The 144,179-nt window shown below is 42.9% G+C and overlaps 1 protein-coding gene, 1 long non-coding RNA gene and 2 pseudogenes across 2 annotated transcripts in view; 1 reads left to right on the top strand and 3 right to left on the bottom strand.

Moving 5' to 3' along the window:
* The window catches only part of LOC136495565 (uncharacterized), a 933-nt gene extending 707 nt beyond the window's left edge, over positions 1-226 (bottom strand). Inside the window, exon 1 of the mRNA XM_066491461.1 lies at positions 1-226. This exon is cut by the window's left edge and continues 707 nt beyond it. Coding sequence (XP_066347558.1) covers positions 1-226 — 226 coding nt within the window.
* A 35,603-nt stretch (positions 227-35,829) lies between these two features.
* Positions 35,830-128,231, bottom strand: LOC136495564 (ABC transporter G family member 25-like; annotated as a pseudogene).
* On the bottom strand, positions 48,896-49,585 carry LOC136498321 (uncharacterized). Its single transcript, XR_010769564.1, has 2 exons — positions 49,509-49,585; positions 48,896-49,382 (listed from the first exon to the last, which is right to left on the bottom strand). It is a non-coding gene; the product is annotated as an uncharacterized lncRNA (long non-coding RNA).
* Positions 109,937-112,509, top strand: LOC136498239 (protein FAR1-RELATED SEQUENCE 9-like; annotated as a pseudogene).
* Positions 128,232-144,179: the final 15,948 nt, after the last annotated feature.

Raw genomic sequence — 144,179 nt, 5'->3', positions numbered from 1 at the left:
CCACCTTGTAGCCTTGCTTCTTTAGCCCTTTGTGAAACCTCTTCATAAAGAGAGCAACATCATCAACCTTCTCATATTGATCATCATCATTTTCACTCTCACTTGAGGATGATGTAGTCTCTACTCTTTCTTGAACTTCATTGGTTGCTTTGGACTTGCTTGTTGATCTTGGACTTGCTAATAGAGCTTTGCTTGATTGATTTGTTGGCCTTGAGTGCAATATCATTGATCTTGATGCCTTCTATTTTTGCTTGCAACTCTCCAAGCTTCTTCCTCTCATTTGCTTCTTCTCTTTACATGTCAAAGGTCAAGATCATCCCAAGTACATCATTTGGTGTGAAGTACTCAAACTTCTTCTTGTCTCTAATTAGAGTCACTATGATCTCATTTCTTGGTGAATAAGCCAATAACATAATCTTGACAACTTTGTGATCATCTAGCTCATCACAACCATAGCCTCTAATCTTGCCAACCATAGTCATCAATCTATCGAACATCTCTTGTGGTCCTTCTCCATCCAAGATAACAAACCGATTGAGCTTGGACATCATCAAATCAATTCTTGCCTTTCTCACTTTGTCAACCCCTTCATGTGCAAGGTGCAAAGTATCCCATATTTTATTGGCAACATCAACACTAATCACTCTATTGTACTCATCACCATCCAAAGCGCTAAGTAGCACACTAGTGGCATGACCATTGAGGTGAATGATTTTCATTTCTTCCATTGTTGGATTCTTGGGATCAACCGGTGGCTCAAACCCATTGCAAACAACTTCCCAAATGCTGGGATGAAGACCTATAATATAGGCTCTCATTAAGTGCTTCCACTTGGCAAAGTTAGTCCTATCGAAATGAGGTAACTTGCCCACATGCACATTGATGAAAGACTTGCGATTATGGTTAGTCATAGACATAGAGGAATAGTTAAAGGATACGGTGGCACATTTGTTGTAGTCATCATCCTTGCCCTTTCCTTTCTTGTCCTTCCTTCTATTCTTGATCACTTGATAGGACTCATCATCATCTCCATCTTTGGAACTACTTGATAGCTCACTTGAAGATGCATTGGTTGCTTTTGCTTCTTCTTCTTTTCTCTTCCTTGCTTCTCTTCTCTTTCTTCTTGCTTCTCTCTTGAGCTTTCTTTCTTCTTTTATTTGCTTCTTGTCTTCTAACCGCTGCTGCTTCTTCTCTCTAGCTTCTCTTTTGAGCTTTCTAGCTTCCTTTCTCTTTCTTCTCTCATCTTCATTGAGAGCTCTTTTGGCATCGGTAGCCTCAAGATACTGAAGCATGATGTTGCTTGCTGTCGACATGCTTACCTCGTTGTTGTCGGTGTCATGCAGATCAACCTGCTTCAGATCAATATCTACCAGCTTCACGCCACTAGTTCCTCCTCTAGGCTCCATACCTCACATGGTGAAGCATACACGAGGTAACCTGCTTTGATACCACTTGTAGGATCTCTAGTTAGCCAAGAGGGGGCTGAATAGGCCCGTTAAAACAAAACTCAAGCAGATGTCAAATTTCACCTATGGCACTGCCGCTCTAATCTTGCAACACTGCCGGACAGCGGCACTGCCACACCTGTAGACAACTTCGAGTCACAAATCAAAATCAGTGAATGGAAACTTAGATCGGAGAAATTCCTTAGCTTCCTATAGGTAGGGAATTTATAGATCGAGAGCTAGAAGTGGTAGGAACACCACACATAAGTAGATCAATCACAAACCCTAGAAACCACCTCAACAACAATATGAAATGCAAGGGAAGTAAATCAAGCTCAAGGTGACACTATGATTTATCCTATCATTCAGCTCGCCACTAAGGCTTGCCTAAGTCCACATTGTTGAGGTTGGCCACTAAGACTTAGGGCTTTCCAACTCTTCCTCGTTCTCAAGTCAAGAGCCTTAACTCTTGAGATGAGGGTTGAGTTTACTAGATTCAAGTGTTGGTTACAAACCTCCCGGGGCTGCCACACAAGTTAGCAAGCTCCATGGGTGATGCTCTAGTCGGCTAGGAGCCAAGCTCCAAGAGTAACAAACACAACTGCCAGCCAAAATGTGAACCAAGTGCTCTTTATAGTTTGGGAATTAGTGGATCTACTCTCTAATCGAGTTTGGCACCTTTTTCTCTTGAGGATTGATGGGGAAATCAATGGAGAAGCTTGGGAGGTCAAGGTCACCAATGGAGGAGAGAGAGATGAGCACCTTTCTATTTTCTCATGAACTAAATGGTTGGAGAGAGGAGGAGAGATGTTGGGGAGGAAGGGGAAAGGTTTAAATACTCCCCTATGCCCAACGGTCACTTAAGTTGTGGCAGTGTTGTGGCTCAAGTGCGGCAGTGCCTCTCTCCAGGTGCAGCACTACCGCACCAGGCAAGACAACAAGGGTAAGAGTGAAGTGTTGGCTATCTTGGCTATGAAACTGAGGATGTATGTGAGACATTGAGAACTTGCTAGCAGATATTAGCTTAAGCATTGTGTCCCCCTTTATAGTACGGCTTTTCCTATACTTAAATTCAGAATATAAAAGAATTTAAACCTCCTTTGAGTTTGAAGCCTTCAACATTTGTAATTGGGGGCTCCTCCTTTTCGTATAACATCCTCGAACATAGATTCTCTGCTTGTCATCTCGATAAATCTCATTAGTTCTCCTAATTGCGCTGGTCATCATGACCAAAATCCACAATTAGGGCTTGCTTGCACTTTCATCCCTTGAGGCCAAGGGAAAGCTTTGTCTTCTTGTGCCACGCCCGGGACGTGACCCTATTGGGCTGAACAGTTGGTAGGGCCATGCCTAGGGAGCAGCGCTAGGGAGCCCCCAAGCATTGGTGGCTTAGGGCTTGTCTTCTTGCGCTCGAGCCTTGGCTGGCGTCATTAGTCGGGCAGGAGCCAAGGGACAGGCACGGACGTGCCATAGATCAGGAGCCTAGGGCTCGGGTGAGCCCCCAAACCCTAGGTGGAGGTCATGGCCAAGTCAGTCTTGGCCGGTTCTCTTTGCCAGAGGGTGTGCATGAGCGTGCTCGATGGGCATAGCCTCTGAGCTCCCAGGCGATCCTAAAGGGGTCGATTAGGGGGGCTTCTTCGGTCGGGAACCATTGGACCCAAGGCTTAACATTCCCATATGTTAGAATCTCATCCGAAGCCCTTGAGCCCTTTGTGGGCTCACTTGGCATGATGGTGATGAAGGGCTAAATTTGATCTTATGGTGACCGAACCTTCCTTGGTAGGGATGTCTTCCGCTGATGAGAGTGTTGTGCCCTGCTTGGGGCCTTCTTCTCCAATGTGATGGGTGTTGCTCAGCTGTTGGGGCTGAGTGAAGATGGTGCTAATCTATAGCAGAACCGTCTAATTTATAAGAGCACAAGTACAATAGTAGCCCGCAAGCAGTCACACTATCATAGTTAAGCCCATATAGACCCGGTAGTCCATTGAGTACCACGATGGGTCTCGATTCAACAACATGCAACCAAGATCATACATGATTCAACATACATGTCACACGTTACCTAAAGTTCACAAATATAGTTCCATACATCAAAGTACAATTAAAAGTTATTGCAAACCAAGTTCAGGTAAAATAGTAGCGGAAGCAATTAAAGTTTGAAATCAACATCTCCATCATTGTTCAAATACTATGCCAGCTCATGATCACAATCCCACAAAAGCATAAGAGAGGGATTAACAAGAGACGCCTTGCCTAGGGCCCTACTCCTTGTCCATGGCAGGACAGAAGCAATTCTTACAGTAGACATGATACATCGTATTATCTGCAATAATGGGAAATAAACCCTGAGTACAAGAAAGTACTCAGCTAGACTTACCCGTCATAAACCAAAAATAAAGTGACTCCAAGGATCATGCAAGTTTTTATAGGTGAAGCTAGCTTGACAACATTTTTCATAAAAAGCCACTAATTCAACTATACCTTTTATAATTTGGTCATCAAGTTAATTATAGCCATTCATCTCTAGATTAGCAACTAACCTATGCCAAACATGTGGTATATCATTCAGTAGCATAAGAATAATAACCATAGCCAGGTGTAGTAATTCCATGTTCTTCATAACCATTATTCCAAAATACACTTACTATGATATTGGAGCTAGCCAAGTTTCTCACTGTCTAGGAGAGATGGCTATTCGAATTGATTTCAACCTAGCTAGGAATTTATTCCTAACACAAACCCTAGGCAGACCAAATCAATGGTCACCATAGGTCACCTTTGGTACAACTCAGGTCCACATTTCAGTGGGTTCGATCAGCGCCGCATAATCAGGGATGGCCAGCTGCCAGGACATTCAGGCTCGGCCTACCCTTGGGCTCATGTCTGGCTCCCCACACATCCTTACTACCATTCAGAGTGTGCACACTTATAGAATGGCACCCAACCTGAGTTGAGCTACTTGGCTTCATGGTCGGAACGAGTTATCTGACCAGCTAAGTGAGAGGCATGTGTTCAATCTCAATAGAAGTTCCAACAACAGTACAGTCCTTAATCGGCATAGATGGAATCACATGAGCCACCCTACGCATAGAATCCATCTGACCTCTAGTTACATTACCCCATGGTTCTTTTCCACGATAGCAAATATAGCCAACCGTGCTCTGGTATCCACCTATATCTCGTAGGTGACAGGAAATCACTCGACTTCTACCGGTCTAAGCATGGCTAAGCATATATTTGATCCTAGACCTACATAGGATTAAAGGTATATGTATCTGGAAAAGGTAGTTCTATGCATCAATTGTTTCCAATTCAACTCTTACAACCTAATGCATCAAACATAAAGGACTCAAGTGATATTTTGTAAAACATGGGAGGCTTAAAATGCTCTGGGGCTTGCCTTTGACAAAAGAAGTTGGCCTATGGTCTAGGCACTCAGGTAAGTCTTGAAGAGTTTGCTCCTCTCCATCTAGAGCTTTGGCCTAAGGTGCCTCCTATTGTTCCTCTGGCTCTTTGTCGAATTCCAATAGAGTTATCCCCTCGGACGATCCTATATGCATGGGTAGGAAATAAGACATCATGGATGCATATATAATGACAAATATGATATGATATGATGAATGCATTCTCATCTGTGTTCGCAGCAGCATTGCATTAAGGTGATAACAAGTTACATTTTCTTTTACTGAGTATGTGCATATCTCTTCTCTGGAAACTTAAACTGGAAACTTAAATAAACACTTATGTAAATCATTTTCTAAACTATAAGACAACAGCCACTTGTTTTGACCATAACTAGAGTTATACACATAAAAATAATATGGTTGTGGACATTCTGGAAAGCTTATGAAATTTCCTACAACTTTATTTTAATCATCTTTTTGTGATTGAGCAGCTATCTAAGTCAAACAATTCAATCTTTCAGATCTATCTAGAGAGCAAGCATTTTAGATAGCAGACTTTCGACCACCATAATTCTCAAAACATAAGGTCTATGACTATGAAAATTTAACACAAGGTATATAAGTAAGTTATCTACAACTTTATTATTAACCATCTTTATAGAAAAGATCATTATCATCATGAAATCATCACCACAATAGAAACTATACATGCAGCCATCTAGTTAAATTATAAAGCAATAATTAACTAGATGCATACAACCAATTACTTCTAAGCCTAACTAATAACATCAACAAATCATATGCATCACAAGCACCACAGAAAACATCATGGTTAAACATAACTAATTTATTTATATTTATTTATTAATTTCCTTAGATAATAAGTTGATTTACAGAGTAAATATTTCTATGCTAAATAAATTCCAAGAAAATCACAGTAGGCTACACATGACCATAATAGTCTACTATACAAATTTCATCCCATTTGGATAAATATGGCTACCTCTACAAAAATGACAAGTTATATAGGTTTATTTTAGTAAAAATTGTTTAACCTAATGAAAAGTGTCAAGTAATAGATTTAATAATTTTTTTACCTTCCTCCTAACATGAGAATACTGTGTAAAAATTTGTATGATCATAGGATTTGTATTTTTACCCCAATTAATTTCACTAGAATCTAGCAATTAATTAAGATTAAATAGGAAGACCATATTTCAATTATGCTTACTGTAGATTTAATATTTTTCCTAGCTAGAGCATGTCAACACAAGATCAGAAAAATTGGAATCACAATTTTATCACCTTCCTAGCTCAAGATAAGCATTTTACAAGATATAAACTAATTTAAAAGCACTTATTTTGCTTAATTTAATTCTCCAAAAAAATACCCTAAGCAGTAGATTTCATATTTTTATCAAATAGTACACTTCAATATGAATCTAACAAAATTTGGTTCACCCCATTTGGATACTCCTAGCTCTAGATATAATTTTTACAAGTTAGCGACAAAATCTATGAAAAATAAATAAAGAAAATCAAATTTGCACTCGGGCGCTACAGCTAGGTACACCCGGTCTATACACCAGCTATGACTTGACAGTAGGGGCCCATGGTCAAACCTGGCCCCACTTGATAGACGCACAAAGCGAGGTCATCGGCGATGAGGTCACCACCGACGTGTTCCCCTCCTCGTTCCGCACCTAGTGAGCTAAGTGGGTGAACCCTTGACGATGGTTGGCTACGACGGCGGCACTAATGGCGGACGACGGCAGCGTTGCGGTGGCGCACCGGTCATTTCTGGCCATGGCAAGCTCTGATGAGCATGGCTATAGCTTTCTGGTGGCGTAGCGGAGATCTAGGGTTAAGTTGGGGCTTCGGTGGAGTGGCGGCGAAGCTTGGCCACGTGCATGGCGGCATGATGACGCAAGCACGATGGTGCGCAGCCATGTTCTAGTGCTGGTGTGCTAGCATTGGATCAATAGCTAGTGGCATGACCAAGACCTGACCCTAGGCTAACCCTAACACCAGAAGAGAGAGAATGTGGGGGCTCCAGCGAGCACGGCCATGGTGAGGGCAAGCTCGGCGGTGCTCCGATGGGCGTGGCTACGGCGAACTCGCCCTTAGGCGTTTACCTTGGCTCTATTGGCATGGCTAACTAGTCGGGAAGGTGGAGGAGGTGATGGCCGAGCAGCGCACGTGAGCAATCGGACAATGGCACGGTGGCGGAAGTGAGCGAGCTCGGTGGAGGTACGACGGCGATGGTGCAGCGCTGTGGTTCTGCTCTAGAGCTGCGAGAGCAGGAATAAGAGCGAGGCAAAGAGATTGAGCGCGAGTGAGACAAAAGCAACAAAGTCACGTGGTTTTGCTGCCCACCGTGGCCTGACACATGGGCCTGACGCTAGCGGAGGGCCTCCACACGGTGGCCGCAGCTTGACGCCGGTCGGCCATGACTCGCGTGCGGCGTCGGTTCAGACACCACTAAACCTGACTAACGAAGCAAGTTCAAGCGATCAGTCCTCCCAATCCATGGCGATTTAGCAAAAACTTCCTTAATACAAATTATAGAGCTACATGAATACTACAAAATTGCTTAAAGTAGTTTTGTCTAATTAGCAATGGTTTCAAACTACAAAGATCTAAAGTAAGGTACCATGAAACCGAAATCAGCATTTGGGACTTAGCAAAATTTCCATGTCTTGAATCAGCATTTCATTGCTACTTTGGAGCTATTTTTGACCATGTTAGGCATTGATTTATCTCATGACCCTTAAATAAAGTTTGTTACCCATGACAAGAACTACAAGTTTTATTTTGGTCACATAGCCATGCAAGCTCTCTAATCTACTGTTCAACTTTAGTCAAACTAGCATCATGAAAATGGCATTTCAAAGTAAACCAACACTTAGAAGCAAAAATTGGTTCATGTCATGAATACAAAAATTGTTCCATTTACCATCCTAGATGTGTCTAAGGTGTTTTGATGACCTCACAACCATTTCATACATTGGTCATACATGATTACAAGCATATGCATATATATAATCAGCATCACTTGTGATAATGTATAAAGAATGAAATGAAATTACACATGCTCATGCTCATGAATGAATGGATGATGCTTGTGCTCATGAAATGCAAGTGTCAAATGGAATGCTTAACACTAGCATGTTACATGATCCCTTCATGAGTCTATGTCGCATGGGTCTTCGATTCGAGCGAGGGCTCGATGAACTCGTTTGGGAGTCACCAACCTTAGGCCAAGGGGCGCCCTCCTTTTCGATTGGAGCCTATCATGGGTTGAGTGATTGAGAGAGCTAGACTCTGGCTTGGGGCCATTTGATCATCCAAAACACCATGCCATTCTAAGGGCAGTGATAGTAGGCCCCGATCCTCTTGAGCTGGCCTTCTATGGCCGACCTCTTGCTGCCATAGATCAAGGAGCGGGGAGCGCACCAAACCTTGGATGGGGGCCCTCATTGGGCCCACTACTTCATAGCTCACCACCCATCCACCCATCGATTAGGGGGTCAGGCTGCTCCTTCTAGGGAGCCGACGTTGCCCCGAAGGCCACTAGGAACTTAAAGTCTTCATAGGCTTGGACGAGCATTCAGCTTGGGGCTGATGTTCTCTCGGTGGGCTGGGCTACCACAACAATAGCCTCGGTGGCCAAGATTTCTGCCTCTGTGCTACTAGCAAATAAGTCCATGAGAACCCCAAGTTTATGGTTGTTTCATGCCTTGGTCATGTCCCCCAGGGGGGAGATTCTTGGCTTCTCGATTGAGCCACTTGTATAGTTCTCGAGCACGTCTATCGGTGCTCAAGGGCTTGCTGCCTCCCTCGTTGGGTCACCATGAGCGGCTTGAGGTCGATACTTGGACATCACTCATTCAGATGGTCAGGATGCTTCTAGGCGTCCTGGCTATAGCAGTGTGGGCTCATCTCTTGAACATCCCTCGCACTTCGGTATCCTTGCTAGGGTGACCTTGAAGCTTAGGGGAAACAGACTTGAACCCTGGCTAGTGCCCCTTTTGGGGGGCCTGGACCATCATGCGGTGGGGTGGCATGATCCAATGAAGGATCAGGAGATAGGCAGATACCTACAAAGAAAATGGAATAGACACAAGAGATGAGAAAGATGACATAGCTGGTAATGCGGTGGTCAAGGCAGTTCCATTAGCGCCTTGCTGATCCCTCGCTCGGTTTTCCTGCTCTGTCTGTCCTATCCTTGCCTCGCTTGGTGGCCTTCTGAAGTGGTCCTCCTTTAGAAAGATTAGCAAGTGGTTAGCTTAGTCGATCCTCTGGTGCAGTCGAGCTACTGCTAGGGTGGCTCAGGTTATAGGAGACAACTATAGAAATAAGCTAAGCAAGAGGGTCGGGAAGATGGGACTCATCTTGGTTTTTGTTGTTGAAGAGGTAGGCCAGCGAAGGTAGGTCGATAGGTAGGTCATGGCTCAGGACACGGTGCTTCTGGGCAGATGGCTCGGCGATGGCCTTCCCTCATGGGGAAACATCAGAACTCACCTTGATTGGGTCTACCCCTTCTTGAGGGCCAAGCACCTAGATGGAGGGGCCAGCCAAGACACCACTGCCACTAGGAGTGTAGGCCGCATCACCGATGCTCGATCGATCGAGCACCACCATTGCCTTGTTTGCTTCCTTCGCCGGTGCCCTTTCTATGTCGTGACCAGGGCCATTGGGAGCATAGGGGGCAATGAGGGTGGCCACTTGGGTGACACAGTCTGGCTCGTAGTAGTTGGCTTGCTCGAAGTTTCCCTTGATGGTGATGACCCCCTTTGGGCCAGGCATCTTGAGCTTCAGGTAGGTGTAGTTGGGAACGGCCATGAACTTGGTGAAACATAGTTGACTGAGGAGGGCATGGTTGACACCGAGGAAGCCAACCACCTCAAAGGTGAGTGGCTCCATGTAGAAGTTGTCTGGCTAGCCAAAGGTGACATTGAGCCGGATGCGCTCGACGGGCATGGCTTCCTTCCCTAGCACGATCCTGTAGAGCAGCACCTTGCTAGGGCACAGGCTGCTCCAAGGGACACCCATCATGTCGAGGGTGCTGACATAGAGTATGTTGAGGCCGCTGCCCCCATCCATCAAAACTCATAAAACCTCCCAATAGATGGTCGATCAAAGAATAAATGATTGGTAATTCTGTTAAAACAGTTCTATCTTGCAACCATTTTGGACTTGAAAAAGCAATAAGCCCCATAGGAATTAAGTTAAAAGGTTGGATAGAATGCCAAACTTATTTAAATTGAGGAAGAATACTTTGTTATAGGCATGGAACTTGTGGATTATATTCAGCATAGTAGCAACTCCTGATCAAAAACCAATAACTTAGCTATTTGCTCAGGACGAGCAAAGGTTAAGCTTAGGGGATCTTGTTAGCGGTCTTTACCATCAAATCCGACAACCAATTAACACACAAAAGGAAGAGAAATTGGCAAACTTAAAACACATATGCATTTACTATTAACCAAGTTCCACATGTATTTGGAGAACATTATTTTGTAGGTGACAAACACAAATACATGAAATAATTTACCAAAAGGCCCTTTCTAATGCTGATTTACGCAAAGGAACAAGGGAGACGCCCATCAACTTAGTGCAAACTGGGCAAAACATCACCGGGCTCTGATCTAGGTCTAGCCCAGAGCCTACCACATGAAGGCTATGGCGAGGCAGCTCAATGAGGGGGTGGCCAACCCCTAGGGGCGTTTGACCCCCTATCGGAGCTGCTTAGCCACCCCTTCAACAAGTGGTGGCATGCCTCCATGCTGAGGCAGTGGGAGCCAGTTCTCACGCCTAGAATAGCCAAAGTACCACCCTTGAGGCCTGTATAAATACAGGGGTACCCCCTCTACAACACACACTCAACTTGAGAATCACCTCACACACCACTACCTCACTCTCTAGTTGTAGTTTTACAATTTAGTAGCTTTAGAACAAGACAAATCTACCTTGGAGAGCTAGGCTCCTTGGAAGAAGAGACCTTTGGGTATGAATAGAGATATGAGTTCTTCCAAAGTTATGCTCTCATATTACATTTATAGTCATGCTTATGAACTAGAGTATAGTTGTTATGTTATAATCTTTATATATGAACTAGTCTATAGTTTGTGTATCATGAGAGTAGCATACATGACTTTAAGCTTAACTACTCATATAACTTATATAATCAGTATTAGAGCAAAGTTGAGGTGGCGGTTCATTGTGTCGTCAGGTGTGCCCAAGTCCTTTACCTAACGATCCATAGGGTCAGGGACCTAGGGGGATTTGGGTAGTTTTTGTATACGCAAGCGTGGTGCTTGGGTATGGAGAGACAGATGAATGCATTGTCCATTTCCATTGTTGAAGGGTTGGCAGTAGGTGGTGACAGCCCTATTCGTCCCTTGTAATCCCCCACGTTCGACTAGGGTGTAGGAATCTAAATCATCACATGAGGTTGCTGGCATACCAGTACTCGATGGCCTCCTAACATGCTTCACACTTAGCCCTAAAACTAATTTTGTAACTTGTATGATTATTAACTAATATTTGTATGACTATACTAGACCAATGCCTACTCGACTTTGGATTATTCTTTTATTCTTTCTCTTTATTTTATCATTTGAGGAATGCCAAGTGTGTGTCCACTATCTTGAAATCACTGTTCTTACCTATAACAGAACCGACCAAATCATAAGAACGTAAGTACAAAAACAATCACCGAAGTGATCAAATTCCTGTACTTAAGCTCCCATAATCCAGGTAGTCTGGAAATCACGAAGGATTTCAACCAACTCTCGACATACAAACCAAGATCATAGTGATTCAACACAACACATCATCTGTTACAACATTTCATAATAAGCATTCGGATACACCATTCAGAGTTTTAAATAGAATATTACAAACCAAGTTTGAGTGTGCAGAAGCAACATAGTTTGGTACAAAACATCATAGTTTTCAATTACATTGCCAAGTCTGAGTCATGTCCCACAAAAGCATTATCAGGTATGAGAACTAGTAGAGACCGTGCCCAACGGTCTAGTCTTCATCCCTAGCTAGGAGAAGGCAGTACTTGTAGCAACCAAAGTAGAACTAGTCATCTGCAACAGGTGGGAGATAAACCCTGAGTACGAGAAGGTACTCAGCTAGACTTACCCGTTAAAACCAGAAATAAAAGACACCAAGGATCATGCAAGGTTTTTCAGGTGGGCTAAGTTGACACAGTTGCATAAAAGAGCTTATGAATATAGTAACCAATTTAAACTTAGCATCAAGCTTATAATTATTTACCTGTCCACTAGATTAGCACCTGTACTAGAGCACTCACTTATTAGGAGCAAACAATATTAACCATAGTAGGCATAATAAGGCTGTCATCATCATATCATCATTTCTGAACCATTAAGTTATTTAGTGTATCTACTTTGGAGATAAGCCCGTCAAGTTCTCACTAACCGGGAGAGACGACGACTCGAATCGAATTACAACTCAGCTGAGGGGGTATTCCTAACTCTCACCCTGGCATACTTAGCAAGGGTAGCCGTGGGTTACCTTTGGTACAACTCAGGAACCAAATTCATGGGTTCGATCAGCGCCAGCGCTCTTAGGGATTACCCTTCTGCCAGGACGATCTGGACTTTTAAATCACCTGCCCTTGGATTCACGCCTATGGCTCCCTTCTGAGGCATACTTTATACTTATCGACTCTCGGCATGAGTTGAGCTACTCGGCTTCGCGGTCGGTCTCTAGACCTGGCCAACTAAGAGAGAGGCATGCATTCAACATGAACAGGAAAGGCTCCAAGAATCAGTCCTTAAGCAACACAGACGGAGTCACTGCAAACCGGCAAGCCTCCGTCTGGTCTTCATTTCAAATTAAGACTGGTTCTTTTCCACGATAGCAAATATAGCCAACCGTGCCACATGTATCTTCCTATATCTCACAGGTGACAGGAAATCACCTGACTTCTACCGTGTTTAAGCAGGGCTAAGCACTACACGAGCCTGAGCTACATAGGATTCAGGGTAACAATATCTGGACAAGGAATGGGTAACCAATGCAGCAAGTGTTTGCATCCAACACCTAAACTTAATGCAACAATATATGTAATAATAATACTGTAACTGCATTTTGGAAATTAGGAGGCTTAATATGCTCCGAGGCTCGCCTTTCACAAAGTTGCAAGGACGGTGATACAGGCACTCAACGGTGACCTCGTCTGGCACTTCTCCTAAAGGCGGCACCTCCTGAACTTCCGGTGTCGGCTGCTGCTGATCGCTCGGTTCCTTGAATTCTAGCAGTGTTACTCCCTCTGGTACACCTATTGCATGTCGATGCACAAGATAAATATCATAGATGCATAAGGAATGACATGATGCTCATGATGAATGAATCACAGTAAGTGTTTACGAAAGCATCACTGGACACTCGTTTACCGAGTAAATAGCTCTATTCAAATCACTTTAAGCATGTATCTAACTAAACTTAAAGAACAAGATCACTTACCTAACTTGCATAACCTAAGATAAAGATGCTCATCTTCAGTTAAAGGCCTAACACCTAGGAACATTACCACAACTTAGAAATAGTAAAGGTATACATAATTTAACATTTAAAGTTTCATATGTATACAAGTAGTCCCTTAATTCAATCACAGCCAGAGCTCTACAATTCTAAATGATTTGCATGAGGGCATTCTGGAAAGCTTATCAAATTCTCTACAATCAATTGTAAATAGCAAAGCACGATTCTTATGTTTACCAAATCAATTTCCAGTAAACCTAGAATCTATTCCAGAATAACAGGGTTACTAGCTTAATTATTTAATGATGATGCAAAAGTATAATTTGACCAAGCCAAGTTAACCAACATGTTTTGCATACTAGAGAAACACTAGAAAGTATAGTGCCAACTTCTAAATAAATTATTTAATATCCTTTTCTAATTTATTTAGTTAATTAAGTGATTAAAGCAATATATAGCAAAACTATTCATAAAAATCTACAAAAATTACAGTAGCTATCTCATACTTCACATAGACTACCATAAAAATTTCAAAGCCATTGAGCAAGAAGAACTTGCTGTATCCCAAAATAATAGGTGTCATACCTATTTTTAGCATAATTAGGAAACCCTATTGAAAAGTGTCAAGCAATAGATTTCACATTTTTCCTAGCATCACTCTAGCATAAGAACCTTACTCACCAAATTTTACCTATACTGGATCTATAGAAAAATTATGAAAATTCACACAAGATCCATCTATTGATAAAAAGAAATTCTATAACTCAAAAACTATACATGCACTAGCTCTGAAATTTTAACCAGAGCTTCTACTAAGAAATAATAGATTACCCACAAAATTTCATAATTTTTGGACCAAAGAAACTCAAGATAAAATTCAAACAAGTTTGCATGCATCTAAAAACACATTTCAAAGTCTTATTTTATTCATCCAAAATTTCTAAAACATGTGCTCATATAATATTTTTATTAACTACTAGACATTACTAGGAACTCAACAAAATTAGCACCATAGCATTTGGATCTACCAACTAGGAGATACACATTTTTGAATCTATACACCAATCTGTGAAATAATAAAAACAAAACAAATAAGAAAGCAATCCACTGCTGTTGGGCCGGCTCGAGGAAACGGCGGCTCGTGAGCAACGCTGGTGTGGCCCAAACAACGGCGCAGCCCACACTGGGCTCCTGCCTCAGCCGCGGTGACTGATGAGAGGGGCCCGCGCGTCAGCGAGAGAAACAGGGGAGAAGAACAGGGCGGCGGCGAAGGTCATCGCCGGTGACCTCTCCGGCGAAACCATCGATGCTACTAAGTTCGCCTTACTTGTGCGCACCTAGTGGAACCATCTATTGAAGCTATCATTGCCGGTAAGGGTAATGGTGGCAGCCATGCCGGCGCACAGCCGCGGCTTCACTAGCTCCGACGAAGCTACGGCGCTACGTCTCGAACGTGAGGCTCTACGAGCTTCAGCAGTGCACCTAGGATCTAGTGCGAGGTAGAGGAGGGATGGCAATGGTGCGAGGAGAGCTAGCCGCATGGAGCGCTAACTCTGGCGAGGTCCGACAAGGCGGTGGTGGGGAAAAATGGCGATTTCATCCTTACCAAGGCAAAATTGGCTCGACGGTGGGGTGGAGAAGGTAGAGGGAAACACGACGAGGCTCTGGGTGAGCTGGGCGACGCATTTTTGCCAGGACGCGGGAGCTAGGCAAGGGCGAAGGTCTGACTAGTAATGGTGGACAGCTTCGGTGCTACGCGCTGTAGGAGGCGAGAGATGAGAAATGGAGCGGGTGACTCGGTCGGGCAGGCGCTGGGGTGCTTCATGATGCGGCTGGCAATGCTAGGGCACCCGCGGTGCATGGCCTGCGTGCTCAGGCGAGCGGTGACAGGTGGCGCCATGCGGCATCGGCTTTCTGAATCGGTCGGCCATGTTCACTGAACGTCTTCTGAAAACACGATTCAGTGTTGATGACCATGACTGACAGCGCCATTTCATCGTGTCAACACGGCTCAACCAATGATCCTTTGCAAAAATAGTGTTCATGAAAAATGTAGAGGTACCATCCAGCTACATTTTCTTTTCAAGGACCTAGATCTAATTCGCCATGGATAAGCAGTTACATCAAGCCAAAGATTGCTCAATCACACTGAAATTACAGTCATGACTTAGAATATTTTTCATTGTTGAAACTAGCTTGTAATTCTGACTTGTGGGCCATGTTTGACCATGTTCCACACATTTTCATGAGTTGGCCATGAAACAACTTTTGTTCCTTAATAAATTAGCTACAACTTTTGTAAAGAGTGTAAAGTCATGCAAGGTTTCTAAGTTGGTCTTTTGAATCAGTCAAACAGTGACACTCCAAGGGTCAATTCTAGTCAAACCTCCACTTGAGGGCATTTTGGTCATTTTGATCTTCATGAACAATGTTCCAACAAGTAACCTAAGTGTATTTAAAATGTAATAGACCATGATCAACCACTTTACAAAATTGTTATACCACTTCTAAAGATCACATGTGATAAAGCAATTAAAACAAGCAATTCATTCATATGTTTCAATTCCATGTTTCACATGTTTCATGACCTTGTGGTTATTTTATACTTGTCATATTACTACCATGTTGCCATGTTTCAAGGTATGAGAAACTCAGGTTGCATTCACATGTTACACCATTACTATTCACAACACTCAAGTATGAAACATACACAATTGGAAAATATTGCATATGCATGTTTCAGTAACAAAGGCATGATGAGATAGATGATGCACATGTTTATGAAATGAAATGCAATTAGTAGAAGCCAAACACCTCGGGTGTTACAGCCCTCCCCCCTTAGAAAAATCTCATCCCAAGATTTGGAAAGCGTACCATTTAGTATAGACAGTTGGATGATTTTCTTTTAAATAATCTTCCCGCTCCCAAGTTGCATCCCGTTCTCTATGATTACTCCAAACTACCTTGTATAACTTAACCACTCATGTATGAGTCACTCTTTCTTGAGTATCTAGAACTTGCATGGGCTTTTCCTCATAAGAAGGATCAGATTTCAAGTTGACTTTTCTTATCGCTATTCTTTCCTTGGGAATATGAAGACACTTCTTCAGCTGGGACACATGGAATACCAGGAATATAGCTCCCATCTCACGTGGTAGATCGAGCTTATATGCTACTCTTCCACTTTTCTCGATAATACGGTAGGGTCCAACATATCGAGGCTCCAGCTTCCTTTTGATTCCAAAATGTTTTACTCCTTTCGTAGGGGATACCTTCAAATAAACATGATCACCTACTTCAAACTCAATAGGTTTTCTTCTCTTGTCAGCATAGCTCTTTTTCCTAGCCTGTGCGGCAGTCATATTCTTCTATATAGTTCAAACTTGCTCTTCGGCTTCTTTTACAAAGTCAATACCATAGAATCTTCTTTCCCTGGGTTCCACCCAGTTCAAAGGAGTTCTACACTTGCGGCCATAAAGAGCTTCAAAAGGAGCCATTTTGATACTCTCTTGATAACTGTTGTTATAAGAGAATTCAGCAAGAGGTAACTAGTCCTCCCAAGAGCCTTTGCAAGAGATAAGACAAGCTCTAAGCATGTCTTCAAGAATTTGATTAACACACTCAGTCTGTCCTGATGTTTGCGGATGATAGGCAAAACTGCGGATTAAATGAGTGCCAAGATTCTGATGTAAACACTCCCAAAAGCGAGCCGTGAATTGCGGTCCTCTATCTGAAATAATGGATTTGGGTACACCATGGAGACATACCACTTGTTGAAAATAAATCTTAGCATAATTGTGTAGACGATAGGTAGACTTGACCGGAATAAAGTGAGCAGATTTAGTTAGACGATCTACGATAACCCAGATGGAATCACAACCCTTTTTGGTAGTGGGTAATCCAACAATAAAATCCATGCTAATTTCTTCCCACTTCCAGCCAGGAATAGAGAGTGGCTGCAATAATCCGGGCCTTATGTGAATAGCCTTGACTCTGCAACAGTTATCACACCTTGCCACGTAAGCTGTGATTTCTTTCTTCATCTTGGTCCACCAATAATACAGCTTGAGATCTTGATACATCTTACTGCTACCAGGATGGATGGACAATTTAGAAGAATGGGCTTCAGCCATAATTTGATTTCTAAGTTCTTTGTCTTTGGGTACCACAAGCCTATCATTAAACCAGAGAATTCCCTTGTCATCGACCCTAAAGTGCTTGGTTTCTTTCTCTTTCATCTTTCGCTTGATGTGAAACACACCCACATCAGTCTTCTAGAGTTCAATAATTTGACTTCTAAGAGAGCAATCAACAGTGATGTTGTGGAGCACTACAAGATGAAGGAGGTGTGCTAGATGAAAGTCTTCACTAACCAAGAAATTGCAATGGGCCTTTCTGCTTAAGGCATCAGCAACCACATTTGCCTTACCAGGATGGTAGTGCACTTGAAGGTTGTAGTCGTTGATCAATTCTAACCATCGCCGTTGATGCATGTTCAACTTGGGTTGAGTAAAGATGTACTTGAGGCTTTTATGGTCAGTATAGATGTTGCACACATTACCCAGCAAGTAATGTCTCCAAATTTTCAGGGCATGAACAACCGTGGCTAGCTCTAAGTCATGGGTAGGATAGTTGACTTCATGCTTTCGAAGCTGGCGCAAAGCATAAGCAATTACCCGGCCCTCCTGCATAAGAACACACCCCAAACCGGTGCCACATGCATCATAGTAGACATCAAAAGGCTTCTCGATGTCAGGTTGTGCCAATACAAGAGCAGAGGTTAGTAAGGTCCGCAAAGTGTGGAAAGCCTCTTCACACTTTAGAGTCCACACAAACTTCTCATCCTTTTACAGTAGTCGAGTCATGGGCTTGGCGATTTTTGAGAAATCCGGGATAAAGCGACGATAATAGCCAGCCAATCCTAGGAAACTTCAGACTTTTGTGACTGTAGTAGGTGCCTTCCACTCAAGGACTTCTTGCACCTTAGTAGGGTCAACCGAAATTCCATCACCAGATAATACATGACCTAGAAAAGGTATCTTGTTCAACCAGAATTCGCACTTGCTGAACTTAGCATAAAGCTGGTTGTCACGCAACCGAGTTAAAACAATTCTCAGATGTTCAGCATGCTCTTCTATATCCTGAGAATATACCCGGATATCATCAATGAACACAATGACAAATTTGTCCAATTCCGGCATGAATACAGAATTCATCAGGTACATAAAGTGTGCCGGAGCATTTGTCAACCCAAATGACATGACGAGGTATTCGAACAAGCCATAACGAGTAGAGAAAGCTATCTTTGGTATATCTTCAGGATGAATTTTGATCTGATGGTAGCCAGACCTCAAATCGATCTTGGAGAATACCTTAGCTTTGGAGAGCTGATCAAACAGAATATCGATGCGAGGAAGAGGGTATTTGTTCTTGATAGTCACAGCATTAAGGGGGTGATAATCCACGCACATGCATAGAGACTTGTCCTTCTTCTTCACAAATATAGCTGGACAACCCCAAGGAGAAGAACTAGGCCGAATCAAACCTTTCTTCAATAGCTCATTCAACTGACTCTTCAGCTCAGCCAACTCATTGGGCGGCATTCTATATGGCCTTCGAGAAATAGGAACCATACCCGGAATGAGTTCTATCTTGAATTCTACATCACGGTCTGGAGGTAATCCAGGCAAGTCATCAGGGAAGACATCTGGAAACTCACAAACAACCAGTAGATCCTCAATGGCTTTGGCTAGGGTAGCATTGGCCGTATTGTGGATAGAGATATCACGGGGTAACTGCACTAGAAAACCATTCTTATCCACAGGATCCCTCAACATTACCACACGGGTTGAGGTATCGATCAACACTCCATTCCCGCTCATCCACTTCATTCCTAGGATTATATCAATTCCTACCCCCGGTAGAACTACAAGATCCACATGGAACTCTCGATCCCCAATCTCAATCTTTACATCTTTAACTACTTGGTTAGTCAGGATATTATTTCCAGCAGCACTAATACAATAACCACCCTTGACAATTGTAATCACATTCATCTTATGCATAGAGGCAAAAGTAGAACTCATAAAGGAATGCGAAGCACCCGAATCAAAGAGCACAACTGCAGGGTGATCATTAACAAGGAACTTACCAGCGGTGACCACTTCACCAGCAGGAATTTCCTCCACAGTCGTGTAGTGAACACACCACTGACGGATGTTTCCTTGAGCATTCTTGGGCGGATAGGGACACTTATTGGCCTAGTGACCAGGCTGGTTACAGTTCTAGCACGACCTGTTAGCTGGTGGGGCATTGGAGCTACCCTACCCAGAGGTATTCTTTGGCAAGGAAATTGTGTATCCCTTGCGGAAACCAGTTTTAGCTTGATTCTTTTTCTGAGGTGGGCGGTACCGGACATTAGCATTGGGTGGACGATACTGGGTCTTGGATACCATTGGAGCCTTAGACTGAGAAGCACTAGCCTCAAAGTTTCTTTTATGGTTCTTGGAAGCAGCATAAATCTTGTCATTATTCTCCTGAGTCAGGGTGTCACTGATAAACTCATTGAAGGTGACACACTTGCAGTTGCCCATTGACTTCATTAGTTTAGGGGAAAGTCCCCTCTTGAAGCTAGCTATTCTCTTAGCGTCAGTGTCGATGAACTCGTGATCATACCTCACCAGGTTGTTGAATGCCTAGAGGTATTCATTAAGACTCTTGTTGCCTTGGGTTAGCTTCATAAACTTGGTATGCTTAATGGCCATGAGACCAAGAGGGATAAAGTGTCCCCTGAAGGCTACCTAGAACTGGTTCCAAACAATCTCAATGTTAGCAGGGAAGGTGGTCCTGTGATGGGTCCACCAGATGCCTGCAGGGCCTTGGAGCTGGTGTCCTGCATACGAAGCCTTCATTCCTTCAGTCAAATGGAGCAATCCAAACCTTTGCTCTATCGTGCTCAACCATTCATCAGCTTGTAATGGTTCTTCTGCCTCACGAAAAATAGGAGGCTTTGTGTCCATGAAGTCCTTTAAGCTGCTGTACTGGTTCGGCTTAGGTCCCTAGCGGACATGCCGATCCTCCCGGTTAGCCATCTGGCACATAGCCTCAGCTAGCATGCGCTGACTTTCAACCACTGTCTGCATTAGCTCAGCTGGTGTGGGCGGTGGAAGAGGTGGTTGTTCCTCATCTCCCATGCTACGACCGCGACGAAGGTTATAAGCCATCTGCAAAAGGTATAGCCAATGAGCACTGACGATGTGGAAACTTTTGTAGATGAATTGTATAATTATGCCAAACTGATTCCATCAGAGAGAATGCATTTATATAATCAACAGAGGCACAATCATTCATCACAATCACACAACTCATCAAGCGCATCAATTGACACATAAATGCGATGAACTTAACCAACAATGAGATCCATAGACCGCAAAGATGAAATTCATCAAAAGCTCACATACGTGGAGCATAATACGTTCGATAGGTTACATCCCAACCATAGTGGTTCCAAACTTACATCAAGGGTAACATAGGGTTCGATATTACATCCCAATGATTAACTTGATACAAAGCTACTCGTTCATGCATGAGGATCAACAAAAGACTAGCTCTAGCGCATTAGCTATGTAGTAAGCTAAACTACGCATCATCCTTGGAGTTAGTGTCGAAGATCACTCCTCCATCTTCATCACTAGCAGGCTCTAACTCCTCATCAGGTGGAATGTCCTTAGGTCCATTGACCTCCATGTCATCATCACCTTCAGCCATGATGACACCAGAACCCATCTCATCCGCATCATCAGGTGGCAGGAGAGGGTGAAGTTGATTGTGTAACAGGTGAACCTCCTCATGGAGATGGTCATTGTACTCTTCAGCAACTGCCACTTGCTGCTCTAACTCCACCTGTCGTGCCCTCAACACATTCTCTTCATGCCAGGCTTCATTCCGTTGGTTCATCACGTGAATCAACATACGTTCACAGTTGCGGTGAGCAACTGTCAACCTCTGAACCTCAAGGGTCTCTTGGTCCCATTCCTGTGTTACTTGCGCCAAACGGTGCTGAGCTGCATTCCTCTCAGTGGTCACCCGAGCCAGCTCTGTCCTCAGCCTTTCCACCTCAGTAGGCTTAGGACGGGGCTCACGAGGAGCTAAACGGTGACGAGGCGCCCTGCCTCTAGTAGACTTGCGAGCAGTGAGTTTCGTGCGCACCATCTATAGCAAAAAGTTGCAACGTAAGGGAAGAATCATTTAAGGGATACGAAATTTAATTAGTCGGGCCAATCAAATTTTAAGGGAGGGAATAATGCAAGAAATGCCATGTATGCTTGAACATGATGCATGCACGATCCGTACGTCCTCACAAACCTAGAAAAATTTAAAGGCTAACGAAATATACGGTGGCATACATACGTTCTCTCATATACGGTAGCTAGTCAATCAACAACGATACGTTGTTAGTGTACCTATAGAAAATTTCATTTCAGCCCAATAAATTCCCAAAAAGCATAAAAAGCAAGCAGTACTAAATACTTTCATACATGCATCCCCTGATGCATATACTCTAGTATCACAGCTACCCGTCAGAGATACCCACTTTTAAGTACTCTCATAGATACATGATTGAGCATGTAAGTATACGAGCAACCACAACTACTCTCCCCTAGACCGATGGTTGGATGGTCGTGCTCTCACAACTCCCACTTACCAGAGCGTAGAGGTATTTTGAACCATACATTACCACCCAAGCGGATGGCATCCATACAATAGCACGCCGTATGGACGACGAAACAGAAACAAGCAGGAACCCCCAAGTTAGTACTTTAATAAGCCACCTAAGAGTCCTTATTTGGGCATAAGAGATATGACCACTAGCAATACTTAGTATTTAATTTAGGATTTTCACAAATACTTTTGTTTTAAATACACAAATGACATGTTTAGTGTCAAATCTTGCTCTGATACCAGCTATAACAGAACCGACCAAATCATAAGAACGTAAGTACAAAAACAATCACCAAAGCGATCAAATTCCTATACTTAAGCTCCCATAATCCCGGTAGTCTGGAAATCACGAAGGATTTCAACCAACTCTCGACATACAAACCAAGATCGTAGTGATTCAACACAACACATCATCCATTACAACATTTCATAATAAGCATTCGGATACATACATCAGAGTTTTAAATAGAATATTACAAACCAAGTTTGAGTGTGCGGAAGCAACATAGTTTGGTACAAAACATCATAGTTTTCAATTACATTGACAAGTCTGAGTCATGACCCACAAAAGCATTATTAGGTACGAGAACTAGTAGAGACCGTGCCCAACGGTCTAGTCTTCATCCCCAGCTGGGAGAAGGTAGTACTTGTAGCAACCAAAGTAGAATTGGTCATCTGCAACAGGTGGGAGATAAACTCTGAGTACGAGAAGGTACTCAGCTAGACTTACCCGTCAAAACTAGAAATAAAAGACACCAAGGATCATGCAAGGCTTTTCAGGTGGGCTAGGTTGACACAGTTGCATAAAAGAGCTTATGAATATAGTAACCAATTTAAACTTAGCATCAAGCTTATCATTATTTACCTGTCCACTAGATTAGCACCTGTACTAGAGCACTCACTTATTAGGAGCAAACAATATTAACCATAGCAGGTATAATAAGGCTGTCATCATCATATCATCATTTCTGAACCATTAAGTTATTCAGTGTATCTACATTGGAGATAAGCCCGTCAAGTTCTCACTAACCGGGAGAGACGGTGACTCGAATCGAATTACAACTCAGCTGAGGGGGTATTCCTAACTCTCACCCTGGCATACTTAGCAAGGGTAGCCATGGGTTACCTTTGGTACAACTCAGGAACCAAATTCACGGGTTCGATCAGCGCCAGCGCTCTTAGGGATTACCCTTCTGCCAGGACGATCAGGACTTTTAAATCACCTGCCCTTGGATTCGCGCCTATGGCTCCCTTCTGAGGCGTACTTTATACTTATCGACTCCCGGCCCGAGTTGAGCTACTCGGCTTCGCGGTCGGTCTTCCCGGCCCGATTTGAGGCGTACTTTATACTAAGAGAGAGGCATGCATTCAACATGAATAGGAAAGGCTCCAAGAATCAGTCCTTAAGCGACATAGACGGAGTCACTGCAAACCGGCAAGCCTCCGTCCGGTCTTCATTTCAAATTAAGACTGGTTCTTTTCCACGATAGCAAATATAGCCAACCATGCCACATGTATCTTCCTATATCTCATAGGTGACAGGAAATCACCTGACTTCTACCGTGTTTAAGCAGGGCTAAGCACTACACGAGCCTGAGCTACATAGGATTCAGGGTAACAATATCTGGACAAGGAATGGGTAACCAATGCAGCAAGTGTTTGCATCCAACACCTAAACTTAATGCAACAATATATATAATAATAATACTGTAACTGCATTTTGGAAATTAGGAGGCTTAATATGCTCCGAGGCTTGCCTTTCACAAAGTTGCAAGGATGGTGATCCAGGCACTCAATGGCGACCTCGTCTGGCACTTCTCCTGAAGGCGGCACCTCCTAAACTTCTGGTGTCGGCTGCTGCTGATCGCTCGGTTCCTCGAATTCTAGCAGTGTTACTCCCTCCGGTACACCTATTGCATGCCGATGCACGAGATAAATATCATGGATGCATAAGGAATGACATGATGCTCATGATGAATGAATCACAGTAAGTGTTTACGAAAGCATCACTGGACACTCGTTTACCGAGTAAATAGCTCTATTCAAATCACTTTAAGCATGTATCTAACTAAACTTAAAGAACAAGATCACTTACCTAACTTGCATAACCTAAGATAAAGATGCTCATCTTCAGTTAAAGGCCTAACACCTAGGAACATTACCACAACTTAGAAATAGTAAAGGTATACATAATTTAACATTTAAAGTTTCATATGTATACAAGTAGTCCCTTAATTCAATCACAGCCAGAGCTCTACAATTCTAAATGATTTGCATGAGGGCATTCTGGAAAGCTTATCAAATTCTCTACAATCAATTGTAAACAGCAAAGCACGATTCTTATGTTTACCAAATCAATTTCCAGTAAACCTAGAATCTGTTCTAGAATAACAGGGTTACTAGCTTAATTATTTAATGATGATGCAAAAGCATAATTTGACCAAGCCAAGTTAACCAACATGTTTTGCATACTAGAGAAACACTAGAAAGTATAGTGCCAACTTCTAAATAAATTATTTAATATCCTTTTCTAATTTATTTAGTTAATTAAGTGATTAAAGCAATATATAGCAAAACTATTCATAAAAATCTACAAAAATTACAGTAGCTATCTCATGCTTCACATAGACTACCATAAAAATTTTAAAGCCATTGAGCAAGAAGAACTTGTTGTATCCCAAAATAACAGGTGGCATATCTATTTTTAGCATAATTAGGAAACCCTATTGAAAAGTGTCAAGCAATAGATTTCACATTTTTCCTAGCATCATTCTAGCATAAGAACCTTACGCACCAAATTTTACCTATACTGGATCTATAGAAAAATTATGAAAATTCACATAAGATCCATCCATTGATAAAAAGAAATTCTATAACTCAAAAACTATACAAGGACTAGATCTGAAATTTTAACCAGAGCTTCTACTAAGCAATAATAGATTACCTACAAAATTTCATAATTTTTGGATTAAAGAAACTCGAGATAAAATTCAAACAAGTTTGCACGCTTCTAAAAACACATTTCAAAGTCTTATTTTATTCATCCAAAATTTCTAAAACATGTGCTCATATAATATTTTTATTAACTACTAGACATTACTAGGAACTCAACAAAATTAGCACCATAGCATTTGGATCTACCAACTAGGAGATACACATTTTTGAATCTATATGCCAATATGTGAAATAATAAAAACAAAACAAATAAGAAAGCAATCCACTGCTGTTGGGCCGGCCCGAGGAAACGGCGGCCTGCGTGCAACGCTGGCGCGGCCCAGACAACGGCGCGGCCCACACTGGGCTCCCGCCTCAGCCGCGGCGACTGACGAGAGGGGCCCGCGCGTCAGCGAGAGAAACAGGGGAGAAGAATAGGGCGGCGGCGAAGGTCATCGCCGGTGACCTCTCCGGTGAAACCATTGACGCTACTGTGTTCGCCTTACTTGTGTGCACCTAGTGGAACCGTCTATTGAAGCTATCGTCGCCGGTAAGGGTAATGGCAACAGCCATGGCGGCGCACGACCGCGGCTTGACCGGCTCCGATGAAACTACGGCGCTACGTCTCAAACGTGAGGCTCTACAAGCTTCAGCAGTGCACCTAGGATCTAGCACGAGGCAGAGGAGGGATGGCAATGGCGTGAGGAGAGCTGGCCGTGTGGAGCGCTAACTCCGGCGAGGTCCGACAAGGTGGTGGTGGGGAAAAACGGCGATTTCATCCTTACCAAGGCGAAATTGGCTCGACGGTGGGGTGGAGAAGGTAGAGGGAAACACGGCAAGGCTCTGGGTGAGCTGGGCGACACATTTTTGCCAGGACGCGGGAGCTAGGTAAGGGCGAAGGTCCAGCTGGCAATGGTGGATGGCTTCGGTGCTGCGCGCTGTAGGAGGCAAGAGATGAGAAATGGAGCGGGCGACTCGGTCGGGCAAGCGCTGGGGTGCTTCATGACGCGGCTAGCCATGCCAGGGCGCCCGCGGTGCGTGGCCTGCATGCTTAGGTGAGCGGCGATGGGTGGCGCCATGTGGCATCAGCTTTCTAAACCGGTCGGCCATGTTCACTGAACGTTTTCTGAAAACGCGATTCAGTGTTGATGACCATGACTGACAACGCCATTTCATCGTGTCAACACGGCTCAACCAATGATCCTTTGCAAAAACAGTGTTCATGAAAAATGTAGAGGTACCATCTAGCTACATTTTCTTTTCAAGGACCCAGATCTAATTCGCCATGGATAAGCAGTTACATCAAGCCAAAGATTGCTCAATCACACTGAAATTGCAGTCATGACTTAGAATATTTTTCATTGTTGAAACCAGCATGTAATTCTGACTTGTGGGCCATGTTTGACCATGTTCCACACATTTTCATGAGTTGGGCATAAAACAACTTTTGTTCCTTAATAAATTAGCTACAACTTTTGTAAAGAGTGTAAAGCCATGCAAGGTTTCCAAGTTAGTCTTTTGAATTAGTCAAATAGTGACACTCCAAGGGTCAATTCTAGTCAAACCTCCACTTGAGGGCATTTTGGTCATTTTGATCTTCATGAACAATGTTCCAACAAGTAACCTAAGTGTATTTAAAATGTAATAGACCATGATCAACCACTTTACAAAATTGTTATACCACTTCTAAAGATCACATGTGATAAAGCAATTAAAACAAGCAATTCATTCATATGTTTCAATTCCATGTTTCACATGTTTCATGACCTTGTGGTTATTTTATACTTGTCATATTACTACCATGTTGCCATGTTTCAAGGTATGAGAAACTCAGGCTGCATTCACATGTTACACCATTACTATTCACAACACTCAAGTATGAAACATACACAATTGGAAAATGTTGCATATGCATGTTTCAGTAACAAAGGCATGATGAGATAGATGATGCACATGTTTATGAAATGAAATGCAATTAGTAGAAGCCAAACACCTCGGGTGTTACATTACCCATGTTATAAACATTGGTGTACTTGCATGCATTATTATTCAAGTTCATATCCATACTGGACTCTTAATCAAATGCCTTCCTTTAGGAAAATATAAACAATGATACCCTGAATACTTCTGGGTAAAATGCTATAATGATAGCTCCGTGCGCTTGTGGATAAATATCTAAAATTGTAAAGGAACTATCAAGGCTATTACTTAGTGGCATTGCTAATCATTAGTGATGATGCTAAGAAATACCAACAAGCACTTCTAGTCTAGTTGTTGGGGATATAAGCCTAGTAGCTATGCTAAGAAGTGTCAACACTCACCATGAGCGTGTAGCACCCCGAATGAGGGACGCGATCGGGGTGATCTTCCTAGATGAAGGTGATGGCCGTCTAGGACCATTGGAGCCACATCGAGGTAGCAAGGGTGTGAATGGTGTTCACCTCCTGCTCGGTGATGCAACGCTGCTAGAGGAATTCATGTGCCTAGGAGCCCCCGAAGATCATAAGGTAGCACTTGGCCTTAGAGTCACTGCTTGACCACCACATGTCCCTTTCAAACGAAGTAGTCATTGCCACCCAATGGCCCTCTCTGACATGCTCTGACGCAATGCATTGGATGCACTGTTAGAAAATAACTGGACGTGGGGAGACGCAGCGTCCAGTTTTGGTACTCAAATTGGAAGATCAAAATCAAACTCAAGATGGAGATGAAGTTTAAGTTGTAAGTGATGATTGGAGATCATTTGGAAGAAAGAAAAGGACTTAAACAATTGGAAAGAAAAGGACTTTAAGAAGGATTCAAGGTTACTCATCAAAGTTAGGTCCATCACTTGGATCAATCAATCAAGTCATTTTAAGTGAGTGTCAAGAATAGTTCTTGGAGAGAGGTCACTTCTCCCTAAGTGTAGGGGCTTGCCACCTATGTTTTGGTAAACCAAGTGTGGTACTTGGAAGGCTAACATGGAAGCGGTGATCCGAGGGACATTTGAGATGCTTAGTTGAAGCAATCAAAATGGTTGATCAAGAAAAGCAAGCAACACCCAAAAGAGAGCTAGTCATGGCAATTCAAGTGGTATACCAAATAGTTCTCTCATGCAAGCATTGATCAAAAGATGAAGCAAGCTAACCACAACAAGATAGTGCACTTGATCATATTAGTGGTTCTCATTTCATATGGGTGAAGAATGGACTCTATCTATGACGATTGGTCTTCACCAAGCTATTAATTGGACTTCACATTGCTATTGGAGTAATGAATTGGAATCTATGTGACTATCCTCTACTCCAACATAGCAAAGGTATCATTGTAATGTGCATGATCATTTCATCCCTTACTAGTATGCGATTAGTGCATATAGTACATGCTTAATAGGATCATGCATAACAAATGAAATGTTTAAATTCATTGCCTACCACTATTGCTTGAATGATTAGTTGATCTAGTGGTTAGTATATAAATTTGTTCATGAGCTAGTGAAACCAAGTACTTGATTTAAATTTCTATTGCTAACAAGTGACAAGTACAACATTGGCAAGATAACCCTTGTAAGAGGTGTGAAGAAGCTTGTCATTGGTTCAATTCGGACTTGGAAGCTTAGGCAAATCAATTTAGTTCAAGTCAACTTAGAAGCTCATGATAAGTAACAAGAGTACAAGCACAAGACAACAAATGCAAATGGATATCTAGTTTGTTTGTTTCAAGTGGTATCTTGACTCAAGTATTTCATCAAGAATTCACAAGTGATGTCTAGATCAACTCACAAGTGATATCCTATAAGTGATACTTATGAAGATAGCAAATGTTCAAGAAATGGTTTTTATTGATAAATCCAACAAGTGGTTCCATACTAGAAAATTCTTTCAAGTGGTATCACATCTACACGCGGTATCCATCATGCTAGATGATGGTTCCACAAGTGATCCTCAACTTTAAGTGATCATCAAATGAAGAATGCATCCCTCACCTACAAGAGCTCAAGTTTATCAAATGGATAACCTATGCTATGACATAGGGGGAGGTTTCCCACAAATTGGTATCAAGGTCCAAGATCCTATGTGTAGTATCTCAAGGGCTACAAGTGGTGTTATTCCAACAATCAAGTGATGTCCATAAAAAATGCAAGATAAAATTGATGACAAAGGGGGAGAGATTGTACAAAGATAAGATATGAAAGCTTTGGGAGACATTGAAGAAAAGAAGTAGAGGTTGGACATGGACATGGACAAAGAGGGATCAACATTGAGGAATTAAGAAGGATCAAAATTCTTGGACAAGAGAAGCACACAAGTAGGGAGAGCAAGCTCATGAACTTTGATTGGTTGAATTTGATATGTGCATATTCATGTGCTTCCTTACATTGCATAAGTTTTTAAATTCAATATGCATGCTTGTGTGGTGTATTCTAGCTGTAGAATTTGATTGATGAAATGAAAACTAGCATGCATAGGATGATAGCAAGATACTTGGTATCTTTTTCAAGTAATGCTGGTACCTTGCTTGTAATGTTAATCTCATGAGGTATCTAGTGCTTTGATTTCCAAGTGATATCTAGCTAACCATGGTGCTAAGGATGAACTTAAAGGTGCAACTCCGATTGGTATCACACTTCAAAGGTTTACTCTATACACCTTAGCATCATTTGGTAGTAATTACTCTCCCACAATTCCAATCTATGCATATGTGCGAGCTTCAAACCAAACACTCTAGCACATATGTAGGGGGAGCTAATACTACCATTTTAGGTTTGTGTTACTTGTACAAAATCATTTACACATGGTAAAATTGCTTGGGCAAGCAACATGAATCCAAAAGAGCTTAATTTCTATATCTTTGTAGAGTTGTCATCAATTACCAAAAATGGGGAGATTGAAAGGTCCTTGTATGGTTTTGGTAATTGAGTAATAACCAAGGTGGACTAATTGTGTTTATGTGAGATACACAAGTGATTAGTCCATAGGTACATGTGTGTGAGCAACATATGCCATGAAGGTGGAAATGGCTCGGAGATGTTGCAAAGCTCACACATTTGATGATGAAGGAGCTCATTGCACATGAGACATGACATTGAGTCATGTGATCAAGGTGGAGAAGATTAAGACATGACTTGGCTTGATGGACCAGTTGCAAGCATGAAGGGCAAGTTGGAGGCTTTGGAGCGATGGACCGCATGGCGGTGAAGCTTGAGCAAGACTTGGCGTCGATGGATGAAGGCAATGGTGAAAAGCAAGTGATGTCAAGATCAATGAACCAATATGATCATGTGATGATATGTAGTGGATCAAATCATTGTTGATTGTGTTGGTGCAAGTGTTGCATCGACATTGGAGGAGATGGAATGGAATGCGCAAGGCAAAGGTATAACCTAGGGCATTTCATTTCACCGGTCATAGGTGTGTAGAGAAGTTTATGATCGGGTTTAGGATAAATGGCCATACTATCAAGAGAGGAAAACTTATTTGCATATCGGTCATCTAGTGCCACTCAAGTGATCTAACTTTGCATCATTGCTAGGATCGAGTGGCGCGGCAAGTTGAGTGGCTAACTCCTTGGAAAATGTATGTGAAAAGCTAACACACGTGCACAAGGTGTTGTACACTTGGTGGTGTTGGCACATTTCCAAAGGAGAAGAAGTTGGTGAAGAAAAGGAGTTGAATGCGCTGGTCATGGGGTGACCGGACACATCCGACATGAGGACAGGATGCATCTGGTATCTGACTCAAGTGGCAGTGTACCCGACGTGACCAGACATGTCCAATATCGATACCAGACACGTTCGGTATTCTGGCCAGGTGCCGGTAGAGTTGCCGAGGTGACCAGACTCTGGCTCAGTGGAGTGACCAGACACTGATGAGTTACTATTTAGTGTCAGGTCAAAGTGGTATAGCCTGAAGTATGATTGCAGATAGTGACTAGACGCGTCTAGTTGCCACACCAGATGCATCCAGTGTGAACCAGCAAGTCTCGGGTTTTCAGCGCAATAATTGATCAGACGCTAGGAGCACTCGGTCGGCCCAGAGCGGTCCTAGGAGCTCTCTAGACTCGACTGGACACTGTGTCTCCTATGTCTAGTCATTTTCTAATAGTGCATCCGGTCGCTGTCTGCAATCCTGCTTCGGGCTATATCACTTTGACCTGACGCTGAATAGTAACTCATCAGCATCCGGTCACTCCACTAAGCCAGAGTCTGGTCACCTCGACAACTCTGCCCGTGCCTGGCTAGAATACCGGACACGTCTGGTATCGATATCGGATGCGTCCAGTCATGTCGGGAACACTGCCACCTGAGTTAGATACCGGACGCGTCCGGTCCTCATGTCGGACGCATCCGGTCACCCTGTGACCAGCGCATTCAACTCTTTTTCTTCACCAACTTCTTCTCCTTTGCAAATGTGCCAACACCACCAAGTGTACAACACCTTGTGCATGTGTGTTAGCTTTTCAAAAACATTTTTCAAGGAGTTAACCACTCAACTTGCCATGCTACTCGATCCTAGCAACGATGCAAAGTTAGATCACTCAAGTGGCACTAGATGACCGATATGAAAAACAAGTTTGCCCCTCTTGATAGTACGGCCATTTATCATAAAACTGGTCATAAACTTCTCTACACACCTATGACCGGTGAAATGAAATGCCCTAGGTTATACCTTTGCCTTGCGCATTCCATTCCATCTCCTCCAATGTCGATGCAACAAATGCACCAACACGATCAACAATGATATGATCCACTACATATCATCATGTGATCATATTGGTTCATCGATCTTGACATCACTTGCTTTTCACCGTTGCCTTCATCCATCGGTGCCAAGTCTTGCTCAAGCTTCACCGCCCTGCGGTCCATCGCTCCAAAGCCTCCAACTTGCCCTTCACGCTTGCAACTGGTCCATCAAACCAAGTCATGTCTTGATCTTCTCCACCTTGATCACATGACTCAATGTCATGTCTCATGTGCAATGAGCTCCTTCATCATCACATGTGTGAGCTTTGCAACATCTCTGAGCCATTTCCACCTTCATGGCATATGTTGCTCACACACATGTACCTATGGACTAATCACCTGTGTATCTCACATAAACACAATTAGTCTACCTAGGTTGTCACTCAATTACTAAAACCACACAAGGACCTTTCAGTAGGCCATGCGGCTACGGGGACTCTAGTTCGGCGGCGTGAGCCCAAGTGCCTCCTCAACAAGATCCTCGCCATCGATGTGGTAGCACATGTCAGGCGGGGCGTCGTAGTCGATGTCATTAGAGTCATACTCTAGGTCTCGAGGATGGTGCGGAGTGAGGAGACATCGGTCGCCACCATGACGGAGAGGATGGCACTCCATGGTTCCTCGCGACTGATGAGGTGCTCCAGCTCCAGTGGGAAGGATGCCGTCGTGTTCTGTATCTTGAAAGGTAGGTTCAGGAGGTAGTACTAGAAGCGGTTAGGTGGCAGGAGCAGCTCACAAGTGGCGATCTGGTTGTGGATGTTGGCCAGCATGTAGAACATCTAGCAGCAATCCGACACAGTGGAGTTTAGGCCCAAACCACGGCGGATCTGGTGGGGTAGAACCTCGAGATCTGCTCCCAGAAGTCCTGGCGGTGGGGGCGACGCCGATGGCTCATTGCTCACCGACGCAGCCCCGTGGAGTGGACAAAGCTCACCATAGCAGTCAGCGATGTAGGCTATGCTCCCAAAGTTGAGGACCTGACCTAGAGCGAAGGCACTAGCCACAACGGAGAACTCGGTAGGGAAGCGGACACCATCGTCTGGGGTGGCACCGCTTGCTCTAGTGATGAGGCGGGTGGCTCCGGCCACCGTAGGTCCTGAATCGCACTTGACACTGCCCCCTACCTAGCGTGCCAGCTGTCACGGGGTCAGAACCACGGCAAGCATAGTTGTTCAAGTCGGTGTTAGAGTACGGGTCTCCAGTGGCTTGGGTGGACTCAAGAACACAAGAATCACGCAGAGAAGACGCTATGGTTTATCCTGGTTCAGGCCAATTCGGTCCCTACGTCCAGCAGCTGATGATCCTTATACTCAATAGCACCCAAAATTGGGAGTTACAATAGAGTGTAAAGAGAGATTTGGTAGGGGTTTATCTCGGTGCTAATCCTAAGGTTGTCTCACCACCGATGGAGCCTTCTTTTCATCGGAGAGGAGGAAGACGACCGGATGCGGTGGAGGAGCGCTCGATTCCCCTCTCTGGGTTGCCTTGCCCTCGGTGCGGAGCAGAGATGGACGAAATGGAATGGAGTGTCTGGTGATCGATCTGGGATCCTCTACCTCCTAGGTCTGACCTTATTCCTTATATAACGAGATAGGTTGGGTACGTGGCAGTTTAGGGGAACTAGTCTATGGTCTATGTGCGCCTGAGTTAGGAGGGTCTTACAGTGGTGCAGCGTGGACCGTGGCGGTGTCGTGGAGACGAAGAAGCCTTGGTCGTCGTCCGGCTGCTCTGTTCTGACACTCTGCATGTCAGGCTATGTTGGCTTAGACCGGCCTCCCCTAGGTGTACCTTCTGGAGTCTTCTTGGTGGAGAAGGAGATCGGCTTTGGGGCTGACACGCGGGTCCAGAAGCCCCCGAGTCCCTGGAGGCCGAGGGAAAGCTTTGTCTTCTTGTGTCACGCCCCGGACGTGACCCTGTCGGGGGAGCAGTTGGTAGGGCTGCGCCTAGAGAGCGGCGCCAGGGAGCCCCCGATCATTGGTGGCTCGGGGCTTGTCTTCTTGCGCCCGGGCCTTGGCTGGCGTCGTTAGCCGGGCAGGAGCCAAGGGCCGAGCTCGAACGTGCCGTAGATCGGGAGCCTAGGGCTCGGGCGAGCCCCCGAGCCCCAGATGGCGATCGTGGCCAAGTCAGGCTTGGCCAGTTCTCTTTGCCATAGGGTGTGCGTGAGCGTGCCCGATGGACATAGCCCCCGAGCCCCCGGACGATCCTGAAGGGGTCAGTCAGGGGTCTTCTTCGGTCGGGAACCATTGGACCCAAGGCTTAACATACCCATATGATAGGATCTCGTCAACTAGTAAAATCATTTGTGTAGCAGTGAGAGATGAGACTCGGGCAGCTTTCAAAATGAAATGAAATTATCTTATAGAACATTGAGCATTGTGTCTGCATTTATTTGTTTTCTCACGTCAGATAATACGAAGAACAGCCATGTTAGAAGCATTTCAGCATTTCCATTCCATTAATTTATTTCACTTTTTGCAGTTCTGATAGAAAAAGAGGCTCGTTGCATTTTCTGTCCTTGTTGACCCGTAAAACAGAAGACTAGGCTGGGGTGTGCCCGGAAGTGCTTGTGTATCCCATTTCCAGTAGTGAAACCTGGCATTCCCGAAAGTCCATTATTTTGGTCTTGATCGCTAATAAATTTATTATTTTCAAAAACAATGAAGTATCTTGTCTGACAACCAACTTTATTTATGCTTGTTCAAGAAACACCACAATTCTGATAGGTGAAATTAAATGGCATGCATGCTGTTAATTTCAAACTTAATACTGGATGTACCATTATGTATTTTCACCTATATATAGATAAATGACGAACTTTCTATATGGGACCATTTATTCTTCCTGCAGTTCCTTGTTGTCAATATATGGGAGGGCACATATATCTAGAGAGAAAAAAGAGCAAACTGATTCGAAAAAAGAAGAAGATGAAACAGTAAAGCATGCATAGCGTAAAGCCCTAACGGAATCTGTCGGTGGTTCATGATAAAGTGATAGCTGAATCGACGGCGAGTCTGGAAGGACTTTTTTAAGCATTGGTGTTGGGCATCTCTAGTATCCAACTAGAATCCGAGTCTACAATTCTACTCCAAGCTCTAGATTCCTTGTCGATGGATGGTGCAGGAAAACTCTGTACACGTAGATATCTCATGCATATATTCACATAACTGGTAACTCTGTCTGCGCATGCACGAGCTTGCATGTATATCACATAGTTGAGACCTGGATCCGTATCATGTTTGGGCTAATCCCCTCCCAGAATATGTATAAGAAGGTGTGTCTCAACGATTCAGCTGAATCTGTCCAAATCGAAAGGGCTTCAAGTCTGAGGTTTTAAAAAATCAAATAAACATTCGTACTTGGATTTGAATTTGAACTGTTTTATTTGTATTGCACATTCAAGGATTCAATCCATTTCGACCCCTACTTGGCCATGCCTTTCAAAAACTAAAACAAAACGAAGGCCATGTTGTCAGAGACCTTGATATCCAGACAAGAATACTCAACAACAACACTAAGATCATTTACTCAATTCCAGTTACGATATAAGAGGATTTAGAGGGAATTAGGTAAGGAAAGATGGGTATCAGAGGTAGACAGCTAGAACATTTCCTGGACAGAGGTACAGGTTATTGGTTCTGTTCTCTTGGATCCCCCTCTCCCAACATTGCTCATTCCTTTTGCAGTTGAAGCATTTTCTTCAACCCAACCCACATGGCAGCCCAGTACATGACACATGCCTCTGAAATTAATGGTGCTACTTTCTTTTTATCCTTTGGTTACTATCAAAACTAAGAAATTTTTCCATCATCCCTCCATGTACATGACCAACACTTCTTATGTTTACCATGGTAGCTTATACAAGGCAATTAACACAAATCATTACAACAGCAATAATATTGTGCACAGTAATCAACTATAATATAATTATTGAATATGAGGTAGCTCAAGCATCCTCCTTTCCCTGTGAAGACCAAGTTTTTGCACCTTTCACTTTTATTAACTTTTAGTAGTAAAGAACAGAAACTAATTTACAGTTAAATGAATATGTTTATGAGAAAGGTGGACATCTTGAATTCACTCATTTCTTATTCAGTAAAATCATAGCCAGAAATGCAATGATCCGGAAGAACAGACCATACATAAACAAAATCAAAATACAGAGCTTGAAATGATGGACGTCAAAGCTCGAACAATAAACCACAGCGAGTTATCAACCACACTCCCAGATACCTATAAACAGCTCGTAGGTTAGTACAAATATGCAGTCGTAGGCTTGCAGCCACTTGGCAAGAAACACGCCCCTTGCAATTTACAGTAGTAGATTTAGATATGATCCTCTTGTAGTCTCCTAGATTGATCTTATGGTTCATCAGACTAAATTTTGTATATGATGTTGTCCTGTTCAGTACTCGTAGATTTACACTAGCTTCTTACTGAATCATTTATTGTGGTTCTGTGGTCTTTGAATGAACCATACGTATGGCTCCTGTATTTCTTCTGCCTATGTTGGATTAATAGTACCACCATGTATTTTCTTTCTTAGAAGCTTGAACCAATGTTCCAAATTAAAATGAGTAATTATTCGAAGAAGCTTGAACCAATGTTCCAAATTAAAACGAGTAATTAATTTTATGTTCAAATTAGTTAGAAACGGCGTAATATCTTTGCTTGTTGCATCAACTACAGAAGCTAATTGACGCACTGAGGCTGAACGGCCTCATCAGAAGTTAACGTCAGAAGTTAGCACCATGCATACAATTCGCTCCCTTGGAAACTCTACTCTGAGCATGAGGTTCGACCCGAAACCATATTTTACCTCAACAGACCTGGGGTTCGAGAAAAGGTTAGCTCTTGTCACACCAAATTTTTAGGATAAAATGGGGTGCAAAACCTTATGTGTGTCCAGAGATCAGTCACACACATAAGCCGACAAATTATGAATAGTATCATCATCAATGTTTATTACACCACGAATAAGACAGAGTTATTACATAAGTATAGCGGAAAATAATAAAAAGATCTATTGACAGGGACATCGACTGGTTGACCACAAGTCTAGTAGTCCTCAGGGAAATCATCATTCTCAAGGACATCTGTTACCCATTTGGGATTTTTATCCAAATAATAAAAATAAACAAGCGTAAGTACATGTCGTACTTAACAAGTGTAACACGGGGTTCATGAGGGCTCAAAAGGCTAGACACAGGTTTAACAACGGTCAGCTTTTAGTTGTCACAATCTTAGCTTATGAATAGCATCAAGGTGTTTCAGTCCCCAAAGTAGAACACATGATCAGATGTAAACATGAGTAGTGAATAGCATAAACAGATATTACTTAGTGATCATCCATTCCATAAATGTTCCAAGGCCACTCGTGACCGTGAGCACGGCTAATATATCAGTTTTACACTCTGCAGAGGTTGTACACTTTCACTGTGAGTCATGATTCCCATATGCCCAGGTTTATAACTCCCAAAACACTTCCAAGGTGAGCAGGCAGGGGTCACTATGAAGCCTTTCAAAGGTTCGTCTAACAAGTTAGGGCCATTAGATTCACTCGGCAAACAGTTATAGGAACCCCCTGTTAAATGGCACAATTCCTTCACGGCTATACACATAAGAGTAGAGGTTGTGCTATACCCGATTCGTCAAGCCATTCTTACGCCAATAAAGGGAACCACTAACAAGCTAGAAAAAGTCCTCATACTGAGCTAAAGCCAGAGCCGTGTAGCTCTCACAGCTGTACTGTAAGTCCCGGATGATCACTTACAGATAAGTCCTTAGGGAAAGGAATCTGAAGCATTTAGAAAGTAGCTAAACACTCCAGTCCCCTGTTTCCATGTTGCTAAAAAGTCACATTTTATGTTTATTGCATATACCATTAGTCAAGTTACAAGATCACGGTTTACTTGAGCTCTAGCAAGGCTACACGAATGCATAAGCCATAGGTGACAAGGCAATAGTTCAATCCTAGGAAATTCCTATCAAGAAGACACATGCAACATGAATTTAATGAATTAAAGTGAATAGAAAATAAGGATGATCCCATGCTATACTTGCCTTGAGCAAAGTACTCTTGCTGGTCTTGCTCGTCAAAGTCGTACCCTTGATCTTCCGAGAACTGCTCACCGTCTATACTCGATAACCACAGCAACATACAAGCATCCAGGAGCAATCATGCAAAGCAAACAAGGCTACAGATTGGAACAGTACACCAACAGCAAAGAATCAAGACGAAAAGTTTGGAAAACGAATCTATGTCTCGCTATGAACACACAGACGCGAAGATCACAAAAATTGGATCTAAAACGGAAAAGTTATGGTTTAAACAAGATTTCCTGTAGACAAATAATAGATTAGATCTAAGCTCGAATTATAAAAGTTAGAAACCTACTTTATAGTAGCATAAACGTGTAGATTACTTAATTACGAACCCAACGTAACTTGAACGGATCGAATCGGAGTTAAAACGGAGATTTTATGGCTAAAACAAGTTGAATGGCAAATCTGTAAATAATTGAAAACGTATTTCAATAAAACCGAACCAAAATACGCTTTTATAAAGAGAAAACAAAATCTGGAAACGCGCTTTGGACTGCGGGTTAGATTAGGGAATAGGAGAGGGTCTCTTTTATAATTTTGCCAGCCAAAGGGGTATCATCTTTTATGGGCCGTCGGATCTCAACCAAACGGCTTAGATTAGAAGGGAAGGGGGAGAAGAAGGGTGGCTGGTCAGCAACAGGACTGAACGCGGCGGCGCCATGGCCGGAAAGCAGGGGAGCTCACCGGAGTTCACAAATCCGGCGATTTAGGCCACGGTTAGACTCAGGAGAAGTACGGGGAGCGAGAGGAGAGGATCGCGAACTCACCAACAGGCTTTTTGCGGATGGAGAAGGCGTGACGATGACGGGCAGCTCGGGGTGGCTGACGGCCAAGCTCCTGTACAACCCGACGACACAGGGTAAACAAAACAGAGCATGAGAAAGAGGGAAAAGCGGCTCGGCAGTTTGCAGAACTGACATGAAGCTCGGCAATGTGCTTACGGAGGTGTTGACGCGACAAAATCGCGAAACAAACTCGGCGGCGGTGGCGCTTACGGCTACGACTGCTGCGGCTAGAGCAGGGGCGGCGCTTGCTCTAGGGTTTGGGATAGGGAGGCGGCACAAGCTCGGGCGGTATTTAAGATGGGCGAGGCATGGGGCGCACGCTGAATCGAGGAGGAAGCGACGCGGCCACAGACTCCCGATCGCGGAGACTGTGCCCGGCTCTGTTACGACGCGAGGAAGAAGTGCCTGACCAGCGGGCCCGGCTGGTCAGTGGCGGGGAAAAGCGCTTGCGCGGTCAGCGATAGCGGCTGGGCCGAGCGATGCGTGGGCCGGTGGCTTGCAGCACTGGGCCGCGCGTTACGCCAGGGAGAAAAGGAAAGCAGCGGCCTGGAAAAGAAAATGGGCCGCGCGGAAAGAAATGGAGTGGGCCACGAACAAAGGAAGGAGAAAGAATTTGTCCTTTTCTTTTTCTAATTTTTCTTCAAAGCAAGTTCAAAATGCAATTTCAACTCAATTCGAAATCCGACTTCAAACCAAGCAATTCAAAATAGTATGCAGTGGCATGTATGCACATTCATGGTTGTTGACCTATATTTGATTTTATTCCTAATAAAATTATTATTTCCTAAATTCAAATGCCCATAAAATGCTTAACAAATCAATTTCCCCTATTTAAAAATGTTGTAAAATTTAGGGTGTTACAATTCTACCCCCCTTAAAATGAATCTTGTCCTCGAGATTCGGATGGTGCTTACTCAAATAACTGTGGGTATGTTTTCCTCAGATCCTCTTCTCTTTCCCAAGTAGCCTCATCTGCTGTATACCGATTCCACTGAACCTTGCACATCTTTATGACTCGGCTCCTTGTAACTCTTTCTGTTGTCTCCAAAATTCTTACCAGAAACTCCTCATATGTGAGATCCTCCTTAACTGTAAGCTCTTCTAATGGTATCTGCTCCTCGGGTACACGCAGACACTTCTTCAGTTGAGACACATAGAACACATCATGTACACCTGACAAACTCTCAGGCAATTCCAACTGATAAGCTACCTCTCCACGTCTCTCTAGAATCTTGAAAGGTCCAATATACCTTGGTGCTAACTTTCCCTTCATGTTAAACCTTCTCACACTTCTCATAGGTGACACCTTCAAGTACACATAATCACCTACTTCAAAAACCAATTCTCTTCTTCTAGTGTCGGCATAGCTCTTTTGTAGAGACTGAGCCACTCTCAAGTTATCCCTGATCATCCTTACTTGCTCTTCTACGTCTCTCAAAACATCTGGTCCAAACACTTGAGTTTCTCCCATTTGATTCCAAAACAACGGGGTTCTACACTTTCGTCCATACAAAGCTTCGAAAGGTGCCATATTGAGACTTTTCTGATAACTGTTGTTGTACGAGAACTCTGCATAAGGCAAACTCTTGTCCCAACTTGTACCATACTGCAACGCACAAGCTCTCGACATATCTTCCAATATCTGATTAATTCTCTCAGTTTGCCCATCTGTCTGAGGATGATACGCCGTACTAAAATTCAACTTGGTTCCCAACGAACTATGTACTTGCTGCCAAAAATGAGATGTAAATTGGGTACCTTGATCAGACACAATTTTCTTGGGAACCCCATGTAGACAAACTATTCTCTCCATATAAAGCGCAGCCAGTTGGGGTCCAGTATAGGTAGTCTTAACCGGTAAGAAGTGGGCAACCTTAGTTAACCGATCTACTATTACCCAGATTGAATCATATCCTCTCTGAGTACGTGGTAACCCAACGATAAAATCTATACCAACCTCTTCCCACTTCCACTCAGGTATCTTCATAGGTTGTAACAATCCTGCAGGTCTTTGATGTTCAGCCTTGACTCTCTGACAGGTATCACACAAAGCAACATATTCAGCAATATCTCTTTTGAGTCCATACCACCAATACTTCTCTTTTAAATCTAAATAGATCTTGATACTTCCAGGATGAATAGAATAAGCAGACTCATGGGCCTCACGAAGAATTGCCTCTCTTATAGCCTTATCCTCAGGCACACACAGTCTTTTCCCAAACCACAGAGTTCCATTGTCATCCATACTAAATCCTGGTGCCTTACCAATCACTATGTTTTCAGCTATCTCCTTCAACTTTGCATCCTGTAACTGTCCCTTACGTATTTCTTGCTCCAATTTAGGCTCCAACACCAACTCCACTGCATTGGTAACAAAGCCTAAATTTAGTCGCTCAAATTCAGCACATAACTCACTTGACATCGATGTCACTTGCACCTCATTGACATAACTCTTCCTACTAAGAGCATCAACAACAACGTTTGCCTTCCTAGGATGATAGTGTACCTCCAAGTCATAATCTTTGATCAACTCTAACCATTGACGTTGTCGCATATTCAGATCTGTCTGAGTGAAAATGTACTTTAGACTTTTGTGATCAGTATAGATGTCACTCTTATATCCAATGAGATAATGCCTCCATATCTTCAAAGCATGAACCATTGCTGCTAGCTCCAAATCATGAGTAGGATAATTTAACTCATGCTTTCTCAACTGCCGAGATGCATAAGCCACTACTCTGCCTTCTTGCATAAGAACACATCCAAGTCCCTGACGAGATGCATCACAATAGATCGAAAAACTTTTATTCAGGTCTAGCAAGGTCAACACTGGAGCTGTAGTCAACCTCTTCTTCAACTCTTCGAAGTTAGCCTGACACTTCTTGGACCACACAAACTTAGCATTTTTTTCCAATAATGCTGTCATTGGCTTAGCAAGCTTAGAGAAACCTTCAATGAACCTTCTGTAGTATCCAGCTAATCCCAAGAAACTACGTATCTATCCCACATCTATTGGTGGCTTCCAATTCAGCACATCCTTCACATTTCTAGGATCTACTGCAATTCCACCGTTGGAGACAACATGACCAAGAAAGGAAACTTCCTTCAACCAAAATTCACACTTGCTTCACTTGGCATACAACTTGTGTTCTCTGAGCTTCTACAGTACCAACCTCAGATGTTCGGCGTGCTCTTCTTCTGTTTTGGAGAATATCAATATATCATCGATGAACACCACCACAAACTTATCCAAAAACTCCATGAACACCTTGTTCATCATGTACATAAAGTAGGCAGGTGCATTGGTCAAACCAAATGACATAACAGTGTACTCATATAAACCATACCTCATAGTAAAAGCTATCTTGGGTATATCTGTTGCACGAATCCTCAATTGATGGTAGCCAGAATGAAGATCAATCTTAGAGAAAACACAGGCACCTCTCAACTGATCAAACAAATCATCAATTCTAGGCAACAGATACTTGTTCTTGATAGTAACCTCATTGAGTGACCGATAATCAACACACATCCTCTGAGTACCATCTTTTTTGTCAACAAATATAACTGGTGCTCCCCAAGGTGACGAACTAGGACGAATAAAACCTTTCTCCTGTAACTCCGTAATTTGTTTCTTAAGTTCTTCTAATTCTTTAACCCCCATTTTATATGGACGCTTAGCTATAGGTGTAGTTCCAGGTAATAATTCAATAATAAACTCAATATCACGGTCAGGCGGCATACCTGGCAAATCATCGGGGAACACATCTGGAAATTCATCCACCACTGGGTCCTCCTTGTTGCCGCTATCATCAAGCCGGTTCACTATGGCGGTTGGTTGTGCTTGTATTACAACATCAACCTTGATTCTTTCTCCATTCGGTGCGGTCACCACAACTACCTTCTCCTTACACTGAATCACTGCTTGTTGTTTCATCATCCAATCCATACCCAGAATCACATCTATACCAGATGCTCTCAACACCATGGGGCTCACTTTGAACTCTACCCCCCTTAAAGTTAAACTAGTCGGCAGACAACGATATGAAGCTTGCATACTCCCACCTAGTGAGTTTACTAATATGGGATTTTGCATGGCACATAATGGTATGCTATGATTTCTAACAAATGCTTGCGATATGAATGAATGCGAAGCTCCAGAATCGAAAAGAACGGTGGCGGGGGTTGAGTTGACGTTGAACATACCAAGCATGACTTCTGGTTCTGCAAGCGCCGTCTCGGTAGACACATGGTTCACCCTTCCTGTGTTGGGTGCTAGCTTCTGCGGCGTTCCCTTCTGATTACTCTGCTGACCCTAAGGTGTCTGTTGATTCTGCTTCTGGGGGCAATGATTAGCATAATGGCCAACTTCTCCGCAATGATAGCATACGTTGGGGGTACTAGGTGCACTCGTCTTCATGGGGGTGCTGTTGGGGGTTCCCTGTCATGGTGTCTGTGGAACACTCTGCTGCTAAGGACGTGCATTGCTAACTTGCTGCTGGTTAGGGTTGTGCTGAGGGTACTGACCATGATTCCATTGACTGGGAGGTCCCTGGAACCTCTGCTGGAAACCTTGCTGAGGATTGGTACGTGGACGAGTATTGCTCCCAGAGGCCTGACCCTGAAGCCTCCTCTTCTTGGCCTCCATCTCCTTGCGCTTGTTGTCAATAACAATAGCACGATTCACCAGCGTCTGAAAGTTGGGGTAGGTGTTTGACATAAGCTGGAGCTATAGACCATCATACAGACCTTTGAGAAAGCGGCATTGCTTATCAGCATCATCAGCCACTTCATTAGGAGCATAACGTGACAACTGAGCAAACTTGTCGTGGTACTCAGCGATAGACATGGATCCCTGCTTCAAAGCTCTGAATTCCTCTTGCTTGAGCTCTATCAGTCCCTCTAGTATGTGATAAGATCTGAAATTCTCTTTGAACTCCTGCCAGGTAACAGGAGGAACGTTGGCAGGACGTCCATACTCGAATGACTCCCACCAGTCCTGAGCTTCTCCCTGAGGTTGTCCTAAAGCGTACAACACCTTCTACTGATTATCACATTGAGCTATGTTGAGCTGCCTCTCTACTGCACGAAGCCAATCATCTGCTTCCAGTGGATCAGTGGCACAAGAGAACACCGGGGGATGACCCTTCAAGAATTCACCACGCTTATCACGTGGTGCTCCACCACCCTGTTGATTCTGTTGATTCTGCACCAACGTTTGCATGAGCTGCGTCTGTATTGCCAAGATTTGTTCAATAGTCGGTGGTGGTGGTGGTGGATGCGGGGGAACACCTCCACGACCTTGGCCTCTTCCTCTTCCAGACATCTGCTTATCAAATATTCAAAATTCAGAAATCTCCAAGTTAGAATACATTCTGAAAATTTTCTGGACGAGTCTCAACAACAACAGCTCTGTAAAACAGTCATATCTCGAGTTCTAGAAATCCGAATAGAGTGTACTTTATATGGTTGGAAAGTTTACGAAATTTTCTACAACTTTTATTCAGACCACTTTCGCAGATTCTGTCGTTAGATTACTCAAAAATAGGATACAACCGAAACTGTTCTAGATTCCAGACTGTGCAGTAACTTTAACTTGAAACAGAGATATCTCACGAATCAGATCAGATATTGGGGTGATTCCGGAGGCATTGGAAATATAATTAAGTCTACTTATTCCCACAACAATTTCATAATTTTTGGTCGTGTATATTTTATTCGGCATTAAGATAAAGGCAGACTGCTCTGAAAAACAGATTCCGAAAGAGCGAGATGTAACAAACCCAACTATGTATTTATTGACCCAAACTTTAGTATTCTTAAATATGAAACTTACGGACATACCCACAAAGTTCCAGCACACATTACAAAGATCCAACTCATGCATAAACATAAGAACAAATCAACTAAACACACAATGTTCACACCGCACTAAAACTCGACCCGACTCGACTCACTCGTTCTACTATCGTGTTATTACATAAAGAGGGACTCCAACATCTAGGGGCGATACTTATGAGGAAGCTCCTCATACATCTTTGGCAAATTGAGGCACACCCTTTGTTCGTCTATCACTTGCTGGTGCCTCTTGATTGCTTTCTGTTGAGCCTTCAATTGATCCTCCAATCGGCGAATCCTTAACACAGACTCATAACCAAAGTGTACCATCGCTTCCGTGGTTGGATCCGTGCCCTGCGGGTCCATCATCGCCCATCCCAATTCTGGGTGTTGATGAGGAAGGAATCGATATTGATCATCCTTCATGACCTCGAATCGGCGACCACGGAGGCCTATGCAAGCTTTAGCGGCTACATCTTCTATGCCGTCCTCCATGGTAGCGCGGTGACCATGGTGTGCGTAGTTTGAATCCAGCTGATACGCATCTTTCTGCTCATCCTTGATGGTGATGCACACCCTAACCTTCCAGTAGGTGTCTTCAAGAGGGTGTGTATGCTCTTCACAAGCGTATTCTACAGCTGCATCCCAATCACTGTAGTAGGTCTAAAGCAAGCTCATGAGTCGGTGATGTGAAACAGAGAATTCACATCTCGGCTTATACCACACCTTTATTGTCCACCCCAATGGCGGGATCGGCTCATCCTCTTCAACAATGTCTTCCTCTTCGTTTTTGGACAAGTCAACGATCTCAACTTCTTGAGGGTCATCCTGGGCTGGCTCAGGTGTGGACTCAGGCGTTGGCGGTGTTGGCGAATCCAACTCCTGTTCCTGAGGTTCTTCCTCCTCAGGATCCATGGACAAACCTTGTGGTGGGTAATACCCTCTAGTGCTCATGCGGGCAGTCTTGTGGGCACGAGGCATCTATAGAATTAGATTTAGTTAGGTTAGATTAGAAGCAGTAATTTTCATAATAGAATAAGGCAAAAGAAGCATAAAACTTTAGCAAATAACAAGGGTGAGATAGAAAGCATGAAATGAGTGAAGCAAAAGAAGCTAAAACGACCATTGCTAACTAGGCTTGCGCCCTACAGTCAACACGGCTCTGATACCAATCTGTCACACCCAATTTTTAGGATAAAATGGGGTGCAAAACCTTATATACGCCTAGAGATCAGTCACACACATAAGCCGACAAATTATGAATAGTATCATCACCAATGTTTATTACACCATGAATAAGACAGAGTTATTACATAAGTATAGCGGAAAATAATATAAAGATCTATTGCGGAAGCTCCAATTCACAGGGACATCGACTGGTTGACCACAAGTCTAGTAGTCCTCAGGGAAATCATCATTCTCAAGGTCATCTGTTACCCATCCGGGATTTTTATCCAAATAATGAAAATAAACAAGCGTAAGTACATGTCGTACTTAACAAGTGTAACACGGGGTTCATGAGACTCAAAAGGCTAGACACAGGCTTAACAGCAGTCAGCTTTTAGTTGTCACAATTTTAGCTTATGAGTAGCATCAAGGTGTTTCAGTCCCCAAAGTAGAACACATGATCAGATGTAAACATGAGTAATGAGTAGCATAAACAGATATTACTTAGTGATCATCTATTCCATAAATGTTCTAAGGCCGCTCGTGACCGTGAGCACGGCTGATATATCAGTTTTACACTCTGCAGAGGTTGTACACTTTCACTGTGAGTCATGATTCCCATATGCCCGGGTTTATAACTCCCAAAACACTTCCAAGGTGAGCAGGCAGGGGTCACTATGAAGCCTTTCAAAGGTTCGTCTAACAAGTTAGGGCCATTGGATTCACTCGACAAACAGTTATAGGAACCCCCCTGTTAAATGGCATAATTCCTTCACGGCTATACACATAAGAGTAGAGGCTGTCCTATACCCGATTCGTCAAGCCATTCTTACGCCAATAATGGGAACCACTAACAAGCTAGAAAAAGTCCTCATACTGAGCTAAAGCCAGAGCCATGTAGCTCTCATAGCTGTACTGTAAGTCCCGGATGATCACTTATAGATAAGTCCTTAGGGAGTGGAATCTGAAGCATTTAGAAAGTAGCTAAACACTCTAGCCCCCTGTTTCCATGTTGCTAAAAAGTCACATTTTATGTTTATTGCATATACCATTAGTCAAGTTACAAGATCATGGTTCACTTGAGCTCTAGCAAGGCTACCCGAATGCATAACCCATAGGTGACAAGGCAATAGTTCAATCCTAGGAAATTCCTATCAAGAAGACACATGCAACATGAATTTAATGAATTAAAGTGAATAGGAAACAAGGATGATCCCATGCTATACTTGCCTTGAGCAAAGTACTCTTGCTGGTCTTGCTCGTCAAAGTCATACCCTTGATCTTCCGAGAACTGCTCACCGCCTATACTCGATAACCACAGCAACATACAAGCATCCAGGAGCAATCATGCAAAGCAAACAAGGCTACAGATTAGAATAGTACACCAACAGCAAAGAATCAAGACGAAAAGTTTGGAAAACGAATCTACGTCTCGCTATGAACACACAGACGCGAAGATCACAAAAATCGGATCTAAAATGGAAAAGTTATGGTTTAAACAAGATTTCCTATAGACAAATAATAGATTAGATCTAAGCTCGAATTATAAAAGTTGGAAACCTACTTTACAGTAGCGTAAATGTCTAGATTACTTAATTACGAACCCAACGCAACTTGAACGGATCTAATCGGAGTTAAAACGGAGATTTTATGGCTAAAACAAGTTGAATGGCAAATCTGTAAATAATTGAAAACGTATTTCAATAAAACCGAACCAAAATACGCTTTTATAAAGAGAAAACGAAATCTGGAAACGCGCTTTGGACTATGGGTTAGATTAGGGAATAGGAGAGGGTCTCTTTTGCAATTTTGCCAGCCGAGGGAGAAGAAGGCTGGCCGGTCGGCAACAGGACCGAACGCGGCGGCGCCATGGCCAGAAAGCAGGGGGGCTCACCGGAGTTCACGAATCCGGCGATTGAGGCCACGGTTAGACTCGGGAGAAGTACGGGAGCGAGAGGAGAGGATCGCGAACTCACCAATAGGCTTTTCACGGATGGAGAAGGCGTGACGACGACGGGCGGCTCGGGGTGGCTGACGGCGGAGCTCCTGTACAACCCAACGACACGGGGTAAACAAAACAGAGCGTGAGAAAGAGGGAAAGGGGGCTCGGCAGTTCGCAGACCTGACACGAAGCTCGGCAACGTGCTTACGGAGGTGTTGACGCGACAAAATCGCGAAACAAACTCGGCGGCGGTGGTGCTTAGGGCTACGACTGCTGTGGCTAGAGCAGGGGCGGCGCTTGCTCTAGGGTTTGGGATAGGGAGGCGGCACAAGCTCGGGCGGTATTTAAGAGGGGCGAGGCGTGGGACGCACGCTGAATCGAGGAGGAAGCGGCGTGGCCACGGACTCCCGGTCGCGGAGACGGTGTCCGGCTCTGTTACGACGCGAGGAAGAAGAGCCTGACCAGTGGGCCCGGCTGGTCAGCAGCGGGGAAAAGCGCTTGCGCGGTCAGCGGGAGCGGTTGGGCCGAGCGATGCGTGGGCCGGCGGCTTGCAGCGCTGGGCCGCGCGTTACGCCAGGGAGAAAAGGAAAGCAGCGGCCTAGAAAAGAAAATGGGCCGCGCGGAAAGAAATGGAGTGGGCCACGAACAAAGGAAGGAGAAAGAATTTGTCCTTTTCTTTTTCTAATTTTTCTTCAAAGCAAGTTCAAAATGCAATTTCAACTCAATTCGAAATCCGACTTCAAACCAAGCAATTCAAAATAGTATGCAGTGGCATGTATGCACATTCATGGTTGTCGACCTATATTTGATTTTATTCCTAATAAAATTATTATTTCCTAAATTCAAATGCCCATAAAATGGTTAACAAATCAATTTCCCCTATTTAAAAATGTTGTAAAATTTAGGGTGTTACAGCTCTGATCTGGCCCCTTGCAGGTGTATCCTGAACGATCTCAGTTGGGCACTAAAAACTTTCCATGCATAGATACACACAAATATTTGAATTGGCAACATAAAATTTGATTTAGCTGACGAGTCATCAAAATTTCTTGAACATCACTGCATATTGAATATTTTCCAAAACACATCATAAGAAATGCCACTGGGGCCATCGATCTAATATGTTGATTGACCCTTACCTGTTTTCTTGGGGTGATAACCAATCAATGATAAATTTCTTTCTTGTTTTAAAGTAATTATTATTATTCTCAATGTAGAAAAAGAACGTGATGATGTAGAGGCAAAGAGCAGTATATACTTTTAACGATGGCCAAAGGTTCTTTGACCAAGAACCTCATCATCAATATGGATTTATCTGAGTGACTTATTATCACACACAGGACATATTTTCATTTATTGTTTAATATTGAGCGTACGCTCAGTACAATACTACACGGCATTTCATGACCCCGGAGATTATTTAGATAGGTCTAAACCCAGATGATACAAGGGACTTAAGAACCTGCTGATGCAACATACCGTGTCTATATATTGGATATCCGTCCTCCATATGCATGGGAATGCAAGCATATATCTCTAACAAGCATATATCAGTTTGCAAGGATTGGAGGACATTTTGCAGCAGACATCTCGAGGATGAGAGTCGCGCGCCGTCTCCGTCAGCTTCCTTCCAAGATTTATGCCCTTGGTAAAATGGGTTCCTTCATTGCCTCCATATGAATTTGCCTGCAAGGTGGTTTCTTGGGCCTTTGTTCCAAGAAAACTTGCATGATCAAAGTATCCAATACTGCACATCATGTTCATCAAAATGAGCAGTGCCACCATTGTAGGCTTCATCTGCTTATATGTTAGATGCGAGTGTACATGTTAGCCTTCAATTTCTGACACAATAAAAGGGAATTATATATTGAATCCTACCGAACAAAATAAAACTGATGGGCTCACAGAAAGAGAAGGACTCACCCCTGATAGCTGATTAGTTGAGGGCTTGTGTTGTTGATAACCAAAGATACACATGGGGAACGCTATATATAGCCATATTAATAGAGAAGTAGCTGTCTAGGTGAAAATGACGCTCATGATATTATGCAACTCGGGTTGGGAAGCTGCAAGCCATTACGTGATAATAGCTCTTGGCTACTATTGCAAGAATTGGTGTTGGTGGTGGCCAACCGGGACTGATGGCTCCTCCTATTGCTGATAGGTCATAAAGCAACAGTGTCAAAGGCTACCACTGACGATTCAAGGCACCTGGTAACAAGAACCCTTATCACTAGTACAGAAATGATTTTGCTAACGGTAAAAAAAATGATCTTAAAGTCCTGTTTAAAAAACCGCCCCTATTATTAGATATCCAACGTGGCTCTCTTAAGAGAACCTTCCCTGAAACCCTATCTCTTCTAGAGACAATTCCGTAAAGATGTCCATCCCCAAAAATCCTATTTCAGGGGCGGTTCTTTTAAGGAAACCGCCCATAAAATGCATACATTTTGGGCTGTTTTTTTAACGGAATTGTCTCTAAAAATTGATTTCCAATGTTGAATGTGTAGCTACAGTGCCTCCTGCCAAGGTTAGAGCCACCTCTGTTAGAAATAGAAACACATGCCTGTAAAAATTATTCCGTACTATTGAATGCAATTCATCTTTGCCCTTCATGATACGGTACAAAGTAAGCTTGTATCATTCTATCTTATTAAAAATCCGAGTGCTGCTAGTGCATAACTACGGGGCGTCAGGTTCTAACACGTGCCCTAACTTTCACCAACAAAGTCCATGCAACAACTTCTGTTCAAAGCTTCTTTGGCTTTCTGCATTACTTGCAGTTTTTGTGTAACGGACATTCACTGAAAAAGCATGTCGATCGGTTGTTACAGGCTTTGCAGTGCCTCTTTAATTTATGATTGTCGACATGAACCACGTAGACACAAAAACAGATAAATGAACATACCACCCATTTCCCAAGGGACGCCTGACAGGAACGAAATGATTAGCAGTAGCATGTCATAGCAACCAGAGGGCAGCAGTAGGGTGTCTATATATATGCTGATTGCCGAACGCGCTAATTTTTATGCCAAAAAAGACTACCTTCCATCCCTTTTCGATTTTGAAACCAGAGAAGCTTTATTATCGAGACAAGAATGCCAGAGTACTCAGTACACCAGCCATTCGCTGCCATTGTATCTGTACATATTTATAAAGCAGTTCTATTGTCATGGTAATAAGGCGCGGCCATGGTAACAAGGTTTGAACATAGACCTCATGTCCTCTCCTTATCAAGAAACACAAAACTAATCCCTCTGTTGACAATTAATCCCATATTTGCTACATCGCCACCCATGTAACAGGGAAAGGATAACATTGGGCACCTATACCTATACCAAATGCTGCAAAGCCTCCACATGCAAATCCTATAAGACATGCCTCTGGAGAACAACACATATATATGTGGCCAATGTGTAACTATGAAGGTAACTTGCAAAGGAGAGAATTTATTCTTTTTAAAAATTATGTCATTCCTCCTAAGCCAGAGTGACCAACAAGTAGTAGCCACTTCTAGCAAGGCTAGTGGCTTCATCTTCATATATTTTCTAAGCCCCCCTTACCAAATGCCGAACCTATGTGATATGCTATGAGGTTTAGATAGACATGAAGACACTTAAATTACTGACCAAATAGCTTAGGCAAGATGGCATTCAAAAAAATAAGTGCTTAATTCATTCAAAACACTGGGATTCTTAGACATGCATGATTCTTGACAGTTGAAACAAAAATTCACAAATATTGGAACTTGCAATATTGGGTCCTCGCATTGAGCTAAGTGACCTAATATAAACTAAAAAAATCTAATAGAAGCCTAACTGATGCAAAAAGAAATGTATCCAAACCATGACCACTACCATAGAATAGACCATCACTGCTGGGTCGCTCATCACCCGGTAGTGATAGGTGATAATATGATATGTTGTTTGCAGCATTCAAACTCGAGGCCTTAACATTCACATTCCCTCGAGCGCACATACCAGCTGAGCTACGCGACACATGCAATTATATAGCAGAAGCTATTCTTTCAATTAACCACATATTTTTGAATCTTATATTGTATATTTGACACTCAAAATAATTTCAAATGAAAAAGTTGTTAACTGCAAAGTTGTAGATTTCATCGAGCACTACAAATTTTATGTTGACTTTGTCTCCATTCAACATTGTTAATCAAGTCAAATTTGATCTGAGAACTTATATTAAATATTTGGACTTGTAAATCATCTCAAATTAAAAAATTATCAACAATAAAGTTTTAGATCTATTTAACTCTATAATTTTTATATAAATTTTATCTTAATCCGATCTCGTATAAAAAAGTTATGAAATTTTTGTGCAAAACCGCTATCAACCGGTATTGATAGGTAGACTATCAATGCCAGTTTGTTGCTTAAACCGGCAGGGATAACTACCATGCCTATCACTGCTAGTTGAAGCCACGAACCGGCAATGATAGTTCTCCTATCACTGTCGGCCTCTATCATTGTTGGTTGAAGTCATGAATCGGCAGTGATACTCAATTACTGCAAGCTCAAAAACAACCGGCAGTGATAGTCCATCAGTGATTTGTCAATTCTGTAGTAACGGATGGAGTAACATATCCTAAGCTTCTGATAAAGAAATTATCAAGCAGCTCATGTTTTACTATCGGTTTTGATAGTTTGGAGCCCACAAATGCATCCACAAAATACCACATCAAACAATTGTATGCTTGTCACTTGCAAGTTTATGTACCCATCAACTAGTACGCCTTGTCCTCTAAATAGACAAAATGATATGTTTGTATTGCTTTTGTTTCTTGATGACTGCTACTTAACCACAACTACGTAATATGATGAAATAATAGTAGTCACAAGAATTTGGATAGGGAAGGATGTATATTATTTAAAATCCAATGGAAAAGTTATTCAAATGAATTGTCATTTTATTTAGCTGTGACCTGAGACAAGGGAAGAAGTTTGAAAAGATAATACAGGCAAATAGATGAAGATGGTAAGTGGTTTATCTTGTAATCACCTTCCTAGATTGGAAGTATGGATCAGCTACAACTATAGGTACATCTAGGAGAAGATTGGTTGTCATTACCCCAACAATAAGAGTCAATCTCCGAACTCGGGTAGTGGGTTTTGTGCACGCGCACTTCAACTTGTGAATAAGAATCGCAATAAACCCACCGAATATTTTGATACGTCCGACACAAAAGTAAGACAGATCATATAATTATGTCGCCAATAACATGATATCAACTCAATGGCATGCGCACCAAATACACACTTTTGATGTCTAGAATTTTATGGAAATACTTGTCATTCATATACATCACCATGCATGTGTGTGTATACTGATTTGGTATCAACCTTCTAGTGAATGGACATTTCAAAACGCTTCTAGTGAATGCATGCCAATCACATGTTCTCAAAAAATTTTCTTTGTTCCCCTTTTTTCTTTTTTTTTAATTTTTGAGGAAATGGAATTGTTTTCAGCTAGCCTTGCGACTGCACATAGCCATGTTTTTACAAGATTTCATCAGCTAATTACATTCTCAACAGTGAAGCACATTTCAACACTAACTCTCTCCCATTCTAGCTGATATATGCCTATGCCTAAAACTTATTAGATTTGGCAAAATAGCATTTTCCTTTATTGTTCCAGATACAAAATGCGGAGAGCTCAAGGATATATCTTGAGCACCATGAAAATTGGGTGGCCAACCAAACTCCAATAATTGTTGGACAGTTATGCAATAGGAAAGAAATAATATTAGACCACAATTTAAGTATTAGCTTGCCATTATGTATTCATCACACTGAACTGTATACGGTTCCATAATGTCTACAGCAAATATATGGCCATCTGCTGCATACATAGCTTGATCATCAAGTATTCTTATAACACTTTTTGACGTGATTTACCTTCATGAAAAATTCAAGCTGTCATCACTTTGGAGCAGTTTTATTGTCCGTATGGGAATCTTAAAATTGAAGGCTCTCAGTTTTACATTCATTATGTTGACCAGAACTCTTTAGTATTCAGACAACCTTGTCAGTTTTACAGAGGAAAAAAGGCTGTTCATACACGCAACACCAAAAATAGACAAAAGTGTTACCATGATTACTTCTAAATTTTAGCTGCTAAAACTGTAGACCATGAAACTTCACTAACATAAATAATAAAACACCATGATCTTTTGCTACAGCAGGTTCAAAGGAAATATTTCTTTTGAAGAAATATACCACCTGAAGAAAGACTAATCGCCATCTAGTAAGATAGACCAAGTGCTAGTGTCACACCCGATTTTAAGGATAAAATGGGATGCATAAATCTTATGTGCGCCCCAAGATCAGTCGCGCACACAAGCTAACAAATTACAGAGTATCATCACAATGTTTATTACATCATGCACAATAATAACAAATCTACCATGAAAGCGGAAGAACTAGGTAACTACTTTCCACGAGGGCCTCAAACTCCACAGGCACGTTGACTGGTGAAGCACAAGTCTAGAAATCCTTAGGGTAGTCCTCATAAACACTTCCTTCTATTACCCATCCGGGATTTTATCCAAATAATAAAAATAAACAAGCGTAAGTACATCTCGTACTCAACAAGAACAACATGGGTTTTTGAAGCTCGGAAGGCTGACACTGGTATACTGTGGTTAGCATTTTAGTAAGTCAAGGTTTTAGCACTATATTAGCATTTAGTTGTGCTTAAGCTCTAATTAAACCACGTGATCATAAACAGGAATAATATTCAACATTCGAATTGTCATCATCATTATCAAGTGATCAACTATTCCGTCAGTTTTCTAGGCCACTCGTGTCCGTGAGCACGGCTGTTATAATAGTTTTTAGTACTCTACAGAGTTTGTACATCTTTACCCGAGAGCCGTGATTTACACTTTCACCCGAGATAGCTAATATATTGACCCCCTCCCTAGGGAGGTCGGCAGGGTTCACTATGAAGCCTTTCAAAGGTTTCCCTAACAAATTAGTAACCGCTAGGTTTCCTCGGCAAGGGAATATAGAGCCCCCTTCTGAATGGCACATTCCACGCAGGCTATATGCATAGGGACAGAGGCCGCACTATACTCAGCTCGGCAGGCCCCATTTGCGCCCTTTTGGGTAACTACTATCAAGCTAGAAAAGATCATACTACTAAGCTAAAGCCAGCCATGTGGCACCCTCGGTTGTACTGTACGTCACAGCTTTTGCCAATAGATAAGTCCTTATGGAGGGCCAAGAGCATCTTGTATAAAAGCAAATTGCTCTCTTGCCCTATCGTCCGGTTGCTAAGAGCAAGTTTTATCATTGTTCCATAGAACCCTTAATCATCATTCAGATCATGTATGGTCAATTTGAGTGCTAGGAGCTACCCATATGCAGGTATAACCCATCGGTATTCAAGGTACAAGGTAACAATAACTAGGAGATCCTTACGGATATCAAATTAGAAACATGCACATGACTAAATAATTAAAAGGTGAATAGGACAAGGAGATTCCATGCTATACTTGCCTTGCTCAAAGTTTCCCTGCTGGTCCTGGTCGTCAAAGTACTACTCTGGATCACCCGTGAATTGCTCACAGTCTATACTCGATCATCATAGCAACAACACGCATCCAGAGACAATCATGCAAAACAAACAAGCCTATAATTAGAATAGTACACCAATAGTATGAAAACAAGGTGAAAGGTTTATAAAACGAATCTACGGCTCGCTATGAACACACAGACGCGAAGATCACGAAAATTAGAGCTAAAACGTGAAAGTTATGAATTAAATAAGATTTCCCATAGCAATTTAATCAATTAAATCTACCCACAAATTTTAAAAGTGGAAAACATGATTATCAGTGTCATAAACATATAGATTACTTAATTACGAACCTAACCCAACTTGAACAGATAAAATCGGACCTAAAACGTAGTTTTTATGAGCCAAACAAGTTCAGTGGCAAATCTGTAATTAAACATAACCATAAATACACTTTTAAAATTGAGAAGGCGCACTATAGATCTAAACAGAGATGGTTTACGCTTTCAAAAAGTGAAAACGTAATCTGGGATTGCGCAAAGGACTGAGGGTTCTATTATTAAAAAGTCGAGGGGCTCTTTATGAAAATTGACCCGCGAAGGGGTACCAGCCATCCTAGACCGTTGGATCTAAACTGAATGGCCCAGATCAGATCGGTGAGGGAGAGAGAGGCGCCGGTCAGCCGGAACAGTAACCCGGCGGCGGCGCAGCCATGGCCGACGGCGAGATTCACCGACGCGCATGAAATAGGGCCCTACGGGCCACGGCGGAGCATACAAAGGGCGTGGGGAGCAAGAGCGGGCAGCGGCACGCTCACCTAGAGCATACAAAGCAGTGACGCAGGCAGATGGGCCCAGGGGGTTAGCGGCGAACGGCGAGGCGGGGCCTACGTTGCAGCGGGAGAGGGAGCGGCAGCGGCGCTGCGCCTGTGGAATGCTGGGCCGGCCCAAAAGGAGAAGAGGGGAGGGAAGGCGAGCGGGCTGACGGGAGAGAAAGGTGGAGGCAGGCCGGCTAGGCCTGGAACGAGGCCAACGGGTCAAAATGGAGGGAAGGGAGGGTGAGGGAAAAGAATCCCTTTTTTTTCTAAAGCGACTTTCCAAATCCACTTTCAAAAGATTTTAAATTCCTTTTCAGTTTTGGTCAAAACCAATCATCACGAAAATAAGAGTGCAGCAGCATGAATGCTTCAACATGTATCTAGCGTTATAGTTGATTTTAATTTCATAAAAAATATTATTTCCCTAAGTTTGAATGCTCACAAAATGCACAATTAAATCAATTTCACCTATTTTGAAATGATACAAATTTTAGGGTGTTACAGCTAGACAATAATTTTGTTTTCAGAAACACATTAACATATATATCTGAACGAGCAGCTTCCAATGTGATAACTATTTTTATAGTATATTGAACAGTACGCTTACTTTAATATGTTTTTTTACTATCACTTCAAGATTTATTCCTTATGCAAGTTCAGCATACAAATGGTGCACTATTACAGAAACTATTTTCAGAGACGTCCTATATTTTTCTCAGGGGCAGCTAGATCAAGAACAACCTCTCAAGACACTTCTCTAACAAGCCTCGGCTAATGGATCACCCCTGACAATTGATTTTTTGGGGTAGCTGGTCTTACAAACCACTCTGAAGGCATCGTGGTGTGCAATTAGACATCAAAGAAATCTTTAAGGCACAAGGGTGGATTGAGTAGGTGAAAAAGATTCTCCCATTTCCTTGCCCAAATGTCATGATATTTATGGTGAACTAGTTCACTTTAAAATACGTATTCTCATTTCGGATCTAGAACTAGGTCTATCAAGATATATATGTATGGGGGGAGAGAGAGAGGATTAACATAATACTGTTTTGTGAGTTGGGTTGAATATTAATTAGTGGAAATTATTTCTTAAAATGTGTTGGTTTTAGTTATCAAATTTTTATTTTTTTTGTTAGTTACATTAATAGCTTGATTACTGACTAATGCTACCTAGGTAGCTAGAGATATGCTAGGGTTTACTATTTAGTTGGACAATGGCGGTTTAATGTTAGTTCAAAAATTTTATGAATTGGTTAGAGATTGGACCTAAATTTTTCCAATCTTTACCCATTATGTCCTGATAATAATTGACGGTTTAGTAGTTCCTATTTGTATGGAATTGAATCAAGTTTGGGATGCCATCCTACAATTAGAGATTTGAATGTAGAGAGATTGGTTGACATTACCTGACAAAAAGAGTATCAATCTCCCAAACAGGATAGTGGGTTTCCGTACGCGCACTTCTCTTTGTGAAGAAGAATCCACAATGCACGCGTCCACACAAATAAGATAGATGAATATAATTATGTCACCAATAACACAAAACTACTTGATGGCACGCGCACCCAACACACACTTTGGATGTCTAGAACTTTAGGGTAATACTTGCCATTCATATATATGATTATACATACGTATATTGTCTACTATTCCCCTATTATATTTCAACATATAATGCACGGAGGGTCTGTTAGAACATGTATCCAATGATAAAATTTTGCATTATAAAATTTGTATCATTTGAGGACAATTTCCAAGTTAATATTTTGGGTTTTGAATAAAAAATTAGGTGCACATACTACAAGGAAGGATTGCAAGAATACAGCTTAAGTATTTTATTGGTGATTTCTCGTATAGGAAAAGATCAAGTATTGATGGTTTTAGCGCACTAGCGCTAATGCAAGAAATAAGTGTTGTCATGACTTGTAAACAAAGCCAAGTAATAGACTGTGGCCGTGATTCTACCAATTTCTTATCAACCTTTTAGTTATTGGACACTTAAAACAACGCTTCTATTGAATTAATGCATGCCAATCACATGTTCTAAAAAAAACTTTCTTGGTTTCTTTTTTTTAGAAAATGGAATTTTTTTCCAGACTCTACCACCACACATAGCCTTTCTTTTACAATATTTCATCGGCAAGTCACATCCTGAACACGGAAATAAGTTGTACCTGATATATACCTATCAGCCTATGCGTAAAATTTAGATCCCGGAAAATAATATTTTTCAATACTGATCCAGGTAGAAAATGTGCAGAACTAAATGATATATCATGAGCACCAACAAAATTCTGTGGCCAACTCCAATAATGGATAGTCATGTAATAAGAAAAAACAATATATAAGATTTCAGTATTAGCTTGGCATTATATATTCATCATACTGAACTGCATGTCGTTCCATAATATCTTCAATATGGCCATCTGCTGCACACATCGCTTGATCATCACGTATTTTTAGAACTTTTTTTACATGATTTACGTTCACCACAAGTTCAGGCTGCCATTACTTTTGAACAACTTTTGAAAACCTTGTCAGTTTTATACCGAGAAAAAAGGCTGTTCGTACACAAGCCCAAAAGTAGACAAAAGTATTAGCATGATTACTTCTAAATTTCGCTAACAAAAATAAAACACAATGATTTTTTTGCTACTTTAGGTTCAAAAGAATTATTTCTTTTGAAGAAAAATACCACCCGAAGAAAAATAACACCATGATTATTTCTTTTGACGTTCAAAAGAATTAACTTGCTGGAATCCTACAATTTTATAACTTGCTTCAGGTGGTTCCAGGCATCCACTAATTCGACATGTCTACCACCATCTAGAAAGAAAAAGGCAATATATCTAGCCGTTGAGACAATCTAATCCCACTGTTCATGGGCAATCAGGTACAATCTTGACTCCTGCAGCATAGCATTAGCTTTATTGTTTGTCACTTGGATGGTAGTCAGTACTCAGTAGCATATATCACCATGATTTCCTCTAAGTTTGTAGATGCTAAAGCTTCATGCAGTTCTTGAGCTTTCACTAATACCAACAACACATCATGGTTTTCACAAACCTAGCTAGCTATCGCTACACTGTCTGTATAGGTTGAAAGAATTATCTTTTCTAAAGAAATATTCCTCCTGAAGAAAGACGCATGAACGTCAGCCTCTGTAACCGCTTCATGAATATGAGACGATGATGTGATTGGCTTGTCTAGTCCGATAGATAGAGGATGTACTAGATGTTATAAACATCATTACATAGAGAGATGAGATTCGGGGAACTTTCAAAACAAAATGAAATTATCTTGTAGTACGTCGAGCATTGTGTCTACATTTATTTGTTTTCTCACATCAGAAAATACGAAGACCAGCCATGTTAGAAGCATTTCAGCATTTCCATTCAATAAATTTATTTCACTTTTTGCAGTTCTGATAGAAAAAGAGGCTCGTTGCATGTTTCTGTCCTAGTTGACCCGTAAAACAGAAGACTAGGGTGGGGTGTGCCCCGAAGTGCTTGTGTATCCCGTTTCCAGTAGTGAAACTTGGCATTCCCGAAAGCCCATTATTTTGGTCTTGATTGCTAATAAATTTTTCAAAAACAACCAAGTATCGTGTTCTTGACAACCAACTTTATTATGCTTGTTCAAGAAACACTCCAAAATTCTGATGGGAGAAATAAAATGGCATGCATGCTGTTAATTTTGAACTTAATATTGGATGTACCATTATATGTATTTTCACCTATAGATAAATGACGAACTTTCCATATGGGACCATATCTAATCTTCCTGCAGTTTCCTTGTTGTCAATATATATATGGGAGGGCACATATATCTAGAGAGAAAGAGCAAACTATTTCGAAAAAACAAGAGAGAGGAAACAGTAAAGCAAGCATAGCGTAAAGCCCTAACAGAATTAGTCTCCGGTTCATGATAAAGTGATATAACTGAAGCGATGGCCAGTCTGAAAGGACTTTTTTAAGCATTGGTGTTGGGCATCTCTAGGATCCAACTAGAATCTGACTCTACGATTCTACTCCAAGCTAGATTCCTTGTCGATGGATAGTGCAGGAAAACTTTGTACACGTAGATATCTCATGCATATTCATATATTCACATAACTGGTAACTCTGTCTGCGCATGCACGAGCTTGCATGTATATCACATAGTTGAGACCTGGGATCCGTATCATGTTTGGGCTGATCCCCTCCCAGAATTTGTAAAAGTTTAGGTGTCTCAAATCAAAAGGGCTTCAAGCCTGAGGTTGTAAAAAATCAAATAGACATTCGCACTTGGATTTGAATTTGAATTGTTTTATTTCTATTGCACATTCAAGGAATCAATCCATTTCGACCCCTACTTGGCCATGCCTTTCAAAAACTTAAACAAAACGAAGGCCATGTTGTCACAGACCTTGATATCCAGACAAGAATAATCAACAACAACACTAAGATTTACTCAATTCCAGTTACAGTATAAGAGGATTTAGAGGGAATTAGGTAAGGAAAGAAGTGAATCAGAGGTAGACAGCTAGAACAGTTCGTGGACACAGATAGAACGTAAGCTCAGGTTATTGGTTCTGTTCTCTTGGATCCCCCTCTCCCAACGTTGCTCCTTCCTTTTGCAGTTGAAGCACTCTCTTCAACCCACCCCACATGGCAGCCCAGTTCTGGCCCACTTGGCAGCCCAATCCATGACACATGATTTTGAAATTAACGGATCTACTTTCATTTTAAACCTTTGGTTACTAAAAAAAAAAAAGAGCATACCCAGTGCAGAGAGAGAGCTCCCGCTCTGTGCGGAGTCTGGGGAAGGGTGTCAGTGGCAAGCCTTACCCTCGCTTGTGCAATGCGAGAAGACCGTGACTCGATCCCGAGACCTTCCGGTCATAGGCGGTAAGACTTTACCGTTGCACCAGACCCGCCCTTCTTTCGTTACTATCAAATCTAGGAAATTTCCCCATCTTTCCTGCTTGTACAGGATGAACACTTCTTATGTTTATCATGCTAGCTTATACAAGGCTACTAACACAAATCATTAAAACACCAATAATATTGTGCAAAGTAATGAACTATAATATAATTACTGAAGATGAGGTATCTCAAGCATCTTCCGTTCCCTGTGATTACAACAGGCTGTGAAGACCAAGTTTTTGCACCTTTCACTTGTATTCACTTTTAGTAGTAAAGAACAGAAACTAATTTACAGTTAAATGAATATGTTTACGAGAAAGGTGTACATCTTGAATTCACTCATTTCTTATTCAGTAAAATCATAGCCAGAAATGCAACGATCCGGAAGAACAGACCATACATAAACAAAATCGAAAGGGAGAATTAGTTTCATAGCACCGAAAGAACGCGAGATTCAGAAAATACCATCGAAAGTTTATCATACCTTAAAATACCATTGAGAGTGAATATCCGTTCTGCAATCTAGCACTCCTTTACTTTTTGCTGTTAACATCATTTGTTGGCATCCGTCCGTGGACTCCGCTTCACTAAAAAACGACGTGTACGTCGTGTCAACTTGAGCAGGCCGCATGCAGTGGTGAGCCTCGTCTCACGGACGTCGGAGCTCAAGCCTGATGCCTGTCCTTGCCTCGACTGCTGCTGCCGAGCACTCCAGCCTACGTTGCCGGAACTGCGCTCACCCCGGCTCGCCGAAGCCGCTGCCGTCGAAGGTGCACCGCACCAGCCCACGACTCTGCTCGCAGCAGCCAGACGCCGGAGGTCGCAGCCACAGGCACCAGGGCCTGCCCGGAGCTCCCCACACTGAAGCCGAGTGCGGTCAGCACAGAGCACCCGCACACGTCGAAGCCGATGCCGCGCCGGAGGCCGGAGCTTAGCGCCACCGCTGCTCTGCTCTCTCTCTCTCTCTCCCTCTCTCTCTCTCTCTCTCTCTCTCTCTCTCTCTCTCTCTCTCTTCTATCTCCCTCTCTCTCTCCGCCCGCTCGCCGCTTGGGAAGGGGCAGAAAGCCCATGAACGGGAGAAGCCATCTGGGCACCGGCACCCTCTCCCATCCCGTGCGCATGGCAATTGGCGAGCAGCGCCGCTGCTACCTGCTAGCAGGCCATGCATGCAGCCCACGAGCACAAGTCATCGTAGTGCCAAGCACCGCGAGTGCCGAAGACCACCTCCGCCGTCACTCGCGTCCTTGCTTTACCACTGCAGGTGGCCTGCCCAGGTTGATGCAATGTGCAATGTCACTAATAAAGTAACAAGGAGAGGAAAAAAAACAAGAACACAAGAAGAACACCTCCATCCTGGGCGACACAGGCTCAGTGAAGTCAGACTGGACTTGTAACACCCTAATTTTGCATTTTCTAAAAAAAATAGTCAAATTGATTTATTTAAGCAATTTATGTGAGCATTCAAACATAGGAAAATAATAATTTTATAAAACTAAAATCAAATATAAGATTAGCTACAAGTGATGCATACATGCTGCTGCATATTATTTTGTGAATGTTTGGTATTGATCAAAAATTTCAAAGAGAATTGAAATTTGTATTTAAAATGCTTTTGGAAAATTTGTTTGGAAAAAGAATAAGGAAAATTCTTTCTCTTCCCCCTTCTCTGTTTTTGGCCAGTAGACCTTTTCTCCCCACCGCGCCAGCCCAGCCCAGCCCGGCCTTCCCCTTTGCTCACCGCGCCAGCCAACCTCGCGCGGCCTAGCAAGCGCGTCGGCCCAGCTTGGGCGCAACCACCGCCGCGCCTCCCTTCCCCGCGCTCAGTCGCTGACCGCCTGGCCCCGCTTGTCAGCTCCTCCCCCCACCTTTTTCCGTGCGTCCAGCAACCGCCCGCGCCCGATCTTCTCGCGTCGTGGGAGCGCCCCTCCCCACACCTAGCCTCTTTAAAACGGAGCCCGCACCTGAGCCACCCCCTACTACCTCTCCCCGCTCCATTTTCTCACTTTTGCTCATGCCTCAGAGCCCGCAACCAGCGCACGGAGAACACCGAAGATCGTCATCCGCTGTCCACGTCGCCGTCTTCCCCGAGCCATCTCCGACCCCGAGTTTCCCCGCTGTGAGCCTCGCCATGCTCCCCTCTACCTCCCCATGCCATTTAATTCGAGTTTCGTGGCCCCTAGGGCTCTAACCGCATGCGCCAATAGCTCTTGGCCGCCGGCCATGGCGACCGCCGCCTCGGCCTTCCCCTCCGGCCACTTCTTTGGCTTGGCCGGGACTCCCAACTCCCCCCCCCCCCCCCTGCTAACCCCGGTGCCCTTGGTTCTTCGAACCGTGGCCCCTAGCCCCCATACCATGCTCGCCGGAGTGCTCCACGCCGTCGGCCATGGAGAGCCGCCGCGGCTGCACTGTTCCCCGCCGACGCCCCTTTCTCTCTCCCCCCACATCTAATCCAAGCCGTCCGTTTCTTGATCGACGGCTCTGAGTGGCCGATACCCCTTCGCCAGGTGAATTTGCTAAAGAGACCCTGAGCTTTTCTAAGTCCTAACCCGCAATCCAAAGCGCATTTCCCCGAGTATGCATTCTCGTTTTGAAAGCGTGAAGTTCACTGCTTTAGACTAAAATATGTTTTCAGTATTTACAGAAATGTCATTTGAACTGTTTTGCTTATAAAATTATCGTTTTAGCTCCGAATTGATCCGTTCAAATCGCGTTAGCTTCGTAATTTCATAATCTACATGTTAGAACCACTGTTAGTCAAGTTTGGAACTTTTAAATTTCATGGTTAGATTTTAATTAAATATATTGCTATAGGAAATCCTGTTTAAAATCACAACTTTCGTGTTTTAGCTCTGTTTTTCGTGAACTTCGCGTTGACGTGATCGTAGCGAGACGTAGATCATTTTCACAAACATTTTATCTTGTTTTCTATACTGTTGGTGTACTGTTCTAATGATAGGAATGTTTGCTTTGCATGAATGCTTTCGGAATGTTGTATGTTGTCCGTGTTAGTCGCGTTCAGACGGTGAGGAGAACATTGGAGACCAAGAATTCTTCGACGACCAGCTAAGACCAGCAAGAGTTTGTGAACCAAGGCAAGTATAGCATGGGCCTACCTTGATGTCCTATTACACTTTAATCAATTACTCATGTGCATGTGTCTAATTTGGATAACCCTAAGGACATTCTAGACATTTGATGCCTTGTTCCCTTGACTCCTTTGGGGTAATTGCATATGGGTAGATTGCTAGTGCTCTAACTGAACATGATCTACATGATGATGAATGATTCTATGGAACTAAAAGTATAACATGATTTATAACAACTGTTTTATAGGGCGAAGGTGCAAATGACTTTTGATCATGTTGCTCCCGGCCCTCCATAGGAACTTATCTATCGGCAAAAGCTGGGACTGACAGTGCAACCGGGAGAGTCATATGGCTCTGACTGTAGCTCAGTAATAGGACCTTTTCTAGCTAGTTAGAGGTTACCTTTTTGGCGCAAATGGGGCTTGCCACGTTGGGTATAGGGCTACCATCTGTTCCTATGTGTATAGCCATGATGGATATGTGCCATAGGAAAGGGGGTTCCTACATTTGCCTGCCAAGGAAACCTAGCGGCCCTAACTTGTTAGAGAAACCTATGAAATGGCTTCATAGTGTACCCTGCCCGCTCACCATGGCAGTGACATGGGAGTAATTAACCCGGGCATATGGGAATCATGACTCACGGTGAATGTGCACCACCTTTGCAGAGGGTAACAAACTGTTATAACAGCCGTGCTCACGGTCACGAGCGACCCCAAAAACTCACAGAATAACTGGTTACTTGTTGTTGATCATTTAAGTTGTTCTATGATTATATATGGTACATTTGCCCCTGATATATGTTCTTATGGGATTAAATGGGAGCTTAAGCATAATTTGATAATACCTGAGAATAAAAGCTTGACTTACTAAAAATGCTAAACGCAGTAAACCAGAGTCAACCTTTTTGAGCTTCATAACCCCATGTTAACTTGTTAAGTGCATGATGTACTTACACTTGTTTATTTTCTTTATTTGGATAAAAATCCCAGATGAGTAACAGATGACAACGGATATGAGGAATTCCCTGAGGATTTTTACGCTTGTGGTCAACCAGTTGACCTTCCCTGTGATGAAGCCCCACGAGAGAGTTATCTTTTATTTTCCGCTGTGATGTATAAGACTAAGTTATATTATGAATCTGATGTATGAGACACCGTGATGATACTTTATGTAATTTGTCAGCTTGTGTGTGTGATTGATTCCTGGGCACACACGAGTTTTTATGCATTCAATTTTATCCTTAAAATTGGGTGTGACAAATTGGTATCAGAGCCGTGTTGACTGTAGGACGCAAGCCTAGTTAGAAAACGGTCGTTTTAGCATCTTTGCTCCTCTGGTTTCTTGCTTACTGTCTTATTCTTGTTATTTTATTAAAACATTTATGCTTTTCATACCTTAATCTATTATATAAAATTGTTGATTCTAATTCTATCTCAGTTTAAATCTATAGATGTCTCATAACACAAAGACTGCTCGCCTCAGCACTGCTGGCTATCGTGCCCTGTTCACCCCACGTGCTCCACGGGCGGAGAAGGAGATTGTGATCATCCCCGACGACGAGGAGATGGCTACCCCGACACCTGCACCTGCTCCTACTCCAGTTGTCGCACTGGTCTATCCTGTCGTAGCTACACCTGAGGAGTCGACGGCTACTTCCCCTACACCTGCACCATCACCAGCTGTCCCCATGGTGGATAAGGAGAAGGCTAGAAGTGCAAGTACTACTTCAAGCCAGCTCCAGAGACGGCCTACTACCACACCCTCCTCACTCACGTGCTGGACTGACTACTACCCCGACCTGCACGCCTCCATCAGCTACCACTGTGCAGAGTACCAGCATCCATTGGAGGCTACCTTCTGGAAGGTAGAGCTAGTGGTCACCACTTGGAATGACGTCAAGAATGGACATGAGATGGAGACTGTCCACCGTGCCCCTGCTAGGAGAGTCCATGCCTTGGATGGCATGGAGGATGCAGCACAGAACGCCTACATCCACTACCATGGTCATCGCTTTGAGGCCATGAGGGAGGATCGCTTCAGGTTCCTTCCTCGCAATGATCATGAGGGTGTTTGGTAGGTTTTGGCTCCACCAGAGAGTGACCCAACTCTGGAAGCAACGGTGCAGCATGTCCACGCTATGCAGGGGGTGGATGAGGAAGTCAAAGGAGAACTGCGTGCATCCCAGAGGGCTGAGAGACTCCTCTAGAAGCAAGTGGATGAACTTTGAGCTCAACTTGGGCAGCCATCCATCTACAAGAAGAAGCGCCGGTCCTTCACCATAATTGACACCGCTCCATAGGTGTTAGGTGCCTTGATCTAGAATACCACGTCGTTAGTTCGTGTTTCTTATTTAGTCTTGTTTGGTCTTGTGAACTTGGATGATTAGATGTTTTAATTTGTGAACTTGGTTGATTTGGTATTTGTTTGATTGCTGGAAGTTTGTGGGCATGTCCACAACCTCCTTAGATTGGAACCTTAAGTTTAGAATGAAATCTTAATGCAGATGTTTCGCTTTATCTTATCTCTGTTGTGCTGATTTCTAGAGCAGTCTGTGTTTTCTATCTGGTATCTCGAAATCTGGGCTGTCAACAATTCTAAAATTTTTGTGGAGATAAATAGACTTCTGTATCTTTCAAATGTCTTTGGAATCACGTCAATAGCTGTTCAGGTTTGTGAGATCTAGCTGACACAAGTTGATGTTCCTGCGCTGTCTGGAACCCAGAACAGATTCGGTTTAGCTCCACTTTTGACCATGTGTGTATCAGAATCTGTAAAAGTGATATAAATAAAAGTTGTAGCTGATCTCCTAAGCTTTCTAACGAATCTTGGTGCACCTCTATTGGATCTCTGAAACTCGAGTTATAACAGTTTTACTGAACTGCTGAATTTGAATCTTGTCCAGAAAATTCTCAGCATTGTTTCTTATCTTTTGTAAGCTCTCTATAATTGGAAAATCTCTAAATTTTGCACATTTGTTGGAAAACAGATGGCCGCAAGAGGAGGAAGAGGCAGAGGCCGTGGTCGTGTATGTGATGCTCTCATAAATCCACCACCGCCGCCACCTATGACCATGGAACAAATATTAGGAATGCAAGCGCAGCTGATGCAAGCTATGATGCAGCGCTTAGACAATGAACCTGCAAGAGGACCACCGCCTATTCAGGTCAGAGATAAGCATGGAGAGTTTATGAAAGGTCGTCCACTGGTGTTCACCCATGCCTCAGACCCTGTGGAGGCAGATGATTGGTTGCGTGCTGTGGAGAAACAACTGAACATAGCACAATGCAACGATCTTGAGAAGGTGTTGTACGCTTCTGGGCAACTCCAAGCAGATGCTCAGGATTGGTGGGAATCATTCCAGTTTGGATGTCCCAACAATGCTCCTGCTATCACCTGGCAGGAATTCAAGGACAATTTCCGGTCATACCATATTCCCGATGGACTAGTGGAACTGAAGCAAGAAGAATTCTGGTCCCTCAAGCAAGGATCCATGACTATGGCGGAGTATCGGGACAAGTTCGCGCAACTATCACGCTATGCTCCAAATGATGTAGCGGACGACAAGGATAAGCAACGCCGTTTCCTCAAGGGGCTCTATGATGGACTGCAGCTCCAGCTGATGTCTAATACTTACCCTAACTTCCAGTCTTTGGTGAGTCGCGCTATCGTGATTGACGATAAGCGCAAGGAGATGGAAGCTAAGAAGAGGAGGCTACAAGGGCAAGCTTCTAGAAGCAACACTCGCCCACGTGCTTATCCCCAGCAAGGTTTTCAAAAGAGGAATCAAGGACCAACTCACCAGGGAAACCATGGTCAGTATCCTCAGCGGAACCAGTTCCAGCAACGCCCCGACTACCAGCAACAGTTTGGAAATCAGCGTCCCCCGTAGTAGACCAGCAATCCTGCAACACGCTAGGGAGTGCCCAACAATGCTCCTGTGAAGAGTGGTGCACCCAACAATCCCAATGCCTGATATCGCTGTGGATAAGTAGGTCACTATGCCCATCAGTATCCTAAGAAGCAGAACCAACAAGCACCTCAGAACCAGACCAGCAATCAAAAGTTCAACGCCCGACCACCTCACACTGCGAAGGTGAACTACATGTCATCTGATGTAGCTCAGGAGACGCCTGAGGTCATGGTGGGTACGTTCAGCGTCAACTCTATCTCTGCTACCGTACTTTTTGATTCTGGTGCTTCGCATTCTTTTATCTCCCAAGCTTTTGTTAGAATACATAGCATACCTTTGTGTGCCATGAAAAATCCCATACTAGTAAATTCCCCGAGAGGTAGTATGCCAGCTTCTTATTGGAGCCCCTCAACTAGCATTTCCTTAAGGGGGGTAGACTTCAATGTGAAGCCTATTGTGTTGAGAACAATGGGAATTGATCTTATTCTGGGAATGGATTGGATGAAACAACACCGGGCAGTGATTCAGTGTCAGGAGAAATCCGTGGTTGTGACATCACTCAATGGAGATAGAATCTGTGTAGAAGTGGTAGTGCAAGCTCAGCCTACATCCACAGTGAATCAGCTAGATGGTGAAGCCAATGAACAAGATCGTGTTGCCAGGTATGCCACCTGACCGAGACATTGAATTCATTATTGAATTATTACCTAGAACTACACCAATAGCTAAACGTCCATATAGAATGGGAGTTAATGAATTAGAAGAGCTTAAGAAACAACTAAAAGAGTTACAAGAAAAAGGTTTCATACGCCCCAGTTCTTCCCCATGGGGGGCACCTATGATCTTTGTGGATAAGAAGGATGGTAGTCAACGGTGTGTGTGGATTACCGCTCACTTAATGAGGTTATAATCAAGAATAAATACCCTTTGCCTAGGATTGATGATTTGTTTGATCAGTTGAGAGGAGCCCATGTGTTCTCCAAGATTGATCTCCGCTCAGGGTATCATCAGCTTAAGATTCAAAACTCGGACATACCCAAGACAGCATTCACTACACGGTATGGATTATATGAGTACACCGGTATGTCTTTTGGATTGACCAATGCACCTGCATACTTCATGTATCTGATGAATAAGGTGTTCATGGAGTTTCTGGATAAATTTGTGGTGGTATTCATAGATGACATACTAATATTCTCCAAGACTGAAGAACAACATGCTGAACATATAAGGTTAGTCTTGCAAAAGCTTAGAGAACATAAGTTGTACGCTAAGCGGAGCAAGTGTGAGTTTTGGTTGAAGGAAGTCTCTTTTCTGGGTCATGTTGTCTCCAATGGTGGAATAGCAGTGGATCCAGGCAAAGTGCAAGATGTATTGAATTGGAAACCACCAACAACTGTAAGTGAGATTTGAAGCTTTTTGGGATTAGCTGGATATTACAGGAGGTTCATAGAAGGTTTTTCCAAGCTAGCCAAGCCTATGACAGCTCTGTTGGAAAAGAATGCTAAGTATGTATGGTTGGATAAATGCCAGGCAAACTTTGATGAGCTAAAGAAGAGATTGACTACAGCTCCAGTATTAATTTTGCTCGATTTAAGCAAGAACTTCTCTATTTATTGTGATGCATCCTGTTTGGGCCTTGGATGTGTGCTTATGCAAGAAGGAAGAGTGGTGGCATATGCATCTAGACAACTAAGGAAGCATGAGTTGAATTACCCTACTCGTGACTTGGAATTGGAAGCTGTGGTTCATGCTTTGAAGATCTGGAGACATTATCTAATTGGACATAAAAGTGATATCTATATAGATCATAAGAGTTTTAAGTATATCTTTACCCAATCAGATATGAATCTGAGACAACATTGTTGGTTGGAATTGATCAAAGACTATGACTTGGAAGTGCATTATCACCCAGGAAAGGCAAACGTTGTAGCTGATGCACTTAGCAGAAAGAGTTATGCCAATGGACTTCAGATGACATCTATGTCAGCAGAGTTGTGTGCTAAAATGGAGTATCTCAAATTGAGTTTTGTCACTAATGCAATGGAATTGGTGATAGAGCCTACTTTGGAACAAGAGATACGCAAAGGTCAATTGGAGGATGAAAAACTTAAGGAGATAGCAGAGAATGTAGTGCTTGGAAAGGCACCCGGATTTAGAATGGATGAGAATGGCACTCTTTGGTTCAAAAAAAGGATATGTGTACCTGAAGTGAAGGCTATCCATGATGCAATTCTGCAAGAGGCCCATGAGTCTGCTTATTCTATACATCCCAGAAGTACCAAGATGTACTTGGATCTCAAGGAGAAGTATTGGTGGTATGGTTTGAAGAGAGATATGGCAGAGTATGTGGCTTTGTGTGACACTTGTTAAAGAGTGAAAGCTGAGCATCAAAGACCTATAGGGTTGCTACAACCAATGAAGATTCCTGAATGGAAATGGGAAGAAGTTGGTATGGATTTTATCGTAGGGTTGCCCCGCACTCAAAGAGGTTATGATTCAATATGGGTAATAGTGGATCGACTCACCAAGGTTGCCCACTTTTTACCAGTCAAGACTACCTATACAGGTGCAAGACTAGCAGAATTGTAAATGGAAAGAATAGTGTGCTTACATGGTGTTCCCAAGAAAATTGTGTCGGATAGAGGCACTCAGTTTACATCGCAATTCTGGCATAAAGTACATAGATCTTTGGGGACAAAGTTGAATTTCAGTTCTGCTTACCACTCGCAAACTGATGGACAGACTGAAAGGATCAACCAGATTTTGGAAGATATGTTGAGAGCTTGTGCATTACAGTATGGTGATAGTTGGAATAAGAGTCTACCATACGCAGAGTTCTCGTAAAACAACAGTTATCAGAAGAGTCTCAAGATGGCACCTTTCGAGGCGTTGTATGGACGTAAATGTAGAACGCCTTTGTTTTGGAATCAGACTAGAGAAACTCAAGTGTTTGGACCCGATGTCCTTAGAGACGCGGAAGAACAAGTGAGAATGATTAGAGACAATTTGAGAGTGGCTCAGTCCCGACAGAAGAGTTACGTTGATACTCGCAGAAAGGGAGCTGACTTTTGAAGTTGGTGATTCTGTGTACTTGAAGGTGTCACCAATGAGAAGTGTGAAAAGATTCAATATGAAGGGAAAGTTAGCACCAAGGTATATAGGACCTTTTAAGATCCTAGAGAGACGTGGAGAAGTAGCTTATCAGTTGGAACTGCCTGAGAGTTTGTTAGGTGTGCACGACGTGTTCCATGTTTCCCAATTGAAGAAGTGTTTGAGGGTACCAGAAGAGCAAATTCCTTTGGAAGAACTTGCTGTTAAGGAAGATCTTACTTATGAAGAGTATCCGATAAAGATCTTGGAAACTGCCAAAAGAGTTACGAGAAGCCGAACCATAAAGATGTGCAAGGTGCAGTGGAATCGGTATACAGAGGATGAAGCTACTTGGGAAAGAGAAGAGAAACTGAGAAAGTCTTACCCACAACTGTTTGAGTAAGCAATCACCCAAACCTCGAGGACGAGATTCATCTTAAGGGGGGTAGAATTGTAACACCCTAATTTTGCATTTTCTAAAAAAAATAGTAAAATTGATTTATTTAAGCAATTTATGTGAGCATTCAAACATAGGAAAATAATAATTTTATAAAACTAAAATCAAATATAAGATTAGCTACAACTGATGCATACATGCTGCTGCTTATTATTTTGTGAATGTTTGGTATTAATAAAAAATTTCAAAGAGAATTGAAATTTGTATTTAAAATGCTTTTGGAAAATTTGTTTGGAAAAAGAATAAGGAAAATTCTTTCTCTTCCCCCTTCTCTGTTTTCGGCCCGTAGGCCTTTTCTCCCCACCGTGCCAGCCCAGCCCAGCCCGGCCTTCCCCTTTGCTCACCGCGCCAGCCAACCTCGCGTGGCCCAGCAAGTGCGTCAGCCCAGCTTGGGCGCAACCGCCGCCGCGCCTCCCTTCCCCGTGCTCAGTAGCTGACCGCCTGGCCCCGCTTGTCAGCTCCTCCCCCCACCTTCTTCCGCGCATCCAGCAACCGCCCGCGCGTGCGCCTGGAGCAACCGCCACCTGCGCCCGATCTTCTTGCGTCGTGGGAGCGCCCCTCCCCACACCTAGCCTCTTTAAAACGGAGCCCGCACCTGAGCCACCCCCCTACTACCTCTCCCCGCTCCATTTTCTCACTTTTGCTCATGCCTCAGAGCCCGCAACCAGCGCACGGAGAACACCGAAGATCGTCATCCGCTGTCCACGTCGCCGTCTTCCCCGAGCCATCTCCGACCCCAAGTTTCCCCGCTGTGAGCCTCGCCATGCTCCCCTCTACCTCCCCATGCCATTTAATTCGAGTTTTGTGGCCCCTAGGGCTCTAACCGCATGCGCCGTTAGCTCTTGGGCGCCTGCCATGGCGACCGCCGCCTCGGCCTTCCCCTCCGGCCACTTCTTTGGCCTGGCTGAGACTCCCTACGCCCCCCACTAACCCCGGTGCCCTTGGTTCTTCGAACCGTGGCCCCTAGCCCCCGTACCATGCTCGCCGGAGTGCTCCAGCGCCCCTTTCTCTCTCCCCCCACATCTAATCCAAGCCATCCGTTTCTTGATCGACGGCTCTGAGTGGCCGATACCCCTTCACGGGTAAATTTGCTAAAGAGACCCTGAGCTTTTCTAAGTCCTAACCTGCAGTCCAAAGCGCATTTCCCCAAGTACACATTCTCGTTTTGAAAGCATAAAGATCACTGCTTTAGACTAAAATACGTTTTCAGTATTTACAGAAATGCCATTTGAACTGTTTTGCTTATAAAATTGTTGTTTTAGCTCCGAATTGATCCGTTCAAATCGTGTTAGCTTCGTAATTTCATAATCTACATGTTAGAACCATTGTTAGTCAAGTTTGGAACTTTTAAATTTCATGGTTAGATTTAATTAAATATATTGCTATAGGAAATCTTGTTTAAAATCATAACTTTCGTGTTTTAGCTCCGTTTTTCGTGAACTTCACGTTGACGTGATCGTAGCGAGACGTAGATCATTTTCACAAACATTTTATCTTTTTTTCTATACTATTGGTGTACTATTCTAATGATAGGAATGTTTGCTTTGCATGAATGCTTTCGGAATGTTGTATGTTGCCGTGTTGGTCGCGTTCAGACGGTGAGGAGAACGTTGGAGACCAAGAATTCTTCGACGACCAGTAGGACCAGCAAGAGTTTGTGAACCAAGGCAAGTATAGCATGGGCCTACCTTGATGTCCTATTACACTTTAATCAATTACTCATGTGTGTAACACCTCGGGTGTTAGCCTTGCATAACTTGAGTTGCATAACATGAGCATGAGCATCAAGCATTCATAAATCATCATTTACAATTGAAACATTTGATCGAAACATATGAAACATTGCTTGTTATCTCGTGTTTCTTGGAACATATGCATATGATCTTGTACAAATGAATGCAAGTGGGTAATGCTAGTCACTAAAACACCTTAGCTACACTTAGGTTAACAAAAGGAACCTTGTTCATGAAGGCCACATTTCATAATCAAGCACTTAAGTGATATTTCATGTGTTGACCTGGATAGCTCTATGAGTGACCACTGCATAAAATGATTGGATGGCCTTGCAAGTTGCTCAAACATGCTTAGGATATTATCATGAACAACTTTGGTATTTAAGGCTAGGGCTAGTTTGGTCATTTAGCCATGGTTTGAGTATGTATCATGATTTCAAGGTGACATGTTTGACTAAAGTTGAACTAGGTGTTAGAAACCTTGCATGGAGGAGTTCACTAAAGCAAAGTTGTAGTGTTTGACATAAGGAACAACTTTTATTTTTGGGTCAGGGACTGATTTAGCTTCTAACATGCTTGAATGGGTCCCACAAAAACCAGCAAAATCCAGCTTCCCACACTTAGCAAATTCTCTAAGTGGTCGATCGACTGACCGACTGGCAGCCGATGTTGAGCACGATATTACTCCGTCTCTGTTGTGAATTAGAATGAGGTGCTTGAACCAAAGTTGTAGCTGGTACTTCGGGCTACGAAATTCATGTAGATCGTTTTCGCTTAGGAGCAACAGATTAGCAGATAGGTCGACTTGAAAACGCGCTGTCAGGCATCACCGTTCACGACTGACGAACTAAATCGGCTGATTCAGTGGCCGACCACCGTTAGGCCATGGCCGCTGGGTGGAGGAGAAACGGCCGCGCGTCGCCTCTGCTCTGCCCAGCCAGGCCACGCTGCGCCCGAGCGCGCCTTCATCACGCCAGCGCCCGCCCGCACTCAGCCGCACTCCCATTTCGCTTCTGGCGTCCTTTCTTCCTCGCTGCAGCAGCCGCCGAGCGCCCGTAGCTCCGCCGTCGCCATAGCCATGCACAGCTCACGCCTAGCCACTCCAGCACCACCACCATAGCTCCACCGTCTCCCTAGCGACCCACTGCTTCCTCCCGTGCCCGCTGACTGAGCTCGGTAAGCCCCAGTGCCGTGCAAATGCTCACCGGAGCTCTGCCGCGGACTTCGTCTCCATGGCCATGTCACCACCGTCCATCCCAGGCCGCGTTAGGGCACTTGATAGCTCTGCCGCAGCTCGGTGATGCTCGGCGCAGCGTCCGTTCGAGCCACCGTAGCCCACGCCGGCGTACCGCCATGGTCCAGCCCCGCCGTTCCGCCATGGTCGCCGCCGTCAGCTCTAGGGTCGGAAAAAGGACCAGCCAAGTGGCTCAAGTGCTTCGCTAGTTCACGTAGGTCGTGTAGTGAAGATGTTACCACCGGCGAAGCTCGCCGTCGACGAGCCGCAGCCGCGTAGTGCCCAGCAGCGCCGCTGCTCTGCTCCGTGTCACTGACGTGTGGGGTCCCCTGACCAGCGGGTCCCACCGGTCAGCGACAGCAGTGTTGTAGGCTAGTTCAAATATTCCAGTTTTTGATTTGTTTGTGAATTTTGTATCTTCAGTTTGGTAGCTCCTAAAATTGTAAAATAAATATGGTTGTGTTCCTTAGGAAGTGTAGTATTTAGGAAAAATATGTTCTTGGCTTCAATAGTAGAAATTTCTGAAGATTTAAATAAGGATTTGAGATGTGCTTTTGAATACATTCAAATTTGTTTATTTTATATCTGGAGTTCTTGTGCTCGAAAAATTATGAAATTTTTGTGGTTAGCTAGTCTTAGCATATGTGAACTCTGGTAAAAATTTGATGACCAGTGCATGGGTAGATTTATAGTTATAGATTTTTCTTTTATGGCTAGTCAATCCTTGCATGATTTTTTATAAATTATTTATGAGTCCAAAATTCATGAAATTTGTTGGAGGTAATCCTAGTATCATATGTATGTTAAGAAAAATGAGAAATCTATTGCTTGACACTTTTCAATAGGATTTTCTATTTATGCTATTTCAAGCCTTGCTGCCTTATCATTTTTGTATAGAATGTTCTACTTAGTAAAATGACATGAAATTTATATAGTAGTCCTTTTATAGCATTAGTAAGGCACTGTAAATTTTTGAGAATTTATGAAGTACATCTGATATATGTTTATTATTTAACCTAGATATCTAAATAAAATAATAAAGGCATTTAAATAAATAGTTTGGACTTCACCTTTATATTATCTTAACTGTATCTGGTATGCTTAAACTGGTGGTAGAGTCTAGGTTGTCAAATTTTGAATGATTACATGAAGTAGAAGTATTATTACTTTACATTGCATGTTAAATAGTTTCCAGACTGATTCTAGAGTGTGATGAGTTGCATGTTGAAACTGATGTGTACTGTAAAAATGGTTAATAACAAAGTTGTAGAGAATTTGATAAGCTTTCCAGAAAGTCCTGGATCACTGAATTTTGGATTTGTAGAACTCCAATTATGAGTGAAACAAGTAGCTACTGTTTGTGGCATAATCGATGCATTGTAGAAGTAGTTAAGTAATAATCGAGAAGAGATATGTACCTACTCAAACAATGTGATGCACTTGTTAACATATATGCATTCGTAATACTTATACCATACTCATACATCTAGGATCGGAGGAAGAGATCACGTTGCTGGAATTCGAAGAAGCAGAGGAAGGGAACCCGCAGGAGGATCCGCAAACCGCAGCTCCCGAAGGCGTGGAGCAGAACCCTGAGGAGCTTCCGGAGTGTCCTGACCATCGCCCTACTTCCTTTCTATGAGGCAAGCCCCGGAGCATTATAAGTCTCCCAGTAATTTACAAATGTTTACTTACGTATTTATGATTGATGCATTAGGTTATAAGAGTTGAATGAAACCACTTGATGCATGTACATTCCTTGTCCAGATATTAACCCTTTAACCGGTATAGGTCCAGGATCGAATATATGCTTAGCCATGCTTAGACCGGTAGAAGTCGGGTGATGTCCTGTCACCTGCGAGATATAGGTGGATACCGGAGCACGGTTGGCTATATCTGCTATCGTGGAACAGAACCATGTGGTAAAAGTAAATCGAGACCGGACGGGAAGTCGATAGAGAAGCAACAAGACATGGAGGTCTTGGGTGTGGATTTATCCCCGTCTATGTCGATTAAGGACCGTACCTGTTGTTGGCGCTTCTGACAAGATTGAACGCATGCCTCTCACTTAGCTGGCCGAATAACTCGTTCCGACCGCGAAGCCGAGTAATTCAACTCAGGCCGGGAATCGTTCTGTTGTGCGCTCCTTCCGGGGAACGATCAGACTAAGCCCAAGGGCAGGCTTGGCCTGAGCATCCTGGCATCTGGTGTTCCTAGATTGTGTGGCGCAGTATGGACCCGCGAAATGTGTACCGGAGTTGTACCAAAGGTGACCTAAGACTATCAGTGGCTGGTAGATCTGGGTTTGTGTTAGGAATAAATTCCCAGCTGGTTGAAATCGATTCGAATCGCCGTCTCTCCCGGATAGTGAGAAACTTGGCTAGTCCCAACATCAGTAGTAACTATATTATGAAACATGATGGTTCAGATGAATATGGAATCACAATACCTGCTATGGTTACTATTGTATGCTTCTAAATGATATACCACATGTTTGGCACAGGATAGTTGCTAATCTAGAAATGGATAGTCATAATTAACTTGATAAAGGAATCATAATGGTACAACGGGTAAATTGCCTTTTACGCAAAATGTTGTCAAGTTACGTCCACTTATACAGCCTTGCATAATCCTTGGAGTCATTTTATTTCTGGTTCATGACGGGTAAGTCTAGCTGAGTACCTTCTTGTACTCAGGGTTTATTTTCCCATTGTTGCAGATGGCACTGTGTATCATGGTTATTGCAAGAGTTGCTTCTATCCCGCTATGGATGAGGAGTAAGCCTTGGGCAGGCTTCTATAGTAATTCCTATCTTTGCTTTTGTGGACCATGATCTGGCTTGGCACTGTATAAAACTATGTTGGAAACTTTATCTTCGAACTTATTTGCTTCCGCTTTATTTATCAAACTCGGTTTGTAATAACTTTTATTCGTACTCTGATGATGAAAAGTATCTGTGAACTTTATGTAATATGTGGCATGTATGTTGAATCATGTACGATCTTGGTTGTTGTAAATCGTTTATCGAGACCCATCGTGGTAATCGACGGACTACCGGGTTTATATGGGTTCAAGTATGATAGTGCGACCGCTTGCGGATTGCCATTGTACTTGTATTCTTATAAATTGGTCGGTTCTGCGACAGCTGGTATCAGAGCAGGGTTCAACGTTAATTGTCACAAGTGTATTTAAAACAAAAGTTTTTGTTTTCCAAAAACCCTTTTCTAGCAACTAATAGTTATATAATAGGTATTTGAAATCTAAAGTGTGCCAATGATCACTTTCCTCATGCCCAAAGTAAGGACTATTAGGTGGCTATTTAAGTACTAACATGGGGGTTTTTACTTCGTCGTCCATACGGCGTGCTATAGTATGGATGCCATTCACTTGAGTGGTAATGTATGGATCAAATGCCTCTACGCCAAGGTAAGATGAGTGTATGACCGCAAGATGTGAGCGTGCGGTCGGGAAGAGTTAGCTTTGGTACGGCTATGTATGCATGCTTGCATGTATATATGGTACGTATTTAATTGTGGATTTAAATTATTGTTGGGTAGATTGATACGGAAGTATATGTATGGGGATACATATATGAAAGTATTTACAATTACATTCTGCATATTTCATTATGGGTTTAGGGCTGAAATGAAATTTTATGTAGGTACACTAACAACGAAACGTGTAGCTCGACTAGTTACGATATATATGAGAGAACGTATGTATGCCACCATGTCTACCGTTAGAAACAAATTTTTCCTAAGTTTGTGAGGACGTACGGAACAAGCATGCATCATGTTAAATTACCATACACATAACTACATTGTTCCTCCCCTTATAAAATTCTTACTCGGTTATGTAACTCTTATCCAGTATGGCTTTGTCTCACCAAAGGGTACATGTTAATGGTGCAGATGGCACGCACCAAGCAGACTGCTCGCAAGTCCACCGGAGGCAGAGCTCCTAGCCGTCAGCTTGCTCCACGTACCCGTCAATGTCACATGTTCCTTGGAGAGTTTGGGATGCCTACACTCTTGTGGAGAGTGCTCAGCTATGTAGGTTATCCTGATGGAATGGAACCCCGCTACTTCTGGGTGAATGAGCGGTTGGGAGAAGGTCTCTTAGTTACTGTGGAGGCCGTTGTTCGTCCCCGAGGTGACGATTCTGAGTGGATAGGTTGGTGTTATGAGTCGACTGGCAGGACTGCTGAAGAAGCAGCTGGCAGGGCAGCCTTTGGGATCCTGAGGGATATCATGGATCGTTTTCCTCAGGAGCTGGTAGCCGCTTTGGTTGGAGTTTTTCCGAGGGGCAATCCCTTCACTGACTCATGGCAGCAGGCAAGAGGAAGATCTTTGGAGATTGGTGCAGCAAAAGGGCAAAACAGCGATAACCCTTCCATGAGCGCCATGTTCGCAGTGATGAGAGTGTTAGATGGAGTTGAAGGTAGCCTCAGACGTGTGTCCGGCGCTCTTGGTCATGCCCGCGAGGACCGACGTCAGCTTCAGAGGGAGCACGACGCCGAGATTGAGAGGCTCACTGAAGAGATGACTCGGTTAACTCACCAGCGAAATGCAGCTTGGTCCAGGGAAGATGTCCTGAGGGCTCGACAGTTTGAGCTGGGACAGCAGCTGGCCAATGCGGAAGAATACAACGATAATCTGCATGAAGAGGTTCATCTACTGCACAATCAGCTCCACCCTTATGTACCACCTGGAGCCACAGAAATGGATCTAGAAGGGTACGAGGAAGAAGAAGTGGAGCCTGAAGAAGAAGTAGAACCTGAGGAAGGAGATGATTCTGCGTCTGACCTCGATAGTGATCATGATGAGGATTAGATCGCTTAGCATGTAGTGGGAAGCCTAATGTATCACCTTTATTCATGTAATGGACCTGTAGTTCCATGTTGGCATTAGTAACCAGACTATCATGTAATGTTAATCGCACGTTTGGATGAACGTCAATGCAATTCCAGTACTTTGTCGGTAATCACGCTTTAAAATTGCATGCGTTATGAGCACGATAAGTGGTCAAATTGGTGATGTCATGTTGCGAGAATGAATTGTTATGCCTCTGTTTTTATTGTGCTTTTGAGAATTTTCTCCAGTAATTTCAGTTTGGCATGAGTAACTAATTCATCTGCAATCTCTTGGCATCAACCAATAATCGCTTATTGTTGCAACTTCACAGATGACGCGCACCCATGCTGGAGCTGGTGGCAGCCAGGATGGCAACCAGAATGACTTGCCACCCCCACCGCCACCGTCTGCTCAGGAATTTTTACCCAGTTCCTAGGGAGCCAAAGGACAATGGAGGAAGCTTTGCGCCTCATCGCGCAAAACACTGCTCGTGGCCACCCACAGCAACCAGGGGCTGAGCCAAATTAGCACAGTTCATTTAAGGAGTTTCTGGACACGAAGCCTCCGATCTTCAAGGTGGCAGAGGAACCACTGCAAGCCAATGAGTGGCTGAATACCATCGAGCAAAAATTTCGTCTGCTAAGGGTCACAGAGCACCTGAAAGCTGAATATGCTTCTCATCAGCTGCAAGGACCAGCAGGAATCTGGTGGACACACTTCCTATCATCTCTGCCTGCTAATGCGAGAGTGACCTGGGATCAATTCAAGCTGGCTTTTAGGGGACACCATATTCCCCCGGGCCTAATGCGCATGAAAGCAGCCGAATTTATGAGGCTCACTTAGGGAACAAAGTCACTTACAGAATATATGCACGCATTCAACAACTTGGCAAGATATGCTCCAAGTTTCGTGGATACTGAAGAGAAAAAGATTGAGAGTTTCAAGCGAGGTCTGGGTACCAAATTAATGAAGACTATGGAAAATTCTAGATGTGCCACGTACAATGAGTTTATTAGTGATGCCTTGACCCAAGAAAACCACAACAACATGCATGCAGTTGCTGAAGGTCGCAAGAGAGCATATGAGGCCGGTGCATCCGGATCTTTCCAGTCAAAAGCGCCTGTCACAGCTAGGCCACAATTCCGTCCACCTGCACCCAAGTTCAGGCCTCCACCACTGAAAGCTCAGAATAACAGGCCACAGAAACCGTTTCGTAAGGCGTTCACTATTGCCTTACCAAAAGGAAATGGTAATCAGGATAGCTCCGCCAGATTCAGAAATAATCAACCTTGTTTCAACTGCAACCAACTGGGTCATTGGTCCAAGGAGTGCCCCCACCCCAAGAGGAATAGCAACCCAAATCAGAACAATCAGAGGCAGGTGAATGCCAGGGCACGTCAGGGACAAGTGCATTATACCGCTGTGGAGGAAGTGCCCGTCGGAGAAGTTGTCACGGCTAGTATGTTTCTCGTCAACAAGCATCCCGCTGTTGTTTTATTTGATTCGGGAGCTTCTCATTCATTTATGAGTCAAGCATTTGCATCTAGACATGATCAAGAAATTATAGAAGTAAGTAAAGGGGGTTTTAACATAAGTTCAGCAGGGGGAACTGTTACTACCAAAAAGATAGTCAAAAATGTACTCATCTTGATACAAGGGAGGGAGTACACAACAGATTTGATAATATTGCCGGGGTTGTCGATAAGTGTAATCTTAGGCATGAATTGGATGAAGTATCATGGTGCTCTTATTGACACTAGCACCCGCACTATTATGTTGAGAGAACCCACGGGAGGGAATGCTTTTCTAGTTCCACTCTCCCGCGATTTCGAACCCCAACATTTAGCCTGTGCTATCCAAGCCACCACCATATGTGATATTCCAGTGGTTTGTGAGTTTCCGGATGTATTTCCAGAGGAATTACCAGGTCTACCACCGGATAGGGACGTGGAATTTAAGATTGAATTAGTGCCAGGTACCGCACCCATATCCAGAAGGCCCTATAGAATGCCACCCAATGAGTTAGCAGAACTTAAGGTTCAATTGCAAGACCTATTGGACAAAGGTCTTATCCAACCTAGCTAATCTCCAGTGGGGATGCCCAGCATTGTTTGTGAAAAAGAAGGATCAGTCACTGAGAATGTGTGTAGATTACAGACCACTCAATGCTGTGACCATCAAGAACAAATATCCATTGCCCCACATTGACATCTTGTTCGATCAGCTAGCAAAGGCAAAGGTATTCTCCAAAATTGACTTGAGATCAGGTTACCATCAGATAAAGATCAGACCGGAGGATATACCTAAAACCGCTTTCTCTACTAGGTACGGCTTATACGAGTATTTGGTTATGTCTTTTGGACTAACAAATGCCCTAGCCTATTTCATGTACCTGATGAACTTGGTATTCATGCCCGAACTTGATAAGTTCGTGGTCGTGTTTATCGATGACATATTGATTTATTCAGAAAATGAGTCAGATCATGAAGAGCATCTGAGGATTGTCCTATCCAGATTGAGGGAGCATAAGCTATATGCCAAGTTTAGCAAATGTGAATTTTTGATGAGCAAAGTACCTTTCTTAGGTCACATTTTATCAAGAGATGGAATCTCAGTAGACCCATCAAAAGTACAAGAGGTCATGGATTGGAAAGCCCCAACTTCGGTCCATGAAGTTCGGAGTTTCCTGGGGTTAGCAGGATACTATTGTCGGTTTATTCCAGATTTCTCAAAAATAGCTAAGCCTATGACCAGACTACTTCAGAAAGATGAGAAATACAAATGGACGCAAGAATGTGAAACAGCTTTTCACACCCTCAGAACTTTGTTGACTATAGCACCTGTGCTAGCACAACCAGACATTGAAAAGCCTTTTGATGTATTTTGTGATGCATCAGGAATAGGTTTGGGATGTGTGCTTATGCAAGAAGGGAGAGTAATTGCATATGCCTCTCGGCAATTGAGGAAACATGAAGTCAACTACCCTACACATGATTTGGAACTGGCAGCCGTTGTCCATGCATTAAAGATATGGAGACATTACTTGTTGGGCAATGTATGTCATATCTATACTGATCATAAAAGCCTCAAGTATATCTTTACCCAGCCAGAACTGAACATGAGACAACGTAGATGGTTGGAATTGATTAAGGACTATAATTTGGAAGTGCATTACCATCCGGGTAAAGCTAATGTAGTAGCCGATGCACTTAGTCGGAAGTCCCATTGCAACACTATGGAAGCACCATTGGAAGATGGATTCAACTTGCTACATCCTGCTGTACTCCATAGTATCACAATCAGTTGTTCGCTTGAGGGCAAAATCATAGAACTACAGCAGACAGATGTAGGAATAAGTCACATCAAGAGAAAAATGCAAGAGCAAGAAACCAAACATTTTAGATTGGACGAAAGAGGTGTATTATGGTTTGAGGACCGACTAGTGGTACCAAAAGACCGTGAGCTAAGGAAACAAATTTTAGAAGAAGCTCACTCATCCAAATTGTCTATCCACCCGGGTAGTAGTAAGATGTATCAAGATCTAAGAACCCGTTTTTGGTGGACTAAGATGAAGAAAGAGATCGCAGCCTATGTTGCTAGGTGTGATAACTATAGTAGAGTGAAAGCCGTCCATATGAAAACTGCTGGATTACTTCAGCCATTGCCTATTCCAGGATGGAAATGGGAGGAAATTAGCATGGACTTTATCACAGGCCTTCCAACAACGCAACAAGGTCACGATTCAATCTGGGTCATTGTTGATCGTCTTACTAAGTCAGCACACTTTATACCCGTGAATACACGGTATATAGTTGGGAAGTACGCTGAGATATATGTGTCCCAGATCGTGAGATTGCATGGAGTACCCAGGACCATAATCTCAGATAGAGGACCACAGTTCATAGCTCGTTTCTGGGAACACTTACACCAAGCTTTGGGAACCAAGCTAATCAGAAGTTCAGCTTATCATCCGCAAACTTCAGGACAGACAGAGAGAGTAAACCAAATCCTAGAAGATTTACTTAGAGCTTGTGTTATATCTTCAAAAGGGTCATGGGAGAAATGGTTACCTTTAGCTGAATTCTCCTATAACAACAGTTATCAAGCGAGTATCAAAATGGCTCCATTTGAAGCCTTGTATGGCAGAAAGTGCAGAACTCCATTGAATTGGATTGAGCCCGATGAAAGGAGATACTTTGGTATTGATTTTGTCAATGAAGCCAAAGAACAAGTACGTATCATCCAACAGCACATGAAGGCAGCTCAATCAAGACAGAAGAGTTATGCCGACAGGAGAAGAAGACCACTAACTTTTGAAGTGGGTGACTATGTATACTTGAGAGTATCACCCATGAAAGGTGTGAAAAGATTTGGGATGAAAAAGAAGCTTTCACCAAGATATGTAGGGCCATACAAAATTTTGGAACGAAAAGGAAATGTTGCGTATAAGCTACAACTACCACCAGAGATGAGTGCAATCTTTGATGTGTTCCATGTTTCTCAGCTAAAGAAATGTCTTCGAGTACCAGAAGAAGCGATTGCACCCACCCACGTGCAGCTTCAATCGGATTTGACCTATGAAGAAAAGCCAATTCGAGTATTAGAAGAGATGGAGAGAGTGACAAGGAGTAAGATCATTAAGTTCTATAAGGTGGTGTGGAACAATCATAGTGAACAAGATGCTACGTGGGAAAGAGAAGATTATCTACGAGAAGTTTATCCCGCCTTTTTCCGAGAATGGTAGGTCTTGCAAATCTCGGGACAAGATTTTTATAAGGGGGAGGGGCTGTAACACCTCGGGTGTTAGCCTTGCATAACTTGACTTGCATAACATGAGCATGAGCATCAAGCATTCATAAATCATCATTTACAATTGAAACATTTGATCGAAACATATGAAACATTGCTTGTTATCTCGTGTTTCTTGGAACATATGCATATGATCTTGTACAAATGAATGCAAGTGGGTAATGCTAGTCACTAAAACACCTTAGCTACACTTAGGTTAACAAAAGGAACCTTGTTCATGAAGGCCACATTTCATAATCAAGCACTTAAGTGATATTTCATGTGTTGACCTGGATAGCTCTATGAGTGACCACTACATAAAATGATTGGATGGCCTTGCAAGTTGGTCAAACATGCTTAGGATATTATCATGAACAACTTTGGTATTTAAGGCTAGGGCTAGTTTGGTCATTTAGCCATGGTTTGAGTATGTATCATGATTTCAAGGTGACATGTTTGACTAAAGTTGAACTAGGTGTTAGAGACCTTGCATGGAGGAGTTCACTAAAGCAAAGTTGTAGTGTTTGACATAAGGAACAACTTTTATTTTTGGGTCAGGGATTGATTTAGCTTCTAACATGCTTGAATGGGTCCCACAAAAACCAGCAAAATCCAGCTTCCCACACTTAGCAAATTTTCTAAGTGGTTGATCGACTGACCGACTGACAGCCGATGTTGAGCACGATATTACTCCGTCTCTGTTGCGAATTAGAACGAGGTGCTTGAACCAAAGTTGTAGCTGGTACTTCGGGCTACGAAATTCATGTAGATCGTTTTCGCTTAGGAGCAACGGATTAGCAGATAGGTCGACTTGAAAACGCGCTGTCAGGCATCACCGTTCGCGACTGACGAACTGAATCGGCTGATTCAGTGGTCGATCGCCGTCAGGCCATGGCCACCGCATGGAGGAGAAACGGCCGCGCGTCGCCTCTGCTCTACCCATCCAGGCCACGCTGCGCCCGAGCATGCCTTCATCACGCCAGCGCCCGCCCGCACTCAGTCGCGCTCCCATTTCGCTTCTGGCATCCTTTCTTCCTCGCTGCAGCAGCCGCCGAGCACCCGCAGCTTCGCCGTCGCCATAGCCGCGCACAGCTCGCGCCTAGCCACTCCAGCACCACCACCATAGCTCCACCGTCTCCCCAGCGACCCACTGCTTCCTCCCATGCCCGCTGACTGAGCTCGATAAGCCCCAGTGTCGTGCAAATGCTCACCGGAGCTCTGCCGCGGACTCCGTCTCCGTGGCCACGTCGCCACCGTCCATCCCAGGCCGCGTTAGGGCACTTGATAGCTCTACCGCAGCTCGGTGATGCTCGGCGCAGCATCCGTTCGAGCCACCGTAGCCCACGCCAGCGTACCGCCGTGGTCTAGCCCCGCCGTTCCGCCATGGTCGCCGCCGTCAGCTCTAGGGTCGGAAAAAGGACCGGCCAAGTGGCTCAAGCGCTTCGCTAGGTCACGTAGGACGTGTAGTGAAGATGTTACCGCCGGCGAAGCTCGCCGTCGACGAGCCGCAGCCGCGCAGTGCCCAGCAGCGCCGCTGCTCTGCTCCGTGTCACTGACGCGTGGGGTCCCCTGACCAGCGGGTCCCACCGGTCAGCGACAGCAGTGTTGTAGGCTAGTTCAAATATTCTAGTTTTTGATTTGTTTTGTGAATTTTGTATCTTCAGTTTGGTAGCTCCTAAAATTGTGAAATAAATATGGTTGTGTTCCTTAGGAAGTGTAGTATTTAGGAAAAATATGTTCTTGTCTTCAACAGTAGAAATTTCTGAAGATTTAAATAAGGATTTGAGATGTGCTTTTGAATACATTCAAATTTGTTTATTTTATATCTAGAGTTCCTTTGCTCCAAAAATTATAAAATTTTTGTGGTAAGCTAGTCTTAGCATATGTGAACTTTGGCAAAAATTTGAGGACCAGTGCATGGGTAGATTTATAGTTATAGATTTTTCTTTTATGGCTAGTCAATCCTTGCATGATTTTTTATAAATTATTTATGAGTCCAAAATTCATGAAATTTGTTGGAGGTAATCCTAGTACCATATGTATGTTAATAAAAATGGGAAATCTATTGCTTGACACTTTTCAATAGGATTTTCCATTTATGCTATTTCAAGCCTTGCTGCCTTATCATTTTTGTATAGAATGTTCTACTCAGTAAAATGACATGAAATTTATATAGTAGTCCTTTTATAGCATTAGTAAGGCACTGTAAATTTTTGAGAATTTATGAAGTACATCTGATATATGTTTATTATTTAACCTAGATATCTAAATAAAATAATAAAGGCATTTAAATAAATAGTTTGGACTTCACCTTTATATTATCTTAACTGTATCTGGTATGCTTAAACTAGTGGTAGAGTCTAGGTTGTCAAATTTTGAATGATTACATGAAGTAGAAGTATTATTACTTTACATTGCATGTTAAATAGTTTCCAGACTGATTCTAGAGTGTGATGAGTTGCATGTTGAAACTGATGTGTACTGTAAAAATGGTTAATAACAAAGTTGTAGAGAATTTGATAAGCTTTCCAGAAAGTCCTGGATCACTAAACATTTGATCGAAACATATGAAACATTGCTTGTTATCTCGTGTTTCTTGGAACATATGCATATGATCTTGTACAAATGAATGCAAGTGGGTAATGCTAGTCACTAAAACACCTTAGCTACACTTAGGTTAACAAAAGGAACCTTGTTCATGAAGGCCACATTTCATAATCAAGCACTTAAGTGATATTTCATGTGTTGACCTGGATAGCTCTATGAGTGACCACTGCATAAAATGATTGGATGGCCTTGCAAGTTGCTCAAACATGCTTAGGATATTATCATGAACAACTTTGGTATTTAAGGCTAGGGCTAGTTTGGTCATTTAGCCATGGTTTGAGTATGTATCATGATTTCAAGGTGACATGTTTGACTAAAGTTGAACTAGGTGTTAGAAACCTTGCATGGAGGAGTTCACTAAAGCAAAGTTGTAGTGTTTGACATAAGGAACAACTTTTATTTTGGGTCAGGGACTGATTTAGCTTCTAACATGCTTGAATGGGTCCCACAAAAACCAGCAAAATCCAGCTTCCCACACTTAGCAAATTCTCTAAGTGGTCGATCGACTGACCGACTGGCAGCCGATGTTGAGCACGATATTACTCCGTCTCTGTTGTGAATTAGAATGAGGTGCTTGAACCAAAGTTGTAGCTGGTACTTCGGGCTACGAAATTCATGTAGATCGTTTTCGCTTAGGAGCAACAGATTAGCAGATAGGTCGACTTGAAAACGCGCTGTCAGGCATCACCGTTCACGACTGACGAACTAAATCGGCTGATTCAGTGGCCGACCACCGTTAGGCCATGGCCGCTGGGTGGAGGAGAAACGGCCGCGCGTCGCCTCTGCTCTGCCCAGCCAGGCCACGCTGCGCCCGAGCGCGCCTTCATCACGCCAGCGCCCGCCCGCACTCAGCCGCACTCCCATTTCGCTTCTGGCGTCCTTTCTTCCTCGCTGCAGCAGCAGCCGCCGAGCGCCCGTAGCTCCGCCGTCGCCATAGCCAGTGCACAGCTCACGCCTAGCCACTCCAGCACCACCACCATAGCTCCACCGTCTCCCTAGCGACCCACTGCTTCCTCCCGTGCCCGCTGACTGAGCTCGGTAAGCCCCAGTGCCGTGCAAATGCTCACCGGAGCTCTGCCGCGGACTTCGTCTCCATGGCCATGTCACCACCGTCCATCCCAGGCCGCGTTAGGGCACTTGATAGCTCTGCCGCAGCTCGGTGATGCTCGGCGCAGCGTCCGTTCGAGCCACCGTAGCCCACGCCGGCGTACCGCCATGGTCCAGCCCCGCCGTTCCGCCATGGTCGCCGCCGTCAGCTCTAGGGTCGGAAAAAGGACCAGCCAAGTGGCTCAAGTGCTTCGCTAGTTCACGTAGGTCGTGTAGTGAAGATGTTACCACCGGCGAAGCTCGCCGTCGACGAGCCGCAGCCGCGTAGTGCCCAGCAGCGCCGCTGCTCTGCTCCGTGTCACTGACGTGTGGGGTCCCCTGACCAGCGGGTCCCACCGGTCAGCGACAGCAGTGTTGTAGGCTAGTTCAAATATTCCAGTTTTTGATTTGTTTGTGAATTTTGTATCTTCAGTTTGGTAGCTCCTAAAATTGTAAATAAATATGGTTGTGTTCCTTAGGAAGTGTAGTATTTAGGAAAAATATGTTCTTGGCTTCAATAGTAGAAATTTCTGAAGATTTAAATAAGGATTTGAGATGTGCTTTTGAATACATTCAAATTTGTTTATTTTATATCTGGAGTTCCTGTGCTCCAAAAATTATGAAATTTTTGTGGTAAGCTAGTCTTAGCATATGTGAACTCTGGTAAAAATTTGAGGACCAGTGCATGGGTAGATTTATAGTTATAGATTTTTCTTTTATGGCTAGTCAATCCTTGCATGATTTTTTATAAATTATTTATGAGTCCAAAATTCATGAAATTTGTTGGAGGTAATCCTAGTATCATATGTATGTTAAGAAAAATGGGAAATCTAGTTGCTTGACACTTTTCAATAGGATTTTCTATTTATGCTATTTCAAGCCTTGCTGCCTTATCATTTTTGTATAGAATGTTCTACTTAGTAAAATGACATGAAATTTATATAGTAGTCCTTTTATAGCATTAGTAAGGCACTGTAAATTTTTGAGAATTTATGAAGTACATCTGATATATGTTTATTATTTAACCTAGATATCTAAATAAAATAATAAAGGCATTTAAATAAATAGTTTGGACTTCACCTTTATATTATCTTAACTGTATCTGGTATGCTTAAACTGGTGGTAGAGTCTAGGTTGTCAAATTTTGAATGATTACATGAAGTAGAAGTATTATTACTTTACATTGCATGTTAAATAGTTTCCAGACTGATTCTAGAGTGTGATGAGTTGCATGTTGAAACTGATGTGTACTGTAAAAATGGTTAATAACAAAGTTGTAGAGAATTTGATAAGCTTTCCAGAAAGTCCTGGATCACTGATTTTGGATTTGTAGAACTCCAATTATGAGTGAAACAAGTAGCTACTGTTTGTGGCATAATCGATGCATTGTAGAAGTAGTTAAGTAATAATCGAGAAGAGATATGCACCTACTCAAACAACGTGATGCACTTGTTAACATATATGCATTCGTAATACTTATACCATACTCATACATCTAGGATCGGAGGAAGAGATCACGTTGCTGGAATTCGAAGAAGCAGAGGAAGGGAACCCGCAGGAGGATCCGCAAGCCGCAGCTCCCGAAGGCGTGGAGCAGAACCCTGAGGAGCTTCCGGAGTGTCCTGACCATCGCCCTACTTCCTTTCTATGAGGCAAGCCCCGGAGCATTATAAGTCTCCCAGTAATTTACAAATGTTTACTTACGTATTTATGATTGATGCATTAGGTTATAAGAGTTGAATGAAACCACTTGATGCATGTACATTCCTTGTCCAGATATTAACCCTTTAACCGGTATAGGTCCAGGATCGAATATATGCTTAGCCATGCTTAGACCGGTAGAAGTCGGGTGATGTCCTGTCACCTGCGAGATATAGGTGGATACCGGAGCACGGTTGGCTATATCTGCTATCGTGGAACAGAACCATGTGGTAAAAGTAAATCGAGACCGGACGGGAAGTCGATAGAGAAGCAACAAGACATGGAGGTCTTGGGTGTGGATTTATCCCCGTCTGTGTCGATTAAGGACCGTACCTGTTGTTGGCGCTTCTGACAAGATTGAACGCATGCCTCTCACTTAGCTGGCCGGAATAACTCGTTCCGACCGCGAAGCCGAGTAATTCAACTCAGGCCGGGAATCGTTCTGTTGTGCGCTCCTTCCGGGGAACGATCAGACTAAGCCCAAGGGCAGGCTTGGCCTGAGCATCCTGGCATCTGGTGTTCCAGATTGTGCAGCGCAGTACTGGACCCGCGAAATGTGTACCGGAGTTGTACCAAAGGTGACCTAAGACTATCAGTGGCTGGTAGATCTGGGTTTGTGTTAGGAATAAATTCCCAGCTGGTTGAAATCGATTCGAATCGCCGTCTCTCCCGGATAGTGAGAAACTTGGCTAGTCCCAACATCAGTAGTAACTATATTATGAAACATGATGGTTCAGATGAATATGGAATCACAATACCTGCTATGGTTACTATTGTATGCTTCTAAATGATATACCACATGTTTGGCACAGGATAGTTGCTAATCTAGAAATGGATAGTCATAATTAACTTGATAAAGGAATCATAATGGTACAACGGGTAAATTGCCTTTTACGCAAAATGTTGTCAAGTTACGTCCACTTATACAGCCTTGCATAATCCTTGGAGTCATTTTATTTCTGGTTCATGACGGGTAAGTCTAGCTGAGTACCTTCTCGTACTCAGGGTTTATTTTCCCATTGTTGCAGATGGCACTGTGTATCATGGTTATTGCAAGAGTTGCTTCTATCCCGCTATGGATGAGGAGTAAGCCTTGGGCAGGCTTCTATAGTAATTCCTATCTTTGCTTTTGTGGACCAGTGATCTGGCTTGGCACTGTATCAAACTATGTTGGAAACTTTATCTTCGAACTTATTTGCTTCCGCTTTATTTATCAAACTCGGTTTGTAATAACTTTTATTCGTACTCTGATGATGAAAAGTATCTGTGAACTTTATGTAATATGTGGCATGTATGTTGAATCCTGTACGATCTTGGTTGTTGTAAATCGTTTATCGAGACCCATCGTGGTACTCGACGGACTACCGGGTTTATATGGGTTCAAGTATGATAGTGCGACCGCTTGCGGATTGCCATTGTACTTGTATTCTTATAAATTGGTCGGTTCTGCGACAGCTGGTATCAGAGCAGGGTTCAACGTTAATTGTCACAAGTGTATTTAAAACAAAAGTTTTTGTTTTCCAAAAACCCTTTTCTAGCAACTAATAGTTATATAATAGGTATTTGAAATCTAAAGTGTGCCAATGATCACTTTCCTTATGCCCAAAGTAAGGACTATTAGGTGGCTATTTAAGTACTAACATGGGGGTTTTTACTTCGTCGTCCATACGGCGTGCTATAGTATGGATGCCATTCACTTGAGTGGTAATGTATGGATCAAATGCCTCTACGCCAAGGTAAGATGAGTGTATGACCGCAAGATGTGAGCGTGCGGTCGGGAAGAGTTAGCTTTGGTACGGCTATGTATGCATGCTTGCATGTGTATATGGTACGTATTTAATTGTGGATTTAAATTATTGTTGGGTAGATTGATACGGAAGTATATGTATGGGGATACATATATGAAAGTATTTACAATTACATTCTGCATATTTCATTATGGGTTTAGGGCTGAAATGAAATTTTATGCTAGGTACACTAACAACGAAACGTGTAGCTCGACTAGTTACGATATATATGAGAGAACGTATGTATGCCACCATGTCTACCGTTAGAAACAAATTTTTCCTAAGTTTGTGAGGACGTACGGAACAAGCATGCATCATGTTAAATTACCATACACATAACTACATTGTTCCTCCCCTTATAAAATTCTTACTCGGTTATGTAACTCTTATCCAGTATGGCTTTGTCTCACCAAAGGGTACATGTTAATGGTGCAGATGGCACGCACCAAGCAGACTGCTCGCAAGTCCACCGGAGGCAGAGCTCCTAGCCGTCAGCTTGCTCCACGTACCCGTCAACTGTCACACGTTCCTTGGAGAGTTTGGGATGCCTACACTCTTGTGGAGAGTGCTCAGCTATGTAGGTTATCCTGATGGAATGGAACCCCGCTACTTCTGGGTGAATGAGCGGTTGGGAGAAGGTCTCTTAGTTACTGTGGAGGCCGTTGTTCGTCCCCGAGGTGACGATTCTGAGTGGATAGGTTGGTGTTATGAGTCGACTGGCAGGACTGCTGAAGAAGCAGCTGGCAGGGCAGCCTTTGGGATCCTGAGGGATATCATGGATCGTTTTCCTCAGGAGCTGGTAGCCGCTTTGGTTGGAGTTTTTCCGAGGGGCAATCCCTTCACTGACTCATGGCAGCAGGCAAGAGGAAGATCTTTGGAGATTGGTGCAGCAGAAGGGCAAAACAGCGATAACCCTTCCATGAGCGCCATGTTCGCAGTGATGAGAGTGTTAGATGGAGTTGAAGGTAGCCTCAGACGTGTGTCCGGCGCTCTTGGTCATGCCCGCGAGGACCGACGTCAGCTTCAGAGGGAGCACGACGCCGAGATTGAGAGGCTCACTGAAGAGATGACTCGGTTAACTCACCAGCGAAATGCAGCTTGGTCCAGGGAAGATGTCCTGAGGGCTCGACAGTTTGAGCTGGGACAGCAGCTGGCCAATGCGGAAGAATACAACGATAATCTGCATGAAGAGGTTCATCTACTGCACAATCAGCTCCACCCTTATGTACCACCTGGAGCCACAGAAATGGATCTAGAAGGGTACGAGGAAGAAGAAGTGGAGCCTGAAGAAGAAGTAGAACCTGAGGAAGGAGATGATTCTGCGTCTGACCTCGATAGTGATCATGATGAGGATTAGATCGCTTAGCATGTAGTGGGAAGCCTAATGTATCACCTTTATTCATGTAATGGACCTGTAGTTCCAATGTTGGCATTAGTAACCAGACTATCATGTAATGTTAATCGCACGTTTGGATGAACGTCAATGCAATTCCAGTACTTTGTCGGTAATCACGCTTTAAAATTGCATGCGTTATGAGCACGATAAGTGGTCAAATTGGTGATGTCATGTTGCGAGAATGAATTGTTATGCCTCTGTTTTTATTGTGCTTTTGAGAATTTTCTCCAGTAATTTCAGTTTGGCATGAGTAACTAATTCATCTGCAATCTCTTGGCATCAACCAATAATCGCTTATTGTTGCAACTTCACAGATGACGCGCACCCATGCTGGAGCTGGTGGCAGCCAGGATGGCAACCAGGAATGACTTGCCACCCCCACCGCCACCGTCTGCTCAGGAATTTTTACCCAGTTCCTAGGGAGCCAAAGGACAATGGAGGAAGCTTTGCGCCTCATCGCGCAAAACACTGCTCGTGGCCACCCACAGCAACCAGGGGCCTGAGCCAAATTAGCACAGTTCATTTAAGGAGTTTCTGGACACGAAGCCTCCGATCTTCAAGGTGGCAGAGGAACCACTGCAAGCCAATGAGTGGCTGAATACCATCGAGCAAAAATTTCGTCTGCTAAGGGTCACAGAGCACCTGAAAGCTGAATATGCTTCTCATCAGCTGCAAGGACCAGCAGGAATCTGGTGGACACACTTCCTATCATCTCTGCCTGCTAATGCGAGAGTGACCTGGGATCAATTCAAGCTGGCTTTTAGGGGACACCATATTCCCCCGGGCCTGATGCGCATGAAAGCAGCCGAATTTATGAGGCTCACTCAGGGAACAAAGTCACTTACAGAATATATGCACGCATTCAACAACTTGGCAAGATATGCTCCAAGTTTCGTGGATACTGAAGAGAAAAAGATTGAGAGTTTCAAGCGAGGTCTGGGTACCAAATTAATGAAGACTATGGCAAATTCTAGATGTGCCACGTACAATGAGTTTATTAGTGATGCCTTGACCCAAGAAAACCACAACAACATGCATGCAGTTGCTGAAGGTCGCAAGAGAGCATATGAGGCCGGTGCATCCGGATCTTTCCAGTCAAAAGCGCCTGTCACAGCTAGGCCACAATTCCGTCCACCTGCACCCAAGTTCAGGCCTCCACCACCTGAAAGCTCAGAATAACAGGCCACAGAAACCGTTTCGTAAGGCGTTCACTATTGCCTTACCAAAAGGAAATGGTAATCAGGACTAGCTCCGCCAGATTCAGAAATAATCAACCTTGTTTCAACTGCAACCAACTGGGTCATTGGTCCAAGGAGTGCCCCCACCCCAAGAGGAATAGCAACCCAAATCAGAACAATCAGAGGCAGGTGAATGCCAGGGCACGTCAGGGACAAGTGCATTATACCGCTGTGGAGGAAGTGCCCGTCGGAGAAGTTGTCACGGCTAGTATGTTTCTCGTCAACAAGCATCCCGCTGTTGTTTTATTTGATTCGGGAGCTTCTCATTCATTTATGAGTCAAGCATTTGCATCTAGACATGATCAAGAAATTATAGAAGTAAGTAAAGGGGGTTTTAACATAAGTTCAGCAGGGGGAACTGTTACTACCAAAAAGATAGTCAAAAATGTACTCATCTTGATACAAGGGAGGGAGTACACAACAGATTTGATAATATTGCCGGGGTTGTCGATAAGTGTAATCTTAGGCATGAATTGGATGAAGTATCATGGTGCTCTTATTGACACTAGCACCCGCACTATTATGTTGAGAGAACCCACGGGAGGGAATGCTTTTCTAGTTCCACTCTCCCGCGATTTCGAACCCCAACATTTAGCCTGTGCTATCCAAGCCACCACCATATGTGATATTCCAGTGGTTTGTGAGTTTCCGGATGTATTTCCAGAGGAATTACCAGGTCTACCACCGGATAGGGACGTGGAATTTAAGATTGAATTAGTGCCAGGTACCGCACCCATATCCAGAAGGCCCTATAGAATGCCACCCAATGAGTTAGCAGAACTTAAGGTTCAATTGCAAGACCTATTGGACAAAGGTCTTATCCAACCTAGCTCATCTCCGTGGGGATGCCCAGCATTGTTTGTGAAAAAGAAGGATCAGTCACTGAGAATGTGTGTAGATTACAGACCACTCAATGCTGTGACCATCAAGAACAAATATCCATTGCCCCACATTGACATCTTGTTCGATCAGCTAGCAAAGGCAAAGGTATTCTCCAAAATTGACTTGAGATCAGGTTACCATCAGATAAAGATCAGACCGGAGGATATACCTAAAACCGCTTTCTCTACTAGGTACGGCTTATACGAGTATTTGGTTATGTCTTTCGGACTAACAAATGCCCTAGCCTATTTCATGTACCTGATGAACTCGGTATTCATGCCCGAACTTGATAAGTTCGTGGTCGTGTTTATCGATGACATATTGATTTATTCAGAAAATGAGTCAGATCATGAAGAGCATCTGAGGATTGTCCTATCCTAGATTGAGGGAGCATAAGCTATATGCCAAGTTTAGCAAATGTGAATTTTTGATGAGCAAAGTACCTTTCTTAGGTCACATTTTATCAAGAGATGGAATCTCAGTAGACCCATCAAAAGTACAAGAGGTCATGGATTGGAAAGCCCCAACTTCGGTCCATGAAGTTCGGAGTTTCCTGGGGTTAGCAGGATACTATTGTCGGTTTATTCCAGATTTCTCAAAAATAGCTAAGCCTATGACCAGACTACTTCAGAAAGATGAGAAATACAAATGGACGCAAGAATGTGAAACAGCTTTTCACACCCTCAGAACTTTGTTGACTATAGCACCTGTGCTAGCACAACCAGACATTGAAAAGCCTTTTGATGTATTTTGTGATGCATCAGGAATAGGTTTGGGATGTGTGCTTATGCAAGAAGGGAGAGTAATTGCATATGCCTCTCGGCAATTGAGGAAACATGAAGTCAACTACCCTACACATGATTTGGAACTGGCAGCCGTTGTCCATGCATTAAAGATATGGAGACATTACTTGTTGGGCAATGTATGTCATATCTATACTGATCATAAAAGCCTCAAGTATATCTTTACCCAGCCAGAACTGAACATGAGACAACGTAGATGGTTGGAATTGATTAAGGACTATAATTTGGAAGTGCATTACCATCCGGGTAAAGCTAATGTAGTAGCCGATGCACTTAGTCGGAAGTCCCATTGCAACACTATGGAAGCACCATTGGAAGATGGATTCAACTTGCTACATCCTGCTGTACTCCATAGTATCACAATCAGTTGTTCGCTTGAGGGCAAAATCATAGAACTACAGCAGACAGATGTAGGAATAAGTCACATCAAGAGAAAAATGCAAGAGCAAGAAACCAAACATTTTAGATTGGACGAAAGAGGTGTATTATGGTTTGAGGACCGACTAGTGGTACCAAAAGACCGTGAGCTAAGGAAACAAATTTTAGAAGAAGCTCACTCATCCAAATTGTCTATCCACCCGGGTAGTAGTAAGATGTATCAAGATCTAAGAACCCGTTTTTGGTGGACTAAGATGAAGAAAGAGATCGCAGCCTATGTTGCTAGGTGTGATAACTATAGTAGAGTGAAAGCCGTCCATATGAAAACTGCTGGATTACTTCAGCCATTGCCTATTCCAGGATGGAAATGGGAGGAAATTAGCATGGACTTTATCACAGGCCTTCCAACAACGCAACAAGGTCACGATTCAATCTGGGTCATTGTTGATCGTCTTACTAAGTCAGCACACTTTATACCCGTGAATACACGGTATATAGTTGGGAAGTACGCTGAGATATATGTGTCCCAGATCGTGAGATTGCATGGAGTACCCAGGACCATAATCTCAGATAGAGGACCACAGTTCATAGCTCGTTTCTGGGAACACTTACACCAAGCTTTGGGAACCAAGCTAATCAGAAGTTCAGCTTATCATCCGCAAACTTCAGGACAGACAGAGAGAGTAAACCAAATCCTAGAAGATTTACTTAGAGCTTGTGTTATATCTTCAAAAGGGTCATGGGAGAAATGGTTACCTTTAGCTGAATTCTCCTATAACAACAGTTATCAAGCGAGTATCAAAATGGCTCCATTTGAAGCCTTGTATGGCAGAAAGTGCAGAACTCCATTGAATTGGATTGAGCCCGATGAAAGGAGATACTTTGGTATTGATTTTGTCAATGAAGCCAAAGAACAAGTACGTATCATCCAACAGCACATGAAGGCAGCTCAATCAAGACAGAAGAGTTATGCCGACAGGAGAAGAAGACCACTAACTTTTGAAGTGGGTGACTATGTATACTTGAGAGTATCACCCATGAAAGGTGTGAAAAGATTTGGGATGAAAAAGAAGCTTTCACCAAGATATGTAGGGCCATACAAAATTTTGGAACGAAAAGGAAATGTTGCGTATAAGCTACAACTACCACCAGAGATGAGTGCAATCTTTGATGTGTTCCATGTTTCTCAGCTAAAGAAATGTCTTCGAGTACCAGAAGAAGCGATTGCACCCACCCACGTGCAGCTTCAATCGGATTTGACCTATGAAGAAAAGCCAATTCGAGTATTAGAAGAGATGGAGAGAGTGACAAGGAGTAAGATCATTAAGTTCTATAAGGTGGTGTGGAACAATCATAGTGAACAAGATGCTACGTGGGAAAGAGAAGATTATCTACGAGAAGTTTATCCCGCCTTTTTCCGAGAATGGTAGGTCTTGCAAATCTCGGGACAAGATTTTTATAAGGGGGAGGGGCTGTAACACCTCGGGTGTTAGCCTTGCATAACTTGACTTGCATAACATGAGCATGAGCATCAAGCATTCATAAATCATCATTTACAATTGAAACATTTGATCGAAACATATGAAACATTGCTTGTTATCTCGTGTTTCTTGGAACATATGCATATGATCTTGTACAAATGAATGCAAGTGGGTAATGCTAGTCACTAAAACACCTTAGCTACACTTAGGTTAACAAAAGGAACCTTGTTCATGAAGGCCACATTTCATAATCAAGCACTTAAGTGATATTTCATGTGTTGACCTGGATAGCTCTATGAGTGACCACTACATAAAATGATTGGATGGCCTTGCAAGTTGGTCAAACATGCTTAGGATATTATCATGAACAACTTTGGTATTTAAGGCTAGGGCTAGTTTGGTCATTTAGCCATGGTTTGAGTATGTATCATGATTTCAAGGTGACATGTTTGACTAAAGTTGAACTAGGTGTTAGAGACCTTGCATGGAGGAGTTCACTAAAGCAAAGTTGTAGTGTTTGACATAAGGAACAACTTTTATTTTTGGGTCAGGGATTGATTTAGCTTCTAACATGCTTGAATGGGTCCCACAAAAACCAGCAAAATCCAGCTTCCCACACTTAGCAAATTTTCTAAGTGGTTGATCGACTGACCGACTGACAGCCGATGTTGAGCACGATATTACTCCGTCTCTGTTGCGAATTAGAACGAGGTGCTTGAACCAAAGTTGTAGCTGGTACTTCGGGCTACGAAATTCATGTAGATCGTTTTCGCTTAGGAGCAACGGATTAGCAGATAGGTCGACTTGAAAACGCGCTGTCAGGCATCACCGTTCGCGACTGACGAACTGAATCGGCTGATTCAGTGGTCGATCGCCGTCAGGCCATGGCCACCGCATGGAGGAGAAACGGCCGCGCGTCGCCTCTGCTCTACCCATCCAGGCCACGCTGCGCCCGAGCATGCCTTCATCACGCCAGCGCCCGCCCGCACTCAGTCGCGCTCCCATTTCGCTTCTGGCATCCTTTCTTCCTCGCTGCAGCAGCCGCCGAGCACCCGCAGCTTCGCCGTCGCCATAGCCGCGCACAGCTCGCGCCTAGCCACTCCAGCACCACCACCATAGCTCCACCGTCTCCCCAGCGACCCACTGCTTCCTCCCATGCCCGCTGACTGAGCTCGATAAGCCCCAGTGTCGTGCAAATGCTCACCGGAGCTCTGCCGCGGACTCCGTCTCCGTGGCCACGTCGCCACCGTCCATCCCAGGCCGCGTTAGGGCACTTGATAGCTCTACCGCAGCTCGGTGATGCTCGGCGCAGCATCCGTTCGAGCCACCGTAGCCCACGCCAGCGTACCGCCGTGGTCTAGCCCCGCCGTTCCGCCATGGTCGCCGCCGTCAGCTCTAGGGTCGGAAAAAGGACCGGCCAAGTGGCTCAAGCGCTTCGCTAGGTCACGTAGGACGTGTAGTGAAGATGTTACCGCCGGCGAAGCTCGCCGTCGACGAGCCGCAGCCGCGCAGTGCCCAGCAGCGCCGCTGCTCTGCTCCGTGTCACTGACGCGTGGGGTCCCCTGACCAGCGGGTCCCACCGGTCAGCGACAGCAGTGTTGTAGGCTAGTTCAAATATTCTAGTTTTTGATTTGTTTTGTGAATTTTGTATCTTCAGTTTGGTAGCTCCTAAAATTGTGAAATAAATATGGTTGTGTTCCTTAGGAAGTGTAGTATTTAGGAAAAATATGTTCTTGTCTTCAACAGTAGAAATTTCTGAAGATTTAAATAAGGATTTGAGATGTGCTTTTGAATACATTCAAATTTGTTTATTTTATATCTAGAGTTCCTTTGCTCCAAAAATTATAAAATTTTTGTGGTAAGCTAGTCTTAGCATATGTGAACTTTGGCAAAAATTTGAGGACCAGTGCATGGGTAGATTTATAGTTATAGATTTTTCTTTTATGGCTAGTCAATCCTTGCATGATTTTTTATAAATTATTTATGAGTCCAAAATTCATGAAATTTGTTGGAGGTAATCCTAGTACCATATGTATGTTAATAAAAATGGGAAATCTATTGCTTGACACTTTTCAATAGGATTTTCCATTTATGCTATTTCAAGCCTTGCTGCCTTATCATTTTTGTATAGAATGTTCTACTCAGTAAAATGACATGAAATTTATATAGTAGTCCTTTTATAGCATTAGTAAGGCACTGTAAATTTTTGAGAATTTATGAAGTACATCTGATATATGTTTATTATTTAACCTAGATATCTAAATAAAATAATAAAGGCATTTAAATAAATAGTTTGGACTTCACCTTTATATTATCTTAACTGTATCTGGTATGCTTAAACTAGTGGTAGAGTCTAGGTTGTCAAATTTTGAATGATTACATGAAGTAGAAGTATTATTACTTTACATTGCATGTTAAATAGTTTCCAGACTGATTCTAGAGTGTGATGAGTTGCATGTTGAAACTGATGTGTACTGTAAAAATGGTTAATAACAAAGTTGTAGAGAATTTGATAAGCTTTCCAGAAAGTCCTGGATCACTAATTTTGGATTTGTAGAACTCCAATTATGAGTGAAACAAGTAGCTACTGTTTGTGGCATAATCGATGCATTGTAGAAGTAGTTAAGTAATAATCGAGAAGAGATATGCACCTACTCAAACAACGTGATGCACTTGTTAACATATATGCATTCGTAATACTTATACCATACTCATACATCTAGGATCGGAGGAAGAGATCACGTTGCTGGAATTCGAAGAAGCAGAGGAAGGGAACCCGCAGGAGGATCCGCAAGCCGCAGCTCCCGAAGGCGTGGAGCAGAACCCTAAGGATCTTCCGGAGTGTCCTGACCATCGCCCTACTTCCTTTCTGCGAGGCAAGCCCCGGAGCATTATAAGTCGCCCAGTAATTTATAAATGTTTACTTACGTATTTATGATTGATGCATTAGGTTATAAGAGTTGAATGAAACCACTTGATGCATGTACATTCCTTGTCCAGATATTAACCCTTTAACCGGTATAGGTCTAGGATCGAATATATGCTTAGCCATGCTTAGACCGGTAGAAGTCGGGTGATGTCCTGTCACCTACGAGATATAGGTGGATACCGGAGCACGGTTGGCTATATCTGCTATCGTGGAACAGAACCATGTGGTAAAAGTAAATCGAGACCCGGACGGGAAGTCGATAGAGAAGCAACAAGACATGGAGGTCTTGGGTGTGGATTTATCCCCGTCTGTGTCGATTAAGGACCGTACTGTTGTTGGCGCTTCTGACAAGATTGAATGCATGCCTCTCACTTAGCTGGCCAGGATAACTCGTTCCGACCGCGAAGCCGAGTAATTCAACTCAGGCCGAGAATCATTCTGTTGTGCGCTCCTTCCGGGGAACTGATCAGATTGAGCCCAAGGGCAGGCTTGGCCTGAGCATCCTGGCATCTGGTGTTCCAGGATTGTGCGGCGCAGTACGGACCCACGAAATGTGTACCGGAGTTGTACCAAAGGTGACCTAAGACTATCGTGGCTAGTAGATCTGGGTTTGTGTTAGGAATAAATTCCCAGCTGGTTGAAATCGATCCAAATCGCCGTCTCTCCTGGATAGTGAGAAACTTGGCTAGTCCCAACATCGTAGTAACTATATTATGAAACATGATGGTTCAGATGAATATGGAATCACAATACCTGCTATGGTTACTATTGTATGCTTCTAAATGATATACCACATGTTTGGCACAGGATAGTTGCTAATCTAGAAATGGATAGTCATAATTAACTTGATAAAGGAATCATAATGGTACAACGGGTAAATTGCCTTTTACGCAAAATGTTGTCAAGTTACGTTCACTTATATAGCCTTGCATAATCCTTGGAGTCATTTTATTTCTGGTTCATGACGGGTAAGTCTAGCTGAGTACCTTCTCGTACTCAGGGTTTATTTTCCCATTGTTGCAGATGGCACTGTGTATCATGGTTATTGCAAGAGTTGCTTCTATCCCGCTGTGGATAAGGAGTAAGCCTTGGGCAGGCTTCTGTAGTAATTCCTATCTTTGCTTTTGTGGACCGTGATCTGGCTTGGTACTATATCAAACTATGTTGGAAACTTTATCTTCGAACTTATTTGCTTCCGCTTTATTTATCAAACTCGGTTTGTAATAACTTTTATTCGTACTCTGATGATGAAAAGTATCTATGAACTTTATGTAATATGTGGCATGTATGTTGAATCCTGTACGATCTTGGTTGTTGTAAATCGTTTATCGAGACCCGTCGTGGTACTCGACGGACTACCGGGTTTATATGGGTTCAAGTATGATAGTGCGACCGCTTGCGGATTGCCATTGTACTTGTATTCTTATAAATTGGTCGATTCTGCGACAATGTGCATGTGTCTAATTTGGATAACCCTAAGGACATTCTAGACATTTGATGCCTTGTTCCCTTGACTCCTATGGGGTAATTGCATATGGGTAGATTGCTAGTGCTCTAACTGAACATGATCTACATGATGATGGATGATTCTATGGAACTAAAAGTATAACATGATTTATAACAACTGTTCCATAGGGCGAAGGTGCAAATGACTTTTGATCATGTTGCTCCTGGCCCTCCATAAGGACTTATCTGTCGGCAAAAGCTGGGACTGATAGTGCAACTAGGAGAGTCATATGGCTCTAACTTTAGCTCAGTAATAGGACCTTTTCTAGCTAGTTAGAGGTTACCTTTTTCGGCTCAAATGGGGCTTGCCACATTGGGTATAGGGCTACCTCTGTTCCTATGTGTATAGCCACGATGGATGTGTGCCATAGGAAAGGGGGGTTCCTACATCTGCCTGCCAAGGAAACCTAGCAGCCCTAACTTGTTAGAGAAACCTATGAAATGGCTTCATAGTGTACCCTGCCCGCTCACCTTGGCAGTGACATGGGAGTAATTAACCCGGGCATATGGGAATCATGACTCGCGGTGAATGTGCACCACCTCTGCAGAGGGTAACAAACTATTATAACAGTCCGTGCTCACGGTCACGAGCGGCCCAGAAAACTCACAGAATAACTGGTTACTTGTTGTTGATCATTTAAGTTGTTCTATGATTATATATGGTACATTTGCCCCTGATATATGTTCTTATGGGATTAAATGGGAGCTTAAGCATAATTTGATAATACCTGAGAATAAAAGGTTGACTTACTAAAAATGCTAACCGCAGTAAACCAGAGTCAACCTTTTTGAGCTTCATAACCCAATGTTAACTTGTTAAGTACGGGATGTACTTACACTTGTTTATTTTCTTTATTTGGATAAAACCCCGGATGGGTAACAGATGACAATGGATATGAGGAATTCCCTGAGGATTTTTACGCTTGTGGTCAACCAGTTGACCTTCCCTATGATGAAGCCCCACTGAGAGAGTTACCTTTTATTTTCCGCTGTGATGTATAAGACTAAGTTATATTATGAATCTGATGTATGAGACACCATGATGATACTTTATATAATTTGTTAGCTTGTGTGTGTGATTGATTCCTAGGCACACATGAGTTTTGTGCATTCAATTTTATCCTTAAAATTGGGTGTGACAGGACTTCTCACACTCGGTGAGCTCGGCATCACCTTGGCGTGGCGCTACCATTCTCCAAAGCATGGTGCGGGAACGGCTACTGGACCTTGACGCCCAAAGCTGTCAATGGCAATTGCGACGCTGGGCTCATGCTGAAGGCGCACCTTCAGGACGCCAGGGCTAGAATCTTGGTGATGTTGATGGCTTGCCCCGTCGGCTGGCCTCGCGCATGAGGCTGCCCGCGCCAGCGCGCAGCGTGGCGACAGTTGGTCTCGGCCTCGACCTCGGTGTGGCGCGCATGCAGGGAGGTGACCTTGTCCCTGGCCACAGCAGCGGCGCTAGGCCAGGAGGCACTCGGCCTCCATCCTAGTAGTGCGGTGGCCGATTAAGTTCTCGGCAGCACAGGCGTAGCTACCACAGCTGGTCCTGGGCGATGGAGCTACATGCTAGACAGAGAGCCACTAGATTGGGAAAGAAAGGTGTCTGGACAGGAGGGATTCACGGTGATAGCAGTCAGCATGACAGAATGCTATTTGACGGTAACAGACCATTCTTTCAGTGGTATTTTCCGTGACGGATATCTTTCGGTGGTATTTTCCAAATGTCGTGATCTTTCGATGTTATGAAACCAATTTTCCCAAATCGAAAATACAGAGCTTGAAATGATGGACGTCAAAGTGATTCTCGAACAATAAACCACAGCGAGTTATGAACCACACTCCCGGATACCTGTAAACAACACATAGGTTGGTACAAATATGCAGTCGCAGTCTCGTAGCCACTTGGCAAGAAACACACCCCTTGCAATTTATAGCCACCACATGATTAAATTCATGTAACCACTACTACAGGAATGATTTCTAGGGGCGGCTGGTGAGGCTTTATAGAGTCGGCTCGGCCAGCCGCCCCTACCATACGGTGTCTACAAATTATGCATTTGTAGAGGCGGTTCTCAGACCGCCCTTACAAATCGATTTTTAGAGGCTATTGTTGTTATCAGCTGCCCCTACAAATTGATTTATAGGGGCGGCTATAATACCAGTCGCTCCTATAATACCTGTTTGTAGGGACGATTCAAGTCTAGAACCGCCCCTACAGTACATTTTTCCTGTAAAAAAAATTCAAATTTATAATTCAAATTCAACCAGAACATATATATATATGCATATATAATTTAAATCTGACTAGAACATATATAATTGAAATCTGACAACAAGCACAAGAGCATTATATAAACTACCATTACAAGTCCAATTCACAAGAATATATACAATCTATCATTAAATAGACATAATTCACAAGTCTAATTCATTCCATAAGTCTAAACCGTCCCACAAGATAAGACCAATGTCAAATTCCATACACATTGTTATCAACGGCCTAGAGTTAGCCTTTTAGTCTCACGAAGGTGTTGGTACTGAGGATTTCTACCTAAGTCATAATCTTGATCATGGTAGGTGTCTTTGACGTGTACAATCTGGTCCAATATGAAGTTGCAAAGGTCGCCGATGAGCTCTAAGAGTTGGTCATCCTTGTATGGGTCTCTTTTCATTTCTTTCTCTTCTTTCGACTACAAGAGAACAAGTTTTGGTTTAGTATTTCATATCATGTGCGAAGTTTTTATACTATGGGTGAATAGGTTCAAACTTACCCTTAAGGGGTGTCTCCTGCAGGCACCGGTGTTACTCATCATAGAACATACATAGTATCCACAATGTACACTCCTAGACTTCTGCTTGGGGCACTGTGTTTTGCATATGGAAATGTTAAGTAATGCTTTTGACAACAATGTAATGGAGTACTAAAGTAAGTTACACCTACCACACATAGTATTTTTATAGCCAGCCTTTCCTTCCTTACTGGATCATGCCTTCCATGATGTTTATCGACATAGAACCTGAATGCCCTATTCGAATTATTTTAGCAAATACAACTTGTTAGTATTCCAAAAGTGAACGTTACAAGTATATATACAAACATATAAGCTAATGAGGATTATCGATATGTATATGTTTTGAGAATCGATATGAAGTCTTTGTATGTCACTGGGTCCCTATCTATTGAATCAAAGACACATGCCATGCTCCTCCCAATATCGATGCCTATACAAATCTAGTGGTTGCTGCATGAATTTAATCGTAGAACTAGATAAGCTCTTTTGCATCGAATAAAATATATCGAACAAAGCTTTAAGTATAGAGTTCAACTAACTCGAAGTTGTATGGTAGCCATATAGTAGAGTGATGTTGGAGATTTTTAAAAGCCTAGGGCAATGTATGCCTGAAACCTTAAGGGACTCTTGCCTAAGTTTCTTCGCACAGATGTCCTCTTTCTCCCAAAGGGTCTTTCCAACAGCTAGCACTTTGGCATCCAGTTTTCACTGTCTATGGAAATTAAAATTTATTTGTGCTATAGCTTGAGGGTCTATATACCCGGCTTTCACACTTGGTATTTGTTTTACAATATGCACTTGCATTCTATAAATCACGGCGTGTGTTAGTTACAACAAAATCCAAAGATTACATTCATATCATATCGGGAGGGCAAGGACTTACAAGCACCACGTGTGAATTAGATTCATTTCCATTGCTTCGAGGTGAAAGCATGTCTGCATGTCACTGAACTCAAAGATAATTTTTCCCGGCTAGGCTTCTAAATGTGCCGGTGGGGAAGCATGCTTGTATGAGGTCTATGCTCATTAGGAGAACACACAAGTACCAATCATGGAACCTTCTCATTCCAAGTGTTAGGTGCTGGATGTCCCTGATTTGATAGGAAGGGCTTGCCTCTTTCATATGTTTTCGGGCAATCCTTTGACCATTTGATGGAATCAACATTTGGATACTTCTTTGCTATTTGGTGGACTTTGCTAGTGACGACCTCCTCAGAAGCCCATGTTGGGACATTTTTAACTTGGTTCTCAGGCTTAAACTGGTCATGGACATACCACTTGTGCACCGACAAGACGTCTTTCATTAGAACATAAATTGGCCTTATGGTGATTGGATGCTTCTTTTGAAGTTCCCATTCAGGCACGTCCTCATCTTCTTGTGCATCACCTTCTTCAAGAGGTACTCATTGTTCATGTATCAGCTACGCTTGTTGAGAAGATTGTGGCATCTCATCATGCACTTGCTCGGTACGAGCTGGAGAAGGTTGTGGCTTATCAGGCACATGCTCGCTAGGAGACGAGGAAGATTGTGGCATCTCAAGAATGTGGTGGTCACGAGATGGTGATAATATCTCCCCATCCATCAACAACTCGCTCCAAGTTTGAGAGAGGGGGAGGCAGGCGAAGAAGCAGTCAATATAATGTCTCGTTTATGCTAGAGGATGAACTACCCCATTACGTCTCTAAGTAACACCAGCCCCTCAGGAGTTGCATAGTCTATCCTCCACTACATTAACTCAGGGCTTCATGGTATGCACCTCAACCCTAGTGTAGTCCGGCAGTATCTTATTATTGTGGTGTAAGCCACCTGGGAGGATGTGCCACACCCGTTGCCACCTCCATCACAATGTTCTGCCTGCCGCTGAGAAACACCAAGGTGCAACTAGTTGATTCCCGTATGCGATCGACGGGGGTTGTGGCTGTAGTGGAACCTTGGCTGCTAGGAACTTCCGGAGGGCTGCCAACTAATGTCAGTTCTCCCAGGTGGCGCCATTAATATTTGTGGCTCCATAGACAGTCCTTGCTCCCTAGCGCCTTCGCAACTAGTGCCTTCACTTGGAGCTCATGATTAGCCTCCCAGTCTCTGCCATGTTTCTTGTACATGTGCCTATCCTCTTCGAATCCATGCTTCTAGGTCAGTCCTTTTCCCTAGCCCCCTGGTGTGGCCTGTGTGCTCGTTGTTTCCTAAGCCAAGGCTAAGCTCGTCCCTCTCTCTGGAAGGATTGAATGAGCCCTTCTCCTTGTCTTCAGCATATTTTAGTATCCTTAATACTGCCTCTTGGGTCTCTGGCTTATCAATCTTAAGATTACCGCTGGATGATTCTATACTCCTTGCATATATCCAATTCCTTGAGCGTACCTTTCAAATTCTTCACATCGATATTTCCAGAAGTTGCGGCCTCTTCGTCCATCTTTCTAAACTACTATTCCTTAGCATAGTAGCCACGAGGAGCCTAGATGATGGTGGTGTTTGTTCCTTTTCACTAGCTCGGTGTTATGGGCACTGAGCTCCAATGCCTCCGGTGAAGTCTTCTGAGCCACGAGCTCCTCCCATTGACTAGGAGTTATGTTGCCTGAAGTCATTGAAGGGAGTTAACCCCTTTTGGATATACTTCTTGTTGATCTCCGACCTCCAACATTGGAATGACTCTCCCATGATCTTGACAGCATTTTTTACCAGTCCTTATTTACCCTCTAGAAATCTAAAATTGAGCTTCAGCTGCTTATCCCATAGTTCATCCTTTTTCTTCTCTGGTACCTCTTTCTAGTTAGGGATTGCTGGGTTTAATTTATCTCTTACTAGGGCCTCGATCAGTATTACGGAATCGTCCTCTGAATTCCTTCAGCTCAAGGATCTCCCCTGCTGGCCTGACCTCCGTTATCACATAGCATGCCTTATCTGGATATTGGTTTGCTTTTCTATCCCCTCGTTTCCTCTTTGACTTGGTAGTCGTGTTCGTGGTTGTGTCTTGAGGTTGTGGAGCAGAGGCCTCAATGGCCGTCTCTATGGCTGTTGCCTCTGCTCTCCTTTCCTCTACTCCGTCTTGTCCAGCGAGATGTCGCGGATGTTGACATCGTCTTTTCTGAGTTTTAGGAGGGACCTGTATATACGACAGGTCAAAGTGTTAGCAGAGGTAACACAGCCAAAGCTTTAGCGAAATTTACAAGCTAAGGCTTTATCCCTACCTCCTCGTTCGGGTCAAAATCCTTGTCCAAATCTTCCTCCGTTGGCCTCCTTGTGGCTTCACAGTGGGAAAGGATCCTCAGGACTTACATATCCCACTTCTGAGTCCTCATCATCATCATCCTCTTCTTCTTCGCCTTCAGCAGCCTCTCCTGCTCTTCCTTCTACTCCCCCTTCCTCCTCGTCACATTGCTCCTGAGTAAGCATCACTTCTTGATTATTTTTCTAACTCGTTATCGAACTCCTCCTAAGTAAGCTAGTCCTCTAGTGCTTGCTCCTCATAGGTTGGCTGCTCATCATGCTCGGGGCATCGGGCTGCACTGTCTGGTGTCCAGCGATATTATTTCGCGCTTTATTCTAAGAGATGCAAGAAAGTGTGCTTTAGGTATGCGAGAAGGTATAAGAAATCAAAAAGGTCCATAAACCAAAGTAGTCCTATAAAACAACAATATATAAAAAAACGAGTAGTAGCAGTAGTAGAGGCTTCAGAAACATGTCAATCATCATTTGATCATGAACTTGGAGCATCAAGGCATCATAACAGAGAAAAGAGGAGAAGGTAATGTAGGAGCAGTCGATAATGATGCCAAGTTCCTCACAAGTTCTTGATTATCAGCTCATATTCCATATAATGTATGGATTTAGACAATTCAATCATCGGCAAAACAAAGGAGATGAGAGGAGAGGAGAGATTTGGCAAAAAAAAGCAATAGCATGCTTAGCAAACATAGAGCAGCAGCTGATGACAAAAATAGCCAAAAAACAGCAGCATTGGTCTTATTATTAGCAGAAAAATCGATGAACTTTTAGGCTTCTAAGCTACTGAAATAAACGTTTGTATCCCTTGGCCCTTGCAACTAAAAAAGAAAAAACACGAAAGGAGCATTTGTTATAGTTTATGATCTGATGAACTCTTGCCCAGTAGAATGATTATAATTATTCCCTTGAAATTTTTATACTTCCTTTCATTTTAATATTGTAATTTTTTGTGCTGATTGAGCTAAAAACCAAAAAAACAACTTCACTAGTGAAGCTGAGCTGTGCCAAACGACACCATAGATAAGCAATTGCACAATAATTGGTTGTGATGTGGCACAGAATTAAAGGAAGTCATCCCTGGCTTTGTTCACTGTACCCAATATTCGATACTTTTATATAAACCAAAAAATGGTTAAAGCTTGTCCCTCTACCATTAAGTACATAATATTTTTTTAGGATATATTCATTGTTCAATAAAAAATATGTCCTGTGTACGAACCTTATTTGTTGAAGACGATCTATGGTAATTAAGAAATAAACCGCTAATTAAATGAGATATTCAGTCATGCATGCGCCATATGCATCTCCTATATATCCTATGGAAAGTTAATGTTTGCTGATATGTACGTACGTGAAGAGAGGAAAAAATATTTTTGATGCATACATGTGAGGTGACCAGCACCATCTTTAGGTCTGCATAGAGTTGACCGCTGACTCAAGGACTTGTCCGCGAGCCACACAGATTTCGTCGTCATGATCAGGAATAATTCAGGATGCACAAGGACACAATTTGGCGGCATGCAGTGCGGAAATTGAAGGCTATTTTGGACGGCTGCATATCTAGACAAACGTAGCACAATCATCAGCATGTTGTATGTACGTATGTGTTCGATTTGTGATAAACATTCCAAAATTTTCAGAGAAAAATACAATCTTTTCTTATGTTCGGTCGATCGGCAACGGCATATGCTCATGCTTGTGCCTATTGTACTAGCTAGCACTACACATGTTTTAAACAAGGCCTTCAAGACGAAGTTATATCCATTGAACAAGCAATAATATCTTGTATGATCAATGTGTTGTCTTGGTCAAAGTGGATTGATTTTTCAGCACTTCTAGATGCACGAAATATATATCTCACACAACTTCTAACAGACGGAACACGGCAATAGATGCAAAAGGTTTCTGCATGTACACATTTAGTGAGGAGCATATATCCAAAAGTGCAGAGCAGTTGTAGTTGTAGGACTGCAAGTGTTGCTTAGAACTATAATTTGATTTTTTTTGGCAAGTATTGCAAATTCATGTTCTTTACCAACTTGGACAGCACATACATGGTGCCCAATAAAAATCATTCCTAGCATCCAATGGCTATCGGCTCAATAAACCATGTGTGGAATAAACAATGGAGATTAAGCTTGCAGGTAATGATCTAAAAACTCATTGGCACATAGTTTACAGGACCAAAGAAACTGTATGGAATAAACAATGGAGATTAAGCTGCAGTGACATTCTATTTCAGCAGTCACCTACTTTCCTGCTGGAATGTACTGAAACAGATACTGAAATACAGTCCCCAGAAGCTGGGAGCACATTTGTTAAGGTACCTGCATCTCTATGCCAAAATTTCATCGCATCTCACAGTTAAAATTGTTGAAGATTCCTTTTCTTAGGAAGCTATAAACATTTTTTAAATTACAGGAACTGGACCAGGAGAATGGGACTACTGTCCTAAATGAAGGAGATGAAGACCCCAATGATTTCCAAAAAGATAAAGCTGAAGCAGAAGTTGATGGTGATGAAGACTATATGTTCCCAAGTCCAGAAGAATTGGAAAAGTCTAGAGCTCCAGAGGTTGGCATGATATTTTCCACACTACAAGACGCTCATCGTTTTATCAATGTCCATGGGCAAGTTACTGGATACACAGTGATTAAAGGAACAAATTACAAGCACAAGAAGATAAGGTTTGTGTGCAGTAAAAGTAGGAAAACAAAACAAGCTGATACAAGACCGAAGAAGAGGAGAAGAGATGCTATTGTGCATACTCAATGCCCCATGAAGGTGACTGTGAAACTTGTTGCAGAGGTGGGAGATTATAGGAGTTATGAATGAACATAATCACCCACTTTGGAGTTCACCCTTGTTGACCAGATTTTTCATGAGCCACAAGCACGTCAGAGGAAGAGAGACACTTCTCAAGAGTATTGCAAGAAAGCAAAATTAAAGCAACAAAGATAATGGAAATTTTCAAGAAATTACAGGGGAGATTTAAGAATATACCTGTGAGTAAAGTGGATGTCAACAACTTGAAACAGTCTGGCAGGGTGATGAAGACTAGGAATACAGATATTGGAAGCACACTAGAACATGTGAAAATTGCAAAAGGAGCAACCTGGGTTGTACTATGCTATGAAGACTGATGAAGATAGTACTATAAGAAATATCTTTTGGACAGATGTGCGAGCTAGACTGGATTATGCTTTATTTGGAGATTTCATTCATATTAATACAACTTATAGAACCAATGCATACAACATGCCGTTTGCATCATTAATTGGAATTAATGGGCATGGTAAGCCAACTGTCTTTGGTTGGGCTCTGCTTGAAAATGACGAGGCAGAGACATTCTCTTGGTTATTCAGGACATTCTTGGATGTGATGGAAGACAAGAAACCAAGTATTATAATGACTCGTCTGGATTCAGCTATGCAGAAATCAATTGCAGAGGTATTCCCTACAGTTTTTCATCGGTTTAGCATGTGGCATGTAATGAGGGAAGCTGGAGTTGAATTTGAGGTTTTATGGCAAACAGACCTGGAATGGATGCTGAGATGTCATGTCTTGTTTTGAATTCTTTAACTACTGAAGATTTTGAGAATGGTTGGAAAGCAATGCTTAAGAAATATAATGCAGAAATAAATGCACACTTGAAGCAAATGTATTGGACAAGATCTATGTGGGTGCCAGTTTACTTCAAACATGTGTTTTGCCCATTTATACGTTCCTTCGGAGGTTGTGAGAGCACAAACTCAATCTTCAAGGACTATGTTCTGCAGGAGGATAACATTGAAACCTTCATCGGTCAGTGTAACATTTTGCAAGAGCAGGTTGTTAGCATTGATAGATTTGAGTCAAGTATGCAAAAGCCAATATACTGCACAAGGCAACCAATAGAAAGGCATGCTGCAGAAATTTACACAGTGGGACTGTTCTTAAAATTTCAGAAAGAGCTACTTGATGCATCTGCTTTCAATGTTTTTGAAGAGGAAAAGGACAGAATTTATACAGTGAAGAGAGTGCTGGAATATGAAGATGCTGAATTTCTGAATGATTCCTTCTCTGTTGAAGTTGACATGGAAAAAAAAGATATTTAATTGCATATGTTCGAAGTTTGAGCGAGATGGAATACTTTGTTGCCATGTTCTAAGGCTTTTCACACAGTTTGGAATTAACGAGATACCTGAACACTATATCAGGCAAAGGTGGACAAAGAAGTTCAGAGAGCAGGAGTTACAAAAACTTTGCACAGAAAAGACAGGATCAGATGCTTCACAAAATGTGCTGAGGTATGCTATGCTTATGAACAAGACAGCAGATACTTGTGCTTCTGTAAGCAGGGATCCAAATCAAAGTCAAATATTCTTGAAAATTACAGCAGCACATCAGACTGCCATGAATCCATGTCCGACCACTACAACGAATCTGCTGCATAGTGGAGCAAGAATGGAGGAGAAGGGGTTGGAGCTTACCTGCAGAAGAACAAGCCAGGCGGAGGGAGAGCGCACGGGCACTAGGGCACCAGGGCCGCCTGGGGGAGGGAGCGTCGACACCGGAGCGCACGGGTACCAGAGCTACCGGGGGAGGGAGCAGGGACGCCAGGGCGCACCAGCACCGGGGCCGTCGGCGGAGAGAGAGCGCACGGGCACCAGGGCCGCCGGGGGGAGGGAGCACGGGCATCGGCAGCGGAAACCCTAGCCGCCGTGGGAGGGGGAATGGCGGCGGAAACCCTAGCCACCGGGGGGAACAGCGGTGCACAGGGCAGGAGATGGACTGGGGTTTGGAGGCGGAGGTAGGGCACAGAGGCGGGCGCGGGAAAATTTGGCAGCCTACTGGCGTCGTGGAGCAGAAAAACACGCCCAAGACTTAGAATTTTTCGGTGGTGCTGTTTATATAACGCGGCTGATTTGTGGGGGCGGCTTGAAACTCTAGCCGCCCCTACAAATACATTTGTAGGGGCGGTTCCTAAGTCAGCCGCCCCTACAAATAAATAAAATATTTAAAAAATAAAAAATTGAAATTCAAAACTTGGAATTGTATTTTAGGACATTAAATGATCGAAAATGGAAATATTGTAAACATCAAAGTTGTAGAACTCATCAAAATCTGCAACTTTCATTTTAGTCATATTTTCATGTGACTTTTTTGAATGATTCAAAATTTGAATTTTAAAAAAGGACAACTTCAAACAACATTTTGGAAGAGTATATGATTTTAAATGTAAAAGTCATGAATATAAAATATGTTGAACTCATCAAGTTCTACAACTTTTATTTTGGTTATTTCTTCATTTGAGAAAGTGATAGCAAACATTGTTCATATATTGACACATCTCTCATCTAGTTTTGTAAACTATGTATGAGATTCATGAATTTGTGATCAATGTTTGTTAACACTGTGGTAGATGAAGAAATGACCAAAATAAAAATTGTTGAACACATCACTATCTACAACTTTTATTTTAGTCATCTTTTCATTTGACAAAATTTGAACAATTCAAATTTTGAATTTCAATAAATGACAACTTCAAACAAGATTTTGAAACCTTAAATAATTTCAACTACAAAAGTCGTGAACATAAAAGTTGTTGAACTCATCACTATCTACAACTTTTATTTTGGTCACTTCTTCATTTGACAAAGTATTATTAAACATTGTTCACAAATTCACATATCACTCATAGTTTTATGAACTATATGAGAGACATGTTGATTTATGAACAGTATTTTCTATCACTTTATCAGATGAAGAAATAACTAAAATAAAAGTTGTAAATATTGATGAGTTATACATCTTTGGTATTCATCACTTTTTTAGCTGAAATCATTTGGTGTTTCAAAATCTTGTTATAACTTGTTATTTTTTTAATTTAAAAATTTAAATTGCTCAAACTTTGTCAAACGAAAAGAATGATCAAATCAACACAATAACTTGATAGGGCATGATTTTATAAAATTTTAGAAAAAAAATCATCACATTTGGAGTTAGTATGAGGGAGAAAGACTAGTTAGAAATATTACCCAGAGATTAAAAAGAAAAGTCACAACTGTTCATGATGATCAAATATGAACAAGTGTGATTTCTCTTTTTAATATGTGGCTGAAACTTATAACTAGTTTTTCTCCCTTATACTAACTCCAAATGTGATGGTTTTTTTCTAAAATTTTCTAAAATCATGCTCTATCATTTTAGTCTGGTCATCTATCTTTATCACTAATTTTAGACAATTCAAATTTTAAATTTCAGAAAATGACAACTTCAAACCTGATTTTCAACCACTAAATGATTTCAGCTGTAAAGGTGATGAATATAAAAGTTGTATAACTCGTCAAGATCTCCAACTTTTATTTTGGTTATTTATTCATTTCATAAAGTGTTAAGTGCTTGTTTTAAGTGTTTCAATAGTCGTCCGAACATGTTGCAGTAGTAATAAGTGCATGTTTCAAGTGTCTGCGTGTTACAGCTATTTTAGTAGTAATAGAGTGGATGTTGCAATAGGTTTATCTGGATATTGCAAAGGGTAGTCTTACACACATGAATAAATGTAGTCTCACACACATACATAAATGTATAGTCTCACACACATACATAAATGAAATCTTACAAACACATACACTCAAATACTCCATGTTCAACAACTAGCTAGCCCGCTGTAATGTGTTTCCCTTGACACCTTTTCGTTCCCATGGCAATATATTTTTGGATAGGTTCTTTTCTACAACACTGATCTTCTTAGAAAAGTCTGTGAATAGCGACATCTCATCATAGTTATTGTAAGCTTCAACATCGTCCACGCCATCAACTCCGATAATGTGCTGTTTTCTGCAGGCAACCATGTGCTTTGTCCTCTTCTTCAAGGTAGGTTACTTTGTGTGTCAGGCATATAGAAAACTTGTACTACACGTGAAGCGAGCACCCAAGGGTCATCATGGTAGCCTAGATTCTCGAGGTCCAGGACTCTCAATTCGATTTTGTTCAATTGGTGTTGTTTGATCTAGCGGCATCGAAACCGGGCCACCGTTATATCCCTTCCATAGTCAAGTTCCCATATCTCTTCAATGATACCAAAGTATTGAATCTTTCGCCCCACTCCATCAAGAGCTTCTATTCGAACGCCACTGTTTTGGTTCACATATTTACTATCCTTTGCGTGGGTATAGTACGTGTACCCATTAATGTCATAAGCTTTCCAAGATGTCACTTGTCTCGATGGCCCCTCCGCCAACCTACTGATGGTAATAGAGTCTATGTTTTCTCCAGGCGGTATATTTTGGTCCTTCAACCATGTAGTTAGTCGATGCTTGTGCTGTTTCATGACCCAATCATCTAAATGACCATTTCTCTCCACCATAATGATAGCCAAGTGTTCATCAATATACGGTTGCATCAGTTGTGTACTCTACAAGACACTATAATGCGCCCGACTCACTTCTTTGTAATCATGGTCGATGAACACTTTTCTACCACTGGTGCCCTTCCCAACCAGCCTACCCTTATGACGAGAATCGGATTTACCAATCCATTTCTATACTTTTAGGTACTCTTGACAGCACTCGATGACTTCTTCAGTACTGTAACCCTCTATCATGGAGCCCTCTGGGTATGCTCGATTATGCACGTATCAGCTTAGAACTGACATGAACCACTCGTAGGATCACATTTCATGCAAGTAGCAAGGGCCCAGCGCCTGTATCTAATGAACCATGTGAATCATGAGATGTGACATTATATAAAAAAAAGCAGGAGGTAAACACATCTCTATTTGGTTTTGTGTCTACACCACAAATTCATATAGGTCACTCAACTCTTTCTTGCCAATCGTCTTCTGTGAGATCTTTGAAAAGAAGTAGCACATGCGGGTGATGGCCATTTTCAAGAGCTCTAGCTTTATAGCCCTGATTGCAATAGGTAGAAACACGGTCAGCATCACATGACAATCGTGAGCCTTGCAGTGTGTTATTGACAAGTCCTTCATCGACACTAGCTTCTTCACATTTGTTGAAAACCCAGTCGAGACTTTGACCCCCTTAGGAAAGTGCATATAGCTCTCTTCTCTTCTGATGTTAGGTTCAAGCATGTCGTGGGCAGAGTGTATTTTCCATTAGCCTCAGGTACCTGGTGAAGCTGTGGTATCACGTTTAGCTACACCATGTCTTTCTGTGATTTTAGACCATCCGTTGACTTGCCTATGTCCATCAAGGTAGCAATGAGACTCTCAAAGACATTCTTCTGCACGTACATAGCATCAATGGCATGGGGAACCTCCAAGTCTGGCCAATAAGGTAGATACTGAAAGAAGATTGATTGTTTCTTGAAAGGTATGCCTTCGACAGGAGGTGTGCTTCTATCTCTGTTCGTCCCATCTGGATTCTTCTTTCAATAGACGACATGTATGTTTTTCACCATTCTGTACTCGTGTTCTCCGTTATGACGTCTCTCCGGAGGGGGTTAAATCTCTAGGTTGTTGTCATAAAATCTAAAGAATAATTTGTTGCAGGACTTGTGACTTGTCTTTAAGAAGCGTCGGTTCCTTAGGTAAACTATCTTTTTGGATGCATCCAGGAACATCCATGTAGTACCATCCAAGCAAACTAAGCATCCTGTCTTCCCTTTGATCTGTCTAGACAAAGCAAACAATGCGGGGTAATCATTGGTAGTAACAAATATTATTGCTCTACATATGAAGTCCTCCTTTCGGAACGCATCATACATCGGCTCTCCATTCCTCTATAGCCTCTCCATTTCTTGCATCAAAGGCTCGAGGAACACGTCTATATCAATGCCTAGTTGTTTAGGGCCAGAAATAAGAATAGTGAGGAGAAGGTACTTTCTCTTTTGACACAACCATGTTGGGATGTTGTACATGGTCAAGATCACTAGCCAAGTGCTGTGGTCGCTCATCCTCTCATTGAAGGGATTCATTCCATCAGTGCTCAAGCCAAACCGTACATTCCTTGGGTCATCGCTGAATTCTTTGTGCTTCTCATCGATCCATTGCCACTGACTACAATCAGTCAGGTGTGCAATCTTAACATCATCCACCTTGCGCTCATCATCCCACCATGTCATTAGTGTGGCTTCTTTAGGGTTTAGGAAGATAAGTCTTAAGCGGTCGGTCACTGGCAAGTACCATAGTACCAAGGCAGAAATTCTTCTCTGCTTTGCATCGTTGCCTAATGGAGTGTCCTTTGGGGGCTGACATTCTTTGACCACCTTTTTCGTACCCTTCTTATTCCTCTTTTTCCTATGGAGGCTTCATCCCCACCGTAAAGGTCATTGTTCTAGTACCAGCTGACCTCACACCGGGGACATTTATCAAGTGACTTGAACGTTTCACTACAAAAAAAGGATACAGTCGTTGGGGCATGTATGGATTTTTTCAACCCCCATTGTCAATGGACTTATAACCTTCTTCGCTTGGTATGTGTTGGCGGGAACTGAGTTTGGTTGTGGCAGCACCATGACAGGAGATGCAATAGATCATTAAAACTACAGTCTGACCAGCCGTACTTAGCCTTCAGGACGAGTAGCTCAAGCACAAAATGTAGCAATGTCCAATGTGTCGGACAACCCTTTTTAACACCATACACAGTCTCCTTCGATGCTTTTGTCACCCTTTCCAAATTTTCTAGACCTTTCGGGCTCTTTAGTAAAATCTCTGGTCCAAGGACCCGAATCATTTCCTCCAAATCATCAAAATCATCTTCATCACCAACACATGCTCCCCCATCATTATTGGCACCACCTTCGTCGTTACCATCCTAACCACCAGCATCACCACCTTGTTCATTGCCAAACTCAGGTTCCATTTGTATATCAAGCTCTTCTGAGTATTGGGACATGTATTCTAGGGTTTCGGCGTCGTCTTCTTCATCATCGTCGTCATTACCAACAACCGTTGTTTCACCATGATGAATCCACACTGTGTAGTCCTCAACAAATCCTCGCACAATCAAATGTTCTCTGATGATACCCACATCTATCCATGCCATAAGGTTCTTGCAATCTTTGTAGGGACAAGTAATTGTATCCTTATTCTCTGTCAACATCGCTGCATGCTTCTCTGCGGCTTCAATAAATTTGTCCACCTCTTCACGGAAACCTGCCTTAAACTTTAACGAACCATACATCCAAGACTTCCTGTACTCCATCTTTTAAAACACAACAATCAAATTAAAAATTAATTACTTGACAATGATTCTATATACTTCAGATATATATAAATATAAATATAAAATAAAATTACATGAAGCCTATCAAACACACACCATTGTAGAGGGTAATTAATTAATGGCCTATTTATCAATAAATAATTAAAAATATATATTTATTAATTAAAATAAATAATTTCAAAGACAACAATTTGCAACAATTAATATTTTACCCACTACCTTTCATGCAAACCCTATTTTAATTTCATGAAACATAAATTTACAAAAACAAAATTAATAAAAAAACAAACCCTAGATCTAGATCTAGACCTAAATGCACATGAAACATCCATAAAACTAACTAATTATTCACTAAAATCAAGAAACATGGACTAAATAAGGGTGTGATCTTGTTCCCTACCTAATTTACCCTACTACAATCAAAACTTGGGTCTGATTTGCTTCATAAGTAGCTCAAGCACCATAGAAGAGAGAAAAGCAAAACTCTAATTACTCACTAACCAACCATGAAAACTTAAAAAAAAGTGTGGAATAGTATTTTCTTACCTTCTACAACCTCCCCACCAAAGGATTTGAGACAAAAACCTTCCCCCTTAGTAGAGCAATTTTTGGGAGGTGCCTAAGGCCTTCCAAACCTTTTTTTGGGTAAGAGTGAGTGACCCGAGGAGCAAGAAGGGGGCTGCAGCCTTTTGTACGTGCAGCATTTGTAGGGGCTGCTGGTAATTGAGCCGCCCCTATAAATCGCAAGACCGAGGGTGGCTAGTGAGTGAGCCGTCCCTATAAATCGACCCATTTATAGGGGCGGCTCGTATCACTAGCCGCCCCTACTGTGTCATTTGTAGTCGTGGCTGGTCTCGTGGGTCCCGAGCACGCCCACTATAGGGGCGCCTCCATCCCTAGCCGCCCCTACAAAAAATTGAGCCATTGCTACAAACCTTTTCTGTAGTAGTGAACGAGCAGTCACAATTTCAAACGTGTCACCAAACTTTTGTTATGAATAACTATTTTTGCAAAACAAATATAGTCTTCATCTATATGGTTATATCTATTTTGAAAAACATTGTGACGTGTAAGGCTCTTACTCCCTCTTAAGTTTGACCAAAAAGAAAAATCATTCTGCTTCTTTTCTATGTCAAACCATCTTAAATTTGATCAAGTTATATATATAAAGAAGAATACCAATATTTGTGACACAAAATGGGCATTACTATGTCACGATGAATCTAATGATACTTATTTGATATTATAAATATCGTTTTTTTTGTCAAAACTTGTTCAAGTGCAAGACAGTTTCACTTAGGACAAAACCAGAATGACTTTCCATCTGAAACAAAGGAAGTACCTTTTAGCATTTACAATGATGAAGCTCTCCGGTGCCCACTTTGTGTAGCACAAGTTTTTCAGGAACAGAGGTGTACTTGGGTGACTCGACAACAAGGTCAGGATAGCTGGTATTATTGCAGCACACTGCAAAATAGAGTCATAGAATACAATTTATGAAAGAAACCAGAATAGGAATAGGAATGATAATTAATATGATGCATAACCAATCCCGGTCACGCAGTACACAAGTGCTAATAACACTGTGTAGTTATCAGCCATCGTTGACCTTGGATTGCTGAAGTAGTAGAACATGGAGAGGTAAACAACCGGCTTCACAACTGTGTTAAAATGGTCAATGGTGTCTGTAATACCCTAAAATTTGTACTTTTGAAATAGGATTAAAACGATTTATTTTGGTATTTTATGAGCCCATGAAAATGTAGATAAATAAAACTTTTCATCAAATTAAAATATATCATAAGGTTCAGCAACTTGTTGTGCATACATGCTAGTGCATAAAGTTTATTGCATGAGTGGTGTTGATCCAAAACTACAAAACAATTTGAAATGTTTTTGAAAAGAGTTTGAAAATGGCTTTGAAATAAAACAAAAAAATTTGGAAAATAAAAGAGTTTAAAAAGTTGTAAAATTTATTTTTGAAAACCTCCCAAGAGTTCTTATCATATTTTTGAATCGAAAGTATATTTGAAATAATATTTGAATTCGATTTGGTTTATATTTGAATTTCGTTTTGAAATAAGAAAAGAAAATGGAAAAGGAATTGAAAAATGGAAAATCATCTTCTTCTTCAATTTAGCCTGAAGGCCTATTTCCCTTCCCATTTCGGCCTAGCTCGCTACTCTCCTCTCTCTGGTCTGGCCTACTATCGCTGGCCCATTCCCTAGCCGGTCGGCCTGGCTGCCGCTTTCCCTCTCTCTCCCGTCGGCCCACCGCACCAGGCCCGCTGCAATAGCTGCTCTGCCCTCTCCCCGGCCCAGCTCCCCTCTCCCCGTGCGCTTGGCCCGCTCAGCCGCCGGTACCGGTGCCCTCTTCTCCTTCTCTGTCCTTGATAGCCTGGGACCACTTGTCATCGGCTTCTCCTATCCCGAGTTGTCATCGCGCTGTACTCCAACGACGCCGAAGGAATCCGCCATGCCCCCATCTCATCGCCTTGGCATGCGTCTCAAGCAGCCCAGCCTCATAAATAGCGGCAGCGCACACGCCGCAACCCCTATTCCCTAACCCTAGCGCTTAGCCGTCTCTACATAGAGCTCACCGCGTGCCGCAACCCTAGCTGTCGTCCGTCGCCGCTGACCGGCTTCACCGTCGTTCAATCGTTGACTAGAGCTCTTCCCGAAGCTACGCACGACGGTAAGCAAAACGCCCGTGCAGTCTGTGCCCTTCTTCTCTCTCTCTTTCACGTTTTAGAGCTCGTCGGAGTACCACCGTAGTTTCCAAGCCGCCCCATCGTCATCACCACCGTCTCCAGTGCCTTAACTCCTTCGTCGACCTCACAGATGAGTTCGCAGTAGCCTCCGCCGTTGTCCCGTGTTTTCCCGTGGCTTTTGGATGTCTAGTTTGGAAACCCGAGTGTCCTCGGTGACTCTCTCACCGTCGACCATGGCGCGCCGCTGTGCTGGAGCGCCGCCCCGGCGACCATCTCTCCCCGTATGCCCGCAGCCGTCCATCTCTCCACCGACGACCCAGATTCACCCATACCGGTTTAGCTGGTAATTTTACAAAAGAGACCCTCTGTTTTCCGCAAATCAACCTGTTGTCCCTGCATTTTTGCTAAAGAGCCCCTGCCTTTTTATGAAATAATACCCATGGTCCTTGGACAGATTTAAAATTGGATTTTATTTATTTTAAATTTGAAAATCAAGTTCCATCTATTTACAAAATTGTCACTATCTTCATTAGGTCATATCTTCTCCGTTTTAACTCCGATTTGACCCGTTCAAGTTGCGTTAGATTCATAACGACATAATCTACGCATTAATACCAATGTTTTCCATGTCAAGAGCTCTGGAGTTTTATGGTTTAATGCCTAACTTGAATAATGATTATGCAATTGGATTTTCTAATTAAAAGTAACTCAGGCTTTTCACCTTGGTCAATTATATGATTAGTTTTATATTATTTTTCTAAATCAAATATAATTTGACTTAACTCAATTAAGGCATTTATCTAAAGTATCTTATACATGTTTTATAAAGCTAAAATAAATAAAGTCTATAGTTTCTTTTCGAAGCAAATCTATGGTAGATGTATCTTTTTCACCGTAGCTCCAATTAGCGTGCTTTTCGTGTCTGTGTGATCGTAGCAACGCGTAGATTTGATTTCAAATTCTTTTTCACTGATTGGTGTATTATTCTAATATAGTTATGTTTGAATGCTATGCATGTTTGTTCGGATGCTTGTGTGGTGCTTAATGATCTTGTCCAGTCGTTGAGTTTTACGTGTTGATCAAGGAGTTTCTTTGGAGTTTTAGACTTAAAGAAGGAGCAGAGTTTAAGGCAAGTATAGCATGGGATCTTTATTGTTGTCTTATACACCTTTAATTATGTAATTCATGCTACATGTGTCTACCTTAACTACCACTAAGGATTTTCTAGTACTTTGTACCTTGTGCCTTAATTCCTATGGGTTATTGTATTGGGTAGTATGATGCTAGTGCTCAACTAAGGCCATGATCTTGTACTTGGCTAATGTTATATGCAATAAATATTAAATGATGCTTTTTAGCAATATGGAACAAGGAGGCTAAAGCATTGGGCTGTTTCTATGGTGCTCTAGATTCCTCTCCCTAAGGACTTATCTGTAAGTGATCATCCGGGACTTACAGTACAGCTGTGAGGGCTATATGGCTCTGACTTTAGCTCAGTATGAGGACCTTTTCTAGCTTGTTAAGAGGTTACCTTTATTGGCGTAAGAATGGCTTGCCGAATCGGGTATAGTGCGGCCTCTGTCCCCTTATGTATAGGCTGTGCGTCATTATCCCATCGGAAAGGGGAGTTTTACATCTGTTTGCCGAGTGAATCTAATGACCATAACTTGGTAGATGAACCTTTGAAAGGCTTCATAGTGAACCCTACCGCTCTTCCTTGGTAGTGGGTCAAGAGGCTGATCACCTCAGGTGAAAGGGTAAATCATGACTAACGGTGAAAGTATACAATCTCTGCAGAGTGTAAAACTGGTATATCAGCCGTGCTCACGGTCACGAGCGGCCTTGAAACCCTTACGGAATAGATGATCATTAATGGTTAATGATGATGAACACTGATGATACTGATGATGAAGATGCTCACTAATGATTACTGTTTATGCTATTCATTATTCATGTTTACCTGATCATGTGTTTACATGGACTTGTGATAAACTTGTTACTACTCAATTTCTAAAATCATGACTCATTAAAAGCTAATCGCAGTTAAACCAGTGTTAGCCTTTTGAGCCTCATGAACCCCATGTTATATTTGTTGAGTACGATATGTACTTACGCTTGTTTTACTTTTTTTACTTTTCAATCATTTGGAAAAATCCTGGATGGGTATCAGATTGCTAGAGTTTGGAGGAATTAGGCTTGTGATTAACTAGTTAGTTGTCTCTGTGGAATTGGAATCTTCACCCAAAGATCGGAGTTGTCTTTCTGCTGTTTGTTGTCTAAGGTTATATCCTTTATACTAAGTACGTTATATATTGAGCATTGTCTTTCGATATTATCCTTATTTATAGCTATATGTGAGATTTGACTTAAAGGGCTCACATTGAGAGTGCAAACCGGGTGCTACAATGTGCTAATAACACTGTGTAGTTATCAGCCATGGTTGACCTTGGATTGCTGGAGTAGTAGAACATGGAGAGGTAAACAACCGGCTTCACAACTGTGTTAAAATGGTCAATGGTGTCCCTGGCAAGGAAATACGCAAAAGAGCTCATCCCAGATTCTCTCTCCCTTATGTACTGCAACCTTTCCAGTGAATATGACCTCAGTGCTGCAATTTTGCACAAAAGAGCTGCACCACAGTAACTTCAATCAGGAAGTTTCATGACATTGAGAGTGCAAACACATAGGATACTGAAGTATTAAACTTACAGACTGCAATTATGGTGTAAATATATCCAGGCATCCCAAATGTCGGGTCACTGAACTTTGCAAGTATCCCAAGGCATATTCCAGCCAAGCATAGTATAAGGAAATCAACCGCAAGCAGGCCAGCTTCGCGCCAACGCTGTTTCGTGACCCTGCAATGGCATGCGGAAAGTAAATCTAAAAAGTGATAAAATAGCAGTCCAAAATTTTCACAAGCTTGAGAATATTGACTTTTAAGTGTACCTGCCCAGAAAGTACTTGTATTGAATCAGAATGCCTGGTGTCCTTCTTCCTAACAGATCCTTAGGTCTTGATAAGTCGCACTGGAGGTGGGCTTGCTCTCCCACATATGTATTTCTGATGTTGGGAAGTTGATTGGGCATTGATCTAGGCAATGATGTCCTGTTTCCGTCATGCATTGTCTCCATATCATCTTTCAGAAACCTCAAAATTATCTCTAGTAAAATGATTTTTTTGTGGGTAACCTTGGTTGGTGAATAACAGCGCAAATGTTTGTGCCCTCAAGCGCCTCACGGCGAAGAGCTTTTAGAAGGAGTTGCGATGAAGAGCTGTCGAGGCCAGAGGTAGGCTCATCCAGGATAAGGGGCGGCTTCATGACCATCTCAATTCCTACATTAACACGCTTTCTCTGCCCAGATATCCCACGCTTTTCAACTGTCCCAACCAATGAATTCCTAATTGTCTCAAGGCCCAAGGAATCTATTACCCTTTCAACAGTGAGGACCTTGTCGCGTTGTGGCATTTGCGTGCATAGCCTGCTTGTTTGAAATATATGTTCTTAGACATGGTTGTGTTAGGTACTGAAACGGAAAGAATAATTGACAATGATCATTAGGCATCAGTACCTGCATTTTGCACTGAACCAAAGATTTTCCTCCACTGTTCAGTTTCCATGAACAATATCATCTTGTGGCACAAAGCCAATAATCTTCTTATAAGAGCGGATTTTGTCATTCTTTCCATTAACACGGATCGAAGCGTTAATCTTATAGCCGGCTACCTTCCCAGCAATGGCACTGAGGAATAAGGTTTTGCCAGCACCTGAGGGCCCATGACAGTGGTAACATGGCCAGGCTGGAGCTCCCCTGTGATAGATCTCAGTAGCTTGTTTTTCCCTAGTGTCAGGGTAAGGTCCTTGAACTCAACTTTAAGCAAAGGCCTAGATATCTCATTCTGTTCACTCACCGTAGTAATGACACTACTGGAGGAAAGGTTCGTGTTTTCTTGCTCCTCGATCTTCTCCTTCTCAATACTCACATATGCGTACTTGAATCTTTGTGAGAGTGTTGATCTGTGCTTTCCTTTCAGGGCACATTTGTTCTTGGTAACAGCAGTTTCCCCACCACCACTCGAAATCACCACAACTGACGAAGCAGATTCAGATATCTCGTTCGTGCCTTCACTCTCAAACACTGAAGCTTCTGATAGTTCCTGTGCCTTCAGTGGAACCATTGGTCTCTCTTCCGTTCTATGGGTAGAGTTCTCTCTCTATCTGCATGTTGAGCAAAGGACCCTAACGTGTGAGGAACATGACTCTGCCTTCTGTTTACATGACTCTTCAATAGCTGTTTTGCCACCTTCCAGTGCTTTTGTGCTCTGATCTGCTGCCTAGCCATCTTAATGGCTTCCTCCCTCGATCTTGTTTTTCTCCGTTCACGGATTGTGAGGAACTGATCTGAGAAGTTATATATGATCAAAAGCACCACACTCAATGCACCCTGCATCAAATTGCGATTTTCAATTTTTATACTCATAGGAGGTTATGCGCTGAAATCTACTAGGGTTAATGGATCAGAGATTTGCAGAGAACATTACTATAAGATGTAAGATAGCATGGCATAAAAAATGTAAAATGATGAGATTTTTTGAGGATTTACCACCTAGCAAGCACCAAGCACAAATATGCTCTCATTTTTTGTGTTCTCTTTACAGAAGTCTTTTATTATGCATTCTGCGATTTTAAACAGAATTCAGCATGCTGAATGACAATTGCTATGAACGTGAGATTAGAAATGAAACTGCAGGATCAGATATCTGGCAGATAATGCTTACTATCTTCAGTGGTGCAACCCAACCTGCAATAGTGCCTGAATAAAAGCCAAAGAGGAAGCAACATGACCAAGTCAAATAATTTTGTAAACATTCATGCGAAGAAAGAGAGAGGAATGATAGGATAAGATCCTTACCCGCTGCTACAGGACTTTTTTGATGTTCCCGTTGGGCAGTAGTAACCTGCTGGACAGAATACATCTTCTGTCCTCTTATAATCAGCCCACACGTCAGCGCCACCGCAGGCATTTCTTGAGTTTGGGGTGAACTGATACTTGTATCTGTACAGAGTTCAGCAATTCATATGAATGGAGTCACACATTGTTTGCGTACCATAGTCTAAATGCAAACCAAACAGAAAAAGCGACGACTTACGGATCGCAAAGACCAGTGGTTATGTTCACTTTGGCATGTGGACAGTATGAGCCCAGTGGACAAGCTACAGGCAACAAACAGAAAGCTCAACACACATTGGAAAATAGTACCGTGTTTTGAACAGACGACTAATAAATTTATATTATTGCGCGTCTGACCCAAATGGTGTGCTAAGAGGACACAAGGATTATACTGGTTCGGACCGAATGTCCCTACGTCTAGTTTCGGGCTGCTAGTATTACCAGCACTGAGTTTGTAGTATGGGTTACAAACTGACGAGAGACGGAGGAGCTCCGAAGTCTCTGTGGTTCAATTGCTCGATGCTTCTACTGCTCGATCTATCAGTGAATGGTGCCCTCCCTTCCCTTTTATAGATCAAGGGGAGAGAACAGGATACCAGAGACCGAGAGAAGGAAAGAGGGGAAAAAGAAACAGAAATAAGGCTCCCGGGGATGTGCCGTCCTCCACTTCACGTGGGTCCCGTTGACACTGTAGATCGTGGTGGCAACGGCGTCGCACCGGGGTCCTATTAGCCACTGCAGCATACGTGCGGACATCGTGCGTCATTCTTGTCTTCCATCCCATCCGAGCGGACGAAATGATCAAAGGGTCCCCTGACAGAGGCCATACGGGGGCTGGCGGTATAGTGCCAGTGAACTAACGCCGGTTGATTGACGTTGGACGGTGGTCAGGCAGGGAGTTCGCATCACAGTGCTGGCGTATTGACGCGGTGGGCGATGTGAGTCTCCCAGCATGGCCCGATGCGACTGCCAGTCGCATCAGGACGGGCCCAAGACATGCTCCTGGGCATACGCCTCTATGCCGTAGTGGTTGAAGCGGTTTAGGTCCCACCCTGAGGCCACTGCTTTTGTCCGGCAGCAAATCCGACCCCAGGGAACGAGCGAGGCGGAAATCTCATCCTAGGGGCTGGGCGAGATGGAATCCGACCCTCAGGGGTCGGACGAGGCGGAGCCCTCCCAGTGGGACCGGGCGAGTCGAAGCCCGCGCCCTGGGTCGGAGGAGTTGGAGCCCACACCTTGGGGTCGGACGAGGCGGAAACCTCGTCCTCGGAGTCGGAGCCCACACCTTGGGGTTGAACGAGGCAGAAACCTCGTCCTCGGAGTCGGACGAGGCGTGGCTCAGCTCCTGGGGGTCAGACGAGGCCACAGTTGCATCCTTAACCATCGGATGAGGCGACGTGACACTCATTAATCCTTTGGCTCAGATACCCGGGTATAGATATCCGACAGTAGCCTCCGAGCCTTTGGAGGAGTGTGACACTCCGGCCAATTCTTTTTGTGATCCGTCGCTTGAGGGCGCACGGGAGTACTGTTCGTTATTATCGCTTTGTAGGATGGCGAGCTGTGTATGAGCCTCTAGGGGCCGATCGGGGTCGGTCGCCTGGTTTCTTGTGTCACTCCATCCGCAGTTCCCCCAATTGGAGGTGACTCATCGTTTGTCTGCGACCGCGTGTTCGGTCTCTTTGCGATGTCAAGCCCCTAAGCCCCCACACGTAGCAGGGGTCCGGTCGGGGGGTCGGTTCATCTTGTGATCGTAGTCCCTCACGCGTCGATATATATAAAGTTTGTTGCGATCCGACCCTTGTTTTATGTGAAGGCATTAGAAACTTAAGTTGCGAGCAACTAAGTAATGATCACGCTGGTGAGCAAGCGATGCCATAGCCGTCGCGGTGTAGGCTTTTTGCATTCTGACCAGTTTAACTCATCGTTAGTTTTCGACAACTCTTATTTCTAGGTCTTGTCATAAAAAAGAAGGGTCAGATGGGAAAATATTTATGAGTATATGTACTCCTATCAGCCCCCGAGTAAAACCTGACCCCAGGTAGTTGCTAGGGTCGGGTGTTTACTGAAGACTGATTAGATCAAAAGCGAACCCGATAGGAGGTAACATTTTTTGGTTTTTGCAGAAACATTACTTAGTTTGATAAGCATATTGGAAGCTTTGGAATGGGAAGACTAAGGGTAAAAGCGACGTAGTTGCTCGATGTTCCAGGCATTGGCGATGGCTTTGTCGTCATCAGTCTTGAGCTTGTAGGTGCCGGGTCGGAGTACTTCTACGATGATGTATGGTCCTTCCCATGGCGCCAAAAGCTTGTGGTGATTTTTGTTGCTCTGGATGCGGCGAAGGACTAAATCACCTACGCCGAAGGTGCGACCCCGCACGCGTCGACTATGGTACCGTCGTAGCGCCTGCTGGTATTTGGCCGAATGGAGCAGGGCAATGTCACGTGCTTCGTCAAGTAGGTCCATGGCGTCTTCCAAAGATGCTTCATTTCCCTGCTCGTTGTAGGCCTTGACCCTTGGCGCTCCATAGTCAAGGTCGGTCGGGAGGATGGCTTCAGAGCCGTAAACCATGAAAAATGGCATGTAACTAGTTGCCCAACTGCTGGACGTCCTTGGGCTCTAGAGTAATAAAGGGAGCTCCGCGACCCATCGTCCACCGGCTTTGTTGAGCCAGTTGAAGATCGTGCGCTCGACCTGCCCGTTCGTGTGGGGGTGCGCTACGGCAGCCCAATCGACGTGGATGTGGTGGTCGGCGTAGAACTAGAGGAATTTCTTCCCTGTGAACTATGTGCCATTGTTAGTTATGATGGAGTTTGGGACCCCGAATTGGTGGATGATGTCTGTGAAGAATAACACGGCCTGCTCGGATTTGATCACGGTGATCGGCCGAGCCTCTATCCACTTCGTGAACTTGTCCATGGTGACAAGTAAGTGCGTAGAGCCCCCGGGCGCCCTCTTGAGGGGCCCTACCAGGTCGAGCCCCCAGACCGTGATCAATCACATGATGGGGATTGTCTGGAGCGCTTGGGCCGACAAGTGAGTTTGCCGAGCGTAGTACTAGCATCCTTTGCAGGTGTGTACAACCTTCCCGGCGTCGGCCACCGTGGTTGGCCAGTAGAAACCTTGACGGAATGCATTTTCGACCAAGGTTCTAGGTGCGACATGATGTCCGCAGACCCCTCCATGGATGTCTTCCAGCAGGTCCTTCCCCTACTCGGTGGGGATGCAACGCTGCAGGATTTTGGTGTGGCTGCTGTGACATAACCGCCCAATTTATACAAGATCAAGTACGGCTGTCCTTGCTAACACGTTGACACACGCATACTTTCACTTATATAAACCCGGTAGTCCCCCGAGTGTCACGAAGGACCTCGGTAAATCAACATCACAACCAAGATCGTATGATTAATCATATCACATCACATATACAGAGTTGCAGCGGAAATAATATTACAAATGGGTTCATAAATAATAATACAAGTTTGGGTTTCAAAACCGATTAGTGAAAACAACATAGTCTTCAAATGAATACATTAATATAAGTTCCAAATACATTGCTAGTATAAGTGACATCCTTGGATAAAAGCATATAGATGAGAAATATATATAGAGTCACTAAGCCCACTGGCGGTTAGCCACCATCTTCAGCAGGCCGAGAACTTCACCTGCAACATGGTGGGATAAACCCTGAGTACTCGAATGTACTCAGCTAGACTTACCTGTCATAAACCAAAAATAAAGTGATACCAAATAGTATGCAAGGCTTTATAGGTGGAGCTAGCTTAACAACATTTTGCATAAAAGCCAAGAGTTGAGCTATACATTTTACAATTCAGTAACCAAGTTAATTATAGCTATTCATCTCTAGATTAACAACTAACCTATGCCAAACATGTGGGATATCATTTAGTAACAGGCAATAGTAATCATAGCCGGTGTAGAAATGTGAGTATCATCATCATAACCATCAAGTTTCCATTATGTTACTCTATGTTGCCGCTGCTCAGTCAAGTTCTCACTATCCGGGAGAGACGGTGATTCGAATGGATTCCTACCCAGCTGGGGAATTATTCCTAACACACACCCAATCAACCTGATTAGTGGTTGCATCAGGTCACCTTTGGTACAGCTCAGGAACAAATTCACGGGTCCAAACAGCGCCACACTCTTAGGGAATCCACTCTGCTAGGACGTCAATCTACCCTTTGGACTTACGCCATTGGCTCCCTGCGCATCCTTACTACCGCCAAAATGCGCACTTTCACTTTCCAGCTTCCGGCATGAGTTGAGCTACTCGGCTTCGTGGTTGGAACGAGTTATCCGGCCAACTAAGTGATAGGAATGCGTTCAACATGACATGAGGACGTATAGTGAATCGGTCCTTAACCAACACAGATGGGGATAGATCCACACCCAAGACCTCCATGTCTTGTTGCTTCTCTATCGACATCCCACCCGGTCTCCATTCATTATTAACACATAGTTATTTCCACGATAGCAAATATAGCCAACCGTGTTTTGGTATCCACCTATATCACGCAGGTGATACGAAATCACCCGACTTCTACCAGTCTATGCATTGCTAAGCATACATTCGATACTAGACCTACATAGGGTTCAAGGTATATTTCTGGACAAGGTAGTTCTATGCATCAAGTTGTTTTAATCAAATCTTATAACCTAATGCATCAAACATAAAGAAATCAAGTGATATTTGTAAAAACATAGAAGGCTTAGAATGCTCTAGGGCTTGCCTTGGATCCAACACTAGGTCAGCGTTTGTTAGATGACACTCGCTTGGTGAGTATCTCCCATCCTAGCACTTGTCCAGTCCTTCCATCTTCGGGATAGGTCCACCATACACCGTCTTCGGATTCAGCTCCAACATCATGTCCTTCACGTGGTTCATCTAGCATACCTAGATGAGATGCAAGATGCAAGTGCATGAATATGAAGAATGGTAATATGAGATGCATCACATAATAGCATTCAGGGCAAACATAAGATCATGCAAGACATAGGCACCTAGAGTTATTATAACTAAACATCACATAACCTATTATAGAGGGATAGCAAGCATATTAGGCATGGCACACAAGTGAACTTAAGTTTAGATATTGCACACATGCATCGATCAAGAACTAACCAACATGTTTAGCCAAAACAAGAGCAAGCTAAAGCAATTACCTAGCACATGTATAGAAATCTGGACAGCAGCACAATAGTCACTTGTTTTATCCATAACTAGAGATCCAAACATCCAAAGAAGGTGATCCTAGACTTTTTGGAAATGTAATGAAATTTCCTACAACATTATTATTATCACCAAAAGCTTATTTCAAAGCTAACTAGGTCAAACATGCCAATATTTCAGATCTGCATAGAACTAGGACAGAAAAGTAGTAGTAGTTTCAAAAAGACATAACTAGAGTTACAGACATCAAACAAGTATGAACCTTAACTTTCTAGAAAGATTATTAAATTATATAAAACATGTTTATTATCATCATAAGTTGATTCCACAATTAACAAGGTTAATCAAGCACAATTGAGCACCTCTATCCAGACTTGGATAGATTCTGCCATGCAATTTCACAAGCTTATAACTAGAGCTCTACAACACCAAAAGGGGTGATCTAGGATAATTTGGAAAGCTTAAGGAAAGCACTATAACTTCACTACAGCCATAGAAAACAACATTTACGCCATGAAAATAATTGCACAAGCAAAACTGCACATGCAGCCCAAACAACAGTGATACAGAAAACTGATAGGAACTTTAGAGAAGCATAACTGGAGTTCTAGACCTCCAACAACCATGAATCATAACTTTTTGAAAAGATTATAAAGTTACCTACAACTTTATTATTATCATCTTAAGATTATTCTACAGCTAACAAGGTAAATTAATCCAATAAATGCATCTATGTCTAAACACATGGACAGAATCTGATATACCACTTTAAATAGCTATAACTAGAGTTCTACATGTCCAATAAATGTGGTTCTAGACTTTTTAGAAATCTTATCAAATTCTAAACAACTTTGTTATAAGCACCTAGAGCTAACTCCACTACTAAAAAGGCCCCACAGTACCAACAAGGCAACCTAGTCTGGGTTTGGGTAGAAATAGCCACAGAAATTTAAGCAACTATAACTAAAAATCTACTTAACCAAAAATTGTGCTCTTTAGCTTTTTGGAAAGCTTAATAAAAGTAATACAACTCATTTATTGTCATCATGGCATGATTCATAACTTAACTGAGCCAATTAATACAAACATGCAGGCCTATTCAGAATAGAAGCAAAGCAACACAGGGCATTTGTTATTTTTATAGCTCTTACACTATCAAGCCTAAACTCCTCAAATTTTTACCACAGCATACACATAGCATCAGTAGCCTAACATCAAAATTTCATATTTATTGGAGCACAACAACTGCAGTTATGAAAAAGACAAGGCATAACTAGTATTAAAAACCTAACTGCATAAATTGATTTTTACAGCAAACACTTTAAACTAAAACATGCCATATCATAGATCTAATGCATAGATAATTTCACAAGGATTCCAAAAAGTCCTCATTTACTATTTTACTATTTTTGTACTAATTACTACGAATTTGCAAAGTTGATCATCCAAATCTGCATAAACCAAAGAAAAGGAATGTAGATCTTGCATCTGGGACCCTGCAGTTTCCACAAATTAAACTCAAACAAATAGATCCTTTCTAGCACTATTCATCTAAGTCACGTCTTCGCACTTAGGCCCTCCCACTTCTTCCAATTGTTGCTCGTGGTCCTTCGCCTTCTCTTCAACACGTGAAGGAGCAGCGCGCGGCTTGGGTCGGCCAGGCTCGGCCAGCGAGAGCCGACAGCAGTGAGGAGGGGCAGCAGGGCTTGGCCGTGGCCACGCCTGGCCAATGGCACAGCCAGCAGCAGCCCGTGGCCCTCCTGGCCACGGCACATGAACCCATGGCGAAGGCGAGGACGTCGGTGCCGCTGGGCAAAGAGGCAGGGCCGAGCGGGTCATGGCCAAGGCGAGCTTGCTGCCGGTAGGACAGGGTGGTTGCACATTGTGGCCATCTTGGTGAGGCAGTAGGGCGGTGTAGTGGAGGGAGTCTAGCTGCGGGTTCGGCATTGAACTCTGGCGGCGAGAAGCGGGGTCGCGCCGATCGCTTGGTGAGGACGAGGAGCGGCGGAGCGAGTGAGGGAGGCGTGGAGAAGCTTGGGCGCTCAGTTATTAGGAGTAGGGGTGCGATAGGGAGGTAGGCAATGCGGCAACAGCATGCGACAATGGTGGAGGCACGCTCTTGCGCATGGACGACGCGTCGGCCTTTCATTGAGCACGTGGCGTGCAGCGAGGTGGGCAAGGTGGAGGCCGAATTGGGCCAGATCTGGGCTGAATCAGACATTAGGCCCAAAACAAAGTTTGATCTACACAGACTGCTTTACAATTTTCATTTAGGGACCATGGTCATTAGGATAGTAGATTAGAGGTTAATTACACTCCAAAATGGCATTGCCAATGCATTGACAGAGATTAACAAACACCAAAATTGATGGTCCAAATGAAGTCAAACTGGTGCCATCTTTTTGCACGCTCTTCTCCACAATGTATACTCCAACTTTTATCTTTGGACCAAATCAAGTTGTTTAACAAAATTTGGAGAACGCGGAATGCCAATGTCGATGTTAGTTAAGTGACAAAGTAAACTTTTGCTATTTTGGAAACTATTTTTGAAGATCCAAATGAACTCTAAATTTGATGAGACATAATCTATTGTTTTCACCATGAAAGGCACTTCAACTCATCTTAAGAAATCCAATTGAGCTACCACTTGAATTTGGACGCTAAAATGTCACAAAGAAGTTAACTTACTGTTGTCACTTCAGGGACTTAGAAAAATTTGTGGGAGCCTAAGACAGCAGCTGATTCAATCTACAAACCTCTATTTGACTTAGTTCCAGGCTGATCTGGCTCTTGGTCCAAAAACAAAGTTTGTTCTACTCCACTCAGACTTCAACTTTTATTCAAGGTGCAACTCCATGCAAGCATTGTAAGCCACAGTTCAAACCAAGTCAAAGTAGGATCATGGTAAAGCTTAAATTAGAGTTTTAGACCCATTGAGGCATTTTCTTGACTTCTGCTCAACACGAACCCTTCATGACTTTTATTGTAGAGTTCAATCAGAGTCATTTGGGAAAGGTAGGAAATTTTGGTCATCATCTCATATTCCCATTTACTTAATAAAGCAATCCAAGAAAGATTATAACTTACCATTTCATGTGACTTCGTGATTCCAAACTTCATGAAACTATTCCACTGGTCAAGATGGATGCATGTTGATGTAATGTACATGAAATAAGTATGTTTTAACGTTACTCTTGCATAATCTTAACAAGGGTCCATGTGTAAGTAAGGGTGTGTTGTCCAAGTTTAAATTGGAGCTCACTCTTGTAGATTTGATCTTGACACCTTCATCACCACTTAACATGTCATGCTTTATCTCAAACCCATTGCTTAACTGGTGACAAACACCTAGGGTGTTACAGCTACGCTTGTAGAGCTCCCCTTTGATGATGATGAAGGACTTGGCGCGACACGCAAGCCATCGGGCCGCCGTCTTGTCGGCAGGGAGCACCTCGTGGAGGGGGCAATCAAGATAAGGTGTTCTTTAGTCAGTCGGAGGGTCAAGCTCCACCACTGGGTCTTTGACAAGTTCCATGACCTCGGGGTCAGATGGAACTGAGGGTCGGTTAGCCCCGAGCCCAGAACTGGCGGCTCATTGTTGGCCTGTTCATGATGGAACCGAGGGCTTGTGCAGGTAGCTAGCGAAGATGCTAGTGGGGACCGGCTCTCGGCTTGATGCCATCTTTGCGAACATGTTGGCTGCTTCATAGTAGTATAGATGCATCATATAGGCATCATATAGCCAGCTAGCGCCATAGCAGATTTTTGGGGAAAATGGCAGCAGTACAAGAGTAGTAGTAGTAGTAGTACAGGAGTAGTTCAGTTTTAGGATAGTAACCAGTACATGAATTCAAGTAACCAACATGGGCATCATAGAAAGTGGGAATATGCTCATGTGCATGAAACCTTGCAACAAACCAAAATAGAACTAATACAAATCATCTCAATATAGATAGTCTAGACATGTCAGCTGTAGTATCTCGCATTTCTCACCAATATTAAGTTGTCAGGACCCCATATCAAACAATAGATGAATTCTTTGGAAGAAAAAAGGCAACATATCCTATGGTGACACCAAATCCAAATATCAGAGCACCAGACTCTAAATTTGGGTCATGTTAAATTTGTGAATTGATGGGTCTTTAAGTACATTTGGAAACAAATATAAAATCATGAGAGATGCAATTAGGTCAATAACATAAGATCTGCAAGTGTAGTAAGGGCTAGCTGAAAAAGGCTATTCAGATCAAAATAGGCTCTAAAAGTCAATAGACCAAAATGGGTAACCATAAACCACACTAGAAGTGAATTTCAAACACCTTATAAACTAAATCCATACCTCATAAACAAGGTATATACAGTTTACATAAATGCCACCACGCTGTGAATATCATGATAGTAAGATTTCTACCATGAATCAACTAAAAACATCATGTTTATTACTTGTGGCGACACCAACATATGCACTAGCCATACATGACACAATACCAAAGACCCCAACTAAACCAACAAAGCACCCAAAAACATAATAGCCAAGTTGGAGCAACTGAGTAAGTAATAAACAGGATCCATGAAATAAGTTTAGCCCAGTTTTAAGGACGGCTTCACCTGACCCTTCTAGTTTGAACACTGATAACCAGTACATGATAAGATTATTCCAACTGGCCAGGACACAGGAGATAACATGAATGCAAATGCCAAATTCAGTTAAGGGATCAAACTGAATTCTCACAAAAATAACAAAAAAGTGGTAAATGCTTAGTTTTCTAAATCGCATCACAGGCAGTGGCATATGCTCACAAAGGTAGAGTGCATCACAGGCAGCATACAACATCACAATCAGCATAGGACATCACAGGCAGCATATAGAGCATCACAGGCAGCATATAGAGCATCACAGGCACCTCGGTGGCAGATGGCAGTGTCGGGGAAGCCGGAGCCAAGGAAGATGGAGACAGCCACGGATGAGGATGTGCACGAGGGGAGTCGGGGATGATGGAGGGACATCGATGGAGGGGCGTCGGTGGAGGAGCGCTGACTCTAGTGGAGGACCATGGACGCCAGGCCGCACGAGCAGCTTGGCCACCCGTCGGTCGAGGTGTGCTCATGCCCAACCCTAACGGGCACTTTACCGGGCCAGGCCGCTAGCCGGGGGAGGGAGCGAGGATGGTAGGGGAAGAGCGTGGACGCTAAGGAGCACCGGGGAGATGGGGTTGGGGGGCCAGCGGCTCAAACCCTAGCAGCGTCGGGGCGGCGGCTTAGTGGACTATGTCCGCGCTAGAGAGGTCAGGGAGGAGGCGGCGGCAATGGCGGATTTTGGTAGCCTGCCGGCGTTTGAGAGAGTGAAATGCGCCTAAGACTTAGCCAATTTGAGCCATCCCGCGCGCTCCAGTATATATATGGGCAGCGATTTGTAGGGGCAGCTGAGATTATAAGCCGCCCCTACAAATCAATTTGTAGAGGCGGTTCCAGAACAAGGCGCCCCTACAAATATTTTTCATTTTTTCAAAATTCAAAATCCATACTTTCTTGTTTAGAAAGAAATAGTTTGCAGATATATAATATTTTTTAATTATTCCATATATATACAAACAATTTGCTGATATATTTATATAAATAATTCCATACTTTCTTGTTTACAAATAAATAAAAAACATATTTTAAAAATTGAAATTTTAAAACTTTGAATAGAATTTTAGGAGACTAAATGACCTCAAATTAATTTTTTTAAATATCAAAGTTGTATAACTCATCAAAATGTACAACTTTTATTTTGGTCATCTTATCATTTGACCTTGTTTGAACGACTCAAAATTTGAATTTCAAAAAATTTCAACTTGTAACAATATTATGAAAGAGTATATGATTTGAACTGAAAAAGTCATGAATATAAAAGTTGTACAAGTCATCAAGATGTACAAGTTTCATTTTGGTCAACTTTTCATTTGATAAAGTTTGAATGATTCAAATTTTGAATTTCAAAAAATGACAACTTGAAACCAGATTTTGAAACCCTAAATGGTTTTTGCTAAAAAAGGCATGAATAACAAAGTTGTTGAACTTATCAAGATCTATAATTTTTATTTTGGTTATTTCTTCATTTGAGAAAGTGCTAGCAAACATTGTTTATAAATTGACATGTCTCTCATCTAATTTCATAAACAATGTGTGAGATTCATGAATTTGTGACCTATGTTTGCTAACACTTTCTCAAATGAAGAAATGACCAAAATAAAAGTTGTAGATCTTGATGAGTTCTACAGCTTTTGTATTCAATAGTTTTTCAGCTAAGATCATTTAGTGTTTCAAAATCAGGTTTAAAGTTGTAGTTTATTTAAATTCAAAATTTAAATTGTCCAAACAAAGTTATAGGAAAATATGAATAAACTAATAGAAGTAAGAACTCAACAAATTGATAGAGCATGATTTTAGAAAATTTTAGGGAAAAAATCATCACATTTGGAGTTAGTAAGAGGGAGAAACACAAGTTACAAGTTTTAGCCACATTGTCTTTCTCCCTCGTACTAACTCCAAATGTGATGATTTTTTTTCTAAAATTTTCTAAAATCATGCTCTTTCATTTTAGTCTGGTCATATATCTTTGTCACTAATTTTAAACAATTCAAAATTTGAATTTAAAAAAAATGACAACTTCAAACCCGATTTTCAATCAATAAATGATTTCAGCTATAAAGGTGATGAATATAAAAGTTATAGAACTCGTCAAGATCTTCAACTTTCATTTGGGTTACATTTTCATGTGACAAAGATTGAACAATTTAAATTTTAAATTTCAAAAAATAACAACTTTGAACTAGATTTTCAAACACTAAATGATTTCATCTAAAAAGGTGATGAATATAAAAATTGTAGAACTCATCAAGATCTACAACTTTTATTTTGGGCATTTCTTCATTTCACAAAGCGTGACACTTGGGCATTTCTTCGTTGCCTAATGGAGTGTTCTCTGGGGGCTGAGATTCTTGTACCACCTTTTTCATACCCTTTTTATTCTTCTTTTTCACCGTGGAGGCTTCGTCCCCACTGTAAAGGTCATTGTTCTTGTACCGGCTGGCCCCATACTGGGGATATTTATCTAGTAACTTGAACGTTTCACCATGAAAAATGATATAGTGGTTGGGGCATGCATGGATTTTTTTAACCCCCATTGTCAATGGACTTATGACATTCTTCGCTTGGTATGTGTTGACAGGAACTGATTTTGATTGTGGCAGCACCCATGACAAGAGTCGCAATAGATCATTAAAACTACAGTCTGACCAGCCGTACTTAGCCTTCAGGATAAGTAGATCAAGCACAAAACGTAGCAATGTCCAATATGTCGGACAACCCCTTTTAACACCATACACAGTCTCCTTTGATGCTTTTGTCGCCCTTTCCAAATTTTCTATACCTTTTGGGCTCTTTAGTAAAATCTCTGGTCCAAGGACCCGAATCATTTCCTCCAAATCATCATCACCAACACATGCTCCCCTATCATTATTGGCACCACCTTTGTCATTACCATCCCAACCACCAGCATTACCACATTGTTCATTGCTAAAATCAGGATCCATTTGTACATCAAGCTCTTTTGAGTATGGGACAGGTATTCCAGGGTTTTGGTGTCGTCTTCTTCATCATCGTCATCATTATCTACAACCATTGCTTCACCATAATGAATCCACACTGTGTAGTCCTCAACAAATCCTCGCACAATCGAATGTTCTTTGATGATACTCATATGTGTCCATGCCATAAGGTTCTTGCAATCTTTGCAGGGACAAATAATTGTATCCTTATTCTCTGTCAACGTCGCTGCATGCTTCTCTGCGACTTCAATAAATTTGCCCACCTCTTCACGGAAACCTGCCTTGAATCTTAACGAACCATACATCCAAGACTTCCTGTACTCCATCTTTTAAATCACAATAATCAAAGAAAATACATTAAAGGACTACTAATTCAGATATATATGTAAATGAATCAAATTAATAATTATTTACTTGACAATAATTCTATATACTTCAGATATATATATATAAATATAAATATAAAATAAAATTATATGGAGCATATCAAACACGCACCATGGTAGAGGGTAATTAATTAATGGCCCATTTATCAATAAATAATTAAAAATATATATTTATTAATTAAAATAAATAATTTCAAAGACAACAATTTGTAACATATAATATTTTACCCACTACCTTTCATGTAAACCCTATTCTAAATTCATGAAACATAAATTTACAAAATTAAAATTAAAAAAACCTAGATCTAGATCTAAATCTACATGTACATGAAAAATACATGAAACTAGAGTGTAATCTCAACTAAAATCAAGCAAGATCGACTAATAAATGACGTAATCTCATTATTCTAACTAATTTACACTAATAGCTTCAAAACTAGAGTCTAATTTGCTTCATACAAAGCTCAAACACCATAGAAGAGAGGGAAAAACAAAACTCTAATTATAATCACTAACCAACCATTAAAACTTTAAATAAAGGCTTGTAATAGCATTTTCTTACCTTATACAACCTCTCCACCAAAGGATTCGAGATCAAAACCTCCCCCTTAGTAGAGCAATTTTTAGGAGCAGCCCAAGGCCTCCCAACCTTTTTTGCTCGGGTTAGAGAGAGTGGCCCGAGGTGGAAAAAGGTGGCTGCTATATATACAGCGGGCATTTGTAGGGGCGGTTGGTGATTCAGCCGCCCCTACAAATAGACACAGCAGGGGCAGCCGGTAATAGTTGCCTCTACATACCAGCCGCCCCTACAAATCGACACATTTGTAGAAGCGACTCGTATTACCAGCCGCCTCTAATATGCCATTTATAGGGACAGCTGCTGTGCTAGAACCCAAACACACCACAGTAGGGGCTGCTCCAATACCAACCGCCCCTAAAAAAACAAATCTGTTGCTCTAAACTATTTTTCACGTACTGAGCGCGAGCGGGAAAACTTATGGGTCCACGATCACTACGGGAAACAGGGACTTTGCCGAGCGCTGCACTCGGCAAAGGCCACTCGGAGAAAAAAAAATCGGCAAAGCCTTCTTTGCCGAGTGTTATTTATCGGGCACTCGGCAAAGCCTTTGCCGAGTGTCGACCGGACACTCGGCAAAGAAAAGTAGCCGTTAACGGTGACGGTTGCTTTGCCGAGTGTCTCACGTACGACACTCGGCAAAGAATTTATATAATTTTTTTCCCGAAAGTGTTTGCCGAGTGTCGGCTCTCGGCGAAAAAAAATTATTATTTTTTAAAAAGTCTCTTTGCCGAGTGTCTGCAGGGACACTCGGCAAAGCCTTCCCCTTTGCTGAGTGTCGTGTCCTGACACTCAACAAAGAGCCCAGCTTTGCCGAGTGTCTTTGCCATTACACTCAGCAAAGCTGGGAAATCTGGTTTTTTCATGCAGTTTTTGCCAGCTTTGCCGAGTGCAGTGGCCGTTGCACTCGGCAAAGAGATCTTTGCCGAGTGTGACACTCGGCAAAGCGTCTATAATTGCCTTTTTTTTCTTGTTTTTACATTCCAACACTTCCATCACACATTCAAACAGAAAATTTCACAGATATTCATCACATTCTTCAAATCCATGACATTCATCACACATCCATCCCATTATCACACATTCATCACTTACATATCACAAACACCATTTAGAAGTCACAAACATAAGTGTCTGAATATATCACATCGAAATTCACAAGTTCAAAAGTTGTTCATCATCTAACATCCAGTTTATTACCACAATTCCATGAACATGGACAAGTTCAAACTCATTACCAAATACGCCTTTGATCGGGCAGTGACTGATACGGATCCTGATGATTAGGCGGATTATTGGAACCCACCGACTGAGGCTGCAAAAAGGAGTATATATTCTATGTGTTAGACATGTACTTGGCTAGCCAATTAGAAATTAGTTGCATGTAAGAGACTGCAATTAACTTTCATACTCACAAGTGTAAGTCCATCACTGGGTGAGGCTGCAGGTGGAGGTGGTGGAGCAAGCAGCTTAGGTGGCACAGCAAGACCCGTATGTTGCCCAAGGCTTTGAAGAAAGCCCGTGATGCTCGACAACCGATTCTCATAGGTCTCTGTGATGCCCGTCAACCTACTCTCATAGGTCTGACACTGGGACATCAGCTGCGCCTACAACTCTTGACGCTACCGAGCTTCTTCGAGCCGGGCCTAAAACATTTCACTCCAATGTTTTAGTAATGCATAGCTAATTACGGTGTATAAAAGTCAATATACGACGAGTCAAACTGAAATTACCTCGAGGACGTCGACCCACTGCTGTGCAACGGTCGGCCACGTGCGTATGGCTGGGCTCTCGCTCGTGCTCCGGGCTCAGATCGTGGAGAGGTCGGGGACAGCGGTGGAGTCGATTGTGCCATCGGCAATCCACATGCGGCTATGCTTCTTCCCTCCTCCCAACCTCATGACAAGCTCCGTATCAATCTCCTGCATGCACGGGTCGAAGTCTAGCCCATGGACTGACCTTGCCGCCGACGTGTACTCGCTGATGCGGGTGTGGACGCTCGGGTTCATGTACTCCTAGGGCCCGTCCTCTAGGCTAAAGGAGACGTCGGACGTCACCTTTCCCTTATGGGACATGCACCATGCCTAGAAGTCCGAGCACTCCTGGCCTTGATGTGCCGCCCTCTACGAGAAAGACATCAAGAAGATTAGAAATCAGTCATAATTGAGCATCAGAATAGATAAATGAATTCATGTACCCATGCGTCTCTGTACCCAGCGAGGTTGCGGCTGCCTTGATGGTGCGTTGGTCCTTGCATCTCCAAACACCGTTCCCTTACAGTGTTGTGCGTCGAGGCATACCCCTCCGTAAACCAGTTGTCCACGATCTTCTCCCACGCCTCGGGATACGATCCGCACCACCAGGGAATCATCTGCATGTCATCCGATAATTGACATATAAGATGATCGAATTAAACCTACTTATTCTCAAAATGAATCAATCTGGATGTTCTCATGTACCTCAATGTACTGCTCCCGGGTCAGGTCCATGGTTCTGGCGTCGGCCTTTTTGACCCTCTGTCCAAGCTTCGACCCGTAGTAGGTGATAATGGCCTAGATCTTTGCCTCATGAATCATGTCAACGACAAGCTTTTTGCAGGCTTTGGTCGCCGCCTGATCCTTCTTGCCCTCAAATCCCTCCTCGCATTTGAAATAAGCCTGCGGAGAAACATAATATTTGTATGGATATTTTTTAAAGAAAAAGTTCAATGAAAGAAGCAATGCTATGCGAGGAGACTTACCCAGAACTCCCCAATGACCCATGCTGCCTTGTTGGGGTATGGCTCCATATCAGCGGCGATGGCGTAGTGGTCAAACAAACAGGCCGCCAACATGTTGTTATTGTACGTGACGACGCCGGGGTAGTGTTGCCTGCACAGAAGACCCAGAATGCCATTGGGGGTGCATGCACCAGCACCGGACACAACCACCCAGTTCCTGCACATATGATTAAGAAAAATTAGTAGTTCATCTTTGTTTGAACTTATCATATGAAGTAGGGGCAAATAAAATGTCAAGTTTACTTACTTTTGCCCATCAGGGTGAATCACGGGGCGGCGGTGAGGAAGCGAAAAAGCAGGGAGGCTCGTGGGACCTCGCAGGTACAACCTCGAAGCAGAGGAAGAGGAACCCATGCCTCCCGCCAACGCCTCCTACTCATCGAAGGGCGCCTCCTCCTCCTCCTCGTGCGCCCTCTCCACAGGCATCACCGGCTGCGCCTCCTCCTCCTCCTCCTTGTGCGCCCTCTCCACGGGCGTCACCGGCTCCGCCTCCTCCGACACCTAGAGACGTGCCGGGGGCCTCCTGCTCCTCGGGTTCCTCCTCCTCCTCGCGTCCGACCCCTCGGCCTCCTCCGCCGCTTGGTAAAGCGACCTGACAGGCCTATGACGCCCACCTGCCATCTTTGTTGAATCACCTGAAAAAAAGAAAAGTATTACATGTATTAGAAATAATATTCATGCTTACAAAACACTTAATTAGAAATAGATGCAAAATGATAATCAACTTTAGTATTACATTTATTAGAAATAATCGTCATTATTTGGATTAGCTGGATCATAGGTCTCATCATCGCTATCAACATTGTCGAAATCATCAACACTAATTGAAGGAGGAATGTTGTCTTCATTGTCATTGCCTAAACGTAATCGCTCAAGCATTTGTAGGTCTTCCACATTTTGGACCTCATCTCCAGCATCCTCATCATCAACCCTTTCATTGTCTACTTCCATTTCTATCGCTTCGGTTAAGTCTATCACAAAGCTTCCTTGTAGCCCCTCTTCTTGAAAGAACTCTCCCTCATATGTACTTGGATTGAAGTTGTATTCTTCATCGTTTGGGGCAGGTAGTTTACCATGTGGTGATACCTTGTGCACAATAGCCCAACCCTTAAGCTCTTCGTCTTGGCACACGTATGGCATATAATACACCTGGTAGGCCTGTTGAGCCACAATATAGACATCTTTTCCTAGGTAGATAGAATCTGGTTGAATCTCCACTAGCCCAAGATTAGGGGTCCGTCTCGTTGCTCCAGGATCAAACCAGTGGCATTTGAATATGACAGGATTAAGAGCTTTGGAACCATGAAATGAAAGTTCATAGATTTCCTCAATTCTTCCATAATATTGGACCTCATCAGTGCCTGGTGTTAAAACTCTGCTATTTGTGGTCTTTCGATTGGGCCGACTCTGCTCGTAGCATGTTGTTTGAAAGCGATATCCATTCACGTCGTAGTCATTAAATGACTTGACCCTAATGGCACAGCCATTTACAGCCTGTCTTAACTCGTCACTTATAGTAACATCAGTTTGGGCCTTCTGTTTGAACTAAGAAATGAAATCAGGCCTCCCTGGTCCCGCACCCTTTGAAAGAAAGGTATCAATTTCCTGCGGGGTTGGATCCCTTCGTCCTTGCCAGGTTGGACGAGTGAATTCCCTGTACCAAAGAGAAATAAGGGGGATGCGAAATAGTGTGATGGCGTATCGAAACAAGGGGGTTGAGAACTTACCCAATGAACGGCTGCACCTCGACAAGGTTGGTCAACACATACAGCATGATACTACGCCACTCTTCATTTTTCAATTGCTTAGTGGTCGATGCACTTGCGCTTCCGAGCTGCCCTTGGAAAAGGCTGAGCTTCGATTCATTTTCACCAGCATTGTAATGAGGGGGTGGATTATACACGCTAGGAAGGAGGTTCGGTTTGTAGTATTTCTATGTGAAGGTTCCCACCTCCTCCCTAATGGTTTCCTCTGCAATGGAAGCCTCAATTTTGGCCTTATTT

The sequence above is a fragment of the Miscanthus floridulus genome, chromosome 12, assembly GCF_019320115.1.
Source record: "Miscanthus floridulus cultivar M001 chromosome 12, ASM1932011v1, whole genome shotgun sequence".
Lineage (NCBI taxonomy): Eukaryota > Viridiplantae > Streptophyta > Magnoliopsida > Poales > Poaceae > Miscanthus > Miscanthus floridulus.
The sequence above is the reverse complement of the archived record's forward strand: the minus strand, read 5'-3'. Positions and strand labels throughout refer to the sequence as shown.